Genomic DNA, 144,179 nt, shown 5'->3' with positions numbered 1-144,179 from the left:
ATTGAAGGTTTTTGTTTTGCCTTTATTATGAGGTTTTGATATAGGAGTTATTCTCTATCTATCTATCTATCTATCTATCTATATCTATACATACAATATTATTTTAAGTTGCTGGTTTCTTAATTGCAAATGCATCTCCAGTATCATGTATGTGTATCCACCTCTTCTCACAATTGCCAGTTTTTATTTCATATTTGTGTATGGCTGATATCCTGTCTTTATTGTATGTTTGCCTTTACTGGTGAGCCTTCTCATTTTAATGTTCTTGCTTCTGGTTGTGGCTTTTCTTCTACAGCTAGAGAAGTCCTGTAGTATTTGCTGTAAAGATGGTTTAATGGTATTGAATTCTCTTAGCTTTTTCTTGTCTGTAAAGCTTTTTATTTCTTATTAAAATCTGAATGAGAGCCTGGGCAGAATATTCTTGTTTGGAGGTTTCTTCCCTTTCATGACTTTATGTGTATCAGGCTACTCCCTTCTGGCCTTTAGGGTTTCTACTGAAAAATCAGCTGACAACCTGACTGGGGTTACCTTGTATACTATTTATTGTTCTTCCATAATTGCTTTCAATATTTTCTCTTTGTCAATAATTTTGGTCAATTTGATTAATATGTGTCTAGGGGTGTTCCTCAATGTGTTTATTTTATATGGTATTTTTTCTGCTTCCTGTATTTGAGTGAATTATTTATTTCTCATGTTAGAGAAGTCTTTGGCTATTAACTTTTCATATATTTTATCTGGGCCTTTCTATCTTTTTTCTGGCACCCCTATAGTGTGAATATTTGTACATTTAAGGTTACTCAGAGTTCCCTTAGATGCTCCTCATTTTCTTTTCTTTCTTTTTTTCCCTTTATACTTTTTCACATCAGTGTTTTCCACCAGTCTATCTCCCACCTTGCTTATTTTGCCTTCTGTAATATGCTATTGGTTTCTGCTAGTGATTTTTTTTTATTTTGGTTTTTGAAATTGGGATCTTTGCTTACTTAATCTTTAAATCTATTTATTTGTTAAAAGTTTCTTGTGATTAATTAATCTTTGCCTCCATTTTTTTCGAAGATCTTTTATCATTTCTACTATCATTACTATAAAGTCGTTTTCATGCATGCTACTAATACCCAGTTCACTCTTTTTCTGAGTGTTTCTCTAATTCCCTCATCTGGTTTATATTCTTCTGCCTGAGCAGAAATTTAACGGTTGTCAATGAGCTATTTTTAAATGGTCCCCCAATATTAAGTAATTAATTTATTATGTATGCTAAGATTCATAAAGCATTGATACTCAACTCATAAATGTTCATTAAATGCCCAATTTTTTGCCTATACCTATACAAATCTTTGGAAATATAATAGAGATGAAGGAAAATCAGAAAGCATTAAAACAAAACTTTTTATAAGTTAAAATTGATTGCATATGTTAGAGGATATTGGATATTTCAAAGTAGTATTTACACAAGAGTGTGGGTATTTATATGTAACAGGATATCATATGCATATATCTATAAATATCTATAACACAGCTATTTATGATCTGATAATCATACCAGCAACCATAGATATTGTTTTAGAGACTTTCAGATCTATTATACATATTATGTTTCCTGGTACAACAGTTAACGAAGTATTAAACAATCCAGTGTATACTTCCATTACCTATCATTGCATGCCTAAGATAAAACTGTGTTATTTTCATCTTCTAATTAATCCTTAGTCTCTAATTTTTTTTCTTTCCTCTTGTGTAAATACTACTTTGAAATATCCAATATCCAATTTCTGCTCAGTTCATAAATTAAATAAGGACTTTTATATTATGTGCATTATTTATTAGCATATCTATATGAGATTTATATTATATTAAATCCAATTGGCATCATACAGTAAATTGGCATACAAAGGAAATGGATAAAATGATTAGCTAAGTCTAGTCTAGTATCTATATTTGCTGGTATGATTATCAGATCATAAATAGCTGTGTTATAGATATTTATAGATATATGCATATGATATCCTGTTACATGTAAATACCCACACTCCTGTGCATAAACACAGAGTAACCTGATGCCTAATTAGAATCTGAATGTTCTGACTAGTTTAAATTTTGAAATTGATCTAATCAGTGTATTTATTTTAAAAAATTATATAACAAGACCATTATACTGTGAATGTAATCCTTCTAAGAAACAATAAAACTACGTGGGGACTTTAATGGAGATAAAATAGGTATTTCCTTTTTAAAACGTAATTTTCATTTTTTTCAAGTCCTGGGAACCAAGTGTCATGTGACTTTCTTTTTTTTCTGTGCCTTTTTACTTTCATTTTTAATGATTTTTATTTTTCCATCAGAGCTGGTTTACAGTGTTCTGTCAATGTTCTACTGTACAGCAAAAAAAACATATATGCATTCTTTTTCTCACATTATCATGCTCCATCATAAGTAGGATTTTTTTTAAATATAGGTTTTTGAAATTCTCTGGGTTAGCAACTAATTGCCAGCAGTGATCATGCCCCAGAGACCTCCTGAGAAGCCCTGTTCCCTCTATGCAGCTTATGCTTTTTTTTTCTCAAAAGAATGAAAATGTTCAGCCCTTTTGTCACATCTTCTAATGACTATACAGTGCCATATATTTAACTGCGGAGTCACTGACAGCAGGTGTGCCTTTGATGAGAACTCAAAGCGAGGAAGACTTCTGGATGGCTTTCAGAAAGTCTGTCCTAGATTTTCCACATTCTGCCACTGACCTGCCTTCCAACCCAGGTAAGCTACTTACACGTCTGAGGTGGAACAGTTAGAAATTAAGAAAAATCACCATACTTATGTAAATTTGACAGTTATGAGATATTCTTGGCCTCTAAGGGAAAACATGCAAATATATGGAGAATGATATATTTTAATATAGTGAGGTTATCATTGTGCTCTTTTCAGCCTCAACAATCCCGTGTTGTAAATTATGTAGAGACTGTATGTTAAAACATTCCTACATTTAGATGTATAACTGATTTCTTTCAATGCTTTTTGGCAGATATTTTACTGTACACTATTTTTTTATCTTGTTACAGTAATACATTTTAAAACTCCCTCATATTAAAAGGGGTACAGGATTAAATAGTGCATTGTTTAGTATAATTTAAAATAAGCCCTAGATTTTAATGATTTCATGTCTTTAGACACTCTACATGTAATAATATGAAACAAATCATCCTTAAGAAAGGTACAGATTGCATATAATAAAGACTAAAATCTACATAGAAAGATATTTATTAGATATAACTAGTGCCATCACAAAAAGTTTCCAACATCATAATCTGATAAAAATAAAACAGAACTTTGAACCATAATCAATATTGAGGCTGCACAGAAGAAAGAGATTTATTTGGGGTCTGAAGGATTGCATTTCAGGAGCCACATATCTGAGCAAAACTGAGTGTGCTGAAGAAAAGAAAGAGCTGTGGTTAATAAAGGTAAAAGCCAGGAGGCTGTATTCTGACACAAGAAATATTTGTCCTTCAGGGTTAGGTTGTCATGGGTTGTTTTAGGTTAAGGGTCTGATAAGTATCTTGAGTTTCTGACAGATGTTCTGGAAGCCTTTATTAGAATAATAAGTATTCAAAAGATCAGATCCCATAGAGGCTGAGATGTGCTTAAGTCTAACTTCCTCAATTGTCTCCCAACTCCATTTTGGATAAATCTTTTAGCAATGCTAACTCCATTCTTATGTTCCTTTGACAAAAGAGAAAAGAAGAAGAAGAAGAAAGAAAGAAAAAAAAGTAAGAGTTCTCCTAACACATTGGTTAATTTTGGGCCATATCAATGACAATAGAATATGTGGTCCCCAACCATGATTATAGCTGATCTCTTGGCAAACAAATGCAGCAAAATTGTCATTTGACTCAGTGAGCTGAAAAATGAATCTTTAACAAAATATTCTGATGATATAGTAATCAATTAGAAATAAAATTTAGATATGTTTCATATTTAAAAATTAAGTTGATTAAAGATTTAGATCTAAATATCTTTTTAGATATAAATATTTAAAACAACATGGCAATTGTATATGAAAAATTTTACATAAACTATAAACAAATAACACTTTAAAGTATTATGGAAAGTAAAATAGGATTTGGAAAAAAAAAATAGATTTCCTGTTCTGGAGCAGTGGTTATGAATCTGACTGATGTGGGACTCAATACCTGGCCTAAAAAATTCCATATGCTGTGAATATGGCCATAAAAAAACAAAAACAAAAACAAACTGAGAATAAGAAAGATATAAACTATGTTAAAATATTTAAAATTGTAGAATTTATGTGGACATATATCAAAATCTAAAAATAAGGTGTATTAATCTTTGGCATATTTATTAGAAAAAGGTAAATATATCAAGTTAAAATTTCATAAACATTTTGGTGAAGAATTTTCAGAAACAAATGAACATATGATAACAAAAACACAAGTTCAATCCACAACAGGGACCCACTCTTTTACTTGCTAAATGTCAGGTTGGGAAAGGGTGATTATCACTGATCATGATGGAATGGGAGAGTCTCATACTGAGCGAACTAAGTCAGAAAGAGAACGAAAATTACCATATGATATCACTTATATCTAGAATCTAATATATGGCACAAATGAAACTCTCCACAGAAAAGAAATACATGGAACTTGGAGAATAGACTTGTGTTTGCCAAGGGGGAGGGGAAGGGGGAGGAAGTGGGATGAACTGGGAATTTGGGGTTAATAGATACAAACTATTGCCTTTGGAATGGATAAGCGATGAAATCCTGATGTATAGCATTGGAAACTATGTCTAGTTACTTATGATGGAGCATGATAATAAGATAAAAAATAATGTATAGATGTTTGTGTGACTGGGTCACCTTGCTTTACAGTAGAAAATTGATAGAACACTGGAAACCAGATATAATGGAAAAAACAAAAATAGTAAAAAATAAATAAGATAAAATTAAGAAAAAAGAGTAAATTACCAAGACTGCTTTCTGTGGTAGATCAGGGAAAATCATGTAAAGCAACCAGAATATGAAAGAGCCAATTTTTCCTTAATAAAAATATATTCTTAGGCAGGATAAAGGAATAGTTTCTTAAACAGCCACTTCAGTGTTGTTTTAGGTTATCAAAAAATTCAAAAGAATTTACATTTAAAATAATAGAATATTTTATATAAAATCAATTACTAAAATAAAATACTATGGAGTGGAGATTTAAATTATACTCAAAGGGGTTACATTTCTAAAATAGTTAAAGCCATGAGATTATATAAACAATTATAATAATATAGGTAAATATAGAGATATACATATTTTAATTATATTCTGTAGGTATATATTTTATATACTATGTCAATATATCTATGCAAATCATTTACTGAAATATATATTTAAAAGAAGAAAAGAAGAAAACAAACTTTTACAGAATTTTCTTTTGTTTGATGGATTAGAAGGGACTTTATTTCTTTTTTGTTTCATAAAATATGTTAAATTATCTATAGTGCTCATAACATGAAATATATGCATTCAATTTCTTTGAAATATTTTAAAGTAAAAAAAAAATCTTTAAAAGTAATTCAAGGAAATTTTAGTAAAAAAATGCCATTTATCTAAATCTAATTTTATTCACATAAAGACAAACAAGCCCATAGTATCATTTTAAACAAAATCCAAATGAACTAGAACATTCTTGTCTAAATGCTAATTATGATGCATCTGAGCCAAGTAAAGGTAAGTACATGAAATAAAACTATGAATAGTAAGAGAACTGAGGAAGTGATACAGTCTGATGTAACGTGGATACTCTACACTTCACTCAGGAATCCCTGGAGAGAAAAAAATGGGGTCAGTTCAGGATAAAATCATGAGAATTTAGCATAGAGAAGCTGAGTTCAGCTGACATATCTGACCACATCCAACACACATGGCTCTCATATTTCCTCAGCCAGTTAGACCTCTTGTAGTGGACACAGTTCCTTAGCACTAGACTGCTTACTTGTCCTGTTTCCCCTAAATAAAAAGATGCTCTTCCATTCTTGCCTCCTCCATTTTTATCCTCAACCATAATACCCCAATTTTTGAAGTAATTTTTTAATAATTATCTTTAAAACAGTTGAATACTTATGATTTACTTGCTTGTTTTTTCACTTTCTATCCCTTTATCCTATGGTCTTTCTTGTAAATCAGGGATTTTATCTCTTTGTTTCAGAGTATATTCCCATGTTATAACACAGCTCCTGGCATATGCAAAGTTTTAATAAATACACATAAAATTGTTACCAAGTAGAAGGGGACCACTGTAATTTTCCTCAGGTTTCTGCATTGTTTGGCCACTAAAAATTTAATATTTATAATCTAGATATCAGTTTTATATACTTAACAGCATTCTTTGTTCCCAATGCCACTCATTCTTGTTATCCTCTGAATAGTTCTAAAGTTTCTAGATAATAGAATATTAATATTCGAGGACAGCTATTCCCAAATATAATGCCCTAGGTTACTATAGTTTAGTGAATGCCTCTGCATCATCTTTCATTTTTTTTCTGCCCATGATTTAAAGCTTTAAAATATATATTTTTATATATTTATCACTTTGATTTTTCTATTGTTAAATTCTAGCTCTATATAAAACACTGTTATGTCCAAGAGGTTATTGAGGAGAACAACAGTGAACATTTACGAAGCAAGAATCAGAGAATACTTTTTGTTTTGTTTTTGTTTTTTGGCCATGCCCATAACATTTGGAAGTTCCTCGGCTAGGGATTAAACCTGAGCCACAGCAGTGACCCAGGCTACAGCTGTGATAATGCCAGATTCTTAGCCACTAGGAATTACCAGAGAATATTTTTAATATTTTCATTTCACCACTTCTATAATGCTTAACATTTTGTTGTAGCAGGCGCTATTGTAAAATTATTCACATAATTTGGGCCTTATTCACCTGTAGGATTTATTATAGCCATTTCTTATGTAAGAATATTAGCTCATATTTTTATTTACTTAAATAAATTTAAACATATTTGGAAAATAATATCCAACCAAGTTTTGCCTCATTTAAAACTGGTGTTTCAAATACCAATATTCTCTTCTTCAGACACTAGAAAATTATTTATGGTCAAGGCCTTACACTTTCAAATCTACAATGGGAACTGAAAAGCCCTGTTACCGGGGAATAAATCTCCATTTCACACCTTCCTATTAACCACACCAAACAATATGAATGTTACCTGTTACCTTGATAAAGTAGAGAACCACGTATTTCAAAGTTAAAACTTTGTATTCAACACTTTATTTTAATTAATTTTATTAATAATTAATTTATTTATTGGTCTATTTGAATTTTTAGGGCCATACCCATGGCATATGGAGGTTTCCAGGCTAGGGGTCCAATAGGACCTGTAGCCACTGGCCTATGCCACAGCCACAGCAACACGGGATCTGAGCTGCGTCTGTGGCCAACATCACAGATCAAGGCAATACTGGATCCTTAACCCACTGAGTGAGGCCAGGGATTGAATGTATATTCTCATGGATGTTAGTTGGGTTCACTAACCACTGAGTCTTGATGGGAACTCCTCAACATTTTATTTTAAATAATTTAGACAGCTACTGCATAAACTCACATCCTTATGGAAGAGAGATTTTATCCTATTGGTCTAAGGTAAGGAAAAGCACCCATATGTCCCATTTCCTAACACCCTTTGGAAAACTAATTCTTTCCATCTCAGATAAATTGAAGTAAAGTTTTTCTTAAACTCATTCACTAAATCTTACTTACAATTATGTCTAAAATCCAATGCCAATAGCAACAGAATGCATCAACAAGAGCTTCCCAGTGGGATTTATACTTCTTGGCTACTCTGAATTCCCTCAGCTAGAAATGACTCTTTTCTGGATTGTGATCATCATGTACACCATGATCGTTCTCTCCAACTTGACTATCATCTTGCTCTCTTGTGTGGACCCTCGACTCTGCACCCCCATGTACTTCTTTCTTAGCCATCTTTCCTTCTTGGATCTCTGCTTCACCACAATTGTTGTACCCCAAATGTTGTTCAACTTGTGGGGGCCAGATAAGAGCATCACCTATACTGGCTGTGTCATCCAACTGGGCATGTCACTCTGTGTTGGTGCCACACAAGGTGTCATGCTGGTGGTGATGGCCCTTGACCGCTATGTTGCTATCTGCCAGCCCCTGCTCTATCCTATCATCATGCATCCTCAGTTCTGTTGGAAGCTGGTGCTTCTGTCCTGGCTGTCTGGCCTGATAGAATCTGTTACCCAAACTCCTACCACATTCAGGCTGCCCTTTTGTGCAAACCACTGTCTGGATGACTTTCTATGCCAGGTCCCATCCCTCGTACGGCTGACTTGTGGAGACACTGCCATTACTGAGTGGCAGATGACAGTCTCTGCTATTCTCTTTACCATCATGCCCATGGGATTGATCCTGACTTCTTATGGATACATAGCCCAAGCTTTAGGTAACATCCAATCTGAGGAGGGAAGGAAGAAAGCCATTGCCACCTGTTCCTCCCATCTTACTGTGCTCTTCATGTTTTATGGGGCAGTGGCCATGGTTTACACAGACCCTAAGAACCAGTTTGCTTCCAAATGTGGCAAGTTGGTCACCTTCTTCTTCACTGTGGTCACACCATTGTTGAACCCTCTTATCTATACCCTGAGGAACAAAGATGTGAGAAGTGCCTTGCAAAGACTGCTGAGGAAGGGATTCAGCATAAGAAAACAAAGTAAACTGATTTTTTGAACCAGAATGTAAATGCAAATAATGATCCACCCACTGTCTGTAGGAGAGTCTTTGGATTAGCATTAAAACTGGGAGGGTTTAGGTCAAAGATAGAATTTTATGAATTATTATTTATGCCTATTGTTTTATAAGTCACTTTTTTAAAAAATCTGTATAAATCAATGTTTTGTCTATGTATTAAATGCTCAAAATAGATTTTTCTAGGGAGGTACACTATTTGAAAAATTGTTTTGAAGAATTTATATTTCTTAAAAAATTTAGACAGCATGAGCTAAACATTTTAAAATTAGAAAAGTAGTGACGTGATTTATATTTTATGTGTTTTAAAATTAAAAAAATAAAAGAACTATATGTCACAAATTTTTCTAGACATGTTTAAAATGATGAAGGGAAATATTGCTAGAGTTTTCCTATGTCCTTTCTAGCCATGCAGCCTGTTTTCTTTAATTTGACTATGAGAATGATATCTTGGGTATAAAGAAGTGTTGCATGCATATATTGTACTATATTTCCTTTTTATGTGGAATTTTGTAAGATGAACTCAGAACAGTGAGGTGCCTCTGAGGTGTTTAAATGCACACAATGTGTAGGTACACTTAACCTATGGGACACACCTTTAAATTTAACCCATACATAATTTATTCTTTTTTAACTTTTTTTTCTTTCTGGCTGTGCCCATAGCATGTGGAAGTTCCTGGGCCAGGGACTGAACCCATGCAATGGCAATGACCTAAGCCACTGCTATGATAACACCAGATCCTTAACATACTGAACCACAAGAGAACTCTCTTCAATTTATTATCTATGTACAAATTAAATTACAAATTTATGTAAATTATAGTTCTCCTAAATATGTAGTCAAATCTATTCTTCATCCTACAAACAAAAAATGAGGCTATTTTAAAATAAAAATAAAAAGGGTGGGGGAAAAAATGCAATTGTAATGTATACATGTAAGGATAACCTGACCCCCTTGCTGTACAGTGGGAAAATAAAATAAATAAATAAATAAAAATAAAAATAATACTTAAAAATTGTTTCTCCTGTGTTTTCATTCCTGTAAATTTTTACAAATGCAACTCAGCCAAAATACAAGTGGATTTTCACAAAAAGAACTCAGGTATTAAATGGTGCTCCCAGCAATTTTTAGCACCGTTAAATTGAATTGGCAATTTTGATTGAGGCCTATTGAATATTTCATGGGTCTTGTGCTATTATGTAATACCATGTAATTACAGGAAATCGTGAGACAGACAGGAATGCCCTGATTTATCACAGTATTTATAGTGCTTGCTAGATATCATTAGTCAGTCAGGTGGAACAGAACAGAGTATTGGTAAATAGTGCAATACATATCACACACAGAAAAGAGACGTAGCTGAAAATGATGAGGATGGAAGAGAAGGTTTTATGTATTTGTGATGTGAAATTTTTTTTTCAAAATATGGGTATGGAAATGGTGGGTATTTTTCTTTTGTTGTTGTTGTTGTTGTTAAAGCCTAAGAATACTTAACAGATGAAATAATTGTGGGACTATGGGAAACATTACTTTTTGTACTCTTAGCTGACAGGATGAAGTGGTTGCTCTGTATTTATTTATTTTTGTTTTTCCCCTTATTATTTTTCTTATTATTTATCTTTTAATTCTCCTACCATCCAAATCAACTCCTTTTTAAAAATAAGTTCTGGTGTTTATTTATCTTCTTTCCATTTTAAAATATGTTCATCTTCAATAACTGGACATGTCCTGTTAATCTTGTAAGTTGTGTAAAATGATGCTTTGCAGTGCATTTTATATTAATAAGCAGCAGGAGCAGGTTATTGGTCAGGAATTTTCAACAGATAAAGTTTGATTATTATTGCTTTTTAGAATAAGCCCAGTGAGCAATATGTTTCAAGTAGCCCTGTTCAAACTGACACTGAATTTTTCTTACTGTAAAGCTCAAACAATTGGAAAAAAACTCAATAGGGCAAAGAAAAAAGATAACCCTGCTGCAATGTAAACTGGGAAATTCCACCAAAAAAAACAATAGAGTACACAGATTTTCAAGCATTCAAAAATATTGTTCAAGGTAGATAACTTTCTGGGTCGTAAAACATTTCTAAAGTGCTGAAGTCATATAGACTGCATTATCATGAATAATGAAGTAAAACTCAAGATGAATACTAATTCCTTTTCAGGAAAATCTCTAAACACATGGAAATGTAAAAATATAAACTTAAGCAATCCAGGTTAAAGAAGAATTTCAAAGAAAATTCCTAGAATAAAATTATTACTCCTAAATTCTGTATAAAGCTAAACTATCATCAAGTGCAAGAAAAACAAATATTTTGAGAAAAAGACAGTTTGAGATTATGTTTTTGGACATAATTTTTTACCACTGAATGAAGGACTGTTAAATCCAGGCATAAATTCACAAGGATCCAGAGACTGGGCCAGAAGACCACAGCAATAATATTTTGGAAGCTGAAAAGTAAAAGAATAACCAGTATTGAAGTTATTAGACTTTAAAAAGCAGATAATTAAACTACAAATGAGAAGATATAAGAAGCAAAATAAATGATGCCCTGAGAAGCCCCCAAGCAGCTTGAAACTGGAATAACAATGCATTTATTTTTCCCTTTTTTATTTTTTTTTTATTATTTATTTTTATATGATTTTTTATATATATTTTTATATATATTTTCTACTGTACAGCATGGTGACCCAGTTACACATACATGTATACATTCTTTTTTCTCACATTACATGTTCCATCATAATTGATTAGACAGATCCCAGTGGTACAAAGCAGGATCCCATTGCTAATCCATCCTGAAGACAATATTCCATATCTATGTACCCCAAGCTCCCACTCCCTCCCACTCCCTCCCCTTTCCCCTTGGCAACCACTAGTCTCTTCTCCATGTCGTGACTTTCTTTTCTGTGACAAGGATCCTTTGTGCCATATATTAGATTCCAGATATAAGTGATAATCATACGGTATTTGTCTTTCTCTTTCCGACTTACTTCACTCAGGATGAGAATCTCTACTTCCATCCATGTTGCTGCAAATGGCATTATTTTTTTTTTTATGGCCGAGAAGTATTCCATTGTGTATATATGCCATGTCTTCCTGATCCAATCATCTATCAGTGGACATTTGGGTTGATTCCATGCTTTGGCTATTGTGAATAGTGCTGCAATGAAAATGCAGGTGCATGTGTCTTTTTAAAGTAGAGTTTTGTCTGGATATATGCCCAAGAGTGTTTTTGAAAAACAAAAGAAACCAAAAAGAAAACAAAAAGACAACTCACATAATGGGAAAAAATAGTTTCAAATGATGAAATTGACAAGGGTTTAATCTCTAAAATACACAAACAACTTATACAACTCAACAGAAAAAAAGCCAACAACCCAGTTGAATAATGGGCAAAAGACCTGAATAGACTGTTATCCAAGGAAGATATACAGACGGCCAATAAGCACTTGAAACAATGCTCAACATCCCTGATTTTTGGAGAAATGAAAATCAAAACTACCATGAGATACCACCTCACACCAGTCAGAATGGCCATCATTAATAAGTCCACAAATAACAAATGCTGGAGGGGTGTGGAGAAAAAGGAACACTCTTAAACTGTTGATGGGAATGTAAGTGGGTACAACCACTGTGGAGAACAGTATGGAGGTACCTTGGAAAACTATACACAGAACTATCATATGACCCTTTTTTAAAGTTGTATTGAAATATAGTTGATTTAGAAGGTTGTGATAAGTTCTGCTGTACAACAAAATGATTCAGTTATACAGATACACACATCAATTCTCTTTTAGATTATTTTCCCACAGAGATTATAACAGAATATTATTAGATGGGGATTTCTGTGCTATACAGCAGATCCTCATTGACCAATCATTCCGTATATCTCAGTGTGCAAAACCAGGCATTTGTGTCCACAATATTTGGTTCTAAAACAGGAGGTTTGGCTGAAAAATCTGTATTTAAGGCTATTAAGCCCTAGATATTCGCACCTACTCTGTTTAGCTGGACTTCCCTCTGTTTAGCACTAGTCGTTTAGTTTATGGATATGTTGATCATAAGGGACTCTAGATTTGGGAAAAATATAAGTGAATGAGTGAAATGTCTACAAAATGAATTGTGAAAAATTCCAGCTCTTTTTTTTTTTTTTTTTTTTTTTTTTTTTTTTTTTTTGCTGTCAGAAATTTGGTAGCCAGTTATGTCCTCAAACACCTGTTAGAGCATTTTCATAGGTAATGAGTCCAAGGAAGATGCGAAAATATAGTTTCCCAAATGAACAGATTATTTTTACCAGAGGTCAGTAAAACTTACAGTTATTAAGATTTGCTCTTGTCCAAAGTCCTTCCTAACAACAGAATGTCAGGGATCAACCAACTTAGAAGTTGTCTAAAGGAAAATACGGATAGCAAACAGAGGGGAAAAAATAAAGAGGGAACAAAAGTGTTATTTCAAGGGGAACTATGATGTATTTATTCTGAGAGACAAAAACATGAGAATAGATAGTAAACCAGAACAGGATGTGAACAAAAGAGCACTAGAATTTTTAAAAATATTTTTAGTTAGCTTAACATGTCTATTAATTAAATTAATTAATTATTTTTTATTTATTTTTTGTTTTCAAAGGCACACCTGTGGGATATGGAGGTTCCCAAGTTAGGGGTCTAATCAGAGCTGTTGCTGCTGGTCTATGTCAGAGCCATAGCAATGCCAGATCTGAGCCTTGTCTGTGACCTATACCACAGCTCACAGAAATGCCAGATCCTTAACCCACTGAGCAAGTCTAGGGATTGAACCTGCAACCTCATGGTTCCTATCAGATTAATTCCTGCTGCACCACAGCAGGAACTCCAACATGTTTAATCGTATTGATTTTTTAACTTTGTTGAGGAATAACTGAAACCACATTTCTTAGGTGGAACTTGAACCCATGTTCCCTGACTTATTAGGAAGCTCACATCCACAGTCTTTTTATTAAAACCTCTCACTAAGTGTCAGGACTTACTGAAGTTTGCTGATTTTGTTGTGGTGCAGAAATAATTCAGTGAGGGGAAAAGTGGCAAGCAGAGTAAGTTTATTAGCATCGGATGCTCATGAGAAATACAAATGGACAGGCAAGAGGGTTCTAACCTGAGGACTGAGAGGACTCTGTTTTTATAAACAAAAGAAAAGTAAGGTGGTAGAGAAGACCACTACCATTCTCATTCTTTGGCAGATATCAAGAATCCTTGATAGGGAGTTCCCGTCGTGGTGCAGTGGTTAACGAATCCAACTAGGAACCATGAGGTTGCGGGTTCGATCCCTGGCCTTGCTCAGTGGGTTAAAGGATCCGGTGTTGCTGTGAGCTATGGCATAGGTTGCAGACGCAGCTCGGATCCTGCGTTGTTGTGGCTCTGGCATAGGCCGGTGGCTACACCTCCGATTGGACCCCTAGCCTGGGAACCTCCATATGCCATGGGAGTGGCCCTAGAAAAAGCAAAATAAATAAATAAATAAATAAGAATCCTTGATGGGATTCTCCTATTTCCTCCTTTGACCCTAGATGTTTTAACCAATACTGTCATGGCACTATTTAAATCATATGTGTATTAGCAAAAGTGTGGCAACTTATACTAAAGTATGGTAACTCATCTCAGGTTTTGCTATAATGCCCACTTTCACCTAGATTCTTTCACCTTTCACCTACTTTTCCGTCCTGGCTACATGTACAAGGACTATTTACTTCCTGACTTCATGTAACAAGATTCAGACCACATACCTATTGTCTTATGTTTTAACTAGAAGGACTTGAGGATTAAGTGTGCCTGATTCTTAGAGCCACCTGGTTTTCCTTCAAGGTATTGTAGATTATTTCTAGGTTATTGGATTTTTATTTTGAGTAGTCATTACCTTACAACAGTCTCCTAACCTCACTTAAAATTCTGTCTTTAAGGAATTAAAAAAAAAAAACTATTTCTTTATTCTACTCTATCTCTGTCATAACTGTAAATATTTGAAGTGTACAATGTCATAATGCATGATACCTATTCATTGTGGAAGCATTTCTGAGTTCAAGGTAATGAATGCATCCCTCAGCTCATACCTGTATTTCCTTTGTGTATATGTACTGAGACTTAAGATCTACTGTCAGCAGCTCCCAAGTATATAGTGTGATATTATTATTCTTACTATGCAATATATTAGATCCTCATATTGCCTTAAAACTGAAAACTTGATCATTTTAAGAGTCATTACCACATTTTCCATTATCTCCAGCCCATTGTCATTATATTATTATATATGTAATACAATAACATTAATATATATTAGTTATATAATTTTATGTTATATTATGTTATATTATAAATGCATATCACATTTTCTTTATTCATCTGTCAAAGGACATGTAGGTTGTTCCCAAATCTTGGCTATTGTAAATCATGCTGTAAAAAACATGAGTGTCATGATATTACTTTGGGATACTGATTTTATTTCTTTTGTATAGATACCTAGACATGGGATATCTGTATCATATGGTATTTCAGTTTTTAAGTGTTTTGAAAAAAAAAAGTGTTATTTTCTATAATGGATGCACCAATTTACACTCCCAACAACAGTGTACAGGATTAACTTTTTCTACCCACTTTCATTCCATCTACTTGTTGTCATTGGTCTTTTTGCTAATGGCCTACCAACAGGAGTATTTGCACTTAATTGACTATCAGTGGTATTCAGAACATTTTCATATACTCATTGGACATTTTTATGTCTTCCTTGGAAAAAAAGTCTATACTGGTTCTTGGCTCTCTCTCTCTTTTTTTAATTTATTTATTTATTTTTTAATTCACCTATGGCATATGGAATTTCCCAGTCTAGGTGTCAAATCAGAGATGCAGCTGCCAGCCACAGACACAGCCATGCAGGATCCAAGCCATGTCCCAGACCTACACCACAACTCACAGCAACACCGGATTATTAACCCATTGAGTGAGGCCAGGGATCCAACCTACAGTGTCATGGATACTAATTGGATTCTCAACCCACAGAGCCACAATGGGAATTCCTCTCTGCTCACTAGATAATTTTTCATTTTGCTCTTCATCTGTATATATGTTATTCCTGTATTTTGGATATTAGCCTATTACCAATTGTTTGCAAATATATTGTTTGCAAATATATTTTACCATTGAGCAGATATTCAAGTATTTTTTAAATCTTTTTTATTGTTTTCTTTGCTGTACAGAAGCTATTTAGCTTTACGAAGTCTTACTTGGTTATGCTGGCTTTTGCTTTTGTTTATTACCCTATAAATCATTGCCTAGAACCATGTCAAGAATATATTTTCTGGTTTGTTTCCTTCTAGGTATTTTTATATTTTCACATCTTACATTTAGGTCTATCATGCATTTCCAGTTGGTTTTTGTGAGTGGTGTAATTGGAGAGTATTCAATCTTCCCAACACCATTCGTTGAAGAGCTTATGCTTTCCTTATTGTGTGTTCTTTTAAAATAAATTAGTTGCACACACATGTATGCATTTATATATGGGCTTTCTATTCCATTTCACTGTAATATGTGCCTGTTTTTATGCTAGTATCAGATTGTCTTGAAAAGTATATGTATACTCTTTGTTTTGGATCAATTTGCTTTGTATACACCTGTTATGTACATTTTATCTAAAGTGTACATTATGATTATTACTTCCTTATTGACTTTCACTCTGCATTATCTCTCCATTGTTGAAAATGAGGTGATATAATCCTGTACTATTATATTTTGCTGTCTATTTTTTCCTTCAGATATGTTAATTTTTATACAATTTTATATATTTTTGATGGATTGACCCTTTTAGCATTACATAATGACTTCCTTTGCCACTTGTTACTTTTTTTTTGTCTTTTGTCTTTTTAGGGCTACACCCATGGCATACTCATGGTTACTTGTCAGGTTCGTTAACCACTGAGCCACGATGGGAACTCTGCCACTTGTTACATCTTTTGACTTAAAGTCATGCTTCCTATGAAATAACACAAGATATTTTTGCTCTTTTTCCATTTGCATTGTGTATCTTTATCCATCCCTTCACTTTTTCCTTTAAACTTTACGTGAATCTTTTGAAGGCAGTCTGTATTGAATCCTTTTTTTTTCTTTACTAAGCCACGTTTTTTTTCTTTTTAAAGAATTTTTTTAAATTGAGATATAGTTGAATTACAATATTACACTAGTTTTTGGCGTACACATTTTTAATGTTGGAGAATCTAAATCATTTGCATTTAGAACAATCATTGGTAGTTAAGCCCTTACTATCATCATTTAATTAATTTTTTTCTGATTGCATTGTATTTTATTTCCTTTTGCTCACTTTTGTTGTCTTTGTGAATAGATGATTTTTATTTAGTGTCATACTTTGATTCTGTAATTTTAATTATGTGGTTATCTATTATAAACTTGTTTTATAATTACCATTAGGCTTTCATAATATATCTCATAGTAATAACAGTTTATTTTTAGCTAATGGCAACTTATCTTCAATTACATAAAACGACATATTTTCTTTTTCCTCTTATAATTTATGTTGTATTCTCAATTTAAATCTCTTTATGTTGTGTATCTATTAATATAATTGAGTTGTCATAACTATTCCAAACACTTTTTCATTTTAACCAATATTCTAGATGTTAAAGTAATACACATATCATCATTGGAGTATCAAAGTCTTTGAATATTGACTATATATTAATTCCTAACATTGAATATTATAATTTCATGATATTATGTTACTAATTTGTGTCTTTACATTTAATCTTTATTTTTTCATTTTTAATACAATTTTGAAAGGTTACTTTCCATTCAGAGTTACTGCAATTTTTTGGCTATATTCTCATATTGTGCAACTTATCCTTGAACATATCTTACAAACAATAGTTTGTGCCTTCTCCACATTTCCTGACCAGTAACCACTAATGTGTCTTCTATATCTGTGAGCCTACTTCTTTTTTGTTACATTCATTACTGTGTTGTATTTTTTTAGGTTCCATGGATAATTGATATCATACAGTATTTGTCTTTCCCTATTTCACTCATTTTTTTCTAGGTTTTTTTTTTTTCCTTTCATCACTTTAAGTTTACCTTGCCACTCTCTCTGGCCTGCAGAGTTTCTGCTGAAAAAAATCTGCTGTTAAACTTACTGCAGTTCTTCTGTATGTTATCTGTTTCTTTTCCCTATCTGCTTTCAAAATTTTCTGTCTTTAATTTTTGACAGTTTGATTAATATGTGTATTGGATGTTCCTCTTTGGATTTATTTTATATGAACTCATTTTGTTTCCTGGTTTTGAGGAGGAAGTCCTTTCCCATGTTAGGGAAGTTTTGGCTACTATCTCTTCAAATATTTTTCCTGGCCCTTTCTCTCTCTTCTCCTTCAGGTACCCCTATAATATGGACATTAGCGCATCTAAGTTTGTCCCAGAGTTCTCTAACACTGCCTTCATTTCTTTTCAATCATTTTTCTCTTTTCTATTCCACATAAGTGATTTTCACTAGTATATCTGTCCCTTTCCCATTGGTCAGGTCAGGGCCCACATTCTTCTTGGTTGACTAATTTGAAACAAATTGTTACTGGGAGAAGAGGGAAAAAGGGGAATGGAGAAGGGTGTCTCAGACAAAGCAGGAACAAAATGGAGTAACCAAGGCTTCCTTTGATAGAAAAGGCATGTGTTAATTCTCACACATATGATGTTGTCTCACTGTCTGACTCACTTCACTTAGCATGATGATTTCTATGTCCACCCATGTTTCTGTCAATGCTATAATTTCTTTCCTTTTAATAGCAGAGTAATATTCCATTGTGTATATGTACCACATCTTCTTGGTCCAATCCTCTGTCGATGGACATTTAGGTTGTTTCCATGTCTTGGCTATTGTATATAGTGCTGTAATGAACATTGGAGTACATGTATCTTTTCGGATCATGGTTTTCTCTGGATAGATGCCCAGGAGTGGGATTGCTGGATCAAATGGTAATTCTATTTTTATTTTTCTGAGGAAACTCCATACTGTTTTCCAAAGTATTTGAACCAATTTACATTCCCACAAGCAGTGTAATTGGGTTCCCTTTTCTATGCAACCTCTCCAGCATTTATTGTTTGTAGAGTTTTTGATGATGGCCATTCTGGCTAGGGTAAGGTGGTATCTCATAGTTTTTTGATTTAAATTTCTCTAATAATGACTGATGTTGAACAACTTTTCATGTGTTTTTTGGCCATCTGTATGTCTTCTTTAAATAATTGTCTATTTAGATCTTCTGTCCATTTTTTGATGGGGTTGTTTGTTTTTTTGGTATTGATCTTCAGGAGGTGTTTATAAGTCTTGGAGATTAACCCCTTGTCAGTTGCTTCATTTGCAAATATTTTCTCCCATTCTATGGGTTGTCTTTTTGTTTGGTTTAGGCTTTCCTTTTCTGTGCAGAAACTTTTAATGATGTCTCATTTGTTTATTTTTGTTTTTATTGTCATTACTCTAGGAGGTGCATTTTACTTTTTTCTGTAAGAGTTATTTTCATCATAAAATAGTGGAAGTTTACAATAATATTTATGAATGTACTTCTTGAAAGGAAAAATCCAAGTGAACCAGTTATTTTGTAGTAAACCCCTAAATTCTCAAGGAAATTTAAGAAATATACATGAATACTATTAATAACCACAGAAACAATCTGATTAGCAGAGTTAATTTCTATACTAGAAAGGTGATCATTTGCTTGTCCCAGTTTTTATCCATAAAGAGTATGAGCCCTCATGACTAGCATATTAAAATATATTTCTATAATCTAATGTACAGCAAGGTAACTATAGTTAAAATTACTGAGTTGTGTACTTGAAATGTGCTTAGAGTAGAATTTTAACATTCCCATAATAACCAAAATAAAATGATATTTATGTGAGGTGAAGGATATGTTAATAAACTTTATTGCTATAAATATTTGGAATATATACATGGATCAGTTAATTACGTCTACACCATATACACTCTAGCGTTATATGTTAATTATATTACAATATAACTGGAAAAATTAGCATTATGTGTGAATAAAGTAACTCTGTACCATAGTTAAGCTATAAAACTAAATGTCATAAGACCTATAATAGGTTAGATAACAATGCTTCATTCATCATGGATGACTGTTGAATAAGAGAGGAAAAAACAGAGAGCAGATAATATATTGGTAGCAGTATATTATGCATAGTATCTGACCATGACACTCAAGAGATCCCAGAGTGTTTTGGCATGAACTCTGGAGAAGGGCAAAAGCATCACAGAGAAGTTCATCAGTGGCTGCCATTTTTGCCAAGTTCAGTGATCATAGATAATGCTGTGTAACCAGAGATGCATTTATAACTGGAAATAAAAGAATACAGTGATAACAGACACCATGCCACAAACACTTCATAGGCAAGGTGAATAATTTACAGAATGTCCATCGACTCTGGCTCTCTTGAAGTTAGGCATATGTGTAGCCACCAGAGGTATTGCTTAATTTACAGAACCAACAAATATAAAGACTTTGAAAATGGAGTTCCCATGTGGCTCAGCTGCTTAAGAGTCTGGTGTTGTCAGTGTAGCATTTGCTTTGCTACTGTGGGACTTGTTTAATCCCTGGCCTTGGAACTTCCATATGCCGCAGGTGTGAACAAAAAAAAAAAAAAAAAAAAAAAAAACAGGCAAAAAAAAGAGGCATAGGAAGTAAAAACCTGATGCCAAACTCAGGAAAAAAAAAAAAAGTACCATCTATCAATATTTCTCTTGTTTTGAATTAATTCAGTCTCAGAATTCATCCAATGGAAGACACTAGGCAACCTGAAGAAAAGGCTCAAAATTCAGCAATAATTTCATGTGCTCTCTGTATATAAATCCTTCTCAAAGAAACTGTTGCCATATACCAGAGTGGATTTTTTTTAGCTTCAGCTAATTAATCAAGCATCAATAATTCCCTTGGACATGTACTTTGAAGTTTGAAAGGCAAGAGATTTGTAATGAAACATCATGGTTATTATAAAATAAAGCTGATTGATTTAGAATAGGAAGCAACAAGGAACATTGCTATACTTTTACACACCCTACTCTAAGTGTGTAAAATGGGTGAGGAAACCAATCCAACCATTCTTAATCAACATGCTGAGTTTGTGTCTCTCCCAGAGAGACTTCTAGATAAATTTAAGCTCATAGTGAGTACAACTGAACTTGGAATTCACCTTATTGAAATTTAATCCTACGTCCCTGCTTATATTCTCTAATATCCACATATTTTTCTCTGTCCCTTCTCTTGTCTCTTTCATATATAATAGCTTAAATGCATGTTTTCAACATGAAGAAATAATAGTAATGATACCAATTCCACCCCTGGCTTGGGACTTCCATATGTCACAGGCATGGCCCTAAAATAAATAAATAAATAAATAAATAAATTCAGAAAGAAAATTATTTGTTTTTTTTATTTTCTTGTATGCCTTAAGGTCAAAACTTTAATGTAAAGACAAAAATTAGAATATGAGTATTTGCTCAACCTATAAATATGCAGTCTTACAAGATTAGTTAATAATTTGCCTACAGTTGAATTAAATTTGAAATAATATTCTGTTCAATTAATTTACATAATTACTGATTTAGTAGAAAAATGAAAATTGTTTTGAATTTTGATACATCAAAATTAATGCATATATTCTGCATTTTGAGAATCTTGGTAATTGAAAAATGATAAAAATGATTAGACAGCAGTACATTTACCAAGTAAAAAATACAAAGTCTTTCAATTTCCTTTGAGAAAGGAGTGAGATATGGTGGTGATTGTAACTCAAAATAACACCAAAAATGATAGCATTTTCTTTCATTAGGCTCCAAGATTTTTCTACAAGATAGAGAGATGTAAACTACATCTTACAACTCTTTTCTGACATTTAATGTTATTAAAGAAGGAAATGATGATAGATGGAAAGAAATGAATTTTATGTTGAGTAAGATTTGCACAAATGTGGATGAGGCTATGTGGTGTGTGATGTGTCTTTCTCACGTCATTTTTTAACTTAGAATTAGGAAGTTTAAACTCAATCATTACTCTTTGCAACAAGAATAGATTTAATTCAAGATCCTGAATGTCACTGAAGGTATTTTGTGCATCATTTCAGTGTTATGGGAGGATGTTCCACGTGCTTGATTGATTGATTAGACAAAGTGTTATAAAAGACAGTTGTCAAAACTTTAAGTGCCTCATAGAAATTGGGAAAATATGTTAGAAGTAAGATGATAAGGGAGTTCGGGAAAGTTTGATGGACTGACGGTATTCTTCCAATACCTGAAGACAAAATAATACATAATCTTGTGGAGAGAGCAAAACAATCTAAAAAGGTAAATTTAGTAGATGCATCATTGGAAACCTTTGATATCAGAGGTCATGCAAACATAAAGCAATAATTCCCTTAATAAGCATTTAAGATCCTACAATGGTCCAGGGATTCAGTGTGAATAAACATTGTCCATACTTATGACTGTTAAAATGGAAGTTTAAATTTTGAATCAGGATGGCTATAGCAAAGTGCATCATTAATGGAAAAAGAAAAATCAGATGGACAAAATTATTCCAGACAGAAAGAAAGCATCGATAACATTGTATGCAGGTATATGGAATTAAAGCTATCAGTCATCATTGATTTTAGAGACTTTCAGTCTATGCGAGGCACCACTGCCTGAAGTCCGAATCTATGACTACAGCAAATTTTACTGAAGTGTAGTCAAAACTGACAGGGACCAATTTCACATCCAAACATCCTGCAAAACTCATTCATAGGGTTTTAAACTTTGCAAACTCACAGCAAAAGGGTGGTAGTTAATATTCCAGGAAATTAAATATAGAATTAAGGGGTTTCTTCATTTCATAATGAAATAAAATAATTGATTCAACAGATAAATGCCCATGTTATAAAACAAAAATATGTAAAACCTGGCTGAATGTCCTTTACCTTTAATTGAAGATATATGTCACTAACTCTCATTTTAGTATGTAGCTAAATATCAAAGGAGTTTGAGATTTTCATTAGTTTTCTCTCTTTTATATTTAGCTTTTAATTGAGTATTTATTTATGTATGTATTCATCAGTAAAAGAAAGAATACATTACGGGAGAAGAGAATCACATTTTCAGTAGTGACATCATTCTTTTGGGATTCTTCTATTCTTCCCAAACAAGTCTGATTTTCTTCTCTTTTAAAGTCATCATATTTTTATCACTGTAAGAGAAAATGCAGTCATGATTCTCCTTATCCTCAGAAACTTATGACTCCATGTTCTGCTGTACTTCGTGCTCACTGATCCTTCTTTTATGGATATCTTGGGTATTTCAAACACTGTTCCCAAAGCGATCACTGACTTTCACTCAGACAACAGAATTATTTTATTTGCAGGTTGTGGCTTCCAAATATTTCTGTCCTTCACCCTCTCGAGCAGTGTCCCTTCTCCTGGCAGCAATGCCCTACGATTGTTATGTAGTCACCTCTCTCCCACTGTGCTATCCCATTCCTAGGAATGACTCTATCAGAATCTTCATGGCTGGAAGGTCCTGGCTTATTGGAACAGTCAACTCCATTGTTCACACAACTTACAGACTGCACTTTCCCTTCTGTGGCTCAAGAGTTATTGACCCCTTTTTGTGTGAAGCCCCAGCCATGTTGGTCTTGCTCTGTCTGGACACAACACACTATGAACCAGGAGTTTATGTAAGTCACATCATTTTCCTGCTCATCCCTTTCTCCAAATCTTTTCCTCTCATGTCTTTTCTCCTCACTGTCCTCCAAAAGAAGTAATCAGAAGCATGGAAAAAGTCATTTTCTACCTGTTTCTTCCACATGATTGTAGTCCTCATGTACTATGGGCCATTTATTTTCACATATATGGGAAATAAGAGGTTCCACATTCCAAGGCAAGTTCTTGCCAATATTCTATACCAAATCTACACCCTCTTTCACCCCAATTATCTACAGATTTAGAAATAAAAATGTTCTAGAAGCACTGAAAAATATGCTCAAAAGTAATTTTCTCCAAAAAAATTACAGAAAAAAAAGCTTGGAATGCATGTTCTTTATTTCCATATTTGTATATAGATGATGTTATTCATATCTCTCAAAAGAAAATAAACAATGTTATCTTTTCAAATGGGGAAAGATGTAGATGTTTTCAAAACTGAATATAATAAATAATTTTTGCACAAAGCACAATGGGACATTGGGTTATTTTTGGTTTTAGTGTTATTATAATGGGCTATTAGGCTATTTCCATGTTGATAGTGTGAGAATTGAATTAAGCTGTAAGATGCCAAGCTACACTCTAGAGAGTTGGAATTTGCTTGGTAAAGGGGAGAAACCCCTACATATTTGGTGACCAGAAGTATTGGAAATGGAAGTATTCATTTTCTGTTGTAGCACAGTGGAAACAAAACTGACTAGTATCCATGCAGATGAAGGTGATAATTTTATTTACTGTTTTCAGAGTTTTGAAAACATTATCACAGATAATTGTTTTATAAAGATATATATCTCCAAACATACCATTCTCTCCATGGTATCAATTATAATCACCAAAGTCGCTGCCAGAAAATCAAAGATGACCAACAGGTTCAAAATGTCTCCCTTTAAAATTGAAAGAATTTGTAAAAATTATCTTTTTATTTCTTTTTTATGGCCACACCTGTACCTTATGTAAGTTCCCAGATTAGGGGTTGAATTGGAGCTGCACCTATTGGCCTATGACACAACCATGGCAATGTGGGATCTGAACCACTTCTGCAACTAAAACGGATCATAGCAACACCTGATATTATCCCATTGACCAGGACAAGGGTTGAACCTGCATCCTCATGGACACCAGTCAGGTTTGTAACCCCCTGAGACACAACAGGAAATCCAAAAAAAATTTCTTTTATAATACACTCCCATTATATCAAATCCAGAGATGGAGATAGATAGATATAGATAGATAGATAGATAGATAGATAGATAGATAGAGAGAGAGAGAGAGAGAGTTCCACATAACTTCTGTATTTTTATGAAACCATAATATTATATTTAAAAAACTAAAATGGTATGAAAATTTTATGAAAATTCATAGGCAAAATAGGTGAAGTTGTTCAAAGTTACAAATATCTCATTATGAGATACATAAGTACTAGGGATATAATGAACAGCATGCTGATTATAACCAAAAATGAGATCATGTATATTTGAAAATTGTTAAAAGAGTAGATTTTTTAAATTCTCAGGAATAACATTATAATTTTTGGTGATGGCTTTCACCTAAATTTATTGTGATAATTTTTGTAATATACACATGTATCAAAATAACATGTTCCAAAATTAATGTAATCAATGTTGTATGTCTATTACATCTTAATGCAAAAAGAAGATAATTAAATGTATTATTATTATTAAAAGAATAACTTTTAAGTGTGTTATATTGAATATTATTTACCGTATGCATTTAATATAATTTTATTATTATAAGAATAATGTTTCTTAAAAATTTTAATAAATTATATTTGATTTTTATTAACATGGGTTAAATATATAAATTATTTATTATTGAAATGCACAAGCTGTGTGTTCTAACACAGTGAAAATAGCAATACTGCATATAGGAATGAACAAACATTGATCACATCTTGTCACAGCCACTATTGCTGGATATTTCTCTGCTGTGTTGTCAAGGCAGAGGTCTGCAGGGTATAGTAACAGTGTAGTGGACATGAACAATTTTTGTTCCTTCCCTCTCCTTAGCTCAAATGAGTAGGAATTTTGGGAAATAAAATGTTAGAATTACATGAAATCAAAACCAGTATATCCATATCCATCACTCTGCCCTTTCCTAAAAAATAAAAAAACAAGAAAAAAAATTCTTGAACTGCATTTGAAGAAATTAAATACGTAGGATTCAAACTGACCAAGGAGGTTTAATACCTTATGCTGAGAACTGTAAAACATTAATCAAGGAAAATAAAGAGGATTCAAAGAAATGGAAAAATATTCCATGCTCTTGGGTTAGAAGAATTAATATTGTTAAAATGACCATACTACCCAGAGCAATCTGTAGATTCAATGCAATCCCTATCAAATTACCCATGACATTTTTCACAGAACTAGAACAAACAATCCAAAAATTTATTTGGAACCATAAAAGACCCAGAATTTCCAAATCAAACCTGAAGGGAAAAAAAAAATCCAAGCTTGAGGTATAACTTTTCCAGACTTTAGACCATCCTATAAAGCTGCAGTGTGGTACTATTACAAAAACAGACATACAGACCAATGGAACACAATAGAGAATACAGAAATAAGCCCAGACACTTATGGCCAATTACTCTTTGATGAAGGAGGCAAAAATATAAAATGGGAAAAAGACAATCTCTTCAGCAAATTGTGCTTAGAAAACTGGACAGCTGCATCTAAATCAATGAAACTAGAATACACCTCACACCATGCACAAAAGTAAACTTATAATGGCTTAAAGACTTAAACATAAGACAAAAAAATAAAATAAAATTAGTAGAGAACATAGGCAAAACATTCTCTCACATCAACCATAAAAATTTTTCTTTGGTCAGTTTCCCAAGGCAACAGAAATAGAAACCAATGTACCAATGGGACCTAATCAAACTTACAAGCTTTTGCATAACAAAGGAAATCATAAAAAAAAAGACGACCTACAGAATGGGAGTAAATAGTTTGAAACAACAAAACTGACAAGGGCTTAATCTTTGAAGGATACAAACAACATAATTCAACTCAACAGCAAAAAAACCCAGTAATCCAATTGAAAAATGGGCAAAAGACCTGAATAGACATTTCTTCAAAGAAGAGATACAGATGGCCAACAGGCTCATGAGAAACTGCTCCACATCACTAATTATTGTAGAAAGGTAAATCAAAACTACAATGAGGTTCCACTACTCACTTGTCATAATAGCCATTATTAACTAGTCAAAAAATAACAAATGCTGGAGAGGGTGTAGAGAAAAGGGAACCCTCTTTAGCTGTTTATGGGAATGTAAATTGCTACAACCACTATGGAAAACAATATGTAAGTACCTCAGAAAACTAAATACAGAACTAACATATGATCCAACCATCCCACTCCTGGGCATATATCTTAAAAATACTTTCATTGAAAAAGATACATGAATCCCTAAGTTCATTGCAGCACTATTCACAATATCCAAGACATGGAAAAAAATCTAAATATCTATTGTAAGATGATTGCATTAAGAAGTTTTGGTGCATACACAGAATGGAATATTAATTAGCCATAAAAGAACAAATTAATGTCATTTGCACAACATGGATTGAAATAGAGACTCTCATTCTAAGTGAAGTAAGTCAGAAAGACAGATACCATATGACATCACTTATATCTGTAATCTAACATATGGCACAAATGAACCTATCCACAGAAAGGAAATAAACTCATGGACATGGAAAACAGACTTATGGTTGCCAAGGGGTATGGGGAGAGAGTGGGATGGACTGGGAATTTTTGGTTAGTAGATGCAAAATTTTGCTTTGGGAGTGGATAGGCAATGAGACCCTGCCCTATATCACATGGAACTATATCTGGTCACTTGTGATGGAACATGATGGAAGATAATGTGAGAAAATGTGTGTGTATATATATATGTGTGTGCATGTGTGTATAAATCAGTAACTTTGCAATATAGCAGAAATTGACAGAACATGTACATCAACTATAATAAAATTTTTTTAAAAAGAACAATGCCTGACAAAGAATTCAGAATATTTATCTCAAACAAGTTTAGCTAAAAGAGGATCAAAAAATTAAACAAAATCAGGGAAACAATATCAGACCAAAATGAGAAGCTTAACAAAATTTGAAACCATAAAAATATACCAAAAAGAAATTCTAATTCTATAACACTGTGAAATAAAAAAGAAAAAAAAATCAATAGACTAAACAGATGACTTGATCAAGCAAAGGAAAGAAACTGTAAGATCAAAGACCAATTATTTAAAATTATCCAGTTAGAGTAACAACAATAAAAAATTTAAAAAGAATGGAAGAACCCTCTACTGCTTATGTGATTTTATAAGTCAGGATTCTATGCATTAAAGGAATCCCAGAAGGAGCAAAGAAAAAGAAAGAGGGAAGAAATATTATGACAGCAACAACAAAATACCAAATCTGAGATGGGAAATGAAGGTCCAGACCCATGAAAACAAAACAACTTAAAGAGGTCTTCAATTAGACACACTGTAATTCAAAAACCATATGTATATATATATATGTGTGTGTGTATATAAATATATATATATATTTTTTTTGCTGGAAGCTATCAAAATGCATACACACTTTTAGTACAAAGAAATTTTAATTGGACATCTATTTGGGGTATCAGGCTTAAATTAAAGCAAAATACTGCAAAAAACATATATTTTTAAAATACCATTTTAAAATGTAAACTGGATAAATGGTATACCTTCCCAAGTAAGAGGTTTAATGAATTCACTTCATAAAAATTTTTTGAGAAATATAAGAACCTTAAGTTATAATCTGCATTATGATTGCATTGTTGAACATTCGCTAAATATTATTGCACCAAGGTAAGTTTTACCATCATTTTCACTGTTTAGATCAATACATGAAAATCCATGTTATAATTTAATGTACTTTTCCAAAAAATGGAAGACATTTGAAATTATGTGAACTTAAAATAAATTAGTTGACTTCTCGTAAGTTAGGTGTTTTAAGAATTTCTGCTCATATCTTTTTTGTTAAATTAACCACATTCCATTTGATTTGTAATTTTTTGGCCAAAATAATCAGAACTCAGAAATAAATTAACATTTGCAGGCTTATCTTTACTGTACATTTACTGAACAACAACACATAAAATTTATGATCCAAAAATTTTAAAGACATATAATATTGGAAGATTCTGAATAAATAATGTTCATTTCCTCAATGAATTGACCCTAATCACACCAGAGAAATCTTCTACAGAACTTATCAGAATAGTTTCCCCAACCTTGGCTTGTGGCTATCTTGGGCTATTAGTGACTTAAACTACATTAAGTAAATCTCTGTGGACATATGGACATTCCTAAGTGTCTAAAGAAAAAAGGGTTTAAATTGAACCTCCTAGTAAAGAAAGACTAGAATTAAATTACTGCTGCTCCTGAGTTTCCATGAAATTTTTCAAAATGAAAACTATAGAGATAAAAATATTAATGTGTGTATTTGTGTATAATTTTTTAAAGAAATTTACTCAGAAAATTATTTGCTTATATGAAGAAGTATGGACTGCTCTCAGCTATCAAGACAGTGACAGTGAATGTATGGATATACTAAAAGGTACTAATTCTAATTTTATTTTAATTTTTATTCACCACAGAAGAGGAGGGACACTTTAACAACTATTTAAGAGAAGTTATTCATAATTAAGTATTTTTATTTATACTAATCATTAAATACATAAATGCACATCATTAGCCAGGAACTTCTAAAAGAAAACTGTATTTGACTGAAGTTGGTTTAATAAGATATAGAGAGAGCTTCCTTGCCTTCCTGCTTACTTCTCTCATCAGTGACCTAAGCTAATCTATTTCTTGCCTATCACTTTGTCTCTCACTGAATTCCTGAATTCCTTCTGTGTGGAGACAGAAGAACCTAAACCTCAGTGAACCCAGACACAGGTGATAGAAAAAACACTGGGGGCAAATCCTTGCCTGGAAATATACTGGAAGCCTTTTCGAGTGTGTGGAGACCCAGAGACCCACAGATCAGCTGGACAACAGACAGGAAAACTAAGTCTTGTTGTTGGAACAAAACTGCTTAGCAAAGCCTGTCAGTCACGTCTCTCCTGATGGAAGCTGTAAATAAACCTGAACGGGATGTAATCGTGTTATATGGAAGTTCCTGGGGTAGGGGTTGGATCAGAGCTACAGCTGCTGGCCTATGCCACTGCCACAGTAATGCAAGATCTGAGCCACATCTGCAACCTACACTACAGCTCACAGCAATTCCAGATCCTTAACCCACTGAGCAAGACCAGGGATCAAACCTGAGTCCTCATGGATACTAGTCAGATCATTTCTGCTGAGCCACACCATCAACTCCTAATGAGACAAATTTAAATGACTTTACAACAAATTGGAATTTGCAGAGCAAAGAGCCTCAAAGGAAAATCAAATACTTATCTTTAAAGGATGGTTGATTTAAGACAAGTTTAATAAGTGTGCACTATTTTATGAGAAAAATCCAATAGTGTTGAAAAAAAATCCATGCTGGAACAAGAAAAGGCCACTACACATATATAATCAAGGAATACATACATCTAGAACTTAGATGTGATCAGCCAACTGTAAGCTATCCACTGTATTTTGAATAGGACTCCACTGAAAGAATCCGCTCTCTGCAGACACCAAACAATACTGAACAAGGCAAAAGTTAACAATATCCCAGCCCTATGTGAGCTTGTCTACATAAAAACTGTACACAGGGAGGGATTAATATGGTGGAATAGAAGGACTGGAGCTCAACTTCTCTCATAAAAACAAGGAAATCCACAACTAAAGACTGAGCACTCTTCACCCAAATGGACCAGAAACCTTAAAAAAGATATCCTACCCCAGAAGAAAAAGAGGAGGCCACATGAAAAGGCAGGAGGGGTGATTTTGTAATATAAACAACCCCATACCTTCTGGGTGAGAAGCTCCACAGACTGAAAACTAACTGGTTCACAGAGACTCACCTACAGGAGTGATAGTTCTGAGCCCCGCAACAAAATCTCACGTGTAGGGATCTGGCATGGGGAGAAAGAGCCCCAGAGTATCTGGCATTGAAGGCCAGTGGGGCCTGTGTGCAGGAACTCCATGGGACTGGGGAAAATAGAGACCCCATTCATAAAATGCACACACAGATTTTCATGTGCCCTGGATCCCAGGGCAATGCAAAGTCTCCATGGGAATCTGGGTCAAACCTGACTGCAGTCCTTGGAGGACATCCTGGGAAAACAGGGGTGAATGTGGCTTGTTGTGAGGGAAGGATATTGAATGCAAAGCTCTTGGGAATATTCAGCAGCAGTGCCTTTCTCTGGAGGTGGCCATTTTGGGAAAATCTGGCCCCACACATCAGTCAAATGCTGAGAAGCCCCAGGGCAAACAACAATCTAGGTGGGATCACAGCCCCACCCCTCACTTAACAGGCTACCTAAAGAACCCTCAGGCACACAGCTGCCTCTAATCTCATCCAGAGACTAAGCCCCACCCACCAGAGGTATTGGAATCAGCTCCTCCTACCAGGGGGCAGGCATCAGCCCCTCCCATCAGGAAGCCTACAGCAAGCCACCATACAGACTTCAGCCACAAGGGGTCAGACACCAGAAGTAAGAGAGACTACAACTCTATTATCTGTAAAAAGGTCACCAAACCAAAAACCTATAAAAATGAAAAGACAGAGAACTATAACTCATATGAAGGATAAAGGAAAAAGCCCAGAAAATCAGCTAAGTGAGGAGGAGATTCTTAGCCTCCAGGAAAAAGACTTTAGGATGTTGATGCTGAGGATGATGCAAGACATTGGGAATAAACTGGAGGCAAAGATGGACCATTTACAAGAAACACTGACCCAAGAGATACAAGATATAAAACTTAAGCAAGAAGAGATGCCAAATACAATAACTGAAGTAAAAAATTCACTAGAAGCAGCTAACAGCAGAAGACAGGAGGCAGAAGAACGAATAAGTGAGGTGGAGGACAGATTAGTGGAAATCAAGGATGTGGAGCAGAAAGAGAAAAAAGACTGAAAACGAATGAAGAGAGTCTCAGAGAACTCTGGTACAATATTAAATACACCAACATCCGTATTATAGGGGTGCCACAAGGAGAAGAGAGAGAGAAGGGGACAGAAAAAATATTCCAAGAGATAATAGCTGAAAACTTCCCTAACATGGGGCGGGAACCACTCACTCAAATCCAGGAAGCACAACGAGTACCATAGAAAATAAACCCAAGGAGGAACACCTTGAGACACATATTAATCAAACTGACCAAAATTAAAGACAAAGAGAAAATCTTGAAAGCAGCTAGGAAAAAGAAAGAAGTAACATACAAGGCAACCCCAATGAGTTTATCAGCAGATTTTTCAGGAGAAGCTCTGCAGAGCAGAAGGGAGTGGCATGATTTACTTAATGTGATGAAAGGAAAAAACTTCCAACCAAGATTACTCTACCCAGCAAGGCTCTCATTCAGATTTGAAGGAGAAATCAAAACCTTCACAGATAAGCAAAAGGTGAGAGAATTCAGCAACACTAAACCAGCCTTACAACAAATACCAAAGCAACTTATCTAGGCAGAAAAGAACAAGAGAAGAATGAAGGAAGAAAGAGCAGTAAAACCAAATCCACAGCAATGAATAAAATAGCAATAAGAACATACATATCTTTAATTACCTTAAATGTTAATGGACTAAATGCCTCAACCAAAAGACATAGACTTTCTGAATGGATACAAAAACAAGACCCATATATATGCTGTCTTCAAGAGACCCACTTCACTTTTAGAGACACATACAAATTGAAAGTGAGAGGATGGAAGAAAATATTTCATGCAAAGGAGAATCAAAAGAAAGCTGGGGTAGCAATACTCATATCAGACAAAATAGACTTTAAAATGAAGAATATTTTAAGAGACAAGGAAGGACAATACATAATGATCAAAGGATCAATCCAAGAAGATGATATAACAATTTTAAATATCTATGCACCCAACATAGGTTCACCACAGTATATAAGGCAACTTCTAACAACCTTAAAGGGAGAAATCAACAATAACACAATATTAGTGGGGGTTTTTAACACCCCACTTACAGCAATGGACAGATCAACCAGACAGAAAATCAATAAGGAAACACAGGCTCTGAATGATGCATTATACCAGATGGACTTAATAGATATTTATAGGACATTTCATCCAAAAGCAACAGAATACACATTCTTCTCTAATGCACATGGGACATTCTCTAAGATTGATCATATCCTGGACTATAAATCCAACCTCAGTAACTTTAAGAAAATTGAAATCATATCAAGCATCTTTTCCGACCACAACTCTATATGACTGGAAATCAACCACAAGAAAAAAACTGCAAAAAACACAAACACGTGGAGACTCAACAACATGCTACTAAACAACCAATGGATCACTGACGAAATCAAAGAGGAAATTAAAAAATACCTGGCAGCAAATGACAATGAAGATACAACACTCCAAAACTATGTGATGGAACAAAAGCCGTTCTAAGAGGAAAGTTGATAGCAATACAAGCCCACCTCAGGAAACAAGAAAAAGCTAAAATAAAGAAGCTAACTTTACATATAAAGCAGCTCCAGAGACAGAAGAAGAGACAAGACCTAAAGTTAGTAGAAGGTAAGAAATCATAAAGATCAGAGCAGAAATCAATGAAATAGAAACAAAGAACACCATAGGAAAGATCAATGAAACAAAAAGCTGGTTCTTTGAAAAGATCCACAAAATTGATAACCCCATAGCCAGACATATCAAGCAAAAAAGAGAGAGGACTCAAATCAATAAAATTAGAAATGAAAAAGGAGAAGTAACAACGGACATCACAGAAATACAAAGGATCATAAGAGACTACTATATGCAACTATATGCCAATAAAATGGAAAACCTAGAAGAAATGTACAAATTCTTAGAAAAGTACAATCTTCCAAGACTAAAACAAGATGAAATAGAAAAGATGAATGGACAAGAACTGAAATTGAAACTGTGGGTAAAAAACTTCCAACAGGAGTTCCCGTCGTGGCACAGTGGTTAACGAATCCGACTAGGAACCATGAGGTTGTGGGTTCGATCCCTGCCCTTGCTCAGTGGGTTAACAATCCGGTGTTGCCGTGAGCTGTGGTGTAGGTTGCGGATGCGGCTCGGATTCCGCATTGCTGTGCCTCTGGCATAGGCCAGCGGCTACAGCTCCGAATGGACCCCTAGCCTGGGAACCTCCATATGCCGTGGGAGCAGCCCAAAGAAATAGCAAAAAGACAAAAAAAAAAAAAAAAAAAAACCTTCCAACAAACAAAAGTCCAGGACCACAAGCCTTCACAGGAAAATGCTATCAAACATTTAGAGAAGAGTTAATACCTATCCTTCTGAAACTATTTCAAAAAATTGCAGAGGAAGGGATTCTCCCAAACTCATTTGATGAGGCCACCATCACCCTGATACCAAAACCAGACAAAGATACCACAAAAAAAGAAAACTATAGACCAATTTCACTGATGAACATCAATGCAAAAATCCTCAACAAAATACTAGCAAACCACATCTAACAATGCATTAAAAGGATTGTACATCATGATCAACTGGGATTATCCCAGGAATGCAAATGTTCTTCAATATCCACAAATCCATCAGTGTGATACACCACACTAACAAACTGAGGAATAAAAGCCATATGATACTCTCCATAGACATAGAAAAAACCTTTGACAAAATCCAACACCCATTTCTGATAAAAACCCTTTTGGAAAGTGGGCATAGCGGGAACCTACCTCAACATGATAAAGGACATATATGACAAACCCACAGCGAACATTATTCTCAATGGTGAAAAGCTGAAAGAATTCCTGCTGAGATCAGGAACAAGACAAGGATGTCTGCTCTCACCACTACTCTTCAACATAGTTCTGGAAGTCCTAGCCATGGCAATCAGAGAGGCAAAAGAAATAACCTACAGCCAACTAAACTATGACAAAGGAGGCAAGGATATACAAATTGGAAAGGAAGAAGTAAAACTATCCCTATTTGCAGATGACATGATACTACATCTAGAGAATCCTAAAGACTACCAGAAAACTCTTAGAGCTCATCCATGAATTTGGCAATGTCGCAGGATACAAAATCAATACACAGAAATCAACGGCATTTCCATACACTAACAATGAAAGAGCAGAAAAGGAAATTAGGGAAGCAATCCCATTTACCATCGCATCCAAAAGAATAAAATACCTAGGAGTAAACCTGCCTAAAGAGACAAAAGACCTGTACTCTGAAAACTACAAGCTGCTGATGAAAGAAATCAAAGATGACACAAATAGATGGAAAGATATTTCATACTCATGGATTGGAAGAGTTAATATCAAAATGACTATACTACCTAAGATAATCTACACATTCAATGCAATCCCTATCAAATTGCCAAGGACATTTTTCACAGAACTAGAACAAAATATTTTAAAGTTTGTTTGGAATCACAACAGACCCAGAATAGGCAAAGACATCCTGAAAAAGAAAAATGAAGCTGGAGGCATCAGGCTCATGGACTTCAGACTATACTACAAAGCAACAATCATCAAAACTGCATGATACTGGCACAAAGACAGAAATAGAGATCAGTGGAACAGGATAGAAAGGCCATAATTAAACCCACGCACCTACAGCCAACTCATCTATGACAAAGGAGGCAAGAATATACAATGGAGAAAGGACAGCTTGTTCAATAAGTGGTTCTGGGAAAACTGGACAGCCACATGGAAAAGAATGAAATTAGAACACTCCCTAACAACATACACAAAAATCAACTCCAAATGGATTAAAGACCTAGATATAAGACCAGACACTATCAAACTCCTAGAGGAAAACATAGGCCAAACTCTCTCTGGCATAAATGACAGCAACATCTTCTCAGATCCACCTATCAGAGTATTGACAATAAAAAGAAAAATAAACAAATGGGACCTCATCAAACTTCAAAGTTTCTGGACAGCAAAGGAAACCCTAAACAACATGAAAAGACAACCCACAGAATGGGAGAAAATCTTTGCAAGTGAACAGACTGACAAGGGATTAATCTCCAAATTTTATAAACACCTTCTGCAGCTCCATACCAAAAAAACAAACAACCCCATCCAAAAATGGGCAGAAGATCTAAACAGACAGTTCTCCAAAGAAGACATACAGTTCGCCGAGAAACACATGAGAAGATGTTCAACATCACTCACTATTAGAGAAATGCAAACCACTAGAAGGTACCACCTTATACCAGCCAGAATGGCCATCATCCAAAAGTCTACAAACAGTAAGTGCTGGAGAGGGTGTGGAGAAAAAGGAACCCTAGTACACTGTTGGTGGGATTGTAAATTGGTGCAACCACTGTGGAAAGCAGTATGGAGATTCTTTAGAAAACTAAAAATAGAACTACCATTTGATCCAGCCATCCCACTCCTGGGCATCTATCCAGAGAAAACCATGACTCACAAAGACACATGTACTCCAATGTTCATTGCAGCACTATTTACAATAGCCAAGACATGGAAACAACCTAAATGTCCATTGACAGAGGAGTGGATCCAGAAGATGTGGTACATATACACAAAGGAATATTATTCAGCCATTAAAATGAACAAAATACTGGCATTTTTAGCAACATGGATGGACCTAGAAACCATCTTGCTGAGTGAAGTCAGCCATACAACGAGACATCCACATCAAATGCTTTCACTGACATGTGGAATCTGAAAAAAGGCCAGACTGAACTTCTTTGCAGAACAGATGCTGCCTCCCAGACATTGAAACACTTATGGTCTCCGGAGGAGACAGTTTGGGGGGGTGGGGGGATGTGCTTGGGCTGTGGGATGGAAATCCTGTGAAATTGGATTGTTATGATCATCATTCAACTACAGATGTGATAAATTCATTTGAGTCATAAAAAAATAAAAGTAATAAGATATATACATAATTTATATACCTATAATACCTTAAAAATTTAAAAAAAAAATAGATGGGCTACTCACATGCTTATTTTACTTTCCGTAAAGGCATGAAACATTTTTGTTGTTCTTGTTTCTTTTTTTTTTTCTTTTTTTGGGATGCACCTATGGCATATGGAAGTTACCAGGCTAGGGTTTGAATCGAAGTTATTGCTGCTGGCCTCTGCCATAGCCACAGCAATGAGGGAACTAAGTAGCCTCTGCTACCTATGCCATATCTCATGGCAATGCCAGATCCTTAACCAGCTGAGTGAGGCCAGGGACCAAACCTGAATCTTCATATATCCTAGTTGGATTCTATACTACTGAGCCACAAGAGAAACTTCCTCAGATCCCAAAGTTAGCTTCAGATACTAGAAAATTATTTATGTTCAAGGCCTCACTCTTTAGAACCAAACTTGAGAACAAAAGATCCCTGTTTCTGAAAAATCCTCCATGTCATGCCTTCCTATTCACATCACCGAACAATGTAAGCTGTACCCTCATAAACTAGAGAACTACACATTTCAAAGTTAAAACTTGGTGTTCAATTTTATTTCAAATATTTTAGACAGCTACTGCATACATGGGTAAAAGGACAATCTGAAAGGAACATGCACAGGATTTAAAGTGATTATTTGAGTGTCAACTGGGTATGGCGTAATCACAGATTCTGGAGATAAATCTCAAAGTTAATTTTTTACAAATATCCCTTTCATATTGAACTCACACCCTTATGGAAGAGAGATTTTATCCTATGGGTCTAAGGTAAGGAAAATCACAAATATTTCCCATTTCCTAAGACCTTTTGGAAAACTAATAATGCTTACCATGTATAAATAAATTGAAGTAAATTTTTTTCGAAATCATTCACTAAATCTTGTTTATAATTATGTCCAAAACCCAATACCTAAAGCAACAGAAAATAATGAGAGCTTCCTAGTGGGATTTATTTTTCTTGGCTACTCTGAATTTCCTCAGCTAGAAGTGGCTTTTTTCTGGATAGTGATCACCCTGTACACCATGATCATTGTCTCCAACTTGACAATCATCTTCATCTCTTGCGTGGACCCTCGACACTATACCCCCATGTACTTCTTTATTTTTAGCTAATGAGAACTTATCTTCAGTTACATAAAACAATTGATATCTTTTCTTTTTCTCTCATAATTTATGTTCTAATATCAATTTAAATCTCTTTATATTGTGTATTATTGATATAATCGCCTTTTTTAGCTATTCTCAACATGTTCTCATTTTAACCAGTATTGTAGGGTCTAAATAATATACACACCATCACTGGAGTTAGGGTCTTTGAAACTTGGCTATATATTAAGTTTTATCAGTCAATATGATACATTCATGATATTATGTTACTAATTAGTATCTTTTCATTTAAATTTTTATTTTTGATACAAATTTGAAAGGTTACTCATCCTATACAGTTACTGCAAATTATTGGCTATATTTCTCATATTGTGCACTATGTCCTTGAACATATCTTACAAACAATAGTTTACGCCTTCTCCATCTCTCCCCACTTGTGACCACTAGTGTGTTTTCTATATCTGTGAGCCTACATCTTTTTTTTGTTACGTTACCTACTTTGTTGTATTTGTTTAGATTCCATAATAAGTGAAATCATACATTATTTATCTTTCTCTATTTGACTTATTTAACTTTGAAAAATGGCCTTCCAAGTCCATCTATATTCCTGCAAATTGAAAATTTTCATTCTTTTTTATAGCTGAGTGATATTCCATTATATAGATTTATACCACCTCTTTACCTATTCATCTGTTGATGGACAGTTGTCTTGGCAATTATAAACAATACTGCTATGACCATTGAGATGCATGCATCTTTTTGAATTAGTGTTTTTGTTTTTTTCCAAGATATATACCAGTAGTAGAATTGCTGGTTCATATAATAGTGCAGTTTTTAATTTTTTGACAAATATCATGTTTGTTTGGGGAACCATGGTGATTTCCAGTGGTAGGACTAATTCACAAAAAGAGTGTAAATATTCTATTTTTTCCACATTCTCACCAACATTTGCTATTTGTGTTCTTTTGGTGATAGACGTTATGACACATTTGGAGTGATATCTCACTGTGGTATTGATTTGCATGCCCCCAGGGATTAGTGCTTCCTAATGCTGAGCATGTCCTTGGTGATAAGTACTGCTTAATGCTAAGCATGTTTTCATATGCCTGTTGGCCATCTGCATTTCCTTTTAGAGATATGTTTATTCAGTTCTTCTGTCCATTTTAATTCAGTTGTTTGTATTTTATTTATTTAGTTAGTTAGTTTTGATGTTGAGCTTGGGAGTTGTTTAACCAACTACGATATATCCCAGGAATGCAAGGATTCTTCAATATCTGCAAATCAATCAGTGCAATACACCTTATAACAACTTGAAGAATGAAAACCATATGGAGAATGATCACCTCAATCAATGAACATAAAGCTTTAGCTAAATTTCAACATCCATTTTTGATAAAAACTCTCCAGAAAGTGGGCATAGAGGGATTATAACATAATGAAGCCATTTATGACAAAGCCATGGTAGCATCATATGAAATGGTGAATATATATACACATATATATCTTTTTAAGGCTGCGCCCATGACATATGAAATTCCCAGGCTAGGGATCTAATTGGAACTACAGCTACCATCCTATGTACAGCTACTGCAATGTGGGATCAGAGCCTCATTTGTTACCTACAACACTGATCATGACAACACTAGATCCCAGACCCACTGAGTGAGGCCAGGGATCAAACCTGCATTCTTATGGATAATAGTGAAATTAGTTTCTGCTATGCCACAATGGGAACTACCCAAAGCTGAAAATTTGAAAATATTTCCTCAGAGATAAAGAATAAAAAACTGTGTGTTATTGCATCACTCTGCTGTAAAAAATAAAAAAATTGAAGAAACATTGTAAATAAACAATATCTTGATTTAAAAAAAAACTATTAGGAGTTTCTGATGTGGCACACTGGATTAAGGATCAGGTGTAGTTTCTGAAGAAGCTTGGGTAGCTGTTGAGGCATGAGTTGGATCCTTAGCCTGGCACAGTGGGTTAAAGATTCTTTGTTTCTACAGCTGTGGCATGGGTTGAAGATGAAGCTCAGATTCAATTTCCTGACTCAGGAATGTCCATACTCCAAGGTTGCAGCTGATAAAATGAAATAAATTAAAATAAAATAAAAACTGTTAATAATTTAGAGATATTGATGGTAGGTCATTTAGGCAAGAATGGACCTCTTCGTAATGGAAAACTGTGCTAATGGGCAATCTGCATGTCCAAATAGCTGATCCTACATGCAGAATTATTTGTTCCTAGTCACTGCTGACTTAAAAAAATGCACATCATGAGAGTTCTGACTTAACTTTTATTGGGGGAAAAATGAGAATCAGAGCTTGAGACGGCCTGACTATTTGATTCAGGACATTGGTATCCACCTATATTTGGACTATGATTTTCCCCACCAGCTCTCTAAGACCTCTGCATTGTAAATAAGAGATTATATGGCTCCTCAGCCTCCACAGTCATGTGAGAAAATTTCTTGTACTAACTCTTTTTTTGGTCTCTTTCCATGTATATGTATGTAATATCTATGTGTGTGTGTGTATATATATGTATTTATATAATATTTATCTATGTATGTTTATAATATCTGTGTCTCTATCCATCTATCTACACCTATTGGCTATGTTTGTTTGGAGAACCCTGACTAATGCACTAATAAACCTCATACCCACACTCTTTGAATGCTTTCATAAAACTCTCAAAATATCCACTATCAACAGACTGACTACTGCAAAATAGCTCCTGGTTCCAATAATATATTTTTATTCATGTAAGTACACAGATATGCCAACTCTTGATATCTAGGTAAGCTGACTTAAAACCAGTGGTTTCCAGAGGTCCTGTTTTAGATCAGCAGTCTAACAATCCAAGTAGTATCCATGGGGATACAGATTTGAGCCGTGGCCTTCCTCAGTGGATGACAGATCCAGCATTGCCAAAAGCGGCAGCACAATTGGCAGATGCAGCTTTGATGTGATATTACTGTGGCTGTGATGTTGGCTGGTAGCTGCATCTCTGATTTGACTCCTTACCTGGGAACTACCATAGGCCACAGCTGTGGTCATAAAAGAAAAAAGTAAAATAAATTAAAATCACTGGTTTCCCAAGATTTGTAATGATAAATGGTTCCACTTAGATTTCTGTGTCTTCCCAGAGGATTTAGATCCCTACAGTCACTTCCTAGGTCTTGCTTTTTGTAGTCTAGATATCACTTAATATACTTTATACTGTACATATATATACTTTATTCTTTCTTTTCCAGTACTTTTAGAGCAAGTATTCCTCATCTTAGTCAAAGGCAGCTGTGTGAACTTTCATGAAAACCAGAATGAGATTTACTGTTTCCTATGATGCACACAATGTACATGTACTCTAAGGTATTAAACTATGCATTCATATAAAAAATTCTTTATATAAAATTTTTACCAAAATATAATGTACATTGTAAAAAATCAAAATATTTTGGTTATATATATAAATTAAAAGAAAATATACACACTCATTTATTCACTGCTTTAAATAAAGAAAGAAAATATTGTAGTACTTGTGGTTCAGCAGGTTAAGAGTCTGATATAGTGTCTATGAAGATGTTGATTTGATGACCCCTGGGCTTGCCCAGTGTGTTAAGGATCTGGTGGTAAAGTGTAGGTACTATACTGTAGTTGCAGTGTAGGTCACCAATGCAGCTTGGATCTGGATTTGACCCTTAGCTGGGGAACTTCCATACGCTGTAGGGTTTGGCTGTAAAAAGGAAAAAAAAAAAAAAAAAAGAAAGAAAGAAAATATTAACAACACACAGAAGCTCTGCTCATGTGCAGTTTAGTCAACAAGATCATTATAATCCTGACTTCTAACCTGTCTTTCTAAGTGGTGTGCTTTGGTTTATGCTCTGTATACCTATCTGTTTATCTCAGTGTATGCCAGAGGAAGTGAGCCATGCAGCCTGCGTGTGTATATTGCATCCCTCTTGCCCCATTGCCACCTTCACAGAGTATGCCTGTTGTGGCAACAGGGTCTGTGAATCTTCTTTTCCAAGACTGGCTATCAGCTGGGATATAGTCTCCATTCTAGACTACTGACTCCTGGTGTCAAGTAGGTAAAACTTATTTAACAAATAATTATATTTAAGTAAAACATATTAATCATTGACAAATTATAATATATGAGGAAAAAATTTAGAGTTTAATAGGGTATTTTTCATGAAATGAAATAATATACATCCATTTCAAAATTATAAGCAATGTTTAATGATGTCCTAAATGGTAAACAATGCAATAAATATGGAGCTTTCAAGAAAAAAATTTAAAATCTAAAAATTTTGTGGAGAAGAGCCACAAATAAATGTGCTCCAAAATTTCTTCCCTGATGGATTAGGACTTTGGATAACTATATTTCTTTTAGTTTTATAAAGCCTTGGAAATATACTAACCCAATAAACTAAACTTAAATGAATAATTTCAGAAATATATCTAAATAAAAAAGCATTTTATTATAGCTTCCTTATTTCTTCTAGAATTATGTTGGATACCCTATTGGATAGGGTAGTTGCACACATAATTATAATAGGTTATCAACAGTTTACAACTCAAGATTCTAATACAGAACCACCATTAAGAATATCACTTTTCTAACTAATTATTTCCCCTATCCACTGAAATGATATTGTAGTGAACTAACTGTTTATATAAAGTGTTCAGGCACCCAGAACAATAAAACAGACCATATCCCAGGAGACTCACACTCAGATGTCTGACTCTAGAGCTTGAATATATAATACAAATGTTGTCTATATTATGATGATGGTGTTGATGATAATAACTAAAACAAAATATATGTTACACACTTAATGCTTAAGAAAATGAGACTGACTCACCAAGAGATTAATTTTTGCTATTCCTCAGGTCATAAGTGGTAAAGTTGAGGTTAAGATGCTTATTAGTGCTCTTAAATACTGAATATTGACTCTTATAATGAAGAGGATTTAATAAAAATCTGTTCAATGCAGAATTTTTTTTTTAATCTTTTGTCTTTTTATGGCCACACCCATGGCATATGGAGGTTCCCAGGCTAGGGGTCTAATTGGAGCTACAGCTGCTGGCCTATGCCACAGCCACAGCAATCCCAGAACCGAGCTGTATCTGCCAACTACACCACAGCTCATGGCAATGCTGGATCCTTAACCCACTGAGTGAGGCCAGGGAATGAACCTCATGGTTCCTAGTCAGATTCATTTCTGCTGTGCCACAATGGGAACTCCTCAATGCAGAAAATATTTAATAAAATATGTAAAATAATATCAACATTTCAAAGTTACCCTTTAATGTTATTTTTTGCAATTTTTTCCCTTCTGCGTGTTTTGTTCCCCTAATCATGTATTATGCTGCATTAAAGAATACACCAAAGGCTATAGTGCAGTTTTAGAATAATACCACGTTGTTAATTATCCACATGGTGACTGAAGAACTATGGCAAGTTGGTCCCATAGTTAAACCAAATGGAGACCTAAATAGAATCTGAAAATAATCACTTGTTTTTTTGTTTGTTTGTATTTTTTTTAAAACTCATTGATTTCTCTTTCCTATGGAAATAAACCAGCAGATCTTGGGATAAAGGGGAGAAATATAAAGTCTCAGATACCATCATAAATGGCTATGAGTTCAGTCCCTGAGGTATAATTTACATAATAAATAAATTGAAACTTCTAAGAGCTGTGCCTTAAAAATCAAAAGAATGCTAAATGACAGATGACAAAAGCTGAACTTCCTTTACCTGAAAAGGTAATAGTTGACAGACTTGGAAAACCTTAGTCTTAAGAAGCTTTTCTACTTGATTATTATATTAACTCCTAACAAGAGAGGAAACTGTGCTCTAGTCAGATAACATACACACAAATATACTCGGCCCCAAAATATTAGAAGCCAAGATTAAATACCATTGATTTTCACTACAAGTCTATGGTCTTAAAGCCACACTAATTTGTTGCTGAAATTCGTATATGAGTTGGAAGAATTTAAAAACATATAAACATAAATAGAATAGAAAATATTAGAAAAATCTATCAGATCAAGAGCTGAACAATCACTTATTGGGTATATACAAAGATAGAAGTCTGAATACTTAAATATAACCTATAAGAACCCAGAAGTTTTCATTGAATACAATTAGTTACAAGGAAGATTGCCAAGCATCAAATTTACCCCCATTACAGCTATCAGAGAGCCATGGGTCAACTGGAAATGCTTTCCTTGAATAAACGTTTTTTAGACATATGATTGCGGTAGATTCCAAACAGCATCTCCAACTATTTAGAGAGGTTTTGGTGGGTATGATTCCCATAGTTATCTGCCAATTGGTGTGGATTACTGCGGCTTTGGCCGGTGCTTAATCTGGCTGATCCAGCCAGGTGAAACAGAATATCGAATCCATAAGACATTAGTAAGGGCCTCCCTACCAGTAAACTAGTGGCTGTTAGTTAAATGGCTACCAAAGAATACACACACACACACACACACACACACACATGATTCTTCTGTTGCTTGGCAATATGATATTATTTTATTTGAAAATGTAAAGTGGAATATGGCAGAAATAGTATACTCATTAAAATAAAGTCAATAATATTTTATAATGTTTTAAAATCATTCTTATTCCTCTCGATTTTTGAGAAAGAGAAGTTTGTGATGGCTTAAAGTGAGATCTTAATTCTCTGCTAGGAATTGAATCTGGGCAGCCTGCACGAAAACCAGGAAGTCTAGTCACTAGACCAGCTAGATGTTAGAAGCAGATTTGCTCTGATCCCTGCCTACACTGAAAGCAAGAATGTTTCAAGGAGGCAAAGACTGTAAAAACAGATTTAAAGTTTAATGTTGGAGGCACAATACACTATGTGGGAAGCAGAGAGAGAATTAGTCTATTTATCTAAGGCAGAATCAAAACAATAATACACACCCAAAGGAAAATGAGAGTATTGGCATGCCCTTGAATGAGGAGCATGCCAGAGGTGAATTAAACCATTTATATGGGGAAGTTCTTCTGGGTCTTTGTTTTCCTTTGACAATTATCTTGTTTCATTTCTCACACCTGACCAGACCCAGGTTCACCCCCTCCTCTTCTCTGTGAGATTTTTGGTCAAGATGGATTCCAAAGCAAGACCCTGTGGGAAAGTTATTTAGACATATTATAGTCTGTAAACCCTTCCCTTTCTGACCTGAGGGAGGGTTTTTCTATACAGGTATGTTTAGGGGTCTCTCAGGCCCTCAGGATGGGAAGTATGTGACCTCTTTGTTCTTATGTCCAAGCAGGGTTAGCCCCTCTTTTGATCCTGTTATTACCATTGTTTAACAGTTCACAGAAGATAAGGATGAGTTATTTGCCTCGTACCCATTTTTATTTATATATTGGGGTTCAGATAAGCTGCTGGTTATATATGCTGTAAAGGTTCATGCTGGAGCCCTCCTATCTCTTGTCTCAGGAATTATAAACAAGAGGCTAGCTGTACCCATCTCCTGCCTCAGGATGTGTAAAGTGGCTAATTGCAATTGTCTACCTGAGACCATCTATCTCCAGCCTCATTCTAAACAGAAGAGGAAAAGCTGCTGGTGCTATGAAAAGAAAAGAACCTGTAATGCTTCATGCACAACAAGTCAGGATTAGGGAAACCTTAATACGTGACAGAATAAAACAAAAAAACAAAAATCAGCACAGTACTTTAGTTAAAGGAGAAGTAAGAAAATCTCTGAGTACTTTATTTATTTATTTATTTATTTATGATGTCTTATTAATGGTGTCAGACACAATCTCATTAAAGTCAAGTAAATAGAAGTCAAAACAGACATCTGCCTCCAAAGCCAACTTCATTGCATACAGTTGAAGTTCCAGAGAACCATGAAGTAACCAGCCACATAGAATTACTTATTATGCATTTTTCTAGTGTTTCAAGTTCATGAAAAATTCTTATTTATACAAATTATACCAATATTAGATACCTAACTTTCAGTACCACATTGGTCATTGACTAAGACAACACCAACATAATTCATTCAGGGTTTTACTGCGCAAATGATGTAGTAATGGGACATATCATGCCACTGGTTTATGCAATAACAGTGAAGAGGCTAGAGGACACTTACATATAGATGAAAAAATATTTGCATTTACATGGGAAAGAAATATCAACATTTATCATTTATTATGCATGAGTATTTTGAAATTCCAAATACTAATGCAATTTGTCTACTCCTACCAAATGCACAAGTAAAAAGATACTTGTTTCACTTTTCACAATCATCGTGACAACAAATATTGAGATGAGAGTATATGACAACAAAAAGTAACACTCATGAGTTGTGCATCCATGTTGTTTGGATTTCCATTTGCAATGTGGAAGATCTAAGTGAAACTTTTGAGTATGTTGTGGAGAATGCAGAAGAAAATTTAGATGACTTAATGGATTATGGTGAGAAAGTATATGCCCATGGGAAAGTGGTAGAGGCATAAGAAGACCGGGGTCTCCAAGATTTCCACCAGAATCTCAGAATGTTTACACTTCAGTACTGAATGCTCATCACAGAGTGAAAAATGCAGTGGAATGGGAAATTTCAAAAGCTGAAGATTTTGCGTTATTCTTCAATATGGAGTTTGATTGAAGTGTTAACAGATAAATGACAAGGCAGCAAACAAATTATAAGCCAGGTTCTTGATGATCACCATCAAATTTGGCCAGCAAATTCATGACGATATTGCTAAAATAAAATGTCTGTAACCAGAATTGTTAGCATACATAAAGCAAATAATCAGGTTGATAAATACTTCAGAGCAATTGCTCGTCAACTTAAGACAGACCCTGCCAGACTTCATGGTGGAGACAATGGGAAAATTCATCACGAATTACAATGAGAATAACATAAAGAAATAGTAACAAAATTAAACAATAGCTTTATACAGCAGATGATGTGTTGAATGTATCAATGACTTTCAAAGTCCTTTTTGCCACAATGGATATTTTGGACAGGACCAAATATATATGATCTCTTGGAGTCTCAATGTTTTAGACAGGACCAAACGTCTTAAAAAATAAAATAAAAATAAAAAATCTCAGAAAGACTTAAGGCTTATCTTAGAGATATTATGTCACCTTAAAAGGGACTCCAATTTGTCATCAAATAAACTGTCACAAATGCCAGATTAAAGCTTGGATATATGTGTGTATGCAGCTGGGTGTTATTAACACTTATAATTATCATGTGAAGTGACAGGATGCTACTTTGTGATTCCAAATTACATCATGTTATAGAAGCTCCAAAAGGCAAGAATGTTTGTTGAACAGGCTTTAATTCCACAAAGAAAACATTTCATTGAAACAAACTATGAACAACTTTTACATGTTGAAAATTCCAAGCATTGGAAAAAAATATGAATATAATGTGTTTTCTTACCTAAGAGATGCTAAGTCTGTAGAAATGCTGATTACAGTTCTTCCTTTCATTCTTGTCATTGTTGTTGCCACAATTAATTGTATGTAACATACTGCATGCTCACTTATATTACTATAAGTACTCCATGTGGAGTACACCTGTTAGACAATCTGAAAAATATGCTTATGCTAAATTTAAATTCAATCCTGAAAATGGGTCTTGTGACTATCCTACAATCAATATTTCTACTTTGTTCATTTACTGCTCTGCTTCCCCAAATGCCTTTCTTTTCTTCTAAAATTTTTAACCTTTCCCTCATTCACAAACAGAAACTGTCCTCGATTTTAAATTCACTGAGAAAATAGAAGCTATCAGAAGAAAATTTACTTGAATTGCATTTTCTCTTCTTTACCACCTGCTACAGTCAATGAATGGACCATGATCACAGGACTGATTAACTTCCCTTCCAAATTACTATGCTCTCTACCACTCTCAAAGGGCATTGTTCTGGAAGAAACTATCTTCAGTTTTCAACCATTACCAATTTCATCTTTGTATAGAATTGTTTCCTTAAACAAATCTGTAATATCACAAGACAAGAAGACACATTGAAATGCTCAATTTCTCTGATATCACTTACCAAGAAAAAAAAAAAAAGACAAACTCTACTAATCTTGTCCACGTCCTTCCTCTCTAATTTATCTTGAATTTTCTCTAGCACAAATTCATTGAAATTGCTATTATTAAGTTCACAAGAGATATTCATGTATTCAATTTTACTGGTCAACTCACTTCTTATAAAGCAGTAAGAAACTGTACATGTTGAATTTGAATACATTCTCCATCTTGGAACTGGGTGTCACTATATATCCAGTAATATATAGTAATATCTATATCTGAGATATTAATTCTTTCTCCATTAATCCCTATCTCTTTTCTTATTTGCTTCTCAACTGAATTCCAGTGCTTTAGATCTCTCTCTCAAACTTTTACGCAAATGATTTCAACTAACTTTATGTCTTTAAATATTTTTCTACTGTGATGACTACCAGATTTAAACCTTCAGTCCAAAACTCTAATGTGAACTCCAACTGGCTTCACATATCAAAAAGGCAATTCAAGAGTCTCAACAACAACTGAATTTTTGATTCTCCAATTGTAACCTGCTACTCTAGAAGTTTTCAAACCCAGTAAATAGAAATTCCATTTCTTTTCACTTCAGCCCAAACTACTGAGTTATCTTTCATTCCACATTCTTTTCTAGCAGTAATTTTTTTCCATGAGCTTAATCCTGTTTTGTCACTACCTTACTCAGTCTACATTTGTCTCTCATTTGAAGCCTCCTAAGTTGTCTTCTGTATCCCATTTAATTCTCTGCTCTACCCAAACTATAGACATAGTGATCATTCTAAAAACGTATGGCTCCCAAAGTTATACCTCCACAGAAAAGTCTTCAAGAACATGCCATATCACTCTGAACAAAACTAAAAATGCACTCGAGTACTTTTCCTGAATCACTCAAAGTTGGGCACTGTAAATTTTCTTCCTATGGACTTTATTCTCCTTAGAATCCCACTGTTAAAATAACAAGGTAGAAAGCAAACTATTTGCTGTTAAATATTGGAGACCATTCACTTTGAGTGGGTGTATAAACTACAGACTCATAAATTCACACTCGGTTTGAATTCATTCACTCTCCATTGTACCCAGTATTCAAATGTCACTATTTTCAGGACAAGTGCCATGAAGGTTTTCATAAAGTTTATAATCCATTGTTGCTAATCCAGTAATTAAAAACAGGATTAAAATTGTGATTTACATTACTCATTTGTAAATTTATTATTTTTTATTCATACTTAAATAATCACAGAAATTCTGTAGCTTTGGATTGATTTTGGTCTGCTTGTTCATGAGGCAAATGTAAATGGGACCTAATGAGAGTTTCACTGAACTCTAATATCTGATCTTTTTTTCCCCCTTATTTCCCAAGAGATACGAACTGGTGTAAGAGGAATTATTTAACGTCCTTAATAAATAATGAAATATTTTTTGGTTCCCTTCATCTGGGAGGAAGGAACCAGTCAGGGTAAATTCTCTTAATTGCCAATTCTAAATAACCTCTGATAGCTGAACAGATAGTCTCTTGTGAAACAGGATATACGGGGATGTTATTTGGAAAACCTATGTCTAGCCTATTGAATCTCTAAGCATAAACTGTGGAAACTTTCTGGGTAGATAAGCACTGTGCAAGTACCTTTTTAACTGCTCCCAGGACATCCTTGTTTCTGAGGCTGTAGATGAGAGGATTGAGCATGGGTGTGACCATGGTATAGAAAGCTGACACCACCTTGTCCTGCTCAGGGGTGTGAAATAACTGGGGCAGCACATAATTGTAGAAGGCAGCCCCATAGAAAATGCTGACCACAATCAAGTGTGAAGAACAAGAGGCAAAGGCCTTTCTCCGGCCCTCAGCTGAGCGCATGCGGTGGACGGTTAACAAGATGAGGGTGTAGGAGGTTGAGATAATAGAGATAGGGATGAGCACCATGAGTACACAGCAGATATACATCAAGGTTTCATACAAGGATGTGTCAGCACAGGCTAATCTGAGAACTGCAGGGATCTCACAGAAGAAATGGTTGATACTTCGGGAACTGCAGTAGGGGAGAGTCATGGTGACAGAGGTAAGCAGAAAGCCCTCCACGGATCCACCAAACCAGGCACCAGCAGCCAGAAGAAGACACACTCTGCGGTTCATCAGGACTGGGTATCTAAGTGGGTTGCAGACGGCCATGTAGCGGTCATAGGCCATGAGGCTCAATAGGAAGAACTCTGAGCCAATCATGGTTGAGCAGAGAAACATCTGGATGCCACAGTCTACAAAGGAAATGGTCTTATCTTTAGAGATGATGTCTATCAGGAGCTTTGGGACAATGGTGCAAATGAAAAGGGTGTCCATGATGGACAGCTGGCTGAGCAGAAAGTAAATGGGAGTGTGGAGGCGAGAGTCCACCTGAATCAAGAATATCATGACCAAATTTGTAGTTACAGCCACCACAAAAATTGCAAAAATAACTGCAAAGACAATCCCTATAGCTTTATTGTGTACCAGAAGTCCCAGGAGGATAAAGTCAGAGGTCGAATTTCTATTCTCCATTGACATCTTCTATGACAGCTCCAGGAGAGCAGGAAGCCACGAACACCAAAAAAAAAAAAAAAAAAAAAAAAAAAAGACAGAGAGAGAGAGAGAGAGAAAGAGAAAACCCTTTCTATATGGGAGAAATTCACAATGCATATTTTAAATGTCAGACCTCAGGGTCTACTGCTTCAGATAAAATTTTCCAACTCATAATCATAATTCTAGAGGGAAAAAAAAGAGTTACACCATAAATCAGTAAGTATAGCTCTGATTCTTCTTTTTGGGTTGTAACCATATTTTTAGTTTGTTCATGTTTATGCTGCAATGTAATGCTAATGGCATAATGAGGTTGGTGTTTACTGTATCTGGATTGTAATTTTACCTATTATCTGTTCTATTTATTCTGCATATTTGGTCTTCAGAATGCTGTCCAACACATAATAAAGCTAAGTAAATTTTGGATGGAGAAAGGATGATTGATTTATTGGTTATTGGATGCCTGAATGTGACCAGAATGAATAACTTAGGAAGTGAGGTGTGGAAAGTAAAAAGAAACCAAAAAAAAAAAAAAAAAATACACCTCGTGTATTTCTTCTCTGCTTTCAACAATTCCATTTGTTTATTTATTTATCTTCTTTTTTAGCACCACATCTGTGGTATAAGGAAGTTCCCAGTGTAGTGTTTGTGTCTGAGCTTATAATTGCAGGACTATAATGTAGCCATAGCAATACCAGACCCAAGGTATATAAGTGACCCAAACTGCAACTCATAACAACACCAGATTCTTAACACACTGAGCAGTGCCAAGGATCAAACCTTCATCCACATGGATATTAGTCAGTTTTGTTTCCACTGTGCTACAACAGGAAATGAATACTTCCATTTCCAATACTTCCAGTTACCAAATATGTAGGGATTTCTCCCCTTTACCAAGCAAATTCCAACTCTCTAGAGTGTAGCTTGACATTTTACAGCTTAATTCAATTCTCACACTATCAACCCTGAAATAGCCTAATAGCCCTTTATAATAACACTAAAAATAACCCAATTTCCAATTGTGCCCAATGTAAATATAGGTACTCTATTAAGTGGGAGGCAGGAAAGAGGGAGGCAGAGATCAGAAGATGAGACATGACATTCCAGAAGGAGGTCCAGCAATTCAAATGCTGGTTTTCAAAATGAAAGGGAACATGAGGCAAGGAATTTATTGGTCTCTAGAAACTTAAAAAGTCTAGGGAATAGAATTTACCCTATAACTTTCAGAAAAAATATAGCTCTCCTGACATCTTAATTTTATCCCAACATGAGCACTTTGGATGCAAGGCATCCAGAAATGTTAGATAATAAATTTGTGTCACTTTATGGCACTGAATTTGTGGTATTTTAACAGTAGCCACAAGAAGTTAATAAACCATACATCACTTTAATATATTTTAAGCACAAGCATAATTGAGGCATGTTGCTAAAAACAAAATAGTCAACAGCCTTGCAGTGTTCACTCTGGGGGAAAAATGTTATCAACAAAATCACAAATTAAGAAAATGAATTTAATTATTTTCAGAAATTCAAAATGCCCTCTAACTCTGGGCAATCTCTAGTTATCATATACCTACATGTGGATACTTGGCATCCTATTTAGGTCCAAAAAAACAAAAAAGTCCTCACCAAAGTTACCATGAGAAAGCCTGCAAACACAAAACTCATTAATGTCACTGCCAAAATCCACTGCTGAGGGCAACTTTTTATCTCCAAGCAGACATAATAATGCCCCATCCAAAAGTCCTGCTCTTGTCTTTCACAAATATAACCACTGTTACATATGCAGTCCCATAAAGATGGTACCATATTTCCTTTTTGAATCCAGGTTTGAATAAAGTCCTCTGTAATGTGTGTCAGGGGGAAGTGGCAAAGTTTACCCTAGAATAAATAACTGCTGTGGACAAAAATATTACTTAAAATTGAGTAAAGAATAAACAGCAAAGCCATTTCAAAGTATTGACAATTTAAGCCTCATGTAATAAACTGAAATGTTCAAGGTTAATCATGTCAGTGATTTATAAATCTATAAACATAAATTAAATTATCAAACATTTAAAAAATATAAAGCCTCTCCTCTACTGTGTGTCCCTTGATACTGATGCTCCCAAATGGAGAGGAGGGAAGATTTTTTTAAAAAACTGCATTTCTAAAAAGACTCAATAAAATGCTAACTCTGTAAGAAGAACCCATATTCTTATGGTTTTTTTCCTAGTTTTGTTATTGTTTTTGAAACACAATTCATCATTTTCTTAAACCAAACCCTCCCTACATGTGGTAGTACTTAGAGAATTTTGAATCTAGATGTGGTTACATGGGAACAGATATTTTTATTATAATTATTCCCTTTTTGAGCTGGATCAAGGTTAGTTATTAGATAATATTTGAAAATGAAAAGTGTCCCCATACTTCTTTTCCAACCAGGTGGTCCCCTCTGGATTTTGCTGGAAGATTTCATAAAGACACCTCCCACAACTTTCTCCTCTGAACATGAATGAATCACTCAACACTTGGTACCAATTTCCTCTAATCCATGTGTTGTATGAGGCTATGAGATGTGATGAAATGTGAAGCTGTTAGTTTGAGGGTAGTCTTATTGGATGCCAAAAGTTGAAAGTTTGGAGCTTCAGATTAACTTGCTCTAAATCGTTCCTATAGCATAAGCACAAAGAAGCTTCCTCAAAAAGTTAGATACTGGAGAGCACTGGTACTTTTCTGCTGCACAGGCCATGGAGCAAGAAATGGGGCTTGAACTGTTCATCTTACTTAACTTGAACCTCTAGTTAGGAGCTGGGATGTATCAACATTGAGTGTTGGGGAAGACTGCCACACATTGCTGGTGAGAATGTCACTCAGTACTATATTTGTTAGTGCAGCATGCCAGTTTTAGGACTCAAAAAATAATGTGTATATACTTCCACTCCTAGGAAACTTTACATAGAATTTAAGAAATATAAGACAAAACTTGTATAAATATTCATCTTGGTATTGTTTGCAATAGTGAGAAAGCAGAGCAACTTAAGCATCTTCCATTGGACACCTACAAAATAATTTAGGCTTTAGTATTAGGATTAGTAACAGAATTCCACGTGTCATTTAGGAAGGCAGCTATGCTCAACACTATGCTACCTACACCAAGCATCTTTTAGGATAGTATATGGATCTATAGTCACCATGGTATCACAGATTCATGGTATTCTTATATAAAATAGTGTCATAGATATAATCACATTGTATACATATATAGCAATATGATATATAGTATAATATATATTTGGTAAGTATATAAGTATTACTAATATATATATGATAAGGATATATATACACACAAACATATATAATTTAATGTGCATATAATATGTATGTGCATATATAACTGTTTACATGCATATAGATATATGTAATTGTGAAGTTAATCATTGTTTTACTAATGGTGGAGTTTCAAGTGATGTCAGTTTCTTGACTATATTTTCTATCTTCCTAAAATTATAGATTATATATATACAAATAATTACTTTCAAGTCAAAGAATACATCTCATATTCACAACTTTAACCATGAATACATCTAATTTTACACTCCTAAGTCTTTAAATATCAGTAGGATAACTAAGCTGGCAAAAGTTTACACTAGAATCCTGTTCACATATGCTCCTGCATCTAGAGAAGAATTTGTCTGATTCCTTTCGACTCTTAAGCCTCCATTCCATAAAATACCATAAGATGTCACCTAAGTAAGTTCTTCTCCTCTTATCATATGCACTAAAGTAAGTTAGTGCACTCTGTAATTCAATTTTAAGAAATTCCCTCACAAACATTCACATACCAAAAAAGAAAAATCAGAAAATATGAACTTGAAAGTATACAACATATTAGAAAAGTAAAACACTTTTTTAACTATGGGGGGAGAAATACATACAAAAGAATGCCCAAAGTGATAAAGACTTACCTATTGTTGTAAACAACTCTATTTTGCTAAAGTGAATGTCCCAGTTTTCTACATTCCCTTTGAATTCTAAGATGTCACTTTACCCTTTGCTCCCCACACAGTTTAATCAGATTCTTTAGAATCTGCATCTCTGTGCCCTGGTGAAAATCCAGGGCTGGCCAAATAGTATGACCCTGGAAAAGTCACTCTTCCAAATGTGTTATTGCCAAAAATGTTATCAGAGCAACCGCTTCTTCAAAGTTATTGGGAGAATTTTCTCCGAAGGCCCTTATTATTGTAACCTGGTACCCAATAATGTTATCAAAATGTTTAAGCATCTTCCCTCACTCAAGAAAGTAACTCTTTACTTTGCTAACTGTGGAAGTAGGACAAGCTCCAGAATGAGAAAATGGTATTAGTTTCTGAATTTGAACATGGTCAGCACGTATAAATTTGTTTTAGTTACTTTAATCCCTTTAGCAAATTTTCCCTATATTTAAAGCAAACATGATAGTAAGAACAATTATAAAATTTATAATTTTTAGATTATAAATTAAGATTATAAAAGCATTTATTTTTTATTAAAAATAGCACTGACTAGTTCTCTGTTTTGAGACTGAAACAATTTATTATATGCACAGCATATGTTGTAATCTTGTTCTTTACTCAGAGAGAAAGTATTTTTCCAATCTTTCAAATTAGAAAAGACATATTATATTCAGGGAGCTCTGAGGTACACCAAATTTATGTTCATCTTTCTTTCATGGGAGTTTTCCCACAGTTTTTTCAGGGATGCAGAGAAGCAGCTGACCCTGTGGCAACTTCATCCACTCTGCAGAAGGTGAGGTCCAGAGACAAGGATTGATGCTCAAATATGCTTCCTTAGTTATTTTCTTAAGTTTATTGGCTAATGATAAAAATCAGTGCCCTTTGCAGTTAATCACCATAGATTCAGAAAAGGTACAAAACAATATCAACAGGTATATATAATCCTAAGCCTTGTTTTAATAATGAAGTTTTTACTCATTATGAAAAAAAATAAATCTTTCTTTCTACACCTGAGCAAAGACCTACCTGTGACACTTACCTCTTATTTGCTCCAAAGAAGAATGGATATCTGTGACAAGCTAGCAAAAATCAATAATTTTTCTTTGCAGGAAAAGCACCATTTTAAATACTTAAATTGGAATAAAATCAGAATTGGTGCAATTGGAAAGAATTTAAGGATGATTCTTTTGGTCCCAGCTTCACCCTTAACAGGAAATTCTGTATGAGCTTATGAAAGTTACCTCATTTCTTTGATTTTCAGTTTTTCCCATATTTGCCAGGGGAAAAAAAAAATGAAGAGGTCTTCTAAAATGAAATGCCATTCATTTATTAAAAACTTATGCTATTTTACATGATTAAAAATTATTGGTACTTGAGAGGCATCAGGGAAAAAAAAATCAAGATCCATGACCTTGTTTACATGATGAGTAAAATCTAAGGTTATGGAATAAACATCAAAATCTAATTAAATAAAAGGATATAAGTGAAATTAAAAACCAACAATTTATGATATAGATATTTATTTATCAAATAATATTTTTATCTAATTATGTAAATAAAGGCAATATAGTGGAAAATAAACCTCAAATATTTTCTTGAAATTTAATTCTCTGGGATTTTTGAAGAAGTACTTACTGGATGTTTGGTAAATATTTTGGAAAACCTTGCTAGGCCTGGGGATTTAATCAGAGCTATCTTCAAAAAATGCAACCTGAAAATAAAACAATACAAAACAAAGTAAAACAAAATAACCAAAAAACACAAAGAATTGCTTCTGGAGTTATTAATTATATATGAATCAGCCAATCATTTTAGTTATATTACCTTTTGATATCATGATATTATTCATTATTACGATTATCCTGCCTTATATAAGTCACTTCTATATAGAGTATCTGAAGATTTACATGTTTTATTTTCACACAGTTATCGAAGCCGTTAGCAGGACTTTTTCCTATTTGAGTAGTTTTACTTGTCTAGGATGTGCTGTCACTTCTAGACAATACAGATCTTCATAGTCTCCTTCACACTAAATAATATTTTAAATATTTTCATTATTGACTAACATTCCTTTATGTCTAAAACTTTACTTGATATTCAATAAATAGTTAATAAATATTTAACAAGTATAATTTATATCATCCCTATTATAATTTTATATTTACATATATTTTTCAATTTATTAGGTAAGTGAAATAAATGTTTAGAAGAAATGGTTCAATTAACTCTATGCATATATACCTCACCTTCAGAGACACCCCAGAGGGGGTCTAACTGCCCCTCAATGTGGAAAGTTAGATCCTTGGTTGACCAGCCTAGCTGGCATACAACAGAAAATGAACATAGATTTTATCAGCTTGTTACTCTCAGAGGGACTTTTTTCCCCAGGTCACTACCAGAATTAACAAGTTGGCAGCTGCATATTGTGCCACATCCTTCCCTCCTCTGGAAATTGTCTATTAATTAATAGCAAGTTTTGGTAGAAAAGCACAAGACGAGGAATCTGAAGGCATGGGTCTGAGGTTTTCATCAGCCTGTTTCTTGCTTGGGATAGGCAATTTTGTTCTAAATATCAACTTCTCTAACTTCCATGAAGCTAATTCCTTCTCAAAGTACTTTGTAGAACTTTTTGAAGATCTGAATCCAAATGAGATAAGGCATTTGAACATACTTTGCAAAATGACTTTCCTGTATAATCAAGAATAGTACCTGACATCCTGCAAGTGTACAATTGGTATTTTAAATTATTAGAATTTATTATTTGCTTTCTCAAATTGATACATTTATTTTAATAAAGATCAAAATGTGATGACCAAAAATTTTCTTTTATATGAATTTGGTGCCATTACTGAGAAAAAAAAACCCTGGTCATTTTTATAGAATAGGATGTGTCTCCTGAGTGAGAAGTGAGGACATCATATGTATGGTGTGATTTAATTGTTTAAATTGTATTAAAGTATAGTGTACTATAGCCAAGTACACACACAACAGGTGGTGAGATAAATCATCACAAAATGAACATACCCATGCAACAACCACTAATATGTGGAATAGACTATGTTTTGGCCTCTTTTAATTATTTTCTTTTAAAGTATAGTTGATTTACAATGCTGTACCAATTTCTGCTGTAGAGCATAGTGACCCAGTTATATATATATATATATATATATATATGTAATTTTTCTCATACTATCTTGCATCATCGTCTATCCCAAGAGACTGGATATAGTTCCTTGTGCTTTATAGTAGAACCTCATTGCTTATCCATTCTAAATGTAAACTCAAAGTTTCCTATGCCCCAATCCCTAACTTTTATGATATCTCTAGGAAGCAAATACATCTCCATTACATGTTGTTTTTCAAATACTTCTTTACCAATAACCCACATTAAATGTCCTTGTTAAAGATGATTCATCTTTTTTTTTTTTTTTTTGTCTTTTTGCCATTTCTTGGGCCGCTCCAGTGGCATATGGAGGTTCCCAGGCTAGGGGTCTAATCGGAGCTGTAGCCGCCAGCCTATGCCAGAGCCACAGCAACTTGGGATCCGAGCCGCGTCTGCACCCTACACCACAGCTCACAGCAACGCCTGATCCTTAACCCACTGAGCAAGGCCAGGGACCGAACCCGCAACTTTATGGTTCCTAGTCGGATTCCTTAACCACTGCGCCATGACAGGAACTCCTGATTCATCTTTGAAATGTAACAACAAAAGCCAAATTGCAATCCAGGTCTGGCAGGACTGACTCAGAGGAAATGAAAAAGGAGAAACCTGTGCTCAGTGTGGAAAGGAAATGGGAATTATTAAGTGAAAGTTTTTGAGGATAGAGAGATGAGGAAAAGTGCTAACAAAGACAGGGAGGAGAAAGTAGTAAGTATGAGTAGCAGAAATTCAAAGGAATTAAGAGTATGAAATTTGAATTGCAATATTGTGGGTATTTTACAAATGAATCCTGGCTAGTTACTCTACTTGGGGAGATCAATTCATACCAGTCATTCTTCCATCTATTTTCTATTTGTTTTAAGGTGAGATCATGTTTAGGGGAGCCTTCCCAGGCAAAACTAATCTTGTGATTAACATCTGGATGAGAGGATGTTTGATGTGCATCAATATCTATGGTGGAAACATTTTTCACTCTGTGTTGATTCTTGAAAAATGCAACGGTGGATGAACTTTTCATAATCTTTTGTCAACTGCAAAACCACTAAAAAGTGAATCCAACATATTCTAACTCCAATGAAAGACAAAATAAATTTCAAGTGAATCAAAACTTCTTTGTCATATTACAATATCTTACACACAGTATGAAGTTAAAACTAGATAGAGAATCCTCAGTGAGTGCAGTCTTTGTTTAGTAAATATTCTTTCATCAGAGTTAACCAAAAGCTAATTAAGAGAAAAAATATTTGTCTACCAGTCTACTTGATGGAGTGTTGGAGGACAGGAGAATTGACCAAGAGAGTTGAGTTAACTAATGAAAGCTCTCGGCTTATTAATTCTCTGTTCATCTATATTCATCTTATTATGGAAAAAATTGAAGTTATTTAAGGATTGCAGCAATGCTACTATCTTAATAATATGTCAGTTTTAATCAGTCAGTACATATTTACTGATTTCCAGGCAAATAGTGGACTCCATGTAAAAAATTATCTATGGTTTATTTTCAGAGGTTAGAGGACTCAGGCTTACATAACATGTAAATAAAAATACAGAACCCAAACTCAATTGAATTGAGTATAAAGGTATTCTACTATTATCATTAGACAAAAAAATTAATTTTTTGGATGTCTGACATTACATCAGCAAGGACATGAGTTATTCTTTGCACTTTCTGTTCAAAAATTTGTTAGTAATGCAGGCACAAAAGGTACATGAACTCATGTAACATATAAAACATATCTACCTAGAATATTCAAAGGTATGTTTGGCCTGCCTGGGATATTTTTTGGCCATGCCTTGCAACATGCAGAAGTTTCCCGGACCAGAGATCAAACCTAAGCCACAGTAGTAACTAGAGCCATGACAGTGACTACACTGAGTTCTTACCTGCTAGGCCACCAGAGAACTCCAGGCCTGGGATAATTTAAAGTGTGCTACTTGAAGAAAATGCTTTCTGGGAGTTGTCTGCCAATGAATCCAGACAAGCAAGTTGGCTGATCCTCAGATGCTGTCTGTCTTCAGCTATAGTTCTTAAATGATGCTGACAGATAATTTTGCCTGATGTAATTCAGGATTGTCAAAATTATTATATTTGAGAACTAAGAACATCTTCTCTGGAATGAATTTGTGTCATTGCTCAGAGCATAAAGGATGTTTGTACCTGATCTCCTTTTGTACTTCCTGTGCACATCCTCCACTGATTATCCGGGAGGAAAAATATCTCCCCATTCCTCTCCTTAGAGCTGTGGTCACATCTTTACTTTTTAAGCTGTAGGTGAGAGAGTTGAGCATTGGGGTGAGGATGGCATAGAAGTCAGATAAAAGTTTGTCTTTCTCTGGTGTGTGATATGAATGGGGCAGTGAGTTGGTGTAGAAGGCTGCCCATAGAATATCATCACCAACATAATATGGGGAAACAGTTTGCAAAGGCTTTGTACCAGCCCTCAGAGAGTTTATCTGATGCACAGTGAGCAGGATGAGAGTGTCAGAGACAGAGATGATGGATATAGGGATGAGCAGCATCAGCACACAGCAGGCATATAAAAGGGTTGCTGTAGAACAATGTGTCAACTCATGATAGCTTCAGTACTACTGGTATCTCACAGAAAAATTGATTTTTGGGAACCCACAGTAGGAGAAGCATAGTAAAGTGAGTCAGCATGAATCCATATAGAGAACTGCCAACCTAGGAGCCCACAACCATAAACAAGCAAATCCTGTGGCTCATGAGGAGAGAGTATGGAAGAAGGTTGCACACAGCCATGTACTGGTCATAGACCATGAGCCTAAGGAGGAAGAATTCCTCTCCAATTAGGGCCAGGTAGAGGAAGACCTGAAATGCCCAGCTTAGGAAAGAGATGGTCTTTTCCTTGGAGAAGAGGTCTTGCAGCATCTTGGGGACAGTGATGTAAATGTAGACAGTGTCCATGATGGAGAGTTTGCTGAGCAAGAAGTACATGGGTGTGTGAAGGCAGGTTTCTATGTGTATGAGTAGCATCATGACCACATTGGCTGTTACAGCCACCAAAAAGATGGAGAAGAGTACTGCAAAGATAGGCCCTGGGAATGTAGGATGTGTGATGAGGCCCAAGAGGATGAAGTCAGTGGAGTTCTGGTGAAATACTGCCATGTTCACATCACGTGTTAGCTCTAGAGCTGCAAAGACAGAAAGTTGTGGAGTTAATGAATAAGCCAAAATAGGAGTTCCTGTCATCGCTCAGTGGTTTACAAATCCAACTAGGAACCATGAGGTTGCAGGTTCTGTCCCTGGCCTCGCTCAGTGGGTTAAGGATCTGGCGTTGCCTTGAGCTGTGGTGTAGGTTGCAGACATGGCTTGGATCCTGCATTGCTGTGGCTCTGGCATAGGCTGGCATCTATAGCTCCAATTAGATCCCTAGCCTGGGAAACTCCATATGCCATATGCCATGGGAGCAGCCCTAGAAAAGGGAAAATGATAAAAAAAAAAAAAAAGAAGAAACCAAAATATAATACATAGGCATTCATCTGTTATTTCATTAGCTGATGGAAAATAAACATGAGGAGGAGTTCCTGCCATGGGTCAATGCAAATTAACGTGAGTAGCATCCATAAGGACACAGGTTCAATCCCTGGCCTTGCTCAGTGGGTCGGGGATCCAGTGTTGCCCTGAGCTGTGGTGTAAACTGCACATGCGGCTCGGATCCCATGTTGCTGTGGCTGTGGTATAGGCCAGCAGGTCCAGCTCCAATTTGACCCCTAGACTGGGAACCTCCATATGCCATAGGTGCAGCCCTAAGGAGCCAAAAGACAAATCAAATCAAATCAAATCAAATCAAACAAAATTAAATAAAAAATTAAATTAAATTAAATTAAAATATATTAAAAAAGAAAAGAAACATAAAGCCAATAAACATAGATAAATTTAATCTTTTTTGACTTCTGTTATTAAGCTGCTCTGCAAATGGTTGGACTATCAGAGATTAACAAAGCAGTACTGCAAACTTTAATTAAGGAGCAGGATATACTGGCCTATGGAAACATGTTGTTCTACCAAGAAATCTCAAGTTTAAGGCACAGCTCACAATGTGGACTTGGATTTATTTTTCTCACAGGATAATTTGTGGTTATAAATCTCGTATGAGGACCACCTTAACTTTATTATACAAACAAGGCTTTGGGTTCTTCATAATGGTGGTCTTTCTGATTGACACCATTGAGTAGGTTGAGATTTTATGACTTAGTATGGCCTCAAATCATTTCATGGTAACTTAAGCTACTCATAAATAATTGTTCAGCCAAACATTAAGAGAGTTTCTCTGACATTATGAAGTTATCAAAATGTTATAAAGTCCTAGGAATTCATTGTTAGTTTGCTTTTAAATATTCCTTATTTATTGTTCTACCTTGTTACTTATTCTTTATTTAATCAGTAAAGGTAACTCCAGATGGAAAAGAGATTCCTTAATGTAGAGGGGAAAAATACATTAATATTAAAATTCCCTTGAATAAATTGAAATACTTCTTATAATTTTTATTCTTGAGAAATTTAATGTCCATTAATTTGATATATTCAGGGACATTGAAGGATGAATTTATTATTATTATTATTATTTTATTGTTTATTATTTTCTAATTTAATCTCTCTCCTTGTTTCAGTGACTGAATTACTAAAGTAATATATTTTCATAAAATCCATTCCCTACCAAGGTATATTCAAATATATAGTCATTGAAGTATCAAGAACAAATAAACCCTCATTTTTGCTGAAGCAAAACTGTTAGGAATAATAGACATTTTTCTCCAGTGAGTTATTCAAACATGGAGTCAAACTATGAGTAATATTCTAGATAAGTAAAATTCCATAAGGGGAAAATAAAAAGCAATTTTATGTTGGGCTATGCTGAAACTTTAATTTACTCAGTTGAGGGGGAGAAAAACAAATGCCTGCATGCTTAATAAAATCTACCTGAATATCAAATATTGGCTCTCAACAAGCTTGATGAAAGTTAGCTACTTCTGCCTTTCTTTATTTTTCTTTATTTTATTTTATTTTATTTTATTTTATTTTATTTTATTTTATTTTATTTTATTTCATTTTATTTGCTTTTTAGGGCTGCACCCACAGCTACACCCTTGGAGTTTCCCAGGCTAAGGGTGGATTCAGAGCTACAGCTGCTGGCCTACACCACAGCCATAGCAGTGCATGGTCTGAGCCGGGTCTGCAAATTACACCAGAGCTCATGTCAACACCAGATCCTTAACCCACTGAGTGAGGCCAGGGATTGAACCCACAACCTCATGGTTACTAGTCAGATTCATTTCTGATGTGCCAGTTCACCTGAAGAAAGGGGTCAAAATTCAACAATAATTTCATATGCTCACTGTATATTGATCCTTCTCAAAGAAAATATGGCCATACACCAGAGTGGATTTTTCAGCTTTTTAGCTTGTTACTTAACAAAATATCATAGACAGGGTAGATTAAAAAAACAAGCAAACAGATATTTATTTTCTCAGACTTCTGGATGTTTGCAAATCTAAGACCAACATGCTAGGTAACTTTGTTCTCAGTAAGACCTCTTCTTAGTTTATAGAAGCATTCCTTCTCTCTATTTCCTCACATTGTCTTTCCTTAATGTTGGTGAAGAGAGAGAAAGGGTGAACTCTGGTTTCCTTCTTCTTAGATCAAAGACCTATCTTTATGGTAAGTTTTGGGTTTAGGATATCCAATATAGTAATGAAATCCAAGCCATAGCACAGAGAATGGACACTCTAGGGTAAGCAAAATCCTCATACATTTTGATAGCGATTGTTTACAGTCTAATTAGCCCTAAAATGTGCTGTTATAATGAAATGCAGTCCCTTGCTACTGACTCACTACAATTGGTACTTTCTATTAAGTTTACTTTAATCTCTGTAGGATAGTATTCCAGGTTCCCAGTTTAGGACTGATGTACTTATCAGAGGAACATAGCAGTCTCTCTAAATCAAAAGCAAGGCCTGCCAGATGATGCTTTGAACTCCTCATTCCAGCATGCTCCTTGTGGGCAGGTTGCAAACTACTGTGAAATTTTATACTGGAAGGAAACTATATTTTTATTGAGCTCATCAACTTGTTAGGTATGTTCTGTGAGCCCCATCATATGATTCACCTGGTATATGCTGTAGGAAACCAACCTCTATGAGTGGCAATCACTTAGAATTATTATTCAGTGTGGCTTATGGATTATTCCATTGATTACCCCCTCTGTCCCCTTTCAGTACTGAAGTATTTGTTCTCTAGGTCCTAGGAGTGCTAGCATCAGACATTATCAGCTGCTCCATCTCATTGCATTGCTCTTGGTTGAGAAAAACTATCTAGCCCAAAGCTATGTTCCCTTCCTGGGGTTAGGTCACATTCAAATAATGCTCCTGTGAGTACACCAAGGGGACCATGTACCCTACTGCAGGAGACTTGATAAGGGCATGTCTGAATTCCTCCTGGGTTAGCTGAGAACTTGTGATTGTATCATGGTTCAACATCATGCTTACCCAATTCTGTTTCCTTTATTTCAAAGTGAGTTAATCCTAAAGGCACACCACAATAAACTCACTTCATGCCAATCTCTGTCTCAGACTCTATGTCCCACAACTTACCAAGTGTGTCTCCTTAACCCTGGGAGTTGATAGGGCAACAGAAGAGTGATATTCATTTCCCTTACTTCCTTCCTGCTCATGTGTGACTTCTTTACTGTGCACTCTAGTCAAGTTTGAGCACCTGTTAGATGTCCTTTTCAAAATAGCCTGTTTTTGTGAAATTTGAAAAGTCTTCCATTTCTACATATCTCCTGGAGAGGAGGTGGGGAAAAAATTCTGTTCTTACTAAATGAAGGTCTGGTATAAATTTTTCTTTGGCTTCCCTAGTTTATTTCCACCTATTTATAAGTAGTCCTATATTACTCTCAATTATGACAATGAGGTTCAATGCAATTTCAGTTTCATGATGGATTTCTGAGAGGTATGTCCATTTTTGCCAGTTATATAGGATGTGTATTGCTGATGATTGGCATAACCCCTGGCAAACCACAGAACATTTGATCTACACTGCTTAAATTCTATTTACAACACCTGACAGTGGCAACCATGTGTTAGTAGGCCATCATTTTGGGAAATCTGAGACTAAATCAAAGCAATATTCAAAAAGGATGTATGACAGTCTATTGAAAGCTGTTGCTGAAGGTATTATTTGAAACCTGATATATTACCTCTCCATGATGTACTGCTTGTACTTAGCTAGGTGACTGAGGTTTTGCACAGGAAATAATATAGCTTGCCTTTAAATATAGATAACATAATCAGGTGGCCAATTATGTTCTAAATCAGATTATTATTTGACACTCTGATAAGAATCAACATCCTAGGATGTGCTCCCTTTCTAAAATAAAAACAATCAAAATAATAATTACTACACTACATCTCACTTGCATTAAGTAATTACAATATTTCATGTTTTTATAGAGGCACATTTTCCCACTAACTATTCCATGAGAAAGATATATATAATTTTAGAGTTGTGGAAGGTGATCCTATGTTTACTCTTAGACAAGGTCAGAGGAGTGAGAAAATAGAGCCAAAGAAACATGCTTTTCCTGGACTGTGAAAAGGTAAAGCAAAATAATAATAAAATCATGAAAAATATCCCAGATAGAATAAAATTACAAAGTTATTGGTATAAGAAAACATATTCTGCTATAACAGTCCTTGCTATTATTTATGCATTTTATTATATAAGCACAAATAAATATATACATATAAAATTATAAAATATAGATGCAAACTAATTGAAACTTATAACATATAATAATTCTCTCAAAAAGTTCAAAAAGGAAAAATAATAGCTGAATTCTACCTGGATTTGACAATATGTTGTCTTTCAACACTTTTAACCCTTATCAAAGTTTAAGCAACTAAGGCCAGAATCAGATTAGACCCCTCCTTAGTGTATTTTTACAACATCATCTCTTTCCAAATATTTATTTACATTTTTTGTAAATAATTCTCTTTTTTTAATGAATCATTACATTCGGAAATGCTGTATTTTGAAGTGTTAAGAATCTGTAAAAATCCCTGAAAGTTAAATACCCCTGAAATCCAAAGAGTCATGCTGATGCAGGTCTGACATTTAATAGGATAGTAATTTTAGAACAACATGGCAAAAGGCCACACCCCTTAAGAGGTCGCTGCAGACACTCATATGAGCAAACCAGAGGCTGAAAGACCAGAAGAGCCTTCGTGCACTCAGAGGCACATTAGGAGGATGTCCTACAGAGGGGATTCACATCCAAGTTATTGGAGTTCATCATCTTATGTAAGTTGTACTAATCTTTTAATATTTATTAGTTTTGCTTATGGTGTTTGAACTCTAGAAAGTCCATATTTATACCATTTCCTCTGTATTTTCCTCCAAGTAAAATCCATTGGACTATCTATTCTGCAATCTGAAGGATTTAAATAAAAGTTGGCTGACCAAGTCATCAGGTTAAAACACTTGTAATAACTTGCCAATTCCATCAAATAAGTGATTTGTCTCTTTTTTTATAGAATAGGTTGATTAATTATCTCAGTATTTGGGGGGGAAATTTATAGTTTTCATTGTGAGGGAAAAAAGGATCAGAAAAATATAGAAAGAAAAAGTATAGATAGTTTTAAATAGTCTTATGATTACTCTGTGGAAAAAAAAAAAGAGGGGTTATATTTACACCTTCTGGTAGCATTGCAAAAGAGATGAGTTTGTAATTTAAAGTAAAAATATCACAATTTCAGCATCATCCTATGTGAACAACTATAGAGACAGAAGAAAAGATAGAAGATATCTAGTGTTCTGAAACCATAGTGAAGAAAGTAGAAAATATTCATTTTTACTGTATTAAGTATTCCTACTCCCATTCTAATAAGATAGAAGTGAGCTTTTACACTTCTACCTAATGTTGCTTTCATTATTTAACTTTCAAGATGAGTTAATTACTCTTTTAAAAGTTTCACCACACTTTGTATCATAATTAATTTTGGTAGAAATTTTCCCTCAGAATCCTCTTTGCATAGGTTTCCAAACATTCTAAATAGTGACAAACTGTTTCACTTAAGTAACGTGGAAAGATAGATAGCAATTGTAATCAGACAAATAATAAAATCCTATCATATTTTAGGAAAATAAAATCATCTCCCACTCATTTTGTTTAATTGACCTATTTAGCTAATATTTCCATTAAATAATCTAAATCCTATTAGAATGCTGACTAGTCATTTATATTCATGATGAACTGCTTGTTTTTCATACATTTATTTTCACCTAAAAAACCAGTGCACAGTTACATCAGTTGAAATGTTAAGAGATAATGATTTAATCTATTTTAAAATACTTGAAAAACACAAGTAGAAATTTCATGTTAAGAAAATATTTTGTAAACTGAAAATTTATGTAAATTATAATTTTATCTAAAAATGTAAACCTCTCTTACATGGTATAAGCAAAGATTCATCTAATTCTTAATTGACAGTCTAGTGTGGGATGGATGTAATAAGTGGTAGTAAAGGGAGTGACCATGGAAGAGGTGGACTCCTTCTGCCATGTACCTTCATTGAATCATATCATACCTTTGAGAGTGAATTAATAATCTTATCTCTGCATCTATGGTTGTATTTATTTAACAAACTAGAACAGTTTTGACTCCAGGATATCAGAGCTGAAAATGCCTCTAAGGACTGAGTACTTCTTGGAAATAAAGAAGAGATTAGTTTATTATCTCTACGGTTGGGTGAAGAAATAAAGAGTTTTATTTTTTTTCCTCTTTACCCAATAAAAGCTGTATTTCTCTTACTTTGCAGGAAAACCTTCTCTCTATACAAAATGCCTTTTATGGTTAATAAAAGTTTGCACCATAACGTTACATTGGGGGGTATTCTAAGAAGGTCATTTTTATTCTCAATGTATAGCTTGGCAAGTTTAAATGAAATGCATTAACAATTTCAAAGTAAGTTATATTTCTACCAGCAGCCTCAATACTTCCAGCTACTAGGCTTAAGAAATTCCTTAGTAGTGCAGCAGGTTAAGGATCAAAGATTGTCACTGCAGTGGCTTGGGTTCCTGCTGTGGTGCTAGTTTTGTCACTGGCCTGGGAATTTACACATGCTTCATGTGGGGGGAGGAAGAAAGAGTTAAGTCCTCTTGTTGTTTAGAACATAATAATACCTCCATGGATTAATGCATGTCAACAAATTTATCCAATTTTAAAGCATTTTAATAAATTTAATAAATTTTGGTATGTTATGTATGTGTAATCCTCATCTATTTCTCCATTTTCAGTGTCACTCTTGTTTGAAATCATGGAAAACTAGAATCTCACTTCAGATTTCATTCTCCTAGGACTCCTTAACCACACAGGAGCAAATCTATTACTCTTTATGATGGTTCTGACAACAGCCTTCGCCTCCTTAGTGGGCAATGCTTTCATGCTTCTCCTGATTCTCCTGGACCCCCAACTCCACAGGCCCATGTACTTCCTACTGAGCCAACTCTCCCTCATGGACATGATGCTGGTTTCCACAGTGGTACCCAAATGGCTGCTGACTGCTTGACTGGCAGGAATTCCATCTCCCCTGCTGGCTGTGGGTTGCAGATCTTTTTCTTCCTCACCTTGGGAGGGGGTGAGTGCTTCCTCTTAGCAGCCATGTCCTATGACCGCTATGTCGCTATTTGCCACCCACTGAGATACCCAGTCCTCATGAGCTGGCAAATATGCCTGAGAATGATTTGGGGGTCTTGGTTCCTGGGTGCAGCTGATGCACTCATGCAGGCTGCTGCTACCCTGACCTTCTCATACTGCAGTTCACATGAGATCAATCATTTCTTTTGTGAAGCCCCATCTCTGGTGCGTTTGGCTTGTGCTGACACGTCTCTCTTTGAGTCTGTCATGTACATATGCTGTGTGTTAATGCTCCTGGTCCCCATCTCCCTCATCCTGATTTCCTATAGTCTCATTCTTACTACAGTTCTCCAGATGCGCTCTAATGAAGCCCGCAAGAAGGCTTTTGCCACCTGCTCCTCTCATCTATCTGTGGTGGGACTCTTTTTTGGAGCAGCCATTTTTACCTACATGAGACCCAAATCATACAGATCAGCAAACCATGATAAGATTGTGTCAGCAATCTATACTATCTTCACCCCAGTGCTGAACCCCCTCATCTACAGTCTGAGGAACAGTGAGGTCAAGGGAGCTCTCAGAAAATGTATGGGTCAGTGTGTTGCTTTAAACAGTGATTAAGGTTACATTGATTCGCCCAAAAGTTCAAAGCTATACAGAGTTACAAGGTTTTTATACAAAATTTCCTTGAAGGAGGTTATGTACACATATCTATATCTCATTTCTATTTTACTTTGGAATACTTATGGATCTCCAAACTTTGGGATTATTTATGAAGCAGCCACCAATAAATCAAACTGTTGATTGCTAAAATCTGTTATTCACAAACTCTTATTAAAATGTTTCTGCACCATACCTCACAAAAAATAATTGTTCAAAGAATGAAAAAAGTAGTGAAATAATGTTGAAGTTCCCTCATTTTAAAATTTGAATTAAAATTTATAAACACTAGAATACTCAGATGTGAAGGCTGCCTTTCAACCAGTTGCAGTGTACATGCGTTTACACCCACTAACAAGAGACAAAATTTGCCAGTAAAATATCTCAACCTAGAGAACTGCACAGCCCAGGAAAGAGATGGTCTTTTCCTTGGAGAAGAGGTCTTGCAGCATCTTGGGGACAGTGATGTAAATGTAGACAGTGTCCATGATGGAGAGTTTGCTGAGCAAGAAGTACATGGGTGTATGAAGGCAGGTTTCTATGTGTATGAGTAGAATCATGACCACATTGGCTGTTACAGCCACCAAAATGATGGATAAGACCACTCTAAAGATGATCCCTGGGAATAAAGGATGTGGAATGAGGCCCAAGAGGAAGAAGTCAGTACAGTTCTGGTGAAATGCCCCATGTTCAGATCACATGATTGTTCTAAGACCTCCAAATACAGAAGTTTTTTGAGTGTATGAATAAGCCAAAATGTAATATAAAGGCATTCATCTCCTTCATCTGTGATTTCATAAGTTGATTAAAAATACACATGAAGCCAAAAAGTATAGATAAGTTTCATCTTTTTTGGATTCTGTTGTTATTAAGCTGCTCTGCAAATGGTTGGACCAGCAGGATTTATAAGGAAGTACTACAAATTTAATTAAGAGTCAGGATACACTGGTCTGTGGTCACATGATGTCCTACCAAGGAAGCTCAAGTTTAAGGCACAGTTCACAATGTGGACTTGGATTTGTTTTTCTCATAGGATCATTTCAGTTTATAAATCTCAGATGTGGACCACCTTAACTTTATTACACAAGCAAGGCTTTGGTTTCATCACCAGGGTGGCCTTTCTGATTGACACCACTGTGTGGGTTGAGATTTTATGACTTAGGATGGCCTCATATCATTTCATGGTGACATAAGTCACTCTTAAATTATTGTTCAGTCAAACATTAAGAGAGTTTCTCTGACATTTTGAAGTTATCAAAATGTTATAAAAAATGTTCTAGGAATTCATTGCTAGTTGCCTTTAAAAGACTTCCTCATTTATTGTTCTACCTTATCAACAATCCTTTATGTTAATCTGTAAAAGAAACTCCAGACAGAAGAGATTCCTGAATGTAGGGGGGAAATATACAGTAATATTAAAATTCCCTTGAATAAATGGAATGAAATTTTTATACTTTTTAATCTGGAGAAACATAAATCTACTACATTCTTAGATATGTTCAGGGTCATTGAAAGATTAATTTATTATTCTTATTATTTATTTGTAGTTTATCACTCCCTGTTTCAGTGACTGAATTACTGAAGTAATATAGTTCCATATAATGTATTTCCTAGCAATGCGTATTCAAATATATAGTCTTTAAATATCAAGAAAAAAAATCCTCTTTTATGCTGAAGCAAAACAGCAACAATAAACTTCTCTTCTGACTGTCATTCAAAGATGGACTTAATGATGAGTTATATTCTAGATAAGTAAAATTCCAGAAGGCAAAAAAAAAAAAAAAAAAAAGCAATTTTATGTTGGTCGGCGTTAAAACTTAAACTTAATATAACTTATCAGTTGATGGGGAGAAAAGCAAATGCCTGTATGCTTAATAAAACCTACCTAAATATCAAGTATTGGCTCTCAACAAACTTGATGAAAGTTAACTAATTCTGCCTTTCTTTAATATGTGAAGTTTTAATTCTTTCAGCCACAGCTCTTAATCAGAAACAAAGAAACTAAATTTAAAATATTGCCATTAAAATTATATTTATAGGGCCCTGCAATAGCTGGTTGGATATAAAATATTCATGCAGATAGACAATAACTTTGCTTTAACCAATGATCTTTTTATTTTCCAGTTACACACCATAGAGATTTTATATGTCACTTACTGACACTATCAGATCAAGTCCTAATTGTCATTTTTAAAATAAACTGAAGAACTGAAATAGCTAAATATTCTGAAAAATTCCTATATTCTAAAAGTTGCTTTACAATCAAAATATGAGCCAAAGGGTTTAATTTCACACAAACATTCAGATTAGACTCCACAGATTATTCTAAAGTGTAAGCTTTAACATTGCCTCAAATCTTTTTGATTGGGGTGATGGAGTGGAATTGTCTGGGAGTCTGGGGTTAATAGATGCAAACTATTGCATTTGGAGTGGATAAGCAGTTAGATACAGCTGTATAGCACAGGGAACTTCATCCACATATTGGATGATAATGTGAGAAAAATTTAAATGTTTGTTTTATTCAGCAGATCATGGGCTCGATGGCTTTCAAAGACTTTTTGTCATGGACCAAGTATCCCAATGGACATTTTGGACAGGACCAAATATATAAGATCTCTTAGAGTCTCAATGTTTTAGAGAGCACCAAATGTCATTCAAAAAAATCAGAAAGTCTTAGGGTTTAACTTAGTGATCCTATGTCACCTTAAGTTGGAATTAGTCTTGTCATCAGAGAAGTCATCATAAAGGCCAGTATAAAGCTTGGGTATGTGTGTTTTCTTGGGGGAGTGTTATTAACTCTTAAATAATTATCATGTTGAAGGGACAAGATGATACTTTATGATTCCAAATCACATCATGTCATACAATAAGCTCCACCTAGGAAATACTATATGTTAAACAGGCTTTAATTTCACAGAGAACAATCCATTGAAATAAACTATGAAGAACTTTTTTGTGCTGCAAATTCCAGGCATGAAAAACTTACATTGTATTTTCTTACATAATAGATGTTAAGTCTGTAGAAATAATGATAATAGTTGTTCTTCCTGTCATTCTTGTCATTATTGTTGTCACAATTATTTGTATGTAACATACTGCCTGCTGATTTATACAGGTGCTCCATGTGAATTACACCTAGTGGACAACCTGAAAAATATGCTTATGTTTAATTTAAATTCAATCCTGAGAATGGGTCTTGTGGCTTCCCTACAATCTTAATATTTCTACTTTGTTCATCTAGGGAAATCCTACTTTTTTTTTTTTTTTTGGCTTTTTAGGGTTGCGCCCATGGCATATGGATGTTCCTGGGCTAAGGGTTGAATGGGAGCTGTAGCTGCTGGCCTATACCACAGCAACACAGGATCTGAGACTCATCTGTGACCTACACCGCAGCTCACAGCAATGCCAGATCCTTAACCCACTGAGTGAGGCCAGGGATTGAAACCACATCTTCATGGATACTAATCGGGTTTGTTAACCACTGAGCCACAATGGGAACTCCTCTACTTGTTCATTTAATGGTTGGCTTCCCCAAATGTCTTTCATTTCTTCTCAAATTTTTAACAATCTTCCTTGTTCTTCACAAACAGAAACTCTCCTCAATTTTAAATGCACTGAGAAAATAGAAGCTATCAAAAGAAAATTTACTTGTATCACATTTTCTCTGCTTTATCCCCTGCTACAGTCAATGAATGGGCCATGATCACAGGAAAGATTAACTTCACTTCCAAATTGCTTTCTATGCTCTCTGTCACTCTCAAAGACCACCCCTCTGGAAAAACTTTCTTTATTTTTCAATAATCATCAATTTCATCTTTGTATAGGATTGTTTCGTTAAACATAACTGAAATATCTCACAACAAGAAGTCACATTGAAATCATACATCCTTCTAGCTACTGGTCCATCTCTCTGATCTCATTCCCCTCTCCCCAAAAAAGATGAACTCTACTCATCTTGTCCACTTAATTTCCCTCTAATTTACCTTGATTTTTTTTCTAGCACAAATTCATTAAAATTGTATTATTACATCCAAAAGAGATATTCTTTTTGTCAGTTATAATGATCAACTCTCAGTTTTTATAATCTAACACAAAATTACGTGTTGATTTTGAATATATTCTCCATCATTGAACCATGTATTCATCTGTGCCTATTAATGGAGTAAGAAATAATATCTTGCTTGTCCCACGTGCTTCTCAACTGAACACAGGTGATTTAAGTCTCAGTCTCAAAAATTTATCAAACTGATTTCAACTCATTTTATATCTTTAAATATTATTCTACTCTGAAGCCTACCAGATTTAAACCTTCAGTCTGAAACTCTAATGCAAACTCAAATTGTCTTCACATATCTAACAGGCCGTTGAAGAGTATGAACAACAACTGAATTCTTGATTTCTCCAATTGTAACCTACTACTCTAGAAGTTTTCAAATCTCAGTAAATAGAAAATTCATTTTCCTTACACTAGAGCCAAAACAACTGAGTTAATTTTTCATTCCATATTCTTTTCTAGCAGTCATTTTTTCCATGAGCTTAAACCTGAATTGCCACTACCTTAATCATTCTACCTTTTTCTCTCATTTGAAACATCCTAAGTTGTCTTCTGTACCCAATTCATTTCTCTGCCCTACTCAAACTATAGACATAGTCATCCTTCTAAAAATGTATGTCTTCCCAAGTTAAACTTCCACAGAAATTTCAAGATCTTTCCATATCAATATGAGCAAAACTAAAAATGTCCTCAAGTACTTTTGTTGAATTGCACAAATTTGTCACTGTATATTTTCTTCTCACAGATTTCATCCTTCATAGAACTTCACTGTTAAAATATGACAGGAAGTAGGAGATCCCATTGTGGCTCAGTGGTTATTGAATCCAACTAGGAACCATAAGTTTGTGGGTTCGATCCCTGGCCTTGCTCAGTGGGTTAAGGATCCGGCATTGCCATGAGCTGTGATGTAGTTCTCAGATGCAGCTCAGACTGGCATTGCTGTGGCTGTGGTAAAGGCCAGAAGCAACAGCTCTTATTAGAGCCCTAGCCTGGGAACCTCCATATGTCACGGGTGCAGCTCTAGAAAATACAAACGTGTGTGTGTGTGTGTGTGTATGATAGGAAGCACAGTAGAACTCTTTGATGTTAAATATTAGACTCTATTCACTTTCAGTAGGTGTATAACCCTCATACATTCATAAATTCATACTCAGTATAGCTCCACTCATCTACTCTTCACTGTGGCCAGTATTTGAAAGTTACAGTTTTAGCACAAGTGATATGAAAGTGATCATAGAGTTTATTTTTTTATTTTTTTGTTTTTTATTGTCTTTTCAGGGCTGCACCCAGGCTAAGGGTCTAATCAGAGATACAGCTGCCAGCCTATGCCAGAGCTGCAGCAACACCAGATCTGAGCAGCATCTGTGACCTACACAACAGCTCACAGCAATGCCAGATCCTTAACTCACTGAGCAAGGCCAGGGATCTAACCTAAAATCTCATGGTTCCTAGCTGGATTAGTTTCTGCTGTGCCATGACTGGAACTCCAATCATACAGTTTATTGTACACTGTTGCTAGTTCAATAATTAAAAACAGAATTAAAATTATGATTTATATTATTCACTTGTGAATTGGTATTTTTTAATTATACTTAAATAATCACAGATTTTGGCACCAAAATTTTGTAACGCTAGAAGGTTTTTTGGTTTGGTTCATCATGAAGCAAATGCAAATGGGAAAAAATGAGTTTCATTCAACTCTAATAACTGATTTTTTTCACCCAAGAGAGAAGAAGTAGGATTAGAGGAATTCTTTAACTTACTTAATAATACATTGTTTTTGATAGCCAAAAGGTCTCTGGATAACTAATGAAACATTTTTGATTTCCTTCATTTGGGAGGAAGAAACCAGCTAAATAAATCCACTTAATTGCCAGCTATAAATAATCACTGATATCTGATCAGATAGTCTCTTGTGAAACAGGACCTACAGAGGATGTTATTTGGAAAACCTATGCCCAGCTTTTACAATCTCTAAGCAATGCTGATGGATACTTTCTGAATTGATAAGTATTGTGCAAGTACCTTTTTAAATGCCCCCAGGACATCCTTATTTCTGAGGCTGTAGATGAGAGGATTGAGCATGGGTGTGACCACGGTATAGAAAGCTGATACCACCTTGTCCTGCTCAGGGGTGTGAAATAACTGGGGCAGCACATAATTGTAGAAGGCAGCCCCATAGAAAATGCTGACCACAGTCAAGTGTGAAGAACAAGAGGCAAAGGCCTTTCTCTGGCCCTCAGCTGAGCGCATGCGGTGGACGGTTAACAAGATGAGGGTGTAGGAGGTTGAGATAATAGAGATAGGGATGAGCACCATGAGTACACAGCAGATATACATCAAGGTTTCATACAAGGATGTGTCAGCACAGGCTAATCTGAGAACTGCAGGGATCTCACAGAAGAAATTGTTGATACTTCAGGAACCACAGTAGGGGAAAGTCATGGTGACAGGGGTGAGCAGAAAGCCATCCAGGGATCCACCAAACCAGGCACCAGCAGCCAGAAGAAGACACACTCTGCGATTCATCAGGACTGGGTACCTAAGTGGTCTGCAGAAGTCCACATAGCAATCATAGGCCATGAGGCCCAGTAGGAAGAACTCTGAGCCAATCATGGTCAAGTAGAGAAAGATCTGGATGCCACAGGCTACAAAGAAAATGGTCTTCTCTTTAGAAACCATGTCTACCAGGAGCTTTGGGACAGTGGTGCAAATGAAAAGGGTGTCCATGATGGACAGCTGGTTGAGCAGAAAGTACATGGGTGTGTGGAGGAGAAAGTCAACCTGAATATCAACAAGAATATCATGACCAAATTTGTAGTTACAGCCACCACAAAAATAGCAAAAATATCTGCAATGACAACGTCTGTAGCTTTACTGTTTACCAGAAGTCCCAGGAGGATAAAGTCAGAGGATGAGTTTCTCTTCTCCACTGACATCTTCTATGATAGCTCCAGGACAGCAGGAAATCACAAACACCATTTAAAAAAAAAAAAAGAAAAAGAAAGACAAAGAAAGACAAAAGTTTTTCTATATGGCAATGTCAGATCCTTAATACACTGAGCAGATCAAGGGTTCAAATGTGCCTCCTCATGGACACTAGTCAGTTCTGTTTCATCTGAACCACAACAGAAACTCCAATACATCCATTTCTGACACTCTCAGTTTCCAAATAAGTAGTGGTTTCTCCCCTGTATCAAGCAATCTCCAACTCTCCAGTCTCTACCTTGGAATCTTACAACTTAATTCCATTTGCATGCTATCTGCCTGGAAGTAGCCTATTTATCCAACAGCTTAAGGGTTCAGTCCTATAAGTCTGACCCTACCTCAGATGCCAAAAGCAAGTATAGGTTATTACCTGTGCTTCTAAACTACTGGCTCTATATTGAAATTTCTCATGCCCTGCTCCATGAATTCAATTAATTTTCTAGAATGTTTTCTAGAACTCAGTAAAATATTTTTCTTGTTAAACTGGCTAGTATATAACTCAGGAACATCCAGGTGGAAAAGATATATAAGTCAAAATGCAAATATATAGGAAGAGGCCATTAGTCTTTGTGATTAACTAAACCCCTTAGGCTTCTCTTCTCCTTAGAAATCTAGGGGATGGGAATATAAAACTTCCAAACCCCTCATCATAGGGTTAGTTTTCTGGCTACTGGCCCCATCCTTAAGGCTTCCCTTAAGTAACTATAAATGCATAACCTCTGGTGCAGTTGGATGAACAACAAAAACCCTGCAAGGCTCTTTTCATTTAGGAACTTCTGCAGGGTTTTAGGACCTCTGTGCCAGGAATGGGAACAAAGATTATATATATACATACATACACACACATACATATGTATATATGTATTTCTTGCTACACATCACAATATATTGAGGTATGAGAAAAAATTGTTTAGAGCATCACAAATAAAATTCTTAGGCTCTCTCATTGTTATTCCAGGAGCTTTCCCATTATCTGCTTTTTCTTTTCTGTATGCTTTTAGTCCAATCTAAGCAGAATGGAATGATCTTGAGAAGCCTACATCAGACTAGGTCATTTTAAGCTCAAAACTCTGATGTAGCCCTTCATATCCCACTTCAAGGCCCATCTTATTGTGACACTTTCACCCTCTGAAGTCATTTCCTTTGCTTCCAGTGCATTTTCTCTGGTGCTGCAGCTCTCATGGCCTCCTTTCCCTGACTCTATGGGAGTCCTTGCTTCCACTGTAACCAGGCCTGGGTTTCCTCCTCACACCTGCACGGGGTCATCCTCTCATGTCTTTCAGGTCTTTTTTCAAAATTCAACTTATCAGAAATATCTACTCATTTAGAATTTGACACCTTTATATTTTCATATTCCTTAATACTACCTGTCATACTTAATCATTTTATTTCGGGTTACTCTCTTACCCACTGGACAAAAAGATCAATATGTGCAAGAAGGTTTGCCTATTTTGTTTACTCTGCATTTCCAAAATATAAAGTAAAATATAACACATGGTAACTTTTGTTAAGTATTTAAATGAATGATTAATAAAAATATGCAGTCCATCAAATACATTTTTGCTTTTTAAGATGACGCATTTTTGAAGTTCCCTTCATGGCTCAGTGGTTAACGAACCTGTTAGGAACCATGAGGTCGAGGGTTCAATCCCTTGCTTTACTCAGTGTTGGTTAAGGATCCTGGAGCCATGAGCTGTGGTGTAGGTTGCACGTGTCTCTGATACTGCATTGCTGTGTTGATGGTGTAAGCCTGTGGCTGTAGCTTGGATTCAACGCCTAGCCAGGGAAATTCCACATGCTGTTGGTTCAGCACTAAAAAGAAAGTAAATAAATAAATAAATAAATAAATAAGATGAATTTTTAGTAGATTTCTTTAAAGTGCATGTAAATATGTTCTATAAAATGAAATAAAATGTAAATGCCCTGCCCTTGTATTTATCTTCAATCTAAAGTAACATCATCATAAAACAAGATCTACCTATATTTTCTTTTTCTTTTTTTTTTTTTTTTTTTTTGCTATTTCTTGGGCCGCTTCCACGGCATATGGAGATTCCCAGGCTAGGGGTCTAATCGGAGCCGTAGCCACCAGCCTACACCAGAGCCACAGCAATGCGGGATCCGAGCAGCGTCTGCAACCTGCATCACAGCTCATGGCAACACCGGATCGTCAACCCACTGAGCAAGGGCAGGGACCGAACCCGCAACCTCATGGTTCCTAGTCGGATTCGTTAACCACTGCGCCACGACAGGAACTCCTACCTATATTTTCTAATAAGAACTGGTTCTGAGAAACAGAAAATATCAAAACTATCTAAGTTCCAACAGCAACACAAATTTTGCGTCTCAATCATTGAGCTTTTGTGTATATAAATTCGAGACAGTCACTCTCTGTGACCTGAAATCAACTCTCTTTTCAAAAAAAGAATTTGTTACTTTATCTCTCTTCTGAATCTGGTGTGTTGTGACAGATATTCAGTCATTATGTAACAATTAACTGCAGCTTCAGATGTTATTAATCACCAAGAGATTGTATTACGGTATTAATAATATAGTTTGAACTTCCCTTTTGTTACAAAGGTAAAAGTACAGAAAATCATTTTACATGATTTCTCCCATCAGAAAGTTTCCACATATTATCAAAAAAATTCTGTATTAAAAATGTTACTATTAATTTGGTATCTAATTAAATTAAGGAATCTATAATAGATTTAACTTAGTGTCAAAATAATTGTGTAAGGCAATATAATGTTCCCACCACAACTTGAAAATACCTACATCCTAATTTCCAGCCTATAAATATGTTCATTTATTATCAAAAGTTACTTTGAAATTGTGATTAAGTTAGGAATGATGAGATGAGGAGATTAACTGAAATGTCCCATTTGTGCACAATGTAAATATAAGGGCCCTTATAAGTGGGAGTCAGGAAAGAGGGAGGCAGGGATCTGAAAATGAGTTGTGGTATGCCTAACAGAGGTCCAGCAATTCAAATGCTGGTTTTGACCATGAGGCAAAGAATTGAGTGTTCTCTAGAATCCAAAAATGGCTAGGAAATGGAATCTACCATAACACATTCAGAAAAATATATCCCTCTTGACATCTTAATTTCATCCAAGCATGACCATCTTCTAATGTGTGGCATCCTAAACTATAAGTTAATAAATTTGTGTCAGTGTAAGGCACTAAATTTGTGGTATTTGAATAGTAGACAAAGAAGTTAATAAACCTTACATCATTAGATTATCAGCATAAGCTAATTGAGGTATGATTCTAATAATAAATTAGCAAACACCAATGCAATGGTTATTCTGTGCCAGGTATCTTTCCACATGCACATGCTCTAATGTTTTGATGTAATCACTCTTCACAAGACTTCTCTGGGGAAAATTACTGTGATTATTACCTTCTTATTGTTAGATAAATTGTAGCAGAGAGGGAAAGTGGTAAAGCTGTGTCAGATCAAAGATTAGGTTTTGTTTTCCATAGTCTCCACAGCTACAGTCAACTAAGAAATGCATAATGTCCTTTTAAGGATATGGGTTAAGTTTACAACCAGCTACAACAAGGCAAATAGATATAGGATGCAAAAAATTTTTTGAATTTCTAGTCAAAACTTATCAACAAAATCACAAATTAGGAAAATGAATTGAATTATTTTCAGAAATTCAAAATGCACTCTAACTTCTGGACAACCTCTAAAAATCATATACCTACATGCAGATACCTGGATTCCTATTGAGGTCCACAGAAAGAAAAGTCCTCACCAAAGGTACCATGAGAGAGAGCCTACAAATACAAGACACATATCTCATTGCCGAAATCCACTGCTGAGGGCAACTTCTTATCTCCAAGAGACATAATAATGCCCCATCCAAAAGTCCTTCTCTGTCTTTCACAAATATAAGCACTATTACATAAGCAGCCCCATAAAGATGGTACCATATTTCCTTTTTGAATCCAGGTTTGAATAAAGTGCTCTGTAATGTGTGTCAGGGGGAAGTGGCAGAGTTCACTCTAGAATAAATAACCACTTTATTAAAGTTGAGTAAAGAATAAACAGTAAAAGCACATCAAAACACTGACACCTTAAGACTTGTGAAATAAACTGAAATATTCCTAGGGCAATCGTCAGTGATTTATAAATCTATACACATAGATTAAATTATCAAACATTTTAAAATATACAGCCCCTCTCTACTGTATTTACCTAGATACCAATGCTCCCAAATGGAGAGGAGGGAAGAGTCTTTTTTAAGACAGCATTTTTAAAAGGACTCAGTAAAATGCTAACTCTGCAGTCAGAACTCATTATTCTTACGGTTTTGTCTAGTTTTGTTGTTGAAACACAACGCATCACTCTCTTAAAACAAATCCTCCTTACATGTGGTGGTACATTGAGAATTTTGCACCTAGAAGTGGTAATGTAGGACCAGATGTTTTCAATACAATTATTCCCTATTTAACCTGGATCAGAATAAGTTATTAAATAATATTCGAAAATGAAGGTGTCCCCAAACTTCATTTCCAACCAGGTAGTCCCCTCTGGATTTTGCTGGAAGATTTTATAAAGACACCTTCCACAACTTTCTCCTCTGAACATGAATGAAACACTCAACACTTGGTGCCACTTTCCTCTAATCCATGTGCTGTGTGAGGCAATGAGATGCGATGAAATGTGGAGCTGTTAATCTGATTGTACGTCCAAAGTTAAAATTTTGGAGCCTCAGATTAACTTGCTCTACATCTTAGCTTCCTCAAAAAGTTAGATACTGGAGAGCACTGTTACTTTTCTGCTGCACAGGCCATGGAGTAAGAAATGGGGCTTGACCTGCCCAACTTACTCAACTTGAATATCTAGTTGGGAGCTGGGGTGTATCAACACTGAGTGTCTGGGAAGGCTGTCATACATTGTTGGTGGGATTTGGACTTGGTACTACATTTGTTAGTGCAACAAGCTAATATTGGGACTCTAAAAATAATGTGTATAAACTTCCAATCCTAGGAAATTTTATATAGAAATTAAGAAATAAGTGAGCCAATTTGAATAATTATTCCTTTGTCATTGTTTGCAATAGTCAGAAAGCCAAGTGACTTTAGCATCTGCTATTGGACACATACAAAATAATTTCAGCTTTAATATTAGAAATAGGAACAGAATCCCATGTGTCATTTAGGAAGGCAGCTATGCTTACCATTATGCCACCAACACCATGCATCATTTAGGATATTAGATGGATCTATAATCACTATTGTAGGACAGTTTCATTGGATTCTTTTTTTTTTTTTTTTTTTTTTTTTTGTCTTTTGTCTTTTGTTGTTGTTGTTGCTATCTCTTGGGCCGCTTCCGCGGCATATGGAGGTTCCCAGGCTAGGGGTTGAATCGGAGCTGTAGCCACCAGCCTACGCCAGAGCCATAGCAACGCGGGATCCGAGCCGCGTCTGCGACCTACACCACAGCTCACGGCAACACCGGATTGTCAACCCACTGAGCAAGGGCAGGGACCGAACCCGCAACCTCATGGTTCCTAGTCGGATTCGTTAACCACTGCACCACGACGGGAACTCCAGTTTCATTGGATTCTCAAGCAAAATATATGGCATAGATATAATCTCCTCACATATATGTATATAGTGATATGATATATATTATTATTATAGATTATATGGCAGGGATATATGTATCACTAACATATATTTGGTAAGAATGTATATGCACAAATATACATATATATAAATTAATGTGCATATGTATGCACATATATGTATGTGCATATATAAGTGTATACATGCATATATATATATATGTAATTATGAAGTTATCAAAGTTTTACTAATGGTGGAGTTTCAAGGGACATCAGTTCTTGACTCCATTTTCTCTCTTCATAAAATTATAGATTATATGTTTGCAAATAATTTAATTTCCAGTCAAAGAATACATCTCAGATTCACAACTTGGATGATAAATACATATAATTTTTCACACCTCAGTCTTTAAATATCAGTAGGATGCCTAGGCTGGCAAAAGTTTACACCAGAATCCTGTCCACATCTGCTCCTGCAATCTAGAACAGAATTTGTCTGATTCATTCTGACTCTTAAGCCTCCATACCATAAGATGTCACCTGAAGTAAGTACTTCTCTTCTTATGATATGCACTAGAGTAAGATAATGCACTCCATAGATAAATTTGAAGGAATTCACTCACAAGCACACATCAAAAAAAATCAGAAAATATGAATTTTTAAAGATATAACATATCAGAAAAGTAAAATACTTTTTTAGCTAAGCGGGGAGAAATACATACAAAAAATGCCCATAAGTGATAAACACTTAACTATTGTAAACAACTCTATTTTGCTAGTGTGAATGTCCCAGTTTTCTACATTCCCTTCAGATTCTAAGATGTCAATTGACCCTTTGCTCCTCACACAGTTTAATCAGATTCCTCTGTAGAATCTGTATCTCTGTGCCCTGGTGAAAATCCAGGGCCTGCCGAATAGCCATATGACCCTGGGAAAGTCACTCTTCCAGGATTGCGTTTAGCCAAAATGTTATCAGAGCAACCTCTATTTTCAAAGTTATTGGGAGGATTTTTGTCAAAGGCCCTCATGATTGTAACTTGGTATCTGGTAATGTTATGAAAATGTTTAGGATCTTCCTTCACTCAAAATAAATAATTCCTTATTGTGGTAACTGTAGAAACAAGACAGGCTCTAGAATGAGAAAATGGTATTAGTTTCTAAATTTGACCATGGTCAGCCTACTCCACAGCCACAGCATCATGGGATCTGGGCCATGTCTGTGACCTGCACCACAGGTCATAGCAACACTGGATCCTTAACCCTTTGAGCAAGGCCGTAGATCAAACCCTCATCCTCATGCATGCTAGTTGGGATCATTAGCCACTGAGCCATGACAAGAACCCCAAGTAGTCTATCTTGAGATTAAATCAACTTAATTTATGCACAGCAAATGTTGTAATATTGTTCTTAAAACTACTCAGAGATAAAGATTTTCACGATCTCTCAAATTACAAAAGATCTATTATTTTCAGGGAGCCCTGAAATACACCACATTTATGTTCATCTTTCTTTCATAGATGTTTTCCTACAGTTTTTTCCAGGGATGCAGAAAAACAGCTGTCTCTGTGGCAACTTCACCTACTCTACAGAAGGTGAGGTCCAGAGACAAGGATTAACTATGTTCTAGTGTGGTTCTTTATTTTATCTTCTTAAGGTTATTTGCTACTGATTAAAATCAATGCTCATTTCAGGTAAACACCATAGAAATTCAGGAAAGGTACAAAATAATGTCAATAGATATACAGAATCCTAAGCCTTGCTTTAAAAAATCTGGGTTTTCAGACAATGCTAAAAAAAAACAAACAAACAAACAAAAAAAAAACAAAAAAAAACAAAAAAAAACTTTCTCTTTCTACACCTACCTGTGACACTTACCTCTTACTTGTTCTGAAGAGGAACGGATATCGGATATCTGTGACAAATCTAGCAAAAATCAATAATTTTTCTTTGCAGGAACCACTCTTTTAAATGCTTAAATATGAGTGATATCAGAATTAGGGAAGTTGGAACAAATTTAAAGATCATTCTTTACCCTTGACAGGCAATTCTGTGTGCCAATGAAAATTACGTGTCTTTGATTTTCAATTTGCACTTTAACTCTTCAGACCTGATTTCCCAGGCCAAAAAAAATGAAGAATTAGATAAACATTAAAATATTTTTTTTCAAGTGTGATCTCTTCTAAAATGAAATGCCATTCATTTAGTCAAACTATTTTATATGATGAAAATTTCTTGGTACTTGTGATGCATCAGAGAACAATATAATGATCCCTGTCCTTGCTTAATGATGAATAAAATCTAATGCAATGGTATAAACCTGAAAATTGAATTAAATAAAAGGATTTAAACAAAATTGTAAAACCAACAGTTTAGCTACAGATGTTTATTTATTTATTATATTCTTATCTAATTATGTAAACCAAGGTAATATAGTAGAACAGAAACCTTACATATTTTCTTTAAATTTAATTTTCTGGGTTTTTAAGGAAGCACTCACTGGATGTTTAATAAATATTTGGCAAGACCTTGATAGGCATGGGGATTTAATCAGACCTCTCTTTAACAAAGTGCCACTGGGGTGGTGGTGGGAGAAGAAATTATACAAATACTTGTGGTGGTAGGTAAAAACATGTGGATCTGCCTGTCCTTTCAGTTAAATTACCTTTAAATGCTATTAAATTATTCATTATTACAATTGTTCTGCCTTTTGTAAATCACTTCTTTATAGATCACCTGAAGTTTTAAATGTGTTCCTCTCACATAGTTATCAGAGCTGTTAGTAGGACTTTGTCCTCTTTGAGTAGTTTTACTTGTCTAGGATGTGCTGTCACTTTCTAGGCAATAGAGGTTTGCATTCTCTTTTCCACACTAAATAATTATCTAAATATTTTCAGTATATACTATCATTCCTTTAAGTCTGAAACCTTTCTCAATATTCAACAAATGATTTAACAAAACATTTAACAAGTAGACTTTGTATTATCCATTATTATAATTTTATATTGTATACACATAAATTTTCATTTATTATGTAAGTGAAATAAATGTTTGGAAGAAATGGTTTAGTTAATTTTAGGCATATATCCCTCACCTGTAGAGAGACCTCAGAGTGGACCTAACTGCCTCTCAATGTGGAAAGTCAGGTCCTTGGTAGATCAGCCTAGCTGGCATACAACAGAAAATGAACATAGATTTTTATCAGCATGTTACTCTCAGAGGGACTTTTTCCCCCAGGTCATTACCAGGATTAACAAGCTGGCAGCTGCATATTGTGCCACATGGTTCCCTCCTTTGAAAATTGTCCATCAATTAATAACAAAATATGGCATAAAATCACAAGACCAGAAATCTCAAACCATGGTCCTGAGGCTTTTTATGCCACTTTTTTTTTTTTTTTTTTTTTTTTTTTTTGGCTTAGGAGAGGCAATTTTTTGCTCTGGATATTAACTTCTCTATCTCCCATGAAACAAATTCCTTCTAAAAATACTTGGTAGAACTTTTTGAAGATGAGAATCAAAATCAGATGATACAATTGAATATGCTTTCCAAATGGCCCAGGCTTCTCCCTATAATCAAGAGTAGAAACTGACATCTTGAAAGAATACAATTGGTATTTTAAATTAATTTTAAATTATTACAATTTATTTTCATTCTTGAATTAATAAATACTATTGTTAATAAATATCAATATGTGATGACCACAAATTTTCTCATATGAATTTGGTACCATAACTGAGAAAAAAATCCCTGGTCATTCTTATAAAATAGGATGTGTCTCCTGAGTGATAGGAGAGGATGTGCACTATTTATGATGTTATTTAATTTTTTAAATCATATTAAAATAGAGCAGAAATAGACAAGTATAAACATCACAAGTGGCAAGATAAATCATCACAAAATGAACACACCCATGCAATAAACCGTAAGATGCAGAATAGACTCTTCTTTTTGCCTCTTTTAATTTTTTAAATTAAATTCTAGCTGATTTACAGTGTTGTGTCAATTTCTGCTGCAGAGCATAGTAACTCAGTCATATATACATATATATATATAATTTTTATTTTCTCATTATCTTCCATTATAGAAGAGACTAGTTATATTTCCCTGTGGTTTACAGTAGGACCTCATTGCTTATCTATTCTAAATGCAATAGTTTGTATCTGCTAATCACAAAGTCCTGTTTTTGATGCCCCAATCATTAACTCATGACATGATTATGATGTCTCTAGGAAGCAAATGAATCTCCCTTAGAGGTTGTTTTAAAAATACTTATTTACAAACTACTTATGTTAAATATCCTTGTTAAACATACAGATGATTCATCTTGGAAATGTAAGAACAAAAACCATATGGCAACTCAAGTCTGGCAGAAGCAACTCAGAGGAAATGGCAAAGAAGACACTCATGTCCAGGATAGGAGGGCAATGGGAATTATGAAGTGAAAGATTTTGTGGCTAGAGAGATGAGGAGAGGTGCTAACAAAGGCATAGAGGAGGAAGTAGTATTAGTGGCAGAGATTCAAATGAATTAAAAGGAATGAACTTGAATTGATGGAGAAAGATTAAGATGGAGGAGCAGTAAGACATTGCACTCACCTTCTCCCATAAACACATCAAAAAACCACATCTAAATATAGAACAAGTTGTAGAGAACATCTACTGAACACTGGAAGAAGAAATTAACCTCCAAAAAAGGCATGAAACCCTTCACATAACTGGGTAGAACAAAAGAAAAGAGAGAGAGAGGCGCGGGGGCGGGGGGAAACAGGATGGGACTATAACTCCTGAGAGGGAGAAGTTAAAGAGAAAATGAATACATGCACTGGGAAGCCACCTTACTGATGGGGGGGATCAGCCCAGACAGAGGGATCTCAAAGTTGTCATGAAAAGCACAGCAGCTGGACTGAGGAGGGCAAAGCAATGTGAGAGCCACAAAGATCATCTGTACCACTGCCCCAGTCGCCACAGCCTGAGATGCTTGGGTTGGGGCTGGGAGCTGAGACTAGGGTCCAGGGGCAATTCCATGGATATGACCAGGGTTGGCTCTGTGGAGACAACCTGAGGGAGTTAGAGAGGATTATACCAAGGGCTGGGGAGCTGAATGCCACAGTTATGGTAACCTGGGAGGAGTCTGGACCAGCAGGAGAAGAAAGGCACCATTTGTAGTGGATGGTGAGAGGGGAGGGGTGGACCACTTGGGAACATCTTTCCCTGTGGACATGCAGGCTCTCACAGGGTGGGATACCTCTGGTGCAAGCTATGGGTGGTAAGACACCACTTGCTTGGGCTCCAAGAGGTGGAAGCCTCTTTGGGGGGTACAGGTGGTTGGGCAACTCTTGTGTGGCCTAAGGGCAGCAGGGTGTTAAATATGAAGTGGCCCTTCTGGCGTGATCCACAGGTAATGGGACAAACTGCAACAGTTGTCTCAGAAACCAGAGGGGGGTGTGTGTCCCACCACCACTAGGGGTCTATGAAGAGGCTCCACCTGTAGTTCTAGTCACCTTAGAGGTTGGCATAAAAAGAGGTCCCTGCAACAGAGCATCACCCATTGTTGTTCTCACTCCCCTGGGAACTCACACACCCTGCCACTGCCACTACCAAATGCTCTAGTCACTGCTTAAATCTTCCTGAGTCTCATTACCATTTCCCAAGGCCCTGCAACTAGGAGTAGCATGCACCACCTTCCTGCAGGTCTTTGCTACTCTAAAGAGTCCATCTTCCAGGCACTGAATACTAGCCCTGCTCATTGTCTCCTTCTCCCTGGAAACACACTGAGTACCCAATCAAGGGGATAACAGCCTGCTCACATTGAAGAAAGAAACAGCAAATATCCAAACTCCAATGCCAAAAACTAATAGCAACTGCCCACAAAATATAAAAGAGTGCTATTGCATGGAAATAGCCATCCAAGACTACAGTAGTGGGTCTTTCTAAACTCAAGAATAAGAAAAACATAAGTAAAATGAAGAAGCTCGGGAATCATTCCCAGTTAAAAGAACAGAATAACTCAGCTGAAGAGCAAACAATGAAACAGATCTTTGCAGTCTAATAGACACTGAATTCAGAAAGGAGATAGTGGAGTTCCCATAATGGTGCAGTGGAAACAAATCTGACTAGGAACCATGAGTTGGCAAGTTTGATCCCTGGCCTCACTCAGTGAGTTAAGGATCCAGTGTTGCCATGAGCTGTGGTATAGTTTGCATACACAGGTTGTATCTGGTGTTGCTGTGGCTGTGGTGTAGGCCAGTGGCTATAACTCTGATTAGACCCCTAGCCTGGAAACCTCTATATGCTGTGAGTGAGACCCTCAAAAAGACAAAAAACAAACAAACAAACAAAAAGGAGATAGTGAAAATACTGAAAAAATTAAAGGTGAATATAATGGAATTAAGAGCAGATATAAACAGTAATGCAGACAGAATAATGGAAATCACCCAATTTGGACAACAGACAGAAATACAAATGAAAAAACAATATAAGAGAACTATGGGATAATACAAAGCAGGTCATTCTAAGCAAAATAGGGATTCCATAAGGAGAAGAAAAAAAGTGTATTAAAAATTGTCAGGAGACATGTTTCTACAATCTTTTCTTAGCCTCTTTGTTTCTATTTTCTATGCTAAAAACTCCATCGTGTCCTGCTTTACTTCACCCAAAATTCCTGCTTGAAAAAGAGTCACAGTGCTGGCAAATGACTTAACCTTAAGAACAAAGACCTAAAGGCATAACTTACTCATATGGACACTTGGATGAGGACATAATGTGATGGTCTAGGCATGTTGGACCTATGCAGTTTGGCACACTGTTTGCACAGCATATGTCCTCTTAAGAATAAGAGGAAGATGAGGCTCATGTCCCATGAGGGGTCGTTAGCAGGATATGTGTCAGAAAGGAGAAACGAGATGCAAACCAAAGCAAAGGGGTTGCCACAGATAGGCATGCCTTTTGCAGAAGCACAATGATTCTCTATATGTTATGCATAAATAGCTGACACAATGCTAATGATTGTGTCAGCTGACACAATGCTAATGATTGTTAAATGCCTAAAGGTCAGAGTAAAAGCTTAACCATCTACCAGCTATGTGACTTTTAAAATAATAAAAGAACTTTTAAAAATAATAAAAAGAACTAAACCTGCACCTACAACCCCCTCCTCACTTGACATAATCTAAAAGAGCACAATAAAAACAGTATGGTTTCTTGAGGTGGCACTCTTGGCCCCTGAGACCTTGAGTCCTGCAGTTCCCAACTTTAATTAAGATAAATGTCTCTGTGTCTTGTTTTATGTTAACTTTTTCTCAAGTTCCACAACACCCATTCTTCAGCCCTCACCTGCTGAGCTGGTCCCAGTAGAAAATATATTTGAAGGAATTACAGCTGAAAACATTTCAAATCTAAAGGAAACAGACATCAAGATAAAAGAAGCAGAGAGGGCCCCAAAAAAGTTGAACCTAAACATTTTTTTATAATAAAAATGGCAAAAGTTAAAGATAAAGATAGGATTCAAAAGATAGCAAGGTAAAAAAAAAAAGTATTAATTTTAAGGGAACCCCCATAAGACAATCAGCTGATTTCTCTACAGAAATGCTACAGGCCAGAAGACAGTGAGAATATATATTCCAAGTTCTAACAGAGAAAAATTTGCAGCCTATAATACTCTACCCAGCAAGAATATCATTTAAAATAGAGGGAGAGTTGTTCCCATCATAGCTAAGTGGAAACAGATCTGACTAGTATCCATAGGGATGCAGGTTCAATCCTTGGCATCACTCAGTGGGTTAAGGATCCAGCATTACCCTGAGCTGTGGTGTAGGTCACAGATGTGGCTCAACCCTGCATTGCTTTGGCTGTGGAATAAGGTGGCAGCTGTAGCTCAAATTTGACCCCAGCCTAGGAACTTCCATATGCCACAGGTGTGGCCCTAAAAAGACAAAAAAAGAAAAAATTCTCTAACAAATAAATACTAAACTCATTCTAAAGGAAATACTAAAGGGCTTCTCTAAATAAAAAAGAAGTATGAAGAAATAGGATGGAGGAAATCACAATTGGAGAACAATCACTTAAATTAGACAGTATACAGATCTAAAAGGAAAAAAAGTGTAAATGTGATGATCAACACAAGGAACAGAAAAAGGACAAAAAATGAAATTGTTAAAAAAGAGTTCAAAATCATAAAATGGGAAGGAAAGAAAGAAAATCTAGACTTTTTTTTTTTGTTTTTGTTTTTGTTTTTAGAATGTGTTTGAACCTACATGACTATCAGGCTAAAGAAAGAAGATATAGGAAGGAGTTAACATACATGAAAAACACTGCAATGACAAATCAAAAACTAACATTACATTCGCAAAAACTAAAAAGAAAAGGGCATAATCATAAAATAAAAGGAAATCAAACAACCAGAGAAAGTAAGGCACAAGTGAGAAACAGAATAAGCTGGAAAAGAAGCTCTACAATGGCAATAAATACATAATTATCAATACTTTCCTTAAACGTCAATGGACTGAAAGCCCTAATCAAAAGACAGAGAGTGACAGATTGGATTAAAAAGCAAGAGCCTAAAGGAGTTCCCATTGCGGTCCAGTGGTTAAAGAATCTGACTAGGAACCATGAGGCTGTGGGCTCAATCCCTGGCCTTGCTCAGTGGATTAAGGATCTGGCATTGCCGTGAGCTGTGGTGTAGGTCGCAGACACAGCTCAAATCCCACATTGCTGTGGCTCTGGAGTAGACTGGCAGCTACAGCTCCAATTAGACCCCTAGCCCAGGAACCTCCATATGCCACTGGAGCAGCCCTAGAAAAGGAAAAAAATAAAATAAAATAAAATAAAATAAAATAAAATAAAAAAAGCAAGACCCTACAATAAGCTTTCTACAAGAGACTCACCTTAGGGCAAAGGACAAATATAAATTGAATCAAAGGGATGTGAAAAGATATTTCATGCCAATGAAAGAGACAGGAAAGCAGGAGTTGCAATACTCACATCAGACAAAATCGACTTCAAAATGAAGGCCATAAAGAAAGACAGAGAAAGACACTATTTAATGGTAAAAGGATCATTTGCAGAAGAGGATATTACAATTGTCAATTATATGCCCCTAATATAGGAGCACCCAGGTATACAACAAATACTAATAGGAGAAATTGATAGGAATACAAAATTGTAACTGTATGCAGAGCACATGATACTATATATAGAAAACCTTAGGAACTCCACACAAAAACTACATGAACTGATCAATGAATTTGGCAAAGTAGCAGGGTACAAGATTAACATTCAGAGATTTGTTGCATTTTTGTATAGTAACAATGAATTATAAGAGGATGAATATGAAAATACAACACTTTTTAAAATCACACCCCCCAAAAAATAAATACCTTGGAATAAACCTGACCAAAGAGATGAAAGACTTAAATAATAACAAAACATAATCAAGGAAATTAAAGAGGATTCATAGAGATGGAAAGACATTCCATGCTTTTGGGTTGGAAGAATTAACATTGTTAAAATGGCCATACTACTCAAAGCAATCTGTAGATTCAATCTTTGGCAAATAACCCATGATATTTTTCACAGAACTAGAACAATCCAAAATTTATATGGAGCCAAAAATGACCCAGAATTGCCAAAGTAATACCGAGGAATATAAACCAAGCAGGAGACATAGGTCTCCCAGACTTCAGGCAATACTAGAAAGATACAGCCAAACTGATATACGGTACCCAAACTGATATACGGATCAAAGGAGAAAAATAGGGAACCCAGAAATAAACTCAGACACCTCAAGTCAATTCATCTTTGACAAAAGAGGCACGAATATAAAATGGGAAAAAGACAGACTTTTCTGCATGTGGTACTGGGAAAATTGGACAGCTACGTGTAAATCAATAAAACTGGAATACACCATCACACAATGCACACAAATAAACTCAAAATAGCTGAAACACTTAAACATAAGACAAGACACCATCAAACTTCTAGAAGAGAACATAGACAAAACATTCTCTGACATCAACCATAGAAATGTTTTGTTAGGTTACTCTCCCAAGGCAACAGAAATAAAAGCAAAAATAAACCAAAGAGACCTAATCAACTTACATGATTTTGGACAGCAAAGGAAACCATTAAAAAAAGATAACACAGAATGGAAGAAAATAATTCCTTTTTTTTTTTTTTTTTTTTTTTTTTTTTGTCTTTTTGCCTTTTCTAGGGCCGCTCCTGCAGCATGTGGAGGTTCCCAGGCTAGGGGTCTAATCAGAGCTGTAGCCACCAGGCTACATAAGCCAGAGCCACAGCAATGCAGGATCCGAGCTGCGTCTGCAACCTACACCACAGCTCACGGCAACGCCGGACCCTTAACCTACTGAGCAAGGCCAGGGACCAAACCTGCAACCTCATGGTTCCTAGTTGGATTCATTAACCACTGCACCACGACGGGAACTCCAGAAAATAATTTCTAATGATGCAACTGACAAGGGATTAATCTCTAAAATATACAAACAACTTATACAACTCAACAGAAAAAAAAATTGATAAATGGGCAAGAGACCTGAATAGACATTTCTCCAAAGAAAATATACAGATGGTCAACAGGCAATGAAAAATGCTCCATATCAATAACTGCTAGATAAATTCAAATCAAAACTACTATGAGGTACCACCTTACACTAGTCAGTATGGCCATCATTAACATATTAGCAAATAACAAATGCTGGGGAGGGTGTGGAGGAAAGAGTACCTTCTTACACTCTTGGTGGGAATGTAAAATGATACAACCACTATGGAAAACACTACAGATGTACATTAGAAAACTAAATATAGAGCTATCATATGACCCAGTAATCCCACTGTTGGGCATGTTATCTTGACAGATCTTTCATTGAAAAAGATACATGTACCTGTATGTTCACTGAAGCATTATTTACAGTAGCCAAGACATAGAAACAAACCAAAAGTCTATCAACAGATGAATGGATTTAGAAGATGTGATCCGTATATATATAATGGAATACTATTCAGCAATAAAAAAGAACAAAATAATGCCATTTGCATCAGCATAGGTGGAACTAAAGTCATACTAAGCGAAGTAAGTCATAAAGAGAAAGACAAATACCATATGATATCACCTATATCTGAAATATAATATATGGCACAAATGAACTTTTCCACTGAAAAGAAAATTATGGACTTGGAGAACAGACTTGTCATTGTTAAGGGAGAGGGGGATGGACTGGGATGGACTGGGAGTTTGGGGTTAGTAGAGGCAAACTATTGCATTTGGAGTGGATAAACAATAAGATCCTGCTGAATAGCACAGGGAACTATATTCAGTCACTTGCGATGTAACATGATGGAGGACAAAGTGAGAAAAAGAAAAAATATATATAAGAATGACTGGGTCTATTTGCGCCATAGGAGAAATTGACAGAAAACTGTAAATCAACTATAATGGAAAGAAATCATAACAAAATTAAAATAAATTAAAAAGGTAATTGAGTTGAAATGACATTGAGGGTATTTTATAAATAAATCCTGGCTAGTTTCTCCACTTGAAAAGTCCTATTCATGCAAGTCATTCTTCCATCTTTTTTCTATTTATTTGCTTAGTGTAAGATCAACTTTGGGGAAGCCTTCAAAGAGAAAACTAATCCTGTGATTAACACATGGGTGGAAGTGTGTTTGACTTGCATCAATATCTATGGAGGAAATATTCTTCACTCTGTAGAAATATATGATACTAAAAATACCTGAAGGTGAGTGACTTTTTCATAAGTTTTTGTCAACTGCAAAACCACTAAAAAGTGAATCCAACATATTCTAACTCCTATTGATAGACAAAATAAATTCCAAGGGAATTCAAATGTTTTTTATTTGTCATATTTCAATGTCTTACACATAGTAGGAAGTTAAAACTAGGTAAAGAGATGGGGAGTCCTCAGTGAGCATAGTATTTGATTAGTAAATATTCTTTCATAATCCTGCATTGATCAAAATACCACACTTAACCAAAAGCTAATTAAGGGAAAAAAAATTTGTCTACCAGTCTACTTGACAGAATGTTTGAGAACAGGAGACTTGACCAAGAGAGTTGAGTTAACTAATGAAAGCTCTTGGCTTATTCATTCTGTGTTCATCTATATTCATCTTATATGGGAATGAATGGAAATTATTTAAAAGATTGTAGCAATGTTACAATCTTAGTAATAGAAGTCAAATTTAATCAATCAGTATATATTTAATGATTTCTAGGAGCATAGAGGACTCCATGTAAATAACTGCCTATAGATTAATTTTAGAGGTTAGAGAACACAGACATACATAATGGGTAAATAAGAATACAGGACCCCAAAATCAATTGAATTGTCTTCAAAAAAGTCTTTAAAATAAAGCTGTTCCAATATTATCAGTATAAAAAAAGTAATTTTTGGATATTTGATATAATATGAGAAAGGACATGACAGTTGCTCTTGCAATTTCTTTTTAAAAGTTTGTCAGTAATACAGACACAAAATATACATGAACACATGTACAATATAAAAAATATCTACTTAGGATATTCAAAGGGAAGTTTGGCCTGCCTGTGATGATATTTTTGGGGCATGCCTTGTAGCATTCAGAATATCCTGGGGGCAGAGATCAAATCTGAGACACAGCAGTAGTCAGAGCCACAGCAGCGACAACACTGAGTTCTTAACTGCTAGGCCACCAGAGACCTCCAGGCCTGGAATAATTAATAATGGTACTTGAAGAGAATTCTTTCATGAAGATGTCTGCCAGTGAATTCAGACAAGCAAGTTGGCTGATCCTCAGATGCTGGTTTTCTTCAGCTATAGTTCTTAAATGAGGCTGACAAATGTGTAATTTTGTCTGATATACTTCAGGATTGTGAAGTTAATATTTTTCAGAATTAAGAACAACTTTTATGGAATTACTGTGTGCTATCAGCATCAAGGACGTTTGTACCTGGCCTCCTCTAGTATTTCCTGGGCACATCCTTGACTCTGATTTTGTGGGAGGAAGCATATCTTCCCATCACTCTCCTTAGAGCTATGGCCACATCTTTATTTCTCAAGCTGTAGATGAGAGAGCTGAGTATTGGGGTGAGGATGCTATAGAAGTCAGATACAATTTTGTCTTTCTCTGGTGTGTGGTATGAATGGGGAAGCACATTGGTGTAGAAGGCTGCCCCATAGAAAATTATCACCACCATAATATGGGAGGAACAGGTTGCAAAGCCTTTGTGCCGGCCTTCAGCAGAGTGCAAAGTGAGCAGGATGAGAATGTGGGAGGCAGAGATAATGGATATAGGGATGAGCAGCATCAGCACACAGCAGGGATACATCAGGAACTCTTAGAGCAATATGTTAACACATGATAGCTTCAGTACTGCTGGGATATCACAGAAATATTATTGTCTTTCGGGACCCACAGTAGGGGAAACTCATAGTAAAGGGAGTCAGCATGAATCCATCCAGGGAACTGCCAACCCAGGAGCCCACCACAGTAAACAAGCAAATCCTCCAGTTAATGAGGAAAGGGTATGGAAGAGGGTTGCACACAGACATGTACAAGTCATAGGCCATGATCCCCAGCAGAAAGAATTCCCCTCCAATCAGGGTCAGGTAGAGGAAGTTCTGAACTTCACAGCCCAGGAAGGAGATGGTCTTTTCCTTGGAGAAGAGGTCTTGCAGCATCTTGGGGACAGTGATGCAAATGTAGACTGTGTCCATGATGGAGAGTAGACTGAACAAGATGTACATGGGTATGTTAAGAAATGGATCTGTGGGTATGAGTGGAATCATGACCACATTGGCTGTTACAGCCACCAAAAAGATGGAGAAGATCATTGCAAAGATAAACCCTGGGAATGTAGGATGTGTGTTGAGGCCCAAGAGGATGAAGTCAGTGGAGTTCTGGTGAAATGCTGCCATGTTCATGTCACATGACAGCTTCTGAGAGCTGCAAAGACAGAAAGTAGTTGAGTTAAAGAATAAACCAAAATGTAATATGTAGTCATTCATCTGTGTTTTCTGAAATTGATAGAAAATACATGAAGCCAGTAAGTGTAGATAAATTTAATCTTTTTTTTTTTTTTTGGCTTCCATTGTTATTAAGCTTCTCTTCAAATTGTTGGACCATTGGGGATTAACTAGGCAGTACTAGAAACCTTAATTAAGGGTCAGGATCCACTGGGCTGTGGTCAGATGTTGTTCTACCATGAAAGCTCATGTTTAAGGTAGAGTTCACAATGTCAACTTGGATTTATTTTTCTTACAGGATAATTTGGGTTTATAAATTTCAAGTGAGGGGATTCCCATCATGGCTCAGTGGTTAACAAATCCAACTAGGAACCATGAGATTGAGGGTTCAATTCCTGGCCTCACTCAGTGGGTTAGGGATCCAGTATTGCTGTGAGCTGTGGTGTAGGTCATAGACACAACTTGGATCCCATATTGCTGTGGCTGTGGTATAGGCCGGTGGCTACAGCTCCGATTAGACCCCTAGCCTGGGAACCCCCATATGCCATGGGTGTGGCCCTAGAAAAAGACAAAAAAAATAATTAAAAATTTCAATGAGGACCACTTAATTTTATTACACAGGCAAGGCTTTGGGGTCATCATGATGATGGTATTTCTGATTGACACCTTTGAGTTGATTGAGATTTTCTGACTTAGTATGGCCTCATATAATTTCATGGTGACTTAAGGTATTCTTAAATCATTGTTCAGCCAGATATTAATAGAGTTTGTCAGACATTCTGAAGTTATCTAAATGTTACAATGTCCTAGGAATTCATTGCTAGTTGCCCTAAAAAGAACTCCTTATTTATTTTTCTATGTTGTTAGTGAGTCTTTATGTTAATCAGTAAAGATAACTTCAGATGTAAAAGAGATTCCTGCTTGGAGAGGGGAAAAGATACAGTAATATTAAAATTACTTGAATTAATGGAATTAATTCTTATAATTTTTATTCCTGAGAAATGTAAATCTACTTTAATTAGATATGTCCAGGCACATTGAAGGATGAATTTATTATTATTATTTATTATTATTTTGTAGTTTATCTCTCTCCCCGTTTCAGTGATAGAATTACTGAAGCAATATATTTCCATAAAATTTATTCCCTAACAAAGTATATTCAAAGATACAGTCTTTGAGGTATCAGAAACAAATAAATCCTCTTTTATGCTGAAGCAATATTATTAGGAAAAATAGACTTTTTTCTTCTGAGTGTTATTCAAAATGGAGTTAATAATGAGTTATATTCTTGAAAAGTAAAATTCTAGAAGGCAAAAATAAAAAGCAATTTTATGTTTTTCTCTGCTGAAACTAAATTTTAATCAGTTTAGTGGGAGAAAAGAAAATGCCTGCATGCTTAATAAAACCTACCTAAATATCAAACATTGGTGGTCAACGAACTTGATGAAATTTAGCTACTTCTGCCTTTCTTTAATATGTGAAAGATTTAATTCTGACAGCCACAGCTATGAATCATAAACAAAAAAAAAAACTAAATATAAAATATTGCAGTTAAAATTATATTTGTAGGGTTCTGCAATAACTGGTTGGATATAAAAATATTAATGCAGGTAGACAATCACTTTGTCTTGACCAATCATCTTATTTTTCCTGTTAGACACAGTAGAGATTTTATATGTCACCTAGTGACACTATATCAGATCCAGTCCTAATTGTCATTTTGCAAAAACACTGAAAAAACCGAAGTAACTAAAAATTTGGAAAATTGCCTAAGAAAATGTATAAAGTTGCTTTACAATCAAAATATGGGCCAAATGGTTTTATTTCACAGAAACACTCAGATTGGACTCCACAGAATAATCAACAAAGTAAAGCTTTCTCATTGCCTAAAATCTCTTTGATTAAGGGCAGGGAGTGGGATGGACTGGGAGTCTGGGCTTAATAGATGTAAACCATTGCATTTGGAGTGGATAAGAAATGAGATCCTGCTGTATAGCCCAGGGAACTATGGTACATGATGGCGGATACTGTGAGAAAATTATACACACACATATACATACACATATATGAATGACTGAGTCAATTTGCTGTACAGGGAAAAATTGATAGATTTTAAATAAAGTATAATTGAAAAATAAAAATCATAAAATAAAAAGGTTTTCTAACTAGAATGAAGAAAAAAAAAGGAATGGACATTTTTCTACTTCCTAGATACTGTCTTGGGTATACCATAGAAAAATAGAATATGAAAGCTGAGGAGAAAAAATAACTTTTGTACTACTTTATTTTTAAAATAACCAGAGACTCAGTTAATAATAATAAGAAGAAACAGATCCTGTGAGAGTAGCAGCATAATAAGTGGCTTAAGCACATAGATTCATATTTTATTTTAGTCAATGAGTCACATATATAAAACCACTGTGACACATGATCAAAACATAATTTTAACATAGTACTGTGGCATATTTGACACAAGTTAGCAGTGACAATATCCACATTATGAACACAATGACATTTTATTGTTTACTTCTATGTACATAAGTTCCCTATATCTAATTTTAACAGTGTCACTATTTTTGTTTTATGTGATGTGTTATTTGATTTATTTTCACATACACAATCCAAGATTCCATACTCCATCAGACAATCTTTCTACCACTATCGTCGTTATTGCCTTCTGTTGGGTCTTCTCCCATTTCTTTCTATAACTAGAGCCCTATTTGAAAAACAAACAAACCAACAAAAGCTTGTACCTCATGATCTCAGTCTCAGGCTTTTCTGCTGTTCAAGATAGATAATACCTCCAGGACTTATTGAAACATCACTCAGCATGGCTGCATAATCACCTGGTAGGGAAATTGATGGGGTGTGGGAAGATCCAGCCATGGTAAGGAGGGCACTGTAAGTTGAGACTCTGGATCTCTGGTGTGGGAAAGAATGAGCAATTTTTTCAAGACACATGATTCTGTCTCTGATATACCACATGGAGACAAGAGGTAAGGATGGCAAAGAGGGTCTCTGTGCAGAATGCCACCTGGTAGAACCTGCCTCTTTCAGGACAGTACTAATGGAATTATTCTGGGAGAAGCTACAGAAATCCAGACACAATTCAGACTCTAGAGATTCTTTTAAAAAGAGGCCATCTTGTAAAAAGAATTAGGTGATATCCTACCAGGGAGAAGGAATATCCAAGACAGTGAGGTCTTGGGACAATCCCTTCTTATTCACTATAGGTATACATATTTAAATCTTCTGGATCTTATGATGTTTTAACATGTTAAAAAAACAGTTATAGCTATGGAGAGACTGCCCCTCCCTGGGCTAGCCACTTTTTATTTTATTTTATTTATTTATTTATTTATTTTCTGATTAGAATCAAATTATTTATTTATTTATTTATTTTTTATTTTTTTACCGAATAAAATACATACATTTACACACAATTACATTCACACAGATTATTGTATCATGGATCTTAAGAAACAGTTTAAGTGACTCCCACTGGAGAAGTGGAATGGAACATATGCTGAGACAAATAGGAAATTTATTCTATACTTTATCCCAATGTTATGGCTTTCATCTTTACTACTTAGTTTTATCTACTACATTTCATTTATCTTTAAAAATTAGCATTATATTAAATTGTATATTATGCAACTAAAATTTATAAAGAAGAAAGCCTTATATACCATTAAATATTTTATATAGCATAGTAAAAAGAATAACAACTGGTAAGCATAACAAAAATAATACACCCTCTGAAAATAAGTAAAATGTAAAATGCATAAGTTGGTTAAAAAACAGTGTAACTATATAAATATGTCCTCACAATTTGTTCCATCTCATTGATTCTTCAATAAAGGCATTACACCATTCCAGGTGATGTGATAAACAAGACATTATAGACTTTACATTGTACCATGGAGAGAAATGGTTATTAATAATACAATTGTAGAGCTGTATTATTTAATTGTACAGTGGCATTATTTAATTATAATTATCATAAGTTCTTTGATGGAGAGGAAATCAGAATCAGATGTAAGAAGACTTCAGCATTCCAAGAATGATGTCAAATGACCCCCTTCATGGTGGATTATGCACTTATTTACTATGAGATATATTTCTTCTCCAGAGATTCATTGTTTGTGTATCAATTGTAGATTTTTGGTTTGCAGTTATTCTGAAGTTTTGATATAAGAGTCTATATGTATATGAGATTGTTTTCAGTTGTTCTCTTAATTGCAAGTTCATCTCCAGTGTCCTGAATTTGTACCCACCTCTTCTCATGATTTCTGATTTTAATGGTATAATTGCGCATGGATGATTTTGTATCTTTACTGTATATACACCTTTACTGGTGAGCCTTGTCATTTGTGGAATTTTTGTTTCCTGTTGCTGATCTTTTCTTTCCTGCCTAGAGAAGTTCCTTTAGTATTTGTTGTAAGTCTGGCTTAGTGTTGCTGAATTCTCTCAGCTTTTGCTTATCTGAGAAGATTTTTATTTCTCCCTCAAATCTGAATGAGAGCCTTGCTGGGTAGAGTAATCTTGGTTGGAGGTTTTTTCCTTTCATCACATTAAGTACATCATGCCACTCCCTTCTACTCTGCAGAGTTTCTGCTGAAAAATCTGCTGATAACCTTATTTGGGTTCCCTTGTATGCTCCTATTTGTTTCTTTTCCCTAGCTGCTTTCAAGATTTTCTCTTTGTCTTTAATTTTGGTCAGTTTGATTATTATGTGTCTCGGGGTGTTCCTCCTTGGGTTTATTTTCTATGGTACTCGTTGTGCTTCCTGGATTTGAGTGAGTGGTTCCCTTCCCATGATAGGGAAGTTTTCAGCTATTATCTCTTGGAATATTTTTTCTGTCCCCTTCTCTCTCTCTTCTCCTTCTGGCACCCCTATAATATGGATGTTGGTGTGTTTAACATTGTCCCAGAGTTCCCTGAGACTCTCTTCATTTTTTTTCAATCTCCTTTCTGTTCTGCATCCGTAATTTCTTCTAATCAGTCCTCCACCTCACTTATTCATTCTTCTGCCTCCTGTATTCTGCTGTTAGCTGCTTCTAGTGAATTTTTTATTTCAGTTATTGTATTTGGCATCTCTTCTTGTTTAAGTTTTATATCTTGTATCTCTTGGGTCAGTGTTTCTTGTAAATGGTCCATCTTTGCCTCCAGTTTATTCCCAATGTCTTGCATAATCTTTAGCATCAACATCCTAAAGTCTTTTTCCTGGAGACTAAGAATCTCCTCCTCACTTAGCTGATTTTCTGGGTTTTTCCTTTATCCCTCATCTGAGTTATAGTTCTCTGTCTTTTCATTTTTAAAGGTTTTTGGTTTGGTGACCTTTTTACAGATAATAGAGTTGTAGCCTCTCTTGCTTCTGGTGTCTGCCTCCCTTGTGGCTGAAGTCTGTATGGGGGGCTTGCTGTAGGCTTCCTGATGGGAGGGGCTGATGCCTGCCCCCTGGTAGGAGGAGCTGATTCTAATCCCTCTGGTGGGTGGGGCTTAGTCTCTGGATGGGATTAGAGGCAGCTGTGTGCCTGAGGGTTCTTTAGGTAGCCTGTTAAGTGAGGGGTGGGGCTGTGATCCCACCTGGATTGTTGTTTGCCCTGGGGCTTCTCAGCACTGACTGAAGGGTGGGGCCAGATTTTCCCAAAATGGCCACCTCCAGAGAAAGGCACTGCTGCTGAATATTCCGGAGAGCTTTGCCTTCAATGTCCTTCCCTCACAACAAGCCACATTCACCCCTGTTTTCCCAGGATGTCCTCCAAGTACTGCAGTCAGGTTTGACCTAGGTTCCTGTGGAGACCTCGCTCTGCCCTGGGACCTAGTGCACGTGAAAGTCTGTGTGCGCCTTTTAAGAATGGGGTCTCCGTTTCCCCCATTCCTATGGAGCTCCTGCACACAAGCCCCACTGGCCTTCAATGCCAGATGCTCCAGGGGCTCTTTTTCCCAGTGCCACATCCCAGTTCTGATGTGGGGCTCAGAACTCTCACTCCTGTAGATGAGTCTCTGTGAGCCAGTTTTCAGTCTGTGGAGCTTCCCGCCCAGGAGGTATAGGGTTGTTTATATCACAAAATCACCCCTCTTAAATGTGGATGTGGCCTCCTCTTTTTCTTCTGGAGTAGGGTATGGGTTTCCGGTCCATTTGGGTGGAGATTGCTCAGTCTTTAGTTGTGAATTTTGTTTTTTTTAGGAGAGAAGTTGAGCTCCAGTCCTTCTATTCCACCATCTTAATCCCATCTCCTGGGCTAGCCAGTTTTTAGAGATAGAAAACTGTCCAGCATGTCTTTGATATGAAATCTGATCAATTTGGAGACAGACCTCCTCTCTGGCATTTGTGGACTCCTGGAGACAATTTCCTCTACCTTAATCATTCCAGAACTAAGTACCTGGCAAACAGAAATCACTCCGAAGCCAGCCAAAATTATTCAAACTTTCCAATCCTAAACCATTATCTCTGCCTTGCCTTATTTTTGCAGTGGAAATCCCAATAATGGTCCACTTGGTTTGGGGTATGTCAAAAGGACATACGACTCACCTAAAGAGTTCTCAGGCAAGAGCTATATGAGTAAAAAATATATATATTTATATATACAAGTATATAAATATAATACTATTGCAACTTGCCTAAAGTATAATATAAATATCCAGAGTTCCCCCTGTGGCTGAGTGGGTTAAGAATCTGGCATAGTGTTCATGGGGAGGTGGGTTCCATCCCTGACCTCACTTGGTTGGTTAGGTATCCAGCATTCCCACAAGCTGTGGAGTCATTCGCATATGTGGCTTGGATCCTATGTTGCTGTGGCTGTGATATAGACCTGAAACTATAGATACAATTTGATCCCTAGGCAAGGGAATTCCATATATGTTGCAGGTATGGCCTTAAAAAGAAATCCATGAATTCATATTGAATATGCATGTTTTAGTAAGTATATAAATATGAGAGAGGAAGGAACATATGTTCCAGTATGAGGAATTTCAAACAATATATGTATAATTCACCATCAATGAAAAGAAATATAAGCCAACCCTCCTTAAAACTGGCCTGTGATTTCATTACAAAGAATACAATGGTTAAAAAAGGGGGAAAGAAAAGAGAATAATGTTGCATTTGGGAAAACCAAGAGAATACTCTTTCATCCTATTATTCAGCATCAACAGTGATAAATCATATTGATAACCTTGATGCTTTGAAATGAAAATGGCATTTTCCATGTGGTCTTCCCCGTAAAAATCCAAAGTACAGTTTAATGGTGAGAAAAACATAAAAGGGATTCTAATAAGAACATACTATTAAATATCTTAATAATACACTTTATCAATGTCAAGATAACTAAAAAAAAAGTGTTAAAAATAATCATAACCAAGTAAAGACTAAAGGGACACTACAATTAAAATAATGATTTGAAACGGACGGCCTCTAGAGTAGATGACAGATATTAAAAAACTAAGTAAACGTGAATAAAATATAGACCTTAGTTAACAGAGATATATTAACATTATTTTAGCAATCACAACAAACTTACCAATAAAAGATGACAATTATGGAGGAAAGTGGCACAAAATATATTAAAGGCTCTGTACTCTTTTCTCAAATTTTATGTAAATTTAAAATTCTTCCAAGAAATAAAGCCTTTATTGCACACAAATGTATTTGTATTTTTGTTGTTTTAAATTTTATATTTTACTAAAAGAATTTAATGTAAAATATTTAATATCTTGAAGTGACATATAGATTAACATTCTAATATAATCAATTCACTGTCTGGTTTTGATCCATATTAATGTAAATTAAGTGTCAAGGAAAATCGAGGCAATATTTGTAATCTACTTTTAAATATCAATTAGTTGTGCCCCATTACTTGGATTCTTGTACATATTTAGTTATCTATATGTATATATAGAGATAGATAAATATTTGTATTTATATATTCATAAATATTTACCTATTTATAAGCATCCACTCACCTACATGTGGAATGGGTGCTTTCTATTGATTTACTTTAAGCTCTTTGGCATAGAGTTTTAGTTCACAATCTAGGACTGATATATTTATCAGAGACACATAAACAGTTTCTCTAAATCACCATGCTGTACAGTAGAAAACTGAGAGAACACTGTAAACCAGCTATAATGGAGAAAAATAAAAATCATTATATAAAAAACAAAAAAAAGCTAGTCATGCCAGAAGAGTATTTAAGCTCCTCATTCCAGCATGCTCCTTGTGGGAAAGTTTCAACCTACTGTGAAAATTTATACTGGAAGGAAACCATATTTTTATTAAGCTCACCAACTTGTTCTGTGATTCCCCATTACATGATTCACCTGGTCATTGCTACTGGAAGCCAATCTCTAAGAATGGCGATCACGGGACCCCTTCACTTAGACTTATTATTCAGTATGGCTTATGGAATGTTCCATATATTATTTTGTTTGCCTATCTTCCCCCTCTGCTTTCAGTACTGAAGTACTTGTTCTCCAGGTGCTACGAGTGCTAGTATCAGACACTATCAACTACTCCCTCTCATAGCATTGTTCTTAGTTGAGAAAAACTACCTAGCTCAAGGTAGGTAGGTCACATTCCAACAATGCTCTTGTGGGTGCATAGGGGGGACTATGTGCCCTACTGCTTGAGACTTGCTAAGGGCATGTCTGAATTCCTCCTGGGTTAGCAGAGACCATGTGTCTATATCATGGTTCAATACCATGCTGTGCCCAATTATGTTCCCTTGTTTTCAAAGTGAGTTGATCCTAAAGGCACTCACTTTCTGCATGCCTATCTCTTTCTCAGAGTCTGTGTCCCACAACTTACCATGTGCATCCCCTTAACCCTGGGAGTTGAGAGGACAACTACAGAGTGACATTCATTTCCCTTACTTCCTGCGTGCTCATGTGTGACTTCTTGACTCTGCACTCTAGTCAACTTTGAACACCTGATAGCTGTCCTTTTCAAAACAGCCTGTTTTTGTGAAGTTTGGCAAGTCTTTCCCTTCCACATGCCCTCTGGAGAAGAGATGGGCAAAACTTTCTGTTCTTACTAAATGAGGATCTGGTACAAATTCTCTTGGTTCCCCTAAGTTATGTCCACCTAATCATAAATAATCCTTTATTACTCTCAATTATGACACTGAGTTTCACTGTAACTTCAGTTTCATGGTGGAATTCTGAGTGGTATATACATTTTTGCCTTCTACATAGAATTGTCTTGATGAACACTGGCATGTCCTCTGGCAACCCATAGAACTTTTGAAGTCTATTTACAACTCCTGACGGTAGCAACTCTGTGCTACTAGACCATCATAATAGCAAATCCGAGACTAAGGCAAAAGTGATATGCAGAACAGGATGTGTGAAAACGTATTGAAAGTGATTGTTAAGCTGTTGCTGAAGGTCTTATTTGAAATTTGATATTCTACCTCTCTGTGATGCACTGCTTGTACTTAGCTAGGTGCCTGAGGTTTTGCACAGGAAATAATATAGCTTGCCTTCAAAAGTAGATATCATTCAGGTGATCAATTATGTTCTAATTCTCAGTACTATTTGACACTCTTAAGAATCAGCATACTAGAATCAGCATATTTATAAGCTATCTTTATAAATTAAAAACAAACTCAAACAAAATGATAATTATTACAGCTTATTTGTATTAAACAATTATAATATTTCATGCTTTTACAGAGGCATTTTTCACACTAACTATTCTATGAGAAATATATATATATGTATATAGTTTTACATTTGTGGGCAGTGATCCTTATGTTTACTCTTAGATAAGGTCAGAGGAGTGGTAAAATGGAGACAAAGAAACATGCTATTCCTGGACTGTGAAAACTTAAAATTATAATAACATCATGAAAATTATCCCAGATGGAAAAAAATTGTGAAGTTCTTGGCACACAAAAGTTTAACCTGTTACAACAGTCCTTGCTTTATTATCATCTATTTTATTATACAAACACAAATATGTAAATATGATTATAAAATATATATGCAAACTAATTGAAAATTTCAACATGTAGTAATTCTTTCAAAAAGTTCAAAAAGGAAAATTAATAGCTGAATTCTGTATGGGTTTGACAAAATCTTCTCTTTCAACACTCTTTAATCCCCTTTGCTTGTAAAGTTTACTTAAATAATAAGGCCAGAATCAGATTAGTCCTCTCAGTGTATTTTCACATTGTCATCTGTTTCCATGGACATTTATTTACATGTTTTGCTTGTAAATAATTCTCTCTTATTTTAACGAATCATGGCATTCTGAAAGCATATAGGAAAGTATGTTGAAGTGTTAAGCACCTGTAAAATCCTTGAAAATTAAACATCTCTGACATCTAGAGTCATAATGACAAAGGTCTTACACCTTAATAGGATAGTAATTTTTAATAAGATGGCAATAGGCCATGGCCTTTAAGAGGTCACTGTAGATGTTGATATGAGCAAGCTTGATGCTGCAGGACCAGAAGGGCCCTCCTCCACTCAAAGAGGCACATTAGGAAGATGTCCCACAGAGGGGATGTGCATCCAAATTACTGGGGTTCATTGTTTTTATCCTATGTAAGTTGTACTGATCTTTTAATATTCATTAGTTTTGCTTATGATGTTTGAACCCTAGAAAGTCCATATTTATAATATTTTCTCTGTATTTTCCTCCAAGTAAATTCCATTCAACTATCCATTTTACAATCTGAAGGATTTAAACATAATTTGGCTAACCAAGTCACCAGGTAAAACACTTGTAATAACCTGTCAATTCTGTCAAATAAGGGATTTGCGTCTTCTATTTTATTTTTTGTAGTATATTGATTAATCATCTCAGTGTTCCAGGGAAAATTTTGAGTTTTCATTGTATGTGAGGGCAAAAAGGATCAGAAAAACATAGAAATAAAAATTATAGATAATATTAAATCATCTATGATTATTCTATAAAAAAAAGATGAGTTATATTTACACTTTCTGGTAGCATTGGAAAAGAGAAGTTTGTAACTTGAAGTAAAAATATCACAATTTTAGCATCAACCATGTGGACACTATGGACACAGAAGAAAAGAGAAAATCTCTAGTGTTCTGAAACCATAGTGAGTTAGAAGAACTTATTTATTTTTACTGTATTAAGTACTCCTCCTCCTATTCTAGTTAGAAGTAAGCTTTTATATTTCCATTTAATGTCACTCAAATTATTTTACTTGCAAGATGAATTAATTCTTCTTTCAAAAGTTTCACTACACTTTGTTTCCATAATTAATTTTGTTAGAAATTATCCCTCAGAATCTTCTTTGTATAGGTTTCCAAACCTCCTAAATAGTGGCAAATTATCTCACTTAAGTAATGTGGAAAGACAGGAATTTTAATCAAACCTATAATAAAATGCTATCATATTTTAGGAATATATTACATAATACTCATTGTATTTAATTGACTCATTCCGCTAGTGTTTCTATTCAATACTCTAAACACTATTAGAATACTAACTAATCACATATTTGTGATGAACTGCTTGTTTTCATACAATTATTTTCACCTAAAAATAAAATATGCACATTTATATCATTTATGTCAATTGATAAGAACTGATGATTTAATATTTGATAAAATACTTAAACACAAGTGGAAACTTCATATTAAGAAAATATTTTGTAAACTGAAAATTTATATAAGCTGCAAATATTACATAAAACCATAAACAACTATTGCATGTTATAAGCAAATATTTAGCTCAAATATTGATATTTGGGGAGTTCTCACTGTGGCAAGGCAGTTAATGAACCTGACTAGCATGCTCAAGGATGCAGGTTCGATCCCTGGCCTCTCTCAGTGGGTTGGGGTCCGGTGTTACCATGAGCTGTGGTGTAGTTCGTAGAAGTGGCTTGGATCCCACAGTGCTGTGGCTGTGATTTAGGCCGGTGGCTACAGCTCTGATTGGACTCCTAGCCTGGGAACCTCTATGTGCCACAGGTGCAGCCCTAAAAAAACAAATATATATATATATATTTAAATTTTTTAGAAATCATATATATATATGATTTCTAACAAAATTAAAAATTAACACTATATGTTAAAAATTCCCAGTAGATTGATGTTTAAATATACAACTGGAGTGGAAGTAACACAAAAGACCTCCAATGAAATTAATTAATAAGTAAGATGTAATCCATGCATATAAAAGACCATTGGTCATCCTTAAAATGGTAGGAAATTCTGACTTATGTTACAATATAGATAAAGTTGAAGATAATATGATAAGTGAAATAAACTACTGAAAAAACAAACACACAAAAAAACCAAACGCTGCATGTTTTCACTTATCTGATGTTCTTACAGTAGTTAACTTTATAGAGACAGAAAGTGGAATGGTGATTGGAGGGACTGAGAAAAGGGGTAATGAGGAATTGCTGTTTCTCGGGTAATCATTTTGGTCAGAGATGATGAAATCTAGGGATTAATATTGGTGATGTATATAAAACAATATGAAAGTACTTAATTGACAGTGTCCTTAACTTAAAAAGATTACACAAAACCCTACAGTTACTAAGCTACTTATTGATTTCTCGATGAGTTTAAGGTTCTAGCAATCTTCAGCAATAAAAAGAGATGTAAGTAATGTGATGTAAGGCCTCAGGTCAAAGAAATAATTTAAGAGGGTTTGAGAGCTTCAGAAGAATGATGCTGAGAACTCTAATTAGGAATTCCATGTAGTTACTAGTAGTTCAGACTGCATATTAGATATATGAGGATGTGCAGAACACCATGTTTTGGCAAATCTGAAATACATTTGACAAGAAGGAAGTGGATTTCCATGATATCAAACTTTAAAACCACTGGAAAAAAAAATACAGTAGAATGTTGCCAATAAAATGATGATGCTCAAGCAATGGAATTAGGATTGAGAGAGGATTGAGGATTGAGAGTCTTTTTCAATGCCTTCTTCCTTCTTAATTAGCAGTCTAGCATGTGATGGATAGTAAGTGGTGGTAAAGAGAGCAGCCATGGAAGAGGAGGACTCCTTCTGCCATGTAACTTCATCGAATCACACCTTAATTTAAAGACTGAATTGATAACCTTATATCTGCATCTATGGTTGTATTTATTCAACAAGATAAAACAGTTTTGACTCTAGGATATTAGAAGTGAAAATGCCTCTAAGGAATTAGATCCTCTTTGAACTAAAGAAGAAATTAATTTATCTCTATGGTTGGGCAAAGAATTGAGAAGTTTTATTTTTTTCTTCTTTACCCAGTAAAGTTTGTATTTCTGTTACTTTGCTGAGAAATCTTCTCTCTACACAAAATGCCTTTTACAGTTAATGAAAGATTACATCATTGTGTTACATTGGGAGGAGGGGATATTCTAAGAAATTCATTTTCATTTTCAATGTACATCTTGGCAAGGTTAAACTAAATGCATCAACAATTTCAAATTAAGTTATGTTTCTACCAGCAGCCTCAGTAATCCCAGGTCTTAAACTTAAGAAAATAAGTCCTCTTTAAGTTCCCTTGTAGTGCAGCAGGGAAAGCATCCAGTGTAGTCACTGCAGGGGCCTGGGTTGCTGCTGTGGTGCTGGTTTGATCACTGACCTGGGAATTTCCACATGCCTCATGTGTGAGAAAAAGACAAAAAAAAAAAAAAAAAAAAAAAAGAATGTAAATTCTCTTGTTTGGAATGTAAAAATCTCTCCCTGGATTAATGCATGTCAACAAATTTATCAAAATTTAGGAGGTTTTAATACATTTTGATATGTTATATGTGTAATCCTCACCTATTTCTCCATTTGCAGTGTCACTCTTGTTTGAAATCATGGAAAATTGGAATCTCACTTCAGATTTCATTCTCCTAGGACTCTTTAACCACACAGGACCACATCTATTACTCTTTATGATGGTTCTGACAACTGCCTTCACCTCCTTAGTGGGCAATGCCCTCATGCTTCTCCTGATTCTCCTGGACCCCCAACTCCACAGGCCCATGTACTTCCTACTGAGCCAGCTCTCCCTCATGGACATGATGCTGGTTTCCACAATTGTGCCCCAAATAGCTTCTGACTACTTGACTGGCAGGAATTCTATCTCCCCTATTGGTTGTTGATTGCAGATATTTTTCTTCCTCACTTTGGGAGGTTGCAAGTATTTCCTCTTAGCAGCCATGTCCTATGACCACTCTGCTGCTGTTTTCCATCCTTTGAGATACCCTTTCCTCATGAGCTAGCAATTATGCCTGAGAATGATTTGGGGGTCTTGGTTCCTGGGTGCAGCTGATACACTCATGCAGGGTGCTGCTACCCTGAGCTTCTCATATTGCAGTTCACATGAGATCAATCATTTCTTTTGTGAAGCCCCCTCTCTGGTGCACTTGGCTTGTGCTGACACGTCTCTCTTTGAGTCTGTCATGTACATCTGCTGTGAGTTAATGATCCAGGCCCCCATTTCCCTCATGCTAATTTCCTATAATCTCATCCTCAGTACAATTCTCTGGTTGTGCTTTATTGATGTCCACAAGGGGCTTTTGCCACCTGCTCCTCACATCTATCTGTGGCAGGACTCTCTATTGGAGCTGCCATTTTTGACTAAATGAGACCCAACTCCCATAGATCTGCAAACCATGAAAAGATTGTGTCAGCATTCTGTATTATCTTCACCCCTGTGCTTAACCCCCTCATGTACAATCTTAGGAACAGTGAGGTCAAGGGAGCTCTGAGAAAATGTATTCATCAGATTGTTGCTTTAAAGCATGATTAAGGTTACACTGATTTGTCCAAAATGTCAAAGCTATATGGAGTGATTATGCAAAATTTCCTTGAAGGAGGTTATATACACATTATATCTCTGTTATTTCTACTTTACTTTGGGATACATATGGATCTCCATATTTTAGATTTATTTATTAAGCAGTCATCAGTACATCAAACTGCAGATTGTTGAAAAATATTATTCACAAATTCTTATGAAAATATTTCTGCACTATACCTCACAAAATATATTTGTTCCAAGAATAAAGTAGTCAAATAATGAATTTTGTTGATTTTTAAAATTGAGTTATAATTTATAAACAGTAGAACACTCACACAAGAAGGCTGCCTTTCCAACAGTTTCAATATACATGCACTTGTAACTTATACCCACTAACAAGAGGCAAAGTATTTGCAAGACCAGAAAGGCCCCTCATTCATTTTCCAGTTTAATCCCTCCACCTAGAGACAACCACTGATCTGATTTACATCTCTCTTCATTAGTTAACTTATTCTAGTGTTTCCTATCTTTGAAAACATAGTATTATGTATTTTTTTATCTTAGAATACCATATATTTTTAAAGACTCATACATCTATCAGTTGTTTGTTTTTATCCTTGCTAAGTAGAACTTCCTTGCCAGGCTATATCAATATTGTTATGCACTGATTTGTTGATAGACATCTGAGCTATGTTCAATCTGGAACTGTTATGATTAAAGCTTATATTTTTTTGCCCATGATCATATTTTTACTTGCATGAATAACTTTTCAGTAATCCATTTTCAAAATGGATATTTTCTTTTAACTCCCACCAGCAGAGTGCATGAGTAGCTGTCAAAATGACCACAAATTAACGTTTTTCATTTTATCTGTTCTATTTACTGTAGCAGCGCATTTGCTTTAATTTGAATTTTCTTGATACATACTGATGATACAGAGTTTTGCATTAGCATATTGCTATTTGTCTATTTTCCTTTGTAAATAATTCATTCAGACTTTGAATAAAAGCACAAAAAATTGAGGATGCTTGTAAAGCAAGCATAAATTGATTATTTATAAAAGCAGGATGTTCATTGATAGACACATGATGTTCATAGAAATATTTGGAATTTTTTTTTTTGTCTTTTTGCCATTTCTTGGGCCACTTCCACGGCATATGGGGGTTCCCAGGCTAGGGGTCTAATCGGAGCTGTAGCTGCTGGCCTATGCCAGAGCCACAGCAATGCAGGATCCGAGCCACATCTGCGACCTGTACCACAGCTCACTGCAACGCCGGATCGTTAACCCACTGAGTAAGGCCAGGGACCAAACCCACAACCTCATGGTTCCTAGTCAGATTCTTTAACCACTGAGCCACGATGAGAACTCCCTTGGCAGGACTTTTTGAAGATCAAAATCAAAATGAGACAAGGCATTTGACTATGCTTTCTAAAATGGCAACTATCTTTTTCCTACAAATCAAGAATGGTACCTGACATCTTGCAGGTATAAAATTGGTATTTTAAATTAATTTTAAATTGTTATAATTTATTACTTCCATTCTCAAATTAATACATTATATCTTAATAAAGATCAAAATGTGATGACCCCAAATTTTCTTATATATGAATTTGGTACCATAACTGAGAAAAAAATTCCCAGTCATTTTCATAAAATAGAATGTGTCCCTTGAGTGAGAAGTGAGGACATGCACTATATATGATATGATTTAATTGGTTAAATTGTATTAACATATAGCATACAATAGCAAAGTACACACACAGCAGGTGGCAAGATAAATCATCACAAATTGAACATACCCATGCAACAACCACCTATATGTGGAATAGACTCTTGTTTTGGCCTCTTTTATTTCTTTTTTTTAATTAAAGTATAGTTGACTTACAGTGCTGTACCAACTTTTGCTGTAGAGCATAGTGAACCAGTTATATATACATAGTATTTTCTAATTACTATCTTCCATCATGTTCTATCCCAAGAGGCTGGATATAATTCCTTGTGCATTATAGTTCTACCTCATTGCTTATCCATTCCAAATGTAAACTCAAAGTCCCCTCTTCCTATGCCCCAATCCCTAGCTTTTATGATATCTCTAGGAAGCAAATACATCTCCATTACTTGCTGTTTTTCAAATACTTCTTTATCAATAACCCATGTTAATTGTAACTTTTAAACATGAAAATGATTCATCTTGGAAATGTAACAACAAAAGTCAAATGGCAACACAGATCTGGCAGGACAGACTGAGAGGAAATTAGAAAGAAGGTACCAAGCCCAGGGCTGAAAGGACATGTGAATTATTAAGTGAAAGATTTTGTGGATAGAGAGATGAGAAGAGGGCCTAACAAAGGCAGGGAGGAGAAAGTAGTAAGTATTATTGGCAGAAATTCAAAGGAATTAAGAATATGAAATTGAATTGAAATGACATTGAGGGTATTTTATAAATGAATCCTGGCTAGTTACTTTACTTGAAGAGATCAGTTCATACAAGTCATTCTTCCATCTCTTTTCTATTTGTTTTAAGGTGAGATCCAGTTTGGGAGAGCCTTTCCAGGCAAAACTAATCTTGTGATTATCATTTTGATGGCAGTATGTTTGACTTGCATCAACATCTATGGAGGAAATGTTTTTCAGTCTGTGTTGACACTAGAATAACATAATGGTGAGTAACCTTTTTATAATCTTTTGTCAACTGCAAAACCACTAAAAAGTGAATCCAACATAGTCTAACTACTATTGATAGACAAAATAAATTCTAAGTGACTCAAAACATCTTTATTTTTCGTATTTCAACATCTTACACACAGTAGGAAGTTAAGACTAGGTAAATAGTTGGTGAATCATCAATAATTGCAGTTTTATTTAATAAATATTCTTTCATAATCATGCATCTATCAAAACACCACCCTTAACCAAAAGCTAATTAAGATAAGAAATGTGGAGTTCCCTTCCTGACCCAGTGGAAACATACCCAACTAGAAACCATGAGGTTGTTGGTTGGATCCCTGGCCTCAATCAGTGGGTTGGGGATCCAGCATTGCCCTGAGCTGTCAGGTAGGTCACAGATGTGGCCCGGTTCTGGCATTGCTTTGGCTGTGGCATAGGCCGGCATCAACAGCTCTGATTAGACCTCTAGCCTGGAAACTTCCATATGCCACAGGTGTGGCCCTAAAAAAAATAAATAAATAAATAAGAGAGAAATTTTTGTGTTCCAGTCTACTTGATGGAATGTTGGAGGACAGGAGAATTGACCAAGAGAGCTGGGTTAACTAATGAAAGCTCTTGGCTTATTCATTCTCTGTTCGTCTACATCCATCTTATTAGGGAATGAATGGAAGTTCCTTAAGTAGAACTGTAGAAATGCTAGTATCTTAGTAATAGAATCAATTTTAATCAATCAGTACATATTTATTAATTTCCAGGCACAGAGTAGACTCCATGTACATAACTACCTATAGTTTAATTTCAGAGGTTAGAGAACATAGACCTACATAATACATAAATAAGAATACAGAACCCCAAAATCAATTGAATTGTCTTCACAATATTCTTCAAAATAAATATGGTCCATATTATCACTAGAAAAAAACATAACTATTTTGGATGTTTGACATTATATCAGCAAGGACGTGACAGTTGTTCCTTGCAGTCTCTGTTCAAAAATTTGTCAGTAATACAGACATAAAAGATACATGAACTCATGTAACATAAAAATACCTACCTAGGACATTCAAAGGTATGTTTAGCCTGCCTGGATGATTTTTTTTGGCCATGGCTTGCAGCATGCAGAAGTTCCCTGGGCCAGAGATCAAACCTGAGCCAGAGCAGTAACCAAAGCCACAGCAGGGACTACACTGAGTTCTTACCTGGTAGGCCACCAGAGAACTCCAAGCCTGGGATAATTTACAATGCTACTTGAGGAAAATGCTTTCAAGAAGATGTCTGCCAGTGAATTCAGACACAAGTTGGTTGATCCTCAGATACTGTCTGTCTTCAGCTATAGTTCTCAAATGATGTTGACAAAGAGATAATTTTGCCTGATGTAATTCAGGATTGTCAAAATTATTATATTTGAGAACTAAGAACATCTTCTCTGGAATGAATATGTGCCATTGCTCAGAGCACAAAGATGTTTGTACCTGGTCTCTGCTCATATTTCCTGGGCATATCCTCCACTCTGATTTTTGAGGAGGAAGCATATCTACCCATCTCCTTTGAGCTGTGGACATGTCTTTATTTCTTAAGCTGTAGATGAGAGAGTTGAGCATTGGGATGAGGATAGTATAGAAGTCAGATAAAGCTTTGTCTTTCTCTGGTGTGTGATATTAATGTGGCAGCACATTGGTATAGAAGGCTGTCCCATAGAAAATGATCACCACCATAATATGGGAGGAACAATTTGCAAAGGCTTTGTGCCAGCCCTCAGAGAGTTCATCTGGTGCACAGTGAGCAGGATTCAAGTGTAGGAGACAGAGATGATAGATATATGGATAAGCAGCAACAGCACACAGCAGGCATACATCAGGGTCTCCATAAAGCAATGCATCAACGCATGATAGCTTCAGCCCTGCTGGGATCTCACAGAAAATGTGATTGAACATTTGAGACCCACAGTAGGGGAAATTAATAATAAAGGAAGAAGCATGAATCCATCTAGAGAACTGCCAACCTAGGAACCCACCACAGTAAACAAGCAAACCCTGTGGTTCATGAGGAAAGGGTATCGAAGAGGGATGAAATAGTCACATACCAATCATAGGCCATGAGGCCCAGAAGGAAGAATTCCCCTACAATCAGGGTCAGGTAGAGGAAAATCTGAACTTCACCACCCAGGAAGGACATAGAATTTTCCTTTGACAAGAGGCCTTGCAGCATCTTGGGGACAGTGATGCAAATGTAGACAGTGTCCATGATGGAGAGTGGGCCGAACAAGAAGTACGTGGGTGTGTGAAATTGGAAATCCGTGTGGATGAGTAGAATCATGACCACATTGGCTGTTACAGCTACCAAAAAGATGGAGAAGACCACTGCAAAGATAGGCCCTGGGAATGTAGGATGTGTGGTGAGGCTCAAGCAGAGTAAGTCAGTGGAATTCTGGTGAAATGCCACCATGTCCTGTCACATGCTAGCTCTAGAGCTGCAAAGACAGATATTTGGGAGCTAATGAATAAACCAAAATATAATACATAGGCATTCATCTATTATTTCATTAATTGATAGAAAATAAACATGAAGCCAATAAGCGTAGATAAATTTAATCTTTTTTGACTTCTGTTGTTATTAAGCTGCTCTGCAAATGGTTGGATTATCAGGGATTAACAAAGCAGTAATGCAAACTTTAATTAAGGAGCAGGATATACAGGCCTATGGACACATGTTGTTCTAACAAGAAATCTCAAGTTTAAGGCACAGTTCACAACATGGGCTTGGATTTGTTTTCTCACAGGATAATTTGTGGTTATAAATCTCGTATGAGGACTATCTTAACTTTATTACACAAGCAAGGCTTTGGGTTCATCATAATGATGGTCTTTCTGATTGACACCATGGAGTAGGTTGAGATTTTATGACTTAGTATGGCCTCATATCATTTCATGGTGACTTAAGCTAATCTTAAATAATTGTTCAGCCAAACATTAAGAGAGTTTCTCTGACATTATGAAGTTATCAAAATGCTATAAAGTCCTAGGAATTCATTGTTAGTTTGCTTTTAAAATATTCCTTATTTATTGTTCTACCTTGTTACTTATGTTAATCAGTAAAGGTAACTCCAGATGGAAAAGAGATTCCTTAATGTAGAGGGGAAAAATACATTAATATTAAAATTCCCTTCAATAAATTGAAATACTTCTTATAATTTTTATTCTTGAGAAATTTAATGTCCATTAATTTGATATATTCAGGGACATTGAAGGATGAATTTATTAGTATTATTATAATTATTATTTATTACTTTCTAGATTATCTCTCTCCCCGTTTAAGTGACTGAATTACTGAAGTAATATATTTTCATAAAATCCATTCCCTACCAATGTATATTCAAATATATAGTCATTGAAGTATCAAGAACAAATAAACCCTCTTTTTTGATGAAGCAAGACTATTAGGAATAATAGACTTTTTTCTCCTGTGAGTTATTCAAACATCGAATTAAATTATGAGTAATATTCTAGATAAGTAAAATTCCATAAGGGGAAAATAAAAAGCAGTTTTACCTTGGGCTGTGCTTAAACTTAAATTTACTCAGTTGAGGGGGAGAAAAATAAATGCCTGCATGCTTAATAAAATCTACCTATCAAATATTGGCTCTCAACAAGCTTGATGAAAGTTAGCTGCTTCTGCCTTTCTTTCTTTTTATTTTTTTTTTTTTTTTTGCTTTTTAGGGCTGCACCCACAGCATATGGAGTTTCCCAGGCTAGGTGTCAATTCACAGCTATAGCTACTGGCCTACACCACAGCCATAGCAGTGCATGGTCTGAGCCGGGTCTGCAACTTATATGACAGCTCTTGTCAACACCGGATCCTTAACCCACTGAATGAGGACAGGGATTGAACCCACAACCTCATGGTTACTAGTCAGACTCATTTCTGATGTGCCAGTTCACCTGAAGAAAGGGGTCAAAATTCAAGAATAATTTCATATGCTCATTGTATATTGATCCTTCTCAAAATATGGCCATACACCAGAGTGGATTTTTCAGCTTTTTAGCTTGGGTTACTTAACAAAATATCATAGACATGGTAGATTGAAAAAACAAACAAACAGATATTTATTTTCTCAGACTTCTGGATGTTTGCAAGTCTAAGATCAACATGCTAGGTAACGTTGTTCTCAGTAAGACCTCTTCTTAGTTTATAGAAGGCTTCCTTATCTCCATGTCTTCACATTGTCTTTCCTTAATGTTGGTGAAGAGAGAGAAAGGGTGAACTCTGGTTTCCTTCTTCTTAGATCAAAGACCTATCTTTATGGTCTAATTTAGCTATATTGAGACCTGTAAAAACCCTGTCTCCAAATACCTTCATAGTTGGGTTTAGGATATCCAACATAGTAATGAAATCCAAGCCATAGCATAGAGAATGGACACTCTAAGGTAAGCAAAATCCTCATACATTTTGATAGCGATTGTTTACAGTCTAATTAGCCCTAAAATGTGCTGTTATAATGAAATGCAGTCCCTTGCTACTGACTCACTACAATTGGTACTTTCTATTAAGTTTACTTTAATCTCTTTAGGATAGAATTCCAGGTTCCCAGTTTAGGACTGATATACTTATCAGAGGCACATAGCAGTCTCTCTAAATCAAAAGCAAGGCCTGCCAGAAGATGCTTTGAGCTCTTCCTTCCAGCATGCTCCTTGTGGGCAGGTTGCAAACTACTGTGAAATTTTACACTGGAAGGAAACTATATTTTTATTGAGCCCATCAACTCATTAGGTATGTTCTGTGAGCCCCATCATATGATTCACCTGGTATATGCTGCAGGAAACCAACCTCTATGAGTGGCAATCAAGGGACCCCTTCACTTAGAATTATTATTCAGTATGGCTTATGGATTATTCCATCAATTATCCCCCCGTCCCCTTTCAGTACTGAAGTATTTGTTCTCTAGGACCTAGAAGTGCTAGCATCAGACATTATCAGCTGCTCCATCTCATTGCATTGCTCTTGGTTGAGAAAAACTATCTAGCCCAAGGCTATGCTCCCTTCCTGGGGTTAGGTCACATTCAAATAATGCTCCTGTGAGTACACAAAGGGGACCATGTACCCTACTGCAGGAGACTTGAATTCATGTTTGAATTCCTCCTGGGTTAGCTGAGAACTTGTGACTGTATCATGGTTCAACATCATGCTTACCCAATTCTGTTTCCTTTATTTCAAAGTGAGTTGATCCTAAAGGCACACCACAATAAACTCACTGCATGCCTATCTCTGTCTCAGACTCTATGTCCCACAACTTACCAAGTGTGTCCCCTTAACCCTGGGAGTTGAGAGGGCAACAGAAGAGTGATATTCATTTCCCTTCCTTCCTGCGTATGCGGGACTTTTTACTACACACTCTAGTCAAGTTTGAGCACCTGTTAGATGTCCTTTTCAAAATAGCCTGTTTTAGTGAAGTTTGAAAAGTCTTCCATTTCTACATATCTCCTGGAGAGGAGGTGGGGAAAAAATTCTGTTCTTACTAAATGAAGGTCTGGTATAAATTTTTCTTTGGCTTCCCTAGTTTATTTCCACCTATTTATAAGTAGTCCTATATTACTCTCAATTATGACAATGAGGTTCAATGCAATTACAGTTTCATGATGGATTTCTGAGAGGTATGTCCATTTTTGCCAGTTATATAGGATGTGTATTGCTGATGATTGGCATAACCCCTGGCAAACCACAGAACATTTGATCTACACTGCTTAAATTCTATTTACAACACCTGATAGTGGCAACCATGTGTTAGTAGGCCATCATTTTGGGAAATCTGAGACCAAATCAAAGCAATTTTCAAAAAGTATGTATGACAGTCTATTGAAAGTGATTGTTAAGCTGTTGCTGAAGGTCTTATTTGAAACCTGATATATTACCTCTCCATGATGTACTGCTTGTACTTAGCTAGGTGACTGAGGTTTTGCACAGGAAATAATACAGCTTGCCTTTAAATATAGATAACACTCAGGTGGTCAGTTATGTTCTAAATCAGAATATGATTTGACACTCTGATAAGAATCAGCATCCTAGGATGTGCTCCCTTTCTAAAATAAAAACAATCAAAATAATAATTACTACATCTCACTTTAAGAAATTACAATATTTCATGTTTTTATAGAGGCACATTTTCCCACTAACTATTCCATGAGAAAGACATATATATAGTTTTACAGTTGTGAAAGGTGAAACCATCTTTACTCCTAGACAAGGTCAGAGGAGTGAGAAAATAGAGCCAAAGAAACAGGTTTTTCCTGGATTGTGAAAACGTAAAGTAAAATAATAATAAAATCATGAAAAATATCCCAGATAGAATAAAACTACAAAGTTATTGGTATAAGAAAATAGAACCTGCTATAACAGTCCTTGCTATTATTATGCATTTTATTATATAAACACAAACATATACATGTAAAATTATAAAATATAGATGTAAACTAATTGAAACTTACAACATACAATAATTCTCTCAAAAAGTTCAAAAAGGAAAAATAATAGCTGAATTCTACCTGGATTTGACAATATGTTGTCTTTCAACACTTTTAACCCTTATCAAAGTTTAAGCAACTAAGGCCAGAATCAGATTAGACCCCTCCTTAGTGTATTTTTACAACATCATCTCTTTCCAAATATTTATTTACATTTTTTGTAAATAATTCTCTCTTATCTTAATGAATCATTACATTCTGAAATGCTGTATTTTGAAGTGTTAAGAATCTGTAAAAATCCTTAAAAATTAAACATCCCTGAAATCCAAAGAGTCATGCTGATGCAGGTCTGACATTTAATAGGATAGTAATTTTAGAACAACATGGCAAAAGGCCACACCCCTTAAGAGGTCGCTGCAGACACTCATATGAGCAAACCAGAGGCTGCAAGACCAAAAGAGCCTTCGTGCACTCAGAGGCACATTAGGAGGATGTCCTACAGAGGGGATGCACATCCAAGTTATTGGAGTTCATCATCTTATGTAAGTTGTACTAATCTTTTAATATTTATTAGTTTTGCTTATGGTGTTTGAACTCTAGAAAGTCCATATTTATACCATTTCCTCTGTATTTTCCTCCAAGTAAAATCCATTGGACTATCTATTCTGCAATCTGAAGGATTTAAATAAAAGTTGGCTGACCAAGTCATCAGGTTAAAACACTTGTAATAACTTGCCAATTCCATCAAATAAGTGATTTGTCTCTTCTTTTTTTTTTATAGAATAGGTTGATTAATTATCTCAGTATTTGGGGGGAAAATTTATAGTTTTCATTGTGAGGGAAAAAAGGATCAGAAAAATATAGAAAGAAAAAGTATAGATAGTTTTAAATAGTCTTATGATTACTCTGTGAAAAAAAAGAGGGGTTATATTTACACCTTCTGGTAGCATTGCAAAAGAGATGAGTTTGTAATTTAAAGTAAACATATCACAATTTTAGCATCGTCCTATGTGAACAACTATAGAGACAGAAGAAAAGATAGAAGATGTCTAGTGTTCTGAAACCATAGTGAAGAAAGAAGAAAATATTCATTTTTACTGTATTAAGTGTAAACTAGAATGCTCACTAGTCATTTATATTCATGATGAACTGCTTGTTTTTCATACATTTATTTTCACCTAAAAAACCAGTGCACAGTTATATCACATCAGTTGAAATGTTAAGAGCTAATGATTTAATATATGATAAAATACTTAAACACAAGTAGAAATTTCATGTTAAGAAAATATTTTGTAAACTGAAAATTTATGTAAATTATAATTATTATCTAAAAACATAAACCTCTCTTACATGGTATAAGCAAAATTCATCTAAAATATTAATATTTGGGGGCTATATATTTTTCAACAAATTTAAAAATAATCACTGTGCATCAACAACATCAACCAAAAAACCCAGTAGAGTGATAAATACACAAATGGAGGAGAAGCAACATGAAAGCCCATAAATGGAATTAATAAGTATAATGTAGTCCATGTATACAAAAGAATATTGGTCATCCTTAAAATAGAAAGAATTTCTGACGTATGTTACAACATGGACAATTTTGATGATGTTATGACAAGTGAAATAAACTAATGAAAAAGCAAAAAAATAATGCTGTATGTTTTCACTTATCTAATGTCCCTAGAGTAGACAATTTTATAGAGACAGGAAGTAGTACAGTGATTGCCAGGGACTGAGAAAAAGGAGTAATGAGGAATTTTTTTTTAATGGGTAATTGTTTTAGTTAGAGAAGATGAAGTCTAGGGATTAATATTCGTGATGGATGCACAACAATATGAAAATATTTAATGACACTGCATTGACAATACATTTAATTTAAAAAAAATTACACAATGCCTAAGAGTTACTAAGTTACTTATTGATTTCTAAACAAGTTTAAAGTTCTATCAATCATCAACAATAAAAAGAGATGGAAGTAACAGAATATAAGGCCTGAAGTCAAATCAATAATAGAAGAGGGTCTGAGATCCTCAAGAAGAGTGGTGCTGAGGACTCTAATTAGGAATTGCATGTAGTTACTAGTGGCTAAGAATGCATATCATAGACATTAGATGTGCAGATCACCATCTTTTGGCAAATCTGAAATACATTTGACAAGAAGAAAGTGTACTTCCATGATATCTAACTTTAAAAAAAAAGCTAAAACCTGCAGCTAGAATGCTGCCAGTACAATGATGATGCCCAAGCAGTGGAATTAAGGATAGAGTGAGTGTTTTTCAAAGAATTTCTCCTTCTTAATTGACAGTCTAATGTGGGATGGATGTAATAAGTGGTGGTAAAGGGAGTGACCATGAAAGAGGTAGACTCCTTCTGCCATGTAACTTCATTGAATCATGTCATACCTTTAAGACTTATAACCTTATCTCTTCATCTATGGTTGTATTTATTTAACAAGCTAGAACAGTTTTTTTTGTTTTTTGTTTTTTGTTTTTTTTGCCTCTACAACCAACTTTTATTTGACAGGCAGCAGTTCTCGTCCATGTTAATTGTCTGTAGATTTTTGAAAGTAGTGACAGATACATAGGTGACCAATGTATAGAGCTTGTTTGGCGAGTCTTTATCTTAATTACGTTTTCTGGACAACTGAACATGGATTCAGAATAGGACATTCCTTATTCCTTTGGCCCAGACCACTTTGTTGAGCCTGGTGTCCATTCGCACATCCAGAGTTCCCATCTCCTTCATGGCAAATTTACGGATTTCTTTAAGTGCCCGAGGGGCACGCTTCTTAAAACCCATGCCATAGATGCGCTTGTGAATGTTGATCATGGACTCTCTGGTAACCACCTCGTTGATGGAAGACCGGCCCTTCTTCTTCTCACCACCCTTCTTTGTGGGAGCCATTTTCCCCAGCCCTGGTTGGAAAGCTACAACAGTTTTGACTCCAGGATATCAGAGATGAAAATGCTTCTAAGGACTTAGTACCTCTTGGAAATAAAGAAGAGATTAATTTATCTCTATGGTTGGGTGAAGAAATAAAAGTTTCTTTTGTTTTGTTTTGTTTTTTTGCCTTTACCAAGTAAAAGTTGTATTTCTGTTACTTTCAGGAAAACCTTCACTCTACACAGAATGCTTTTATTGTTAATAAAATTTTGCATCATAATGTTACATTGGGGGTTATTCTAAGAAGGTCATTTTTATTTTCAATGTATAGTTTGGCAAGTTTAAATGAAATTAATTAACAATTTAAAAGTAAGTTATATTTCTACCAGCAGCCTCAATACTTAAGAAATTCCTTTGTAGTGCAGCAGTTAAGGTTCAAGCATTGTCACTGCAGTGGCTTGGGTTCCTGCTGTGGTGCTAGTTTTGTCACTGGCCAGGGAATTTACACACACCTCATATGGGGGGAGGAAGAAGGAGTTAAGTCCTCTTGTTGTTTGGAACATAACAATACTTCCATGGATTAATGCATGTCAACAAATTTATCTGATTTTAAGAGGTTTTAATAATTTTTGGTATGTTACGTATGTGTAATCCTCATCTATTTCTTCATTTGCAGTGTCATTCTTGTTTGAAATCATGGAAAATTGGAATCTCACTTCAGATTTCATTCTCCTAGGACTCCTTAACCACACAGGACCACATCTATTTCTTTTTGTGATGGTTCTCACAACTGCCTTCTCCTCCTTAGTGGGCAATGCCCTCATGCTTCTCCTGATTCTCCTGGACCCCCAACTCCACAGGCCCATGTACTTCCTACTGAGCCAGCTCTCCCTCATGGACATGATGCTGGTTTCCACAATTGTGCCCAAAATTGCTGCTGACTACTTGACTGGCAGAAATTCCATCTCCCCTGCTGGCTGTGGGTTGCAGATCTTTTTCTTCCTCACCTTGGGAGGGGGTGAGTGCTTCCTCTTAGCAGCCATGTCCTATGACCGCTATGTCGCTATTTGCCACCCACTGAGATACCCAGTCCTCATGAGCTGGCAAATATGCCTGAGAATGATTTGGGGGTCTTGGTTCCTGGGTGCAGCTGATGCACTCATGCAGGCTGCTGCTACCCTGACCTTCTCATACTGCAGTTCACATGAGATCAATCATTTCTTTTGTGAAGCCCCATCTCTGGTGCGTTTGGCTTGTGCTGACACGTCTCTCTTTGAGTCTGTCATGTACATATGCTGTGTGTTAATGCTCCTGGTCCCCATCTCCCTCATCCTGATTTCCTATAGTCTCATTCTTACTACAGTTCTCCAGATGCGCTCTAATGAAGCCCGCAAGAAGGCTTTTGCCACCTGCTCCTCTCATCTATCTGTGGTGGGACTCTTTTTTGGAGCAGCCATTTTTACCTACATGAGACCCAAATCATACAGATCAGCAAACCATGATAAGATTGTGTCAGCAATCTATACTATCTTCACCCCAGTGCTGAACCCCCTCATCTACAGTCTGAGGAACAGTGAGGTCAAGGGAGCTCTCAGAAAATGTATGGGTCAGTGTGTTGCTTTAAACAGTGATTAAGGTTACATTGATTCGCCCAAAAGTTCAAAGCTATACAGAGTTACAAGGTTTTTATACAAAATTTCCTTGAAGGAGGTTATGTACACATATCTATATCTCATTTCTATTTTACTTTGGAATACTTATGGATCTCCAAACTTTGGGATTATTTATGAAGCAGCCACCAATAAATCAAACTGTTGATTGCTAAAATCTGTTATTCACAAACTCTTATTAAAATGTTTCTGCACCATACCTCACAAAAAATAATTGTTCAAAGAATGAAAAAAGTAGTGAAATAATGTTGAAGTTCCCTCATTTTAAAATTTGAATTAAAATTTATAAACACTAGAATACTCAGATGTGAAGGCTGCCTTTCAACCAGTTGCAGTGTACATGCGTTTACACCCACTAACAAGAGACAAAACTTTGCCAGACTAGAAACGCCCCTCAGACATTTTTCTAGTAAAATACTTCAACCTAGAGACAACCACTCTTCTGATTTAGATCTCTCTTTATTAGTTTAATTTATTCTAGGGTTTCAAATCATTGAAAACATACAGTAGGTAATTTTGTATATATCTTTGGTCTTTCTCTCAACATAGTATATATATTTTTAATTTTACATTTATTGGTAGTTTGTTTTTCTCATTGCTATGCAGAATTTTCTTGTCAGTATGCATCACCATTTATTTATGCACTGATTTTTTTGATAGACATCTGGGGCTATTTTCAGTCTGGAACTGTTATCCCTAAAGCTCATATTTTTTGCCTGTGATCATGTTTTTACTTCTTCTGGCAGATAAATGAATAACTTTTTAGTAATCTGTGGTATTTGATTTTAAATTCCTACCAGCAGAGTGCATGCGTAACAGCTGCTCCAAATTGGCCACAAACAAACCATTTTTCATTTTATCTATTCTATTTACTGTAGTAACTCATTTGGATTTAATTTGCATTTTCCTGATACATACTGATGATACAAAATTTGGCATTAGTTTATTGCCTATTTGTGTTGTCTTCCTTTGTAAATTATTCATTCAGACTTTGATAAAAGGCAAAAAGAAAAAAATACATGTGCTTTTAAAGCAAACACAACTTGATTATTAATAGACATGATTATTGATAGACACATGATGTCTATAGAAATATTAGAAATTTTAAATGAAATTGTACTGGGTTATTTCCTAATTTTTTATGCTTTATAACATCTATATTTCCATTTAATTATTGAAGATTAATTATTTTATTTGATCTGGGTGTATATATATATATATAATCTCCTCCACCACCTCGATTGGGCTTGGAATTGTAAACTTGTTTGTTTTAATTATGCATTGTAATTAAATGTTTCAATTACACTGGTACAATTGTGTTATTCTTAAACTGAAATTTTTTTCCTAGCATGTACTCATCACCTAAAGAAGGAAGATGAAAAATAGGTACAAAATCAATGGTTTGGCCCCTCAAGATATTGTGCACAAAAAAAATAATTAATAGTCAATCTAAGAGAGAAATAGAAAGTTTTGTTCAGGCCAATATTAGGATTATAACTTCTCAGAGATCTCTGAGAACTGATCCTATGAGGTAAAGTTTGACATTAGTATATATATATGATTTTGATGATGTTATACATTCAATCGAGCAAATATCATGGTAGAAGTTTGCTGCTTTTGCAAGGGATAGACCTCTTAGAAAAAGATTTTAATGCTTTTCTCACTATAGGAGGACGGGAAGATGCAAGAAATTGCATTCATTAAAATTTTCTCCTGAAAAAAAAATCTAGCTCTCTGAGGGCCAGCTCTGGCAGTTTTCCCAGGGCACGAAGTTCCACATCCTGATATTCACCCAGAAATCCTTTGAAGATATAGGGTACGTCAGCAAAAGCAGTAGTTAATGACTTGATTCTTGTACAACTGGATGTTGAAAAACATTCTTTAGTTGATAATTCGCTCCCTTTTGATGCTATATTGGTCAAGTTTTGGAAGGCATTTTATGATCAGTTTGTCGCACTATGTTAGGAATGCACATTCCCAGGTTACAGTACTATCACTGGACACTGACCTTTTAACAGTAGCCAAAACCTTCTGGACTGCTTATCTTACTAGTCTGTTATGATCCAGGAAATGATTCGACCTTGGTGTGTCTTACCATATCTGAAGTTGTTCTAAAAGAATCATTGATCTTATACAACTATGTCTTTGGTCATTTGTTTTAAGTTTCCTAGTCATCATTACTATTGTCAGAGGCTCAGATATATATATGGTAATGCAAGAAACAATAATCTTGTAAAATAGGCATAATTCAAATAATATAGCAGGTAACATCAATAAGGTTATAAGTATTTAAGCTAAGAACTTCCATTAGGAGTTCCCATCGTGGCGCAGTGGTTAATGAATCCGACTAGGAACTATGAGGTTGCGGGTTCAGTCCCTGCCCTTGCTCAGTGGGTTAACGATCCGACGTTGCCGTGAGCTGTGGTGTAGGTTGCAGACGCGGCTTGGATCCTGCGTTGCTGTGGCTCTGGCATAGGCCGGTGGCTACAGCTCCGATTCGACCCCTAACCTGGGAACCTCCATATGTCGCGGGAGCGGCCCAAGAAATAGCAACAACAACAATGACCAAAAGACAAAAAAAAAAAAAGAACTTCCATTAGATGCTGCTTGGTATCTCCCAGGTCATCTCTTCCAATCTGTTCTGAACCAACTACTATCTTTAAGGGTAATAATATTTTGGCATCATATATAATGTTTACTAAAAATATCTATATTTACAGGGTAAATAGTGGCTCATCATGACTCCTTGAAAGATTGGGAAAGGAATGTTATCTTCTAAGGAGTTACATAGCTGGCATCAGAAGAAGACAAAGAAAAGCTCTTTATATTTGAGCAGGTATTTCTTTGAGGAGGTCTGATTAATGTGTAATGCAGATGCACAATAAATATTGGAGGGATGGGTGAAGGTCCAAATGAGCAGAGGAAAATTTCACGCCCCAATTTTTTCCTGTATTGCTGTAAAATAGGAACTTTATTTTATCAATATTTTTCTTATTTATTTCTAAGTGAGTATATGCCTACAATTACTTTCAGCCAATAAATATGGCAATTTTTTTAAGGGCCACACCCATGGAATATGGAGTTTCCCAGGCTAGGGTTTGAATCAGAGCTGTACTCACTGTCCTACACCACAGCCACAGCAACGTGGGATAGGAGCTTTGTCTGCAACCTACACCATAGCTCACGGCAATGCCAGATTCCTAACCCACTAAGCAAGGCCAGGGATTGAACCCACAACCTCATGCTTCCTAGTGGGATTCATTTCCACTGTGCCATGATGGGAACTCCAAATTTGGCAAATTTAAAGAGATCATTGGTTTTGCAAAGAAAATAGTTACAAATATGTATTTACTTATATATCTATATATTTGTAAATCTATACACATACCTTTCAAAGACAAATAAATTCAAATGCAAGACAATAATTAAAATAACTTGTTTAGAAATTATATTTAGAAATTTAATGTGTTTTGCACATTAATCCCACCTTTCACAACATTTATTTGTTGTTGTTCCTTAATATTTTTGTCCAAACTCTTTTCCCTATCTCACATGAAAAAGGAAATTATGACCTAAAGAAGAAAATATCAAGGAGCATGGGATAGAACCAGTTTTGAAAGTTTCTATGATATTTTGGAAGTGACATCAAGAGATTTAGAACAAATACCAGATGATGAATTTATCTTAAACCTGAATAAAATATTTTGATATCTCTGTCAAAATTCAATCATTTTATTGTATTTTAAACCTATTTGATCCCCTAAACATATTTTAATCAAAGGATGTTTTCATTAAATATTTTGTTTCCAGACCCTCCTTAAAGTACATTAGGTAAATTATTTACATCTTCACTGAAATGAAGTAAGCAAAATTTAACATCATAAAATAACATTAATAACAAGAATAAACATAGTATGAATACAAAATATTTTTCATTGATTAATTATTTTGTCACTGAATTTGCTTACCATTTCATTTTCATGTTCTTATAATACTTATATCTTAATCTTATGAGGAAGGTTCAATCTTAGCAGTTTTATTTTTGAAAAATGTATATTGGGAAAAAATTATTGTCCATCTTTCACAATTCTGAACTCAGTAGTTTGATTTTTAAAAAGCTTATGCTTTAGTGGGATGAAAAGCATTGGTAGATGCAAAGTATTGCATTTATCATGGATAAGTAATGATACATAACGAGGTCCTACTACAACACAGGGAACTATATCCAATCTCTTGGGATAAAACACGATGGGAGAGAGCATGAGAAAAAAAATGAATATATATGTATGACTAGGTCACTCGGTTTTTACAGCAAAAATTGGTACAACATTGCAAATCAATATTTTAATGAAAAAAAGAAAAAGGCTTATGCTCAAGAAAGGATCAATTTTAAAAATAAGACTAGAGAAACACACCCTATCCCTGACAATATGTACTTATATATGAAATAACCATCCTTTGCCTTTCATAAAAAAACAAGATAGTGTCATGTTATATAGGGTAAAATAGTTAAAGATTGTAGGGAAGCGCTAACTTAGAATGTGAGTTCTGACACAAGAACAGAAGACCTGAAACTTTGGATAGTCTGCATAACATTGATAATGCTGCTTAACATCTATAGACCCCATGAGTTCTCTGATAATTAAAAACAAAAAAAATTGTAACATGCTAGTAAATACAAGATGCTTAAAATTGTGACTAATATTAACAACTGTGGCATGGATTGGATCCCTGGCATGGGAACTTATGCATTGGCCAAAATATAAAATAAAATAAAATAAAATAAAATAAAATAAAATAAAATAAAATAATAAAAATTACTCAATAAATTTTGAGTGTGAAAATAGTTGTGCAAATGCAAGTATTAGCTGATGGGTTTTAGCTACATTCACTTATATTGTCAGTCTATTGTATATCATTTTATAAATTCATGAATTGATCAAAAAGGAAAGTAAGCAGAATCACTTAGGTGAAGTAAGCCCATCTTTTTAAGTGTCCTTCCTGTGGTAGAGAATGTGTGGTATAATTAGGTTCATCTATCGATGCCCAAACACTCAGGAGATTTTCCACACAGCAGCAAATGAAGTGCACCAAGTGGTCTGTTCTGATTCATAAACCTAGTGTAAGAGACAGGTCATACACAGAAAACTTAAGAGACATTATATTCTCAAGCCCTGAAGACTGGGAATAAAATATGCTTAGGAAGGATGAACTGATGGGAAAGAGGTCAGAAAACACAGTTTCCATCTTTCATCAGATGTTTAATCTCATTTTGTACAAGCAGAACTGACAAATACTAACTCCCTTATCCCTGTCACATCAGACCTCTGTTTTTGCATCCAGAGGAAAATATGGTCTGTCCCTGTGACCACACTTTTCTCCACATAAACTATTTCTTCATGTTTCTTTTACTTCCTTCTTTGTCTCTCCCATGGGGACACACTTTCACATGTCACCTTATCAAATGGTGGCTGTTGTCCTCTCGTAGATGCCACACATCCCTGGACTTCAAGAGGTAGGTGTCCTGTCTGTTTCTCTTTACTTCTCTTAAGCCGTTTTTCCTCTATGTCACTGTAAACCCTTAGCTCCATTGAAGCAAATACCTGGAGAGAGGCATCACTCCATGTCGCTCAATTACTCTGAAAGCAGTGCTATTAAGCAGACACCTGAATTTTGTATGCAAAAGCTAGTCACCATTGAGGAGAATATTTCTCATAACCTCTGAGGCACTGGCCAGGCTAATGTGTTATGTGTGAAAAGACAAAACAAGAATGTCCTGTCCTGGGTACTGTGAAACTGGTATAGTTGAATGGAGTGAGATATGGGCCATGGGGAGAATTTAGGCACCAGGTTAAGAAAGAGTGTGTAGGTTATGTGCAATATGTGTAGAATACAATTAATCACAAACAGTGACATTGTAAAGCAAACACTGAATACTGACGGAGGTATCTAGTTCTGAGTAGGAAAAAGAAGCAAGGAAGAGAGGTCTAAGGAGATGAAGGAAGATTCCATGGAAAGAGAATTTAACATAAGAATCTTAAGAGCAGAAGACCTCAAAGTCCTTATAAATATTAAGTAAGAGTGTTTATGTGGAAGAAAGAATATAGATGGGGGCAAAAATGCATGAAAGAAAGAAAAACAGTGTTATTATTATGTGTATATACACATATACAAATGTATACAAGACATATCTACATGTATGTGTGTGTGTGTATATATATATATATATGCATGTGTGTGTTTGTATATACAAACACATACACTTATACATGTACCTCCTTTAGCCATTCATCTCTTGGTGTACATTAGATTACTATCACATTTGGCTACTGTAAATAGTGCTGCAATAAACATTGGGGGGCATGTGTATTTAAAATTGTGTTTTTTTACAGATAGATGCCCAGGAGTGGGATCACTGGATCATGTGGTTGTTCTCTTTTTAGTATTTTTAGGAACCTCCATTGTGTTCTCAAGAGTATCTGTAACAGTTTATATTCCCACCAACAATATAAGGTGTTCCCTTTACTCCACACCCTCTCCAGATGTGCAGAGAGTACAGTTAAGCACATACAGTGATGTTGTAGAACAAATGTGATGTCCTGACAGAGCAGTGTAGCTCTGAGCAAGAAAGAGAAGAATGGGAAACATGTCTAAGGAAACCAAGGAAGTTTGCCCATAAGGAAGATTTAACATAAAATCCTATGGAGTGGAAGACCTCCAAGCCCTGAGAAAGGGAGGAGAAAACTTTCTCTGGAAGAAAAACTGTAGGTGTGGTGGTGAGACATGCAAGAACATAAGAAAAGCAATACTACATAAAATGAATAATTTGGTTTATAGGCAATAGGAATTGATAAGATATTATTTTAGTTTATTTATTTGCTTATTTAATGGACATGGAATGTAGCCCAGTGGATTATTTGCATTTAAACTAACATAGGACCAAAAAAGTATATTTATGTGGGAAGAAGGTGGAGGGACAGGATTAAATTAATTATACTTATTATATTATAATACCTTCTATCTCATAAAACAATTGTTATTCGTTTTGGATAAAATATACTTGAATAATACTACATCTGTTGCCTCCAAAAATTTATAATTAAAAATGAATTATATAGATAGCAAATAAATTTGATTGCTTTTGCCCTTTTTCCAGGCAAATTTTTGGAAAAACTTGGTGAGTTATTTCATACTAGGACCCTTACATTGTGATGATCAATAGTAAATTGCATGGCATCTCTCAGATTTCTGCTCCTGAAAACCACAATTTTGTTCCCTCTGCAACTCTTCCAGGAAGAATGCAGAACCAAGTATCATCAAATGCAGATTCTAATTATAAGAATGAAGGAACAAAGAAGGTGTTGCTGCCAGTCCTAACATCTTTCTGCTGTCCAAATGTACTTAATTGACCATGCTCCACTGGCTTCAAGGAGAGTTGAGAAGTATGTGATAGTAGTGTGCTCATACAGATCTATTTAATTAAAAGATAAGAGTATGATCAAAGCCTTAGAGCCACTATGGCCACATATGCTATGCTATGAGAAGTTTCACATGGAATAGGTAGAAGATGGTGTTGGAGATTAGCACACTGAAGAGGGCAGAGATGAAGAGAGGTCAGGATGTTTTTCTGATTTCTGGTTGGGAAAATTATACATGGTGATACCATTTATTTTTTCAGAGGACTTACTTGGCAGCTCATTGTTACACATGATGAATTTGATATCTCTGTGAGACACTAATCACAAGATTCTCTTAATTGGAGAATCATCAAAAAGAGGCAGAAGATCACCATCAATAATTCCCTTGGACATGATCCAGTACTTTGAAGTCTGAAGGGCAAGAATTTTGAAATGAAACTATCATTGATATCATAAAATGTAATTATGAAGAGATCAGCTGATTGATTACAGAAAAAGAAGCAACAAGGAACATTGCTTTACTTTTTCACACCTGACTCCATGTGTGTATATGGGTGAGGAAACCAACCCATCCATTTTTATTCAATATGCTGAGATTGTTTCTCTCCTGGGGAGACTTATGGATAAATTTAAACTCATTGTGAGTACAACTAAATTTCTCATTCACCTCATTGAAATTTAATTCTATTTACTTTGTTATATTCTCTCATATCCCAATATTTCTCTCTCTTTCTCTCTCTCTCTTTCTTTTTGTCTCTTTGTTATATAACAGCTTAAATGCATATTTTCAACATGAAGAAATCAGCATAATAATACCTTCATTCTAGAAATACTAACAGAATAATTATAGATAAAAATTATAATAATAGAAAAAACAATAACCATTAGTTTGAATGTTTGATATGTTCTGTGTGTGTGGATATATATATGCATGTGTGTTTTTTAATGTTTCTTATAGTTTCTCTCTTAATTTTCTAAAGAACCCTATGAGACAGGTAACATTATCATCCTGATTGAATAGAAATTAATTGCAGATATACCTTAATGTCTGATTTGTGTTTTGTATCATGATGAGATATAACATGAAATATTTTAATGATGTGTATTTTTGCTATATTTTCTTAGCTTTTCAAGGCACCGTAAATTTTATTTTATTTTTTTTTTGTATAATGATTTTCATTTTTTTCCATTATAGCTGGTTTACAGTGATCTGTCAATTTTCTATTATACAGCATGGTGACACAGCTACACATTCATGTGTACATTCTTTATTCTCACATTATCATGCTCCATCATAAGTGTCCAGACATAGTTCCCAGTGCTACACAACAGGATCTCATTGCTAATCCATTCCAAAGGCAATAGTTTGCATCTATTAACCTCAAGTACCCCATCCATCCCACTCCCTCCCTCTCCCCCTTGGCAACGATAAGTCTCTTCTCCATGTCCATGACTTTCTTTTCTGTGGAAAGCTTCCTTTGTGTCATATATTAGATTCCATTATAAGTGATATCATATGGTATTTGTCTTTCTCTTTCTGACTTACTTCACTTAGAATAAGAGTCTCTAGTTCCATCCATGTTGCTGCAAATGGCATTATTTTGTTCTTTTTTATGGCTGAGTAGTATTCCACTGTATATATACATATTTTTTATTGTTACCTTCTTAACCTAATTATTTGTCAGTAGCATACACACCTCAAGGCTAGGTTATATATCTCATATATTTTTGTACCTATATTCTATATCAACTTATTAAAAATGAGTAATGATTTTATTCTATCAAGTTTTAGGGCAATTCATTGTTTGACTTCTGTGTCTTCAATAAAAGTCCATTTAGTTTATTGAAATATTAGTAACAACCAGTTTTTTTTTTTTTTGAGACATTTTCACACCAATCAAGTCAGATATTTGAAGTTATATGATAGTTGGAATTCCCATCATGGCTCAGCATTTAGTGAACCTGACTAAGATTCATGGGGATGTGGGTTTGATCCCTGCCCTTGTTCAGTGGGTTAAGGATCAAGCATTACTATGAGCTGTGGTGTAGGTTGTAGACATGGCTTGAATCCCAAGTTGATGTGGCTCTGACATAAGCCAGTGGCTACAGTTCTGATTGTACCCATAGCCTGGGAACCTCCATGTGCTGCAGGTGTGGCTCTAAATGATTAAAAAAAAAAAAAAGAAAAGAAAGAAATACCAAAATAAAATGAAGTTAAATGATGGAGATCATAATCATTTTAAATGGGATGTTGATAAGTTTATAGGAAATTTCATAAAATAATATTACAGTCAAATAGTATAAGATAGGAATGTGAGCTTCAGAGTTAATACTGCCCAGGATTTCAAATAAAACATTTCTCAAAATAAAATTTTTCAGGAGTTCCCATTTTTGCTCAGTTTGTTACATCCCCGAGTAACATCCATGAGATGCAGGTTAAATCCCTGGCCCTGCTCAGTAGTTTAAGTACGCATCTTTCCCATGAGCTATGGTGTAGTGTACAGACACAGCTTGGAGTCTACATTGTTGTGGCTGTGGTGTAGGCTGGCACCTGCTGTTCCAATTCCATCCATAGCCTGGAAATGTCCATATGACATAGGCAAGGCACCAAAAAGCAAAGTAGATAGATAAATAAATAAACAAACAAATACAGTTCAAAAGAAAATGATTTGGTATTTTGGGTTTTTTTGTTTGTTTGTTTTTCATATGGTCAAAACTTTAATATAGTGACAATAATTAAAAGTGTATAAATATTTGTTTAACCTATAAATGTGCAGTCTTATAAGATTAGTGAATAATTTGCCTGCAGTTAAATATAAATTTGAATAATCTTCAGTTGATTAATTTATATAATGACAGATTTTGTAGAAAAAAGAAAAGTGTTTTGAATTTAGCTACAACAAATTTAGTGAATATATTCTGCATTTTGAGAATCTTGGTAAATGAAAATTGATAAGAATGATTAGACAGCAGTACATTCACCAAGTAAAGAATACAAAAGTTTTCAATTTCCTCTGAAAAAGGAGTGAGATATGGCTGTGTTTGTAATTCAAAATAACACCAAAAATGACAGCATTTTCTTTCATTAGGCGCCAAGATTCTCTAGAAGATATAGAGATGTAAACCACATGTTACAACTCTTTTCTGACATTTAATGTTGTTAAATATGTAAATATTGATGATAGATGGAAAGGTAATTTATGTTGAGTAAGATTTGCACAAATGTGCAAGAGGCTATATGGTATGTGATGTATCTTTCTCCACTATTTATCTTAGAATTAGGAAGCTCAAAACTCAATAATTTCTCTTTTGATTCAATATGTTTCATTCAAGATCCTGGATATTATTGAAAACATATGTCAATCATTCCAGTGTTATAGGTGAATGTTCCAGATGCCTGCTTGATATATTAGGCAAAGAGTTATAAAAGAGAGTTGTCAAAACTTTAAGTGCCTCATAGAGTTTGGGAGAATGGGTTAGAAGTAAGCCCATGAAGGATTAAGTAAAGTATTATGGACAGATGGACTTCTTCCAATACCTGAAGACAAAATAATAAAAAATGATATGGACACAACAAAACAATCTAAAACAGTAACTATACTTGATGCATCATTGGAAACTTTTGATATCAGAGGACATACAAACATAAAGCAATAATTCCTCTAATAAGCATTTGAGAACCTACAATGGTCCAGGGATTCAGTGTGAATAAATATTGTCCATACTTATGAATACTAAAATGGAATTATTAAATTTTGAATCAGGATGGCTATAGCAAAGTACATCATTAATGGAAAAAGCAAAATCAGAAGGATAAAATTATTCCAGGTAGTGAGAGAAATTCAACAACTTTGTATACAAGTATATTGAATTTAAGTTGTCAGTAATCATTGATTTTAGAGACTTATTCATGACCAATCTATGAGGGGCCCCACTGACAGAAGTCTGAATCTATGACTACATCAAATTTTACTGAATTGTAGTCAAAGCAGATAGGGACCAATTTAACATCCAAACATCCTGCAAACCTCATTCACAGGCTGATTTTTTTTAATTTGCCACTCACAGCAGTAGATGTTAAAATTCCAGGGAATTAAATATAGAATTAAAGGGTTTGTTTATTTCATAAAGAAATAAAATAATTGATTGAACATATAAATATCCGTATTCTAAAATATACCTATATCAAAAGATGGCTGAGGGTTCTTTATGTTTAATTGTAAGATATATGTCACTAACACTCATTTTATTTTATTTTATTTTATTTTATTTTATTTTATTTTATTTTATTTTTTTATTTTTTGTCTTTTCTAGGGCCACACTCATGGCGTATGGATATTCCCATTCTGGGGTCTAATCAGAGCTGTAACCACTGGCCTATGCCAGAGCCACAGAAATGCCAGATCTGAGCTGCATCTGCGACCTACACCACAGTTCACAGCAACACCGGATCCTTAACCCACTGAGCGAGGCCAGGAATCAAACCCACGACATCGTGGTTCCTAGATGGATTTGTTAACCACTGGGCAATGATGGGACTCATTTTATTATGAACCTAAATGTAAGAGTATTGAACTTTACATTTCTTTTTTCTTTCTCTTTAGCTCTTAATTGATTATTATTTATTTATTTATTATTTTTTATTAATTCATTTGTAAGTAAAATAGGGAATTCATGATAGGACATGAGAATCACACTTTCAACAGTGACTTCATTCTTTTGAGACTCTTCTCTTCTTCCCAAACAAGTTTGATTTTCTTCTCCTTTAGAGTCATCATGTTTTATGACTGTAACAAAAAATGCAGTCATGATTCTCCTTATCCACATGAAATTATGACTACAAACTCCAAAGTATCTTTCTTTTATAGATATCTTGCCTGTTTCCAGCATTGTTACCAAAATGGTCACCGGCCTTCTCTCAGGCAACAGATTTATTTTATTTGCAGGTCATGGCTTCCAAATTTTTTCTGTCCATAAACTTCTTGAGTGGTGTGCCTTCTCTTGGCAGCAGTGTCCTATGATTTCTGTGTAGCCATCTTTCACACACTGTGCTATCTCATTCTTATAAAAGACTATGTCAGTATCCTCATAGCTGGAGGGAGCTGGATTTTGGGGAAAGTCAACTTCGCTGTTCACACTGCTTACACAATGCACTTTCCCTTCTGTGGCTCAAGAGCCATTAACCACTTTTCTGTGAAGTCCCAGCCATGTTGGTGTGTTCTGTCTGGACACAACACACTATGAAAGAAGTGTTTATGTAAATGGCATCATTTCCCTGCTTGTCCCTCTCTCTCTAATCTTTTCCACTTATGTCAAACTCTCCTTACTGTCTTCCAAAAGAAATCATCAGAAGCATGGAAAAAGTCATTTTCTACCTGTTTCTTACACATGATTGTGGTCATCATGTACTATGGGACATTCATTTTCACATATATGAGACCTAAATTGTGCCACACTCCAGGCCAAGCTATGTTCCTCGCAATATTCTATACTATCCTGACACCCACTTTCAAGCCAGTTATCTATAGCTTTGGAAATAAAGATGTTCTAGACGCACTGAAAAATATGCTCAGATATAATTTTCTCTATAAAAATAATATAAAAATTATTTAAATACATGTTCTTTATTTCCATATTTGTTATTCATATCTCTTAAAAGAAAATAAACAATGTTATCTTTTCAAATGGGGAAAGAAGTAGATGTTTTCAAAACTGTGCAAATAATAAATAAAATTATCACAGATCTTTGTTTTGTAGAGACATATATTTCCAAATATACCATTCGTTCTATGGTATCAATTATAATCACCAAAGTCACTGGCAGAAAATCAATGGCTCACAGCTTCAAATTTTCTCAAGATAAAATTGTAAGAATTTGTAAAAATTATCCTTTTTATTTTCTTTTTAGGGCCATACATGCAGCTTATGTAATTTCCCAGAGTAGGGTTGAGTCAGAGTTTCAATTACCAGCCTATGCCACAACCACAGCCATATAGGATCTGAGTCTCATCTGCAACTACACCACAGCTCACAGCATCACCAGATCCTTAACCCACTGATTGGGGCCAGGGGTTGAACCAGCATCCTCATGGATATTGGTTGGGTTTATAAATTCTGAACCACACAGAAATTCAAAAAATTTATATTTTATAATACAAACACATTTTATAGAATACAGAGATGGATAGATAGACAGATAGATAGATAGATATAGGAGAGAAAGAGATCCACATAATTTTCATATTTTTATGAAACTGTTAAGATTATATTTCAAACATTTCAATGGTATCAAAATTTATATATATTCATAGGCAAAATAGGTGAGGTTGTTCAAAGGTACTAATTTCTCATTATGAGATATATCAGTACTAGGAAAATAATGAATACCATGGTGATTATAACCAAAAACTATATAGTATATCTTTCAAAGTTGTTAAAAGAGTGGATTTTTAAAATTCTCATGACAAGAAAAACATTGTAATATTTGGTGATGACTTTTAACTAAACATGATAATCTTTTTGTAATATATACATATATCAAAATAACATGTTCTATGCTTAATGTAATCAAAGTTCTATGTCAATTATATCTCAGTGCAACAGGAAGATAATTAAATGTATTATTTATTATTATTAAAAGAATATTTTTTTCATTGCATACCATTTGTATTATTATTAAATATTCACTCTATGATATGCATTTAATATCACTTAGTTAATATTATTACAAGAACAATTTTTGTTAAAAAATTTAATAAATTATATTTAATTTGGCCATAATTAAAGAAATAATTTAATTTTGAAATGCACAAGCCACATGTGCTTACAAAGTGAAAGCCTCAATACCTCTTATAGGAATGCAGACACAATAACCACATTATTGTCACAGCCATGTTGCTGGATATTTCTTTATTGCGATGTCAATGCAGAGGGCTGCATCTCTGCCAGGGTCCTGTAACAGTCTAGTGTGAACAAAAAATTTCTGTTACTGCCTTATCTTCAGCTCAAAGAGGGAGAAATTTGGAGAAATAAAACATTAGAATTACATAACATCACAAACCAGTATATCCATATCCAACACTCTGACCTCTCCAGAAAATTTCCAAAACAAGAAAAAAATTCACAAACTCCATTTGAAGAAATTAACTAGGAATGAAGCTGACCAAGGAGGTGAAAAAGTTACATAATTAGAACCATAAAACATTAATCAAGGAACTTAAAGAGGATTCAAAAAATAGGATATTCCATGCTCATGGATTGGAACAATTAATATTGTTAAATGGCCATACTACACTTAGCAATCTATAAATTCAATACAATCCCTGTCAAATTACCCATGACAGTTTTCACAGAACTACAGCAAACAATCTAAAAATTTATATGGACCCATAAAGACCCAGAATGGCCAAAGCAATCTTGAGGGGGAAAAAATCCAAGCATGAGGCATAACTCTCCCAGACTTCAGACAATATTATAAAGCTATAATAATCAACAGAGTGTGGTACTCTTATAAAAACAGATATGCAGACCAATGGAACAGAATAGAGAACTCAGAAATAAACCCAGATACCTATGATCAATTAATATTTGACAAAGGAGGCAAGAAAATAATATGGGAAAAAGACAGTCTCTTCACCAATGGTGCATGGAAAATTGAACAGCTGCATGTAAATCAATGAAACTAGAAGACACCCTTAAATCATACACAAAAGTCAAAATGGATTAAAGACTTAAAGATAGATGAGACACAATAAATCTCCTAAAAAAGAATATAGGCTAAACATTCTCTGACATCAATCATACAAATGTTTTCTTTGTCTAAGAAAGAAAGTCTCACAAAGTCTCACAAAGCAACAGAAATAAAAGACAAAATAAACCAATCGGACCTAATCAAACTTGCAACCTCTTGTGCAGCAAAAGAAATCATAAAAAATGGTGGCCTACAGAATGGGAGAAAAGTTTCAAATGATACTACCTAAAAGGGCTTAAACACTAAAGTAAAAAAAAAAACCAAAACAAACAAAAAAAAAACACATGCAACTCAACAGCAAAAAAGCAAACAACCCAATTGAAAAATGGGCAAAAATCCTTAATAGACATTTCCCCAAAGAAGATATACAGATGTCCAGCAGGCACATGAAAGAATGCTCCACATCTCTAATTATTAGAGAAATGCAAATCCAAACTACAATGAGGTACCACTTTTCACTGGTCATAATGGCCATCATTAACAAGTCAACAAATAAATGCTGAGGAGGATATGGAGAAAAGGGAAACCTCCTTCACTGTTGGGGGAATGTAAATTGGTATAATAACCATGGAAAACAATATGGTGGTACCTCGGAACACTTAAATACAGAACACCCATATAATTCAGCAATCCCACTTCTTGGCATATAGACAAAACTCTCATTGAAAAAGTTATCTGCATCCCTATGTTCATTGCAGCACTATTCACAATAGTCTAGATATGGAAAAAACCTAAATGCACATCAGCAGATGAATGGATTAAGAAGTTTTAGTGCATATACACAATGGAATATGACTCAGCCATAAAAAAGAACAATATAATGTCATTCGCACAACATGGATAGAATTAGAGACTCTCATACTTAGTGAAGTAAGACAGAAAGAGGAAGACAGATAACATATGATATCATTTATATCTGGAATCTAACATATGGCACAAATGAACCTATGCACAGGAAAGAAATAAACTCATGGTCATGAAAAACAGACTTGTGGTTGCCATGGGATATGGGAGGGGGTGAGATGGATTGGAAATTTGGGGTTAGTAGATGTAAAATTTTGCATTTGGAGTGGATAAGCTATAAGACCCTGCTCTATAGCACAGGGCACTATTATCTATTCATTTGTGATGGAACATGATGGAAGATAATGTGATTATCTTATATCATATATATATGCATAACTGGGTAAATTTGCTATATAGCAGAAACTGACAGAAAAATTTAAATCAACTATAAAAAATAAAAAACTCCTGAAAAAGATCTCAGACTCTTGTTTTATCTAATCTCAAACAAGTTTAGCTAAAGAGGATACAAACAACTAAACAAAATAAGAGAAACAATATCAGAGCAAAATGAGTTTAACAAAATTTGAAACCATAGAAGAGTACCAATCAGAAATTCCAATTCTATAATACTGTGAAATAAAAAAAAAAATCATACAGACTAAATAGCATACTTGACCAAGCAAAGAACCTGTTAGATCGAAGACCAATTATTTCAAATTATCCAGGTAGAGTAACAACAATAAAAAAATTAGACAATAATGAAAAAAAACCATTTTACTTATGGGATTTTATAAGACAGAGATATATGCATTATAGGAATCTCAGAAGGAGCAAAGGAAAAGAGGAAAGCAAGCTAATTTCTAATAACAACTACAGCAACAACAGAATCCCAAATCTGAGAAGGGAAATGAACATCCACGTCCATGAAACCCAAACGAAACAAAATAAATTAAACATGAAGTCTTCATTAAGACACACTGTAATTCAAAAACCATATATTTTTAAAATACCATTTTAAAATGTAAACTGGATCAATGGTATACTTTCCCACGTAAAAAGTATAATTAATTCACTTCGTAAAAATTATGACAAATATAAGAACCCTTAAGTTATAATCTGCATTACCATTGCATTGTTGAACATTCTCTAAATGTTATTGCACCAAAGTAAGTAATATCATCATTTTCACTATTTAGCTTAATACATGAAAAATCTGTTTTACTTTAATGTTTTTTTCCAAAAAATGGAGAACATATGAAATCATGTGAACCTAAAATAAATTAGCTAGCTTCTCATAAGTGTGGTATTTAAAGAATTTCTGTTCATATCTTTTATTAATTTTTGGCCAAAATAATCAGAACTGAGAAATAAATTAATATTTGCAGGCATATCTTTACTGTGTATTTACTGAACAAACATACATAAAATATGTGATCCAAAGATTTTAGAGACATTTAATACTGGAAGAATCTGAATAAATAACTTGTTTTTTTGGTTTTTTTTTTTCACCAAAGAAATGAATCTAAACACACCAGAAAAAACTTCTACAGAAGTAATCAGAACTCCTTCCCCAATTTGGCTTGTGGCCATCCCAGGCTATTAGTGACTTAACCTACATTACCTAAGTCTCTGTGGACATAAGGACATTCCTAAGTGTATAAAGAAAAAAAAAAGGGGGGGTTTCAATTGAACCTCCAGAAAAAGAACTGAAATTTAATTATTGCCACTCCTGAGGATCCATTAAAATATTTAAAATAACAACTGCAGAGAAGGAGTTCCCTTTGTGGCTCATTGATTAATGAATCCGACTAGGAACCATGAGGTTGTGGGTTTGATCCCTGGCCTTGTTCAGTGGGTTAAGGATCTGGTGTTATCATGAGCTGTGGTGTAGGTCACAGATGTGGCTTGGATCCCACGTTGCTGTGGCTCTGGTGTAGGCTGGTGGCTACAGCTCCGATTAGACCCTTAGCCTTTGGGAACCTCCATATGGGTGCAACCCTAGAAAAGAAAAAAAAAAAAAAACTGCAGAGATAAAAATATTGATATGTGTATTTGTTTATAATTTTTTCAAAAAAGAATCATTTTTTCACTCAGAAAATGATTTTGCTTATATGAAGTATGGGCTACTTTTAGGAAATCAAGCGAGTGTGAAAGTATGGATATACTAAAATGTACTAATCCTAATTTTATGTTTATTTCTATTCACAGAAAAGGAAGGACACATCAAAAACTATTTAAGAAAAGTTATTCAGAATTAGGTATTTTTGTTTATTCTAATCATTTACTACATCCAGCCACATCATTAGCCAGAAACTCCTAAAAGAAAACTGTATTTAACTGCAGTTAGTTTTAAAATGTACATAAATAAAATATGCGTATATATATCCATAAAAATAAAAAAAAAGATGGGCTACTCAAATGCTTCTTCATTTTTTTTTTAAAGACAGGAATCTCTTTTTGTTGTTGTTTGTGTTTTGCCTTTTGCAGGCTGCAGCTATGGCATAAAGAAGATCCCAGCCTAGGAGGTGAATCACATCTATAACTGCTGGCTTATGCCACAGCAACACAGGCTCTGAGTTGCCTATGCTACAGCTCATGGCAATGCCAGATTCTAAACCAACTGAGTGAGGCCAGGGATCAAACCCGCATCTTTAGGCATCCTTGTCTGGGTCGTAACCACTGAGCCACAAGAGGAACTCACTCAAAACCCAGAGTTATCTTCTTCAGACTCTAGAAAATTATTTTATGTTCAAGGCCTCACTGTTTTTTATTTGTTTACCTTTTATTTTTTTCCTACTATACAGCATAGTGACCCAGTTACACATACATGTATAGATTCTTTTTTCTCACGTTATCATGCTCCATCATAAGTGACCAGACATAGTTCCCAGTGCTACACAGCAGGATCTCATTGCTAATCCATTCCAAAGGCAATAGTCTGCATCTGTTAACCCCAAGCCCCCAGTCCATCCCAATTTCCTCCCCCTCCCCTCCCTCCCCCTCCCCCCTGGCAACCACAAGTCTATTCTCCAAGTCCATGATTTCTTCTCTGTGGAAAGGTTCCTTTGTGCCATATATTAGATTCTAGATATAAGTGATATCATATGGTATTTGTCTTTGTCTTTCTGGCTTACTTCCTTCAGGATAAGAGTCTCTAGTTCCATCCATGTTGCTGCAAATAGCATTATTTTGTTCTTCTTTATGGATGAGTAGTATTCCATTGTGTATATATACCATATCTTCCTAATCCAATCATCCGTTATTGGACATTAGGGTTGTTTCCATGTCTTGGCTATTGTGAATAATGCTGCAATGAACATGCGGGTGCACATGTGTTTTTTAAGGAAAGTTTTGTCTGTATATATGCCCAAGAGTGAGATTGCTGGGTCATATATAGTTATCTAAGGTAACTGCATACTGTTCTCCACAGTGGTTGTACCAGCTTACATTCCCACCAACAGTACAGGAGGGTTCCTTTTTCACTCCTTCCAGCATTTGTTATTTGTGGGCTTATTAATAATGGCCATTCTGACTGGTGTGAGGTGCTATCTCATGGTAGTTTTGATTTGCATTTTTCTAATAGTCGTTGTTTCCAGTGCTTCTTGGTCATCTGTATATCTTCCTTGGAAAAATGTCTATTCAGGTCTTTTGACCATTTTTCCATGGGGTTGTTGGCTTTTTTGCTATTGAGTTGTATAAGTTGCTCTTATGTTCTTACGTTTTAGAGATTAGGCCCTTGTCCATTGCATCATTTGAAACTATTTTCTCCCGTTCAGTAAGTTGTCTTTTTGTTTTCTTTTTGGTTTCCTTTGCTGTGCAAAATTTTGTCAGTTTGATTGGGTTCCATTGGTTTATTTTTGCTTTTATTTCTGTTGCTTTGGGAAACTGACCTGAGAAAACATTTGTAAGATTGATGTCAGAGAATATTTTACCTATGTTCTCTTCCAGGAGTTTGATGGTGTCTTATCTTACATTTAAGTCTTTAAGCCATTTTGAGTTTTGGGGGGTTTTTTGTGCAGGGTGTGAGGGTGTGTTCTAATTTTATTGATTTGCATGTCACTGTCCAGGACTCACTGTTTAGAACCTACCTTGAGAAGAGAAGAGCCCTGTTTTGGAAAAATCCTCCATTTCATATCACCAAACAAGGCAAATGGTACCCTGATAAATTAGAGAAGTACATAGTTCAAAGAGAAAACATGGTGTTCATCATTTTATTTCAAGTATTTTAGACAGCTACTGCATACATGGCTAAAAGGACAATCTAAGAGGAAAATTTATAGGATCTAAGGTTTGAGGGTTTCAGCTGGGGATGTTGTAATTACACATTCTGGGAGATAAATCTCAACTTTTTTTTGAAATATCCCTTTCATATTAAACTCACATCATTATGGAAGAGAGATTTTATCCTTGGGTCTAAGGTAAGGAAAAGTAATCATATATCCCATTTCCTAAGACTCTTTGGAAAACTAATAATGCTTACCATCTCTAAATAAATTGAAGTATTTTTTTAAAAAAAAC

At 35.2% G+C, this 144,179-nt stretch overlaps 2 protein-coding genes and 8 pseudogenes across 2 annotated transcripts; 4 read left to right on the top strand and 6 right to left on the bottom strand.

The window, feature by feature from the left end:
* The first annotated feature begins 7,757 nt into the window (after positions 1-7,757).
* Positions 7,758-8,762, top strand: LOC110259594 (olfactory receptor 2H1-like; annotated as a pseudogene).
* A 40,523-nt stretch (positions 8,763-49,285) lies between these two features.
* Positions 49,286-50,311, bottom strand: LOC110259747 (olfactory receptor 2T11-like). The gene has a single exon (XM_021085486.2). The coding sequence runs from the start codon at positions 50,243-50,245 to the stop codon at positions 49,286-49,288; it is 960 nt and encodes a 319-aa protein (XP_020941145.1). The 5' UTR covers positions 50,246-50,311.
* A 9,207-nt stretch (positions 50,312-59,518) lies between these two features.
* Positions 59,519-60,518, bottom strand: LOC100624443 (olfactory receptor 2T2-like; annotated as a pseudogene).
* A 5,071-nt stretch (positions 60,519-65,589) lies between these two features.
* LOC110259744 (olfactory receptor 2T8-like) lies at positions 65,590-124,816 on the top strand. Its single transcript, XM_021085485.2, has 3 exons — positions 65,590-65,714; positions 112,551-112,688; positions 122,714-124,816. The coding sequence occupies exon 3, from the start codon at positions 122,734-122,736 to the stop codon at positions 123,670-123,672; it is 939 nt and encodes a 312-aa protein (XP_020941144.1). The 5' UTR covers positions 65,590-65,714; positions 112,551-112,688; positions 122,714-122,733; the 3' UTR covers positions 123,673-124,816.
* LOC146405413 (olfactory receptor 2T8-like) lies at positions 65,627-70,055 on the top strand (annotated as a pseudogene).
* LOC110259593 (olfactory receptor 2T11-like) lies at positions 74,735-75,699 on the bottom strand (annotated as a pseudogene).
* LOC110259592 (olfactory receptor 2T2-like) lies at positions 94,300-95,257 on the bottom strand (annotated as a pseudogene).
* On the top strand, positions 109,097-110,034 carry LOC110259745 (olfactory receptor 2T12-like; annotated as a pseudogene).
* LOC110259591 (olfactory receptor 2T2-like) lies at positions 114,143-115,138 on the bottom strand (annotated as a pseudogene).
* Positions 121,654-122,081, bottom strand: LOC110259590 (large ribosomal subunit protein eL31 pseudogene; annotated as a pseudogene).
* Positions 124,817-144,179: the final 19,363 nt, after the last annotated feature.

Source organism: Sus scrofa, chromosome 2, assembly GCF_054392235.1.
Source record: "Sus scrofa isolate SSC_HxYL_T2T_F1_AM1 chromosome 2, Sscrofa_HxYL_maternal_Yorkshire_Landrace_v2.0, whole genome shotgun sequence".
Taxonomy (NCBI): Eukaryota; Metazoa; Chordata; class Mammalia; order Artiodactyla; family Suidae; genus Sus; species Sus scrofa.
This window is presented reverse-complemented; position numbering and strand designations above follow the sequence as displayed.

What these genes read in the sequence shown, in the direction of transcription:
- LOC110259747 (XM_021085486.2), bottom strand. Translation starts at nt 50,245, where the DNA reads ATGTCAATGGAGAATAGAAATTCGACCTCTGACTTTATCCTCCTGGGA.
- LOC110259744 (XM_021085485.2), top strand. Translation starts at nt 122,734, where the DNA reads ATGGAAAATTGGAATCTCACTTCAGATTTCATTCTCCTAGGACTCCTT.